The sequence below is a fragment of the Martes martes genome, assembly GCF_963455335.1.
Source record: "Martes martes genome assembly, chromosome: 4".
Classification (NCBI taxonomy): domain Eukaryota; kingdom Metazoa; phylum Chordata; class Mammalia; order Carnivora; family Mustelidae; genus Martes; species Martes martes.
Window position 1 is genome coordinate 174,838,977 of NC_137891.1, and position 141,761 is coordinate 174,980,737.

General features: G+C 54.5%; 1 protein-coding gene across 2 annotated transcripts; it reads right to left on the minus strand.

Moving 5' to 3' along the window:
- Nucleotides 1–1,737: 1,737 nt before the first annotated feature.
- Nucleotides 1,738–119,332, minus strand: EPHB2 (EPH receptor B2). 2 transcript variants are annotated; one of them, XM_080801440.1, is made up of 14 exons: nt 118,653–119,332; nt 45,846–46,001; nt 44,357–44,692; nt 27,622–27,746; nt 19,695–19,857; nt 17,542–17,650; nt 16,889–16,953; nt 10,063–10,185; nt 9,237–9,484; nt 8,039–8,254; nt 6,983–7,132; nt 5,635–5,828; nt 4,011–4,166; nt 1,738–3,552 (listed from the first exon to the last, which is right to left on the minus strand). In XM_080801440.1, exons 1-14 carry the CDS (start codon nt 119,305–119,307, stop codon nt 3,444–3,446), a joined length of 2,805 nt encoding a protein of 934 aa, XP_080657566.1. In that variant the 5' UTR covers nt 119,308–119,332; the 3' UTR covers nt 1,738–3,443. The 2 variants fall into 2 exon arrangements, with proteins under 2 accessions (XP_080657566.1, XP_080657565.1); XM_080801439.1 differs by having other exon boundaries at nt 16,889–16,956.
- Between the last annotated feature and the right edge of the window lie 22,429 nt (nt 119,333–141,761).

A 141,761-nucleotide genomic window follows, 5' to 3' on the forward strand; every position in this document is an offset into this window, starting at 1 on the left:
CCAGCCGGTGCCATCTGATCGGGAGGTGCCGCTGGTTAGCAAACAGCACCACGCCGGTCCCTGAAGTGTCCCCGACTGCCCTCGCCACCCAGCCCCCGCTCCGAGGCCTCTGGGTCTAGCACTAAGACCATTCTCTATTCTGAGTGATCTGCCCACATCTTACCAGGTGATAGACATTTTGAACATCATCCCCCAGGAAGAAGCCTGATGATCAACAATAACCCCACCTGGGGGGTGGGGGGTTCGGGGGCAGGAGGACTACCAGCCTAGCCCTCCATAAATCTGCCTGTCACACCCTCTGAGAGCAGCTGGTCCCCATTTCCATGGTGTCCTTGGCCCGTGTTTACAAGGCAGCTTTCTTTCCTCCAGTACCAACTGTGTGCAGAGCAGCCGGAAACCCCTCTGACACTGTTGGGCAGGTGGGGGGTGGCACTTGGGGAGGTTGAGCCAGGAAAGGATTAGTAACCAGGCAGCGGGAGGCTCAGAGCTGTGTGCCCAGGCCAGTGGGCAGCAGGGCCTGCCCCTCCTTGCGGAGCAGCGAGCAAGAGGTGGTGGCGGGGGCAGCAGGGAGAGGTGGGCATCTGTCCGCACCCGAGACGGTCCCAGTGATCTCTGTTCCCCTGCAGTCTGGGTGGCACCTGCACTCTGAAATGCAGGCACGTGGGGGCCCAGGCCCACGGAGGACTCTGCCCTTAAGGGTGGATGGGCAAACGAGCTGGCTAGCAGACAGCAGCCTAGCAGCTTAGGACAGGAAGCCATCTGACAGCAAGCACCGAGTGCCAGCCCCCTGTGGGGTCCCAGAGTGGTGGGGGGCGGGCTGGGGAGATGGAGTTAATCTAAAGAGCATCAGGGCAGCTCCTCCAGAAGGTGACCTTGTGTGCTAGGACAGCTGCCACCCGTGCTGGGCAGCTTTGGGGCACAAAGGGTGGCTGGCTGGGCCAAGGCTGGCCAGTCCGTGGGCAGCCAGCCAATGCCTTCCCTGTGGCTCACTCTGCTGTTGCCCCCCAGGGGCCCCTGCTCCCCTCTTAATCCCTTCCTTCCCCTTGCATCTTGGGTTCTGGAGAACAGGTGAGTGACAGACGACAGGCTGGTTCAGGCTGCCCCCCCGGGGCCACCTGCAGCCAGGATACTTCCCATGGGTCAGCCTCCCACGGACAAAGGGGGAAGGTCTGAGATGTGGAGCCTCTGCCTCTCCCTCCCCACCTGGACTTGACATCCACAGCACATACGCCTCCTGGCCTCCTCCTTCCACACAAAGGTTCCGGATGGCATGTGCGTAGGAGCACATTTGCAGAGATTAGCGTTGACCGGGATAAGGTGATCTTACCTGTGGCTTTGGCTGGAGGGGTCCATGGGTACTCCAGGACCCTCACACTACCACTATCACAGCTTACATAACACCCTGACCCCCCCCTTCCTCTGGCCCAGGAGGGCCGAGGGCACCCCTGTCGACTCCCTGCCCCTGATGCCTCCCGTAGAGGCTCACCCTAATTTGCAGGGCATCCAACGCTGAATTCTGAGCCATTTTCAACCTGTTTCTTTTGTTGCTTGTGCCTTTGCCAAGCCAGAGTCAGAGAGGCCACGTGGACCTTTGGTGTCCTTCATCCGTTTTCTCAGCCTTGGGCCTTCTAGAAGCCCGAGGAAGGCAGGGTCCCTTAGAAGAGCATCGTGGGTCACTTGACATGTCCCAGGGTGCCAGAGTCTCTCTTGGAACTTACAGAGAACAGGGGTCGTTTTATAACTAAAATGTTTATTTCCATTCAATTCACTAACCGATTGTTCCGCTCAGGTGCCTGCGTTTGCCCACAGGAGGGACTTTGTGGCCAGACCCCACCGCTGATGGTTCTCTCCCGCCAGCCCGGCTAAGACCTTCAGACCTGGGCAAAGGGGGTCAGAGAGAAACCATACACTTTCCCCTGAGGGGAGGAAAGGACACGCCTCTGAGGGTGACACTCTGGAGAGCTGGGATATCACAGTGAATGATCTGAGGCCCGGCTCAGGCTCCCAGAGGCAGAACCGGGTTCTGGCCATCTGAGGGCTCTCGGGAACCTCAAAGGGGCCTATTTGCCTGGGAAGCACTGGGCAGACTGGGGCAGGGGGGTGGGGAAGTGGACAAGGTGTGTGGTTCTGCAGCCCTAGGGCCTGCTTCCTTCTCAATCTGGTGCTTTCAAAAGCAGTCCTGGGTGGGGGGCTCCTCTACCCCAGCCCCTCATTCTCACTCGGTCTCTGCATGGCCCAGATGGCCCCGTGGCAGTTGGCTTTGGTGAGGCCTGGCAGCAGGGGAGGGAAACTCTGCAGGGGGAGGAGGGAAGAGTGTCAATGAAAACCATATAAAAAATCCAGAAATGTGCATATAAAATCTCGCCCTTGGTGTATTGCCTAAGTCAGTAAGCAGAAAGCACCTTCTTCTTGGAGAAGGATCAAGTCCTCAAAATGTAGGAAATGTCAAAGTGTCACTTCATTGTCATAAAAAAAAAAAAACCCAACAAACAAACCCCCCAAACCAAATCCACCCCTGACCAAAATACCCCCGAGTCCACGAATTGCTGTAAACAAACCCAAATGCAGGAGCAATCCTTTCTCAGTGGCAGTCGTAGCTGATGGCAGTCACCGCAGCAACAGGCCTCCAGGGGGGGGCCGTCGGGCACCGCGCGGCGTGATGCGACGGGGACGGGACGTGGCGCGACCGGGACGTGGCGCGGCAGTCTTGGGGGGGGCCGGTCATCCTCAGGAAGGCTGACCTTTCCGGTGTCCCCATGGTCTCCCCGACTGAGGAGGACAAAAGCCCCCTTTCAGCCCCAGGAGCCGACAGGAGAAGCAAGTCTTTTTCATCAGAGTTTCCGAAATAGTCTCCAAAGACAGAAAAATTCTGTTTGCCCAGCGGCAGCGGGAACGGTTCCGGTGGCGGCGGCCACCTCTGCCTGGCCTGCGGCTGTTGAGTGAAGCCTGGAAGAGCGGCCCAGGGTCGGGAGAGAAGGGTGGCCCCTGTCTCTCCCTTCACATTGGTTTTCCTGAAAGTGTTTCTTGGCTCTGGCCAGGTCGCCTTCCCAGAGGGAATTGGAGAGAAACTGCTTTTGGTCTCCATTTGGGACTAATCGCGTGGATCTCCCAAGCCCTTTTTTTTTTTTTTTTTTTTTATTTTTCCCTAAGAACAATGATCGCTTTCCTTATGAGAATCCTCTTTAAAAAATATTTCTTGTATTTCCCGCCCCCTCCCAGGATCTCTTTTTCTTTTGTCCCCGTTCCCTTTTTTCCGTCATCTGAGTTTCACATATTCCTGGTGAGGTCTCGTGGCTGGAGCGCTGCTCGGTTCTTCCTGCTGCCCGTGGCCTCCTGGCAGGCGGCTGAGCCCGCGGTGGACGTGGACGGAGAACCAGGGGGCCGGCGTGTGGGGCGGAGGGGGCGGGGGCCTGGAGGGAGAGGTGAGCCGAGGCGGGTGAGCGTCAAACCTCCACAGACTGGATTTGGTTCATCTGTGCCCGCATCACCTGGATACTGTTCAGGATTTTTTTCTGGTGGCCAGCCAAGGTGACCCCAACCCGGAGAATGTCCCTTTGGGAGAGAAGCATGTGTGTTAGGGAAATGGGGGTGTGGGGGAGACCTTGGGCCAGGTGGAGAGCTGCCTGGGCTTCTCCAGGGGTTTCCTGCTGAAGAGAGCAAGGGAAGGGGTGAGTGGGTAGATTCCCGGTGCTGGACTGGCCAGTGGGGATGGAAGGAGCCTGGGACTGGGAGTCAGGACACTCGGGTGCACGGGGTCTCCTCTGCTCCAGGGAAGGGGAAGGGAACTTGCATTTATGAAGTACACACTCACTGTATATCCCTTTGATCTTCCTAACGACCTCTGGTTTACAGAAAACAACTGGGGAGCAGGGGGATTCTGATTTGCCCTTGGCCACAGGCAGACCTGGGGGTTCATCTGAACGTGACTCCTTGCCCTCCAGAGACCCCGGCTTGGTGGGTTGGCTGGGGAGCAGTACTGGTAATGGTGGGCGAGACAGCCGGGCACTTACTCCATCATCATCTGTGACACGACATCGAAGGAGGTGAAGCCGGCGTTGGCGAAGCTCTCCTTGTATTGTCCCATCTTGATGGCCTCCAGCCACTCGTCCACCGTGTTAAAGCTGGTGTAGTCGGGGATGGTGCGGTCCAGCAGCGGCAGGTTGATTCTGGGGGCGGGGGTGGGCGACAGATGGTTAGGGCAGGTGCTGGGAGGGGGGCAAGGGTGAGCGTGGGGGGCCGCTGCGGGCTTTGTACCTGCACCTGTGTATCCATCTGTGGGGACCAAGGTGAGTGTCTATGTATGTATTTCTGTATGAGAGTGGGTGTGCATTTGCACCTATGTCAAGGAGACACGTTTGTGTGTGAGTATGCGAGCGTGTGTGTGCAGGACTCGACAGTGAGGCCCCCCGGGAAGTCCAGGGGTGCCTCTGAACGGGCTGCTGGGAGGCTGGCCCACAGTGGTGAGGAGCGAGATGCTTCTCCAAGCCTCTGATGGTCAGGAGGAGGGAGTTCAGCCGGACTAAGTGTGCTACAAGTCGCTGCATCCCCTGTCCTAACCCACCCTGGGTGTGCTTTGGGAAGCTGTGGGTTGCATCTCCAAAGTCTAGATGAGGCTGGCGGTGCTCATGGGAGCAGGCTGGGACTGAAATGACCCTCACGGGGCTCAAAGCTCAGAGGGATTTTATCCGGACAGTCAGGAGTGGCTGATGGGTTCCTGGTGGGTAGCGACAGGTAGAGACAAACGCTAACTATGGGCCATAAAAACTTGGCAGGTGAAGGACTTGGGCCCAAAAAGTCTTCGGACAAAGCCAGCCCCGGACCCTCAGCACCCCTGGCTGGACGCCCCGGAGAAACTCTGATAGGGTCCCAAAGAGAAAGAGTGTGCAGGGCCGGGCGGGGACAGGGGTCTGGGGCAGCCACCCAAGCAAGGCAGTGGTGGCCCCAGGTCTGAGGGAGCATATGCCTGGGGACCACTGGGAGGAGGCAGGCCTCTGATCGCCGGAGCTAACGCTCGTCCAGCTGAGTCAGGAACGGTGAGTGAGTGTGGGTCTGTGTGTGTCTGTGTGTGTCTGTACTTCTGAACATGTAGGGAGGGTAGGCTTGAGGGCCTGCAAATGGGTGTGTATCCGTGTGTAAGACCGTTTGTGGGGGAGCGTAAGCATGAGTTCTTGTGCCTGACAGGGCGTAGGACTGTGTAAGCATGCCTGTGTGTGTGTGTGCGCGCGTGTGCACGGTGGTGTTGGGGAGGACGCAGAGGTAGGTCAGAGGGTCCAGGTTTGAGCAGGAGGGGAGCTAGGAAAGAAGCCTGGTGACCAGTCAACCTGTTTACCAACCCAGATTCTGGTAGTTTTTTCTTAAATGCCGTCCTCTCTGACCATGGCCGTGCTTTAAAAAGTGCTTCCTTCACCGTCTCTACCGCTTCCTTCTCCTCTACTGTGTCCCTGGCTCCTCCGCGCCCCCAGGCAGGGCCAATGCCCAAGGAAGCTTGTGCTGGCCTTCCTTGACCCCCAGAGGCCTGAGGCAGGGGGAGCCTGGGTGGGGCTGGGGGGTGGGGATTTGGAGAAAGGAAGGGCCGGCTGAGGACGGGGGCGGAGAAACACTGGGAGGAGGGGCGGGGCCAGACCAGAGCCGTACCCAGAGGAGAGGGGTGCCATGGCTTTGAGGCTGTTGGGGTTTCGGATCATTTTGTCCAGCGTGTTGACGATCTGGCCGAACTTAGGCCGGTGGTTGCGGTCCTTCTGCCAGCAGTCCAGCATGAGCTGGTGCAGGGCGCTGGGGCAGTCCATGGGGGGCGGCAGCCGGTAGTCCTGCTCGATGGCATTAATTACCTGGGGACGACACAGGGCCAGAGTGGGGTGGGGTGGGTGGGATAAAGAGCGTCTGCCTCTCACCTGACCTATTTCCCACCCCACCCCCCAGCCCCCCCCCCCCCCCCCCCCCCCCCCCGCCTGCCCTCTGCAGCGGGGCAGACCTATTTGGTTGCCATCACAACTGCCTCCGCCTCCTGGATGCAGCCCCAGGGATGCCCCTCCCCTGGGTTCCCACTATCTGCGGCCTCAGTCTGACCTGGGGGCTACGTGCCTGCCCCCTCTCCCAATCTCGGGAAAGCCGGCACACCAAGATACCTTTTGCCTCAATGTCTACCAGGCTGACCCTCTTGTGGACCACTTTTCCCCTCCCTAGGACTCCTCTCTTTGGTCCTTCACCCCAGGGTGACAACAACTCTTGTTTTTGGTGCCATTTACCGCTCCAGGTGAGACATGTCGCCCAGGTCGGGCCCCATGGCGTGGCTCTATACGGCCCCGCCCGCTCCCCCAGGAAAAGGAGCTCAAACGCCTCTCTCCAATCTGTCCTGCCACAGGCCCAGACTCACCTTCCCCAGCTGGACTGTGGGTCACCCTCCCTGCTCAAGAAGCTTCTCTAAGTCCTTCCTGTTCTGTGTTGTTGCAAATCCAAATGTGTTGGGTTGGCTTTCAAACACTCCATTATGGAACCTTACCATCCTTTCTGACCATCTTTCCTCCCTACCGTTCCCCAGCCTGCTCCCTCAGCATCCCACCTCTGGGCCTTTGCACAGCTTATTCTTCCCCTTCGACATCCTCATGTCTCCAAGTCCTACTACAGTGTGTGCTCCCCCTGTCCTGGGAAGACTTCCTGACTGATCTTGCTCACGTGGCCCTTGCCTCAACCCCTGCAGGACTCGACACCTGCCTTCTCCAATTTAGCACCTGCTTGTAAAGTTCCTGATAACAGCAACTGGTTCCTGGAATAATCGCCTTGCCCCGCAGTTACATGGAAAATACCTCAGGGGCAGCTATGAATGGTCTCATTCGGGGCTGGCCACGAGGTGAACGCATCTTGAAGATTGGCTGAATTGTGGATGAGTAGGTCTTTCCTACTCGACCCCCAGAGAGTCCGGGATCCTGCGCAGACATTAGAATCACCCAACATTGGGCTGGGCCTGGCCCCCTTGGAAACTTACGTCCTGGTTGGTCATGTCCCAGTAGGGTCGCTCCCCGTAGGACATCACCTCCCACATGACGATACCATAGCTCCACACGTCACTGGCTGAGGTGAACTTCCGGTACTGGATGGCTTCTGGGGCCGTCCAGCGGATGGGGATCTTCCCCCCCTGGGGAACAGAATGAGGAGGGTTTACAGGTGGGAGGCTGACCCGTCTGGCCTCTGCTCTCAGTACTACTCCTCACCCTCAGCCCTGTGCTGTACCAATCCCATGAAGCACCGCATTCTTTCTCGAACTCTCCCTGCTGCTTCGGGCCTTGGGAATTTGCACATGCTGTCCCCCCCACGCCGCCACCGCCCACCACCCCGTGGAATGCCTCTTCTCACTCTGCCATCTGGAAACCTCTTCTCATCCTTTAAGTGTTTCTGAAAATCTTTCCCTACGTCCCCAAGAGTTGCCCACTCTTTTTAATCCTGTGGCCCACGTCTCTCCATCCAGGAGGCACTTCTCCTACAGAGCAGTACTCAAATCATTTGCCTGCGTGCTTGGCTCTTCTTGTCCTCCATCTGAGCTCTTTGGGCAGGGGCTGGGCCTTATTCCCTTCTGTTTAGAACTCTTCAGCAGGAGAGAGTCCTAAACTTGGCATCGAGGTTCTCCAGGGTCAGCCATGCCTGCCTCTCCTGCGTTACTGCCCACCACCTTCCCGCTTACAGTCTGTGTTCTAGTCTCATCTTGCCTTGAGAATGTGGCCTCTGACCCCCTTTCACTGGCCCTTCAGCTTCCAGCTCAGATATCACTGCCTCTCAGCAAGCCTTCCTCGGCCTCCCCAGACGGTGCCCGGACTCATAGCTCTTTTTATTCCACGTTTCTCTGCACATCTCTGTCCCTGCACAGCCTGTGAGTGCCAAGGGGGCAGAGACTGTGGTTTGTGTCTCTATGTTTCCAGGGCCCAGCATGGTGCTTGGCACGAGCAGGAGTCGGTGAAAACATATCGTAGGGAGAGAGGGACACCTAAGCCCTCTTGCCTGGCACCACGCCCCCCGCCACCCGGAAACGGCTCTGTTTCCATCTTACCAGCGCGCTGGTGTACGTGGGGTCTGAGGTGTCATCCTCCAGAAAGCGTGAGAGCCCGAAGTCGGACACCTTGCAGACCAGGTTGCTGTTGACCAGGATGTTACGAGCAGCCAGGTCGCGGTGGACGTAGTTCATGTCTGCCAGGTACTTCATGCCAGCCGCGATCCCCCGCAGCATGCCCACCAGCTGGATAACTGTGAACTGCCCGTCGTTTTGCTTTGGGAGAAGTGGAGGAAACACAGTGAGTGGAAGGGCATGACTCAGAGCTCTGAGTTTCTGGTTTCCACACAACGGGAAACCAGAGCAGGACACTGCCGCCCGGGCTTCATGCTCCCTGTGGAAAGGATTCAGATGCTTAGAGAGGCCCATGAGAGGTCAGTTTCAGGGTGAAGCAAAGAACACAGGCTTCAGTCGACCCAACTGATCTGACTCTGGGTCTGCCCTTTGCTGACCGTGCAACCTGGAACAAGTGACCTGACTTCTTGAGTCCGTTTTCCTATCTGGGTGTTAAATGGGGATAAGTTACATCCACCTCCCAGGGCTGAGTTAAATGAGAAGGTGCATGGAAGGTGCCTGGCACATACTAGATGCTCAGTAAATGTTTGCTAAATGGCAGCTAGTTTAGTAACATGCTTCTGTGCTCTTCGTCCAGCTGGTTGACTGTGATCTCCTGGCACAGGGGGTGGGGGGGGGGGTCTGGAAACTTTCCTCTCTTGACCTTGTGCTCCAGACTCCATCCCCAGCACATATAGCTTTGAGGAAATCTAAAATCTGGTGAAAACCCTGGACCAGGGTTCAAGAGACCTGGTTTCAGTCCTGGCTCTCACCTTGACCCTCTAGGTAAGCCCGGGCAGACTCTACCTGTCTTTGAGTCTCCCTTTTCTCTTGTGCATAATGAGAAGGCTGGTTAAGAGCATAGACAGCAACAGATTTCAGTTGTTTGCCAACTCTGACTGACTGGTTGTGGTTTCCTAGAATGAAAAGGATTCTGAGATGGCTTCCTGGTTTAGTGGGACAGAGTTCTGGGATTGATTAGCAATGCCTGTCACTGGTAAGGGAATGGAAAAGAGGCAGCATGCAAGTCATTCCTGACTTAGATCTTTCCCAAGACCCCATCAGGCTTTGACACCATGATGCTATGTCCACCGCTCCTTTTCCTCCCCATCCGTGGGTCCCTGGCACTCTTGGTTTCCATTACCCGGAGGAAGGAGTCCAGGGAGCCGTTCTCCATGAACTCGGTGATGATCATCACAGGTGTGCTCTTGGTGACAACACCCTCTAGGTGGATGACGTTGGGATGGTCGAACTGGCCCATGATGGAGGCCTCGCTCAGGAAGTCCCGGCGCTGCTTCTCAGTATAGCCTGACTTGAGCGTCTTGATGGCAACAAAGATCTCTCTCTTGCCCGGTAGTTTTAGGTGGCCACTGCATACCTCGCCAAACTCCCCTGGGACACACACACCAAGAGAGGTGGGATGTCACTTGCCAGGTGGAAGTGCCACCTCCCACTCCTTGTAACCTCCACTCCTGGGTCCTGAAGGAGCTTCTTCTCCCCAGTGGTCAACTTATCCTCTTAGACAAAGAACCCCTTTGTAGAATGTGGGGGCCCAGAAAGCTCCTAGCTACCACTGGGAGTAAGAGTAAGCTCTTCACAGCTGTCCCATGGTATTTGGCTGGGCATGGGGCAAGGCTGTAGGGGAACCTGGGAAGATGGAGAGAGGGACCTGGATGAATGGCAGGAAGGACAAAGGACTAGACTGAGTCCAGAGAATGGGGTTCTAGACCTAGGTCAATCTCTGACATGATATGTAAGCTCCTTCCCAGCCCCATGCCTCAGTTTCCTCATATGTCGGATGAGGTGATTTTATTAGATGACCTTTGAGGACTTTTCTACCTTTGGTATTGTGAACCTTCAGGTCTTGGAGGATCCTCTGAAGTTCCTGCCCCACATCCTACCCTCTGCCCCAAGAGTACTCCCCACTCATGGCTGAGGCCATGGTACCTGGGAGAGCCCCAGACACCTACCTGCTCCAATCACCTGCTCAATTTTGACACAGGAGATGTCAATTTCCTTGGCAAACTCCCGCACTGCCTCATTGGGGTCCTCATAGGTGAAAGGGTCGATGTAGATCTTCATGCCTGGAGTCACTGGGGGATAAGACCAGGCTTGGTCACATGCACAGACTCAAGATGTGGACAGACGGAAAGGCTAGCACTAGTATCTCTGTGGAGGGAAATACACACCCGTGCGGCCCCATAAGAACTGGGCAACCCTTTGCAGGTCACTCGGCCTCTCTGGGCTTCAGTGAGCAGATGGGCATTGAGCTGAGTAGAAGGGTGAGAACAGAGAGCTTAGCAGGAGAACAAATAGGTTCTAGCTCTTGTTCCAACTCTAAATGATTAGTAATGTCTTCCTGAAGGAGCTAAAGGACTGTCAGGATTGATTAGCAATGTCTGTTATGGGTGTGGGCATAAAAGGATAGATAGGTTTGTTACTCTAGTGTTAGAGAATTGGGGGTGCAAAGCAAAGAAAGAGGAAGTCAAGAAGGAAGAGAGAGATTTGGAACAAAGATACAGAAAGAGCAGGCAATAGCCCATGTTCTTGGGTGTCTGCTAGAGAGACCTCTCTGTCTTTTTAGGCTTAATTTAAGCATTCTTTCCCTTTAGGAAACTTCCTGGCTATCTCAGCTCTCCCAGGCAGGCCCCAGAGCCTGGAGGGGCTGCCCATTCACCAGGGTCTGAGGACCCATGGTTTCTGGGTCCACTTCCCAAGTCCCTCACTAGCTAGGTCTTAAATCCTTCTAGATTTCAAATTCCCTGGTGATCAACATGAGGCTGGACATATGGCATATTAATTTGACTCTTGATTTGATGTACTTTTTTATTTGGTGCTGAAATTAAGGGTGCCAAATACCTAAGGTCTGGATGCCAAACACCTAATTCTGACCCCAGCACTGAGCCAGCAAAACACTTGGAAGGAAGGGAATGATGATCCACCCCACCTTCTCCCTCCAAAGTAACTGGTCTTCTGCTGCCTAGGTCTCCCTCTGGCTTCCCCAGCTCCCTGCCCACATTCTCTTATTGCTCCAGGAGCCATGACTTTGGAAGCAGTAGCTCTAGGAGTAGGGAGGTGGAGTTCCTGGGCTTGACTGGAGTAAGGCTTAACTGGTTGGTGAGTGGGGCCACCAACCCTGCTCAACTGTGTGACCTTGAACATGTTAGTTGACCACTCTCAGTGTCTGTTTCAGACATTCCAAGAATCTAAGGTTGGAACCTTTAACACATGTGTTGGCAAACCGGCCCACTGACCATTTGCTAAATAAAGTTTTATTGGAACACAGCTGCCGGCATTCCTTTGCCTGTGGCTGCTTTCACACTCCAGCGATTGAATTGAATAGATACAATAGAGACCATATGGCTAGCAAAACAAAATATTTACTCTCTGGTCCTTTAACAGAAAAGTCTGCCAACTGCCGTTCTGATACATTAGCTTTATTTTGGATTATTTATGTGGGTGTTTGTCTAGCCCATCATTTAATTTATTTATTCAAAAGGTTTTATTTTTAAGTAATCTCCACCCCCAACGTGGGGCTCGAACAAATCTCTTCATGCAATATACACTCAGTGTCTACAGAGCTGAGCAGAATCCAGGCGATTGAGATAAAAGAATGATTGCAGCTACCACTGGCCGAGCCCTTGTGCCCAACACTGGGTCAGGCTCTCAGTATGCATTATCTCATCCGCACCCAACAACTCTTGGGGGAAGGGAATCATTATTCCCATTATTCCCATTATTCTCATGCATGGGGGAATGGCAGCTCAGAAAGTCTAAGTGATCTGCCCAAGGCCACATAGCTAGCAAATGGCCCAGCCAGGACTTGAACCCAGGTCTGTCAGACTTGAACCAAGGGCCATACTGTTAATCATCAGACGCATGGCCTCCTGTGTGCAGTCCAACTAGATCTGGCCCAGGCCTCCTCCTCCTGGACTGTTCAGTCATGACTCCTTCCCCAATCAGCACTCCCCAGAGCAGGGACATCAGTTCCTGGGAGAAGCTCCTTTTCTAGCTCAAACTCAGGGCTCTGTGGGTCTCGGTGACTGACTTTCAGCCTCCCTCCAATAGGACTGGGGGAAGCCCTTTCTGTCAGGCCAGTTGCAGAGGGAGGACAAGAATGGGTCAGCCCCAGGAGCCCCAGGAGCTGAGGAGAAGCGCAGCAGGAGCTCAAAGCTGACTCGGGCACTGCCAACTGCTCAGATGCCATCCCCGACCCTTGGCCAGGAGGGCTCTCCATTGCTTGCAACAGTAAGGCAAGTGCCTTTACCTGGCATTCCAAGCCCTCCGTGCTGGGCCCCAGCTATAGGTCCCTGCCCCTCCATATGCCACCAAAAAGAATTATTTGTCCAGAGATCCCAGACACACCTTATAATTTCTGGCCTTTGTGATTTGTTCATGGGGTTACCTCCACCTGCAATACCCTTCTCTTCCTCTTTGTGTCCAGATCAAATGTCACCTCCTCTGTGAAGCCTGCCTGGATCCTTACAGTGGAGATCCATGCTCTCTCTTTAGGCTCTGAAGCCCTGTCTCTGCAGCCACTTGTACGGCCCTGATGTCTGTATGGCTCTCCTACCTTGTACTAAGTCTCCCATACGCATGCCCACAGCCTCCTGGCTCCCCTTTGTGGACCACTCTGCTGCCTGTGTGGACTTGCTTTCCACTCTCTCTCTCAGGGGGACAGAGGCCACGTCTGTCTAGTTCATGCTAAATCCTAGAACCTGGCACATAGAGGGTGCTCATGAAATGCTTATTGAAAGAGTAATAGCATTGCCTACCGGACTGTCCTCTTTTTCTCTTTCCGCAGGTTTGGGGTCATGGATGCCTTTGAGAATTTGACGGAAGCTACAAATCTGCTCCTTGGAAAATTATTCACATGTGTGTCACACTCCTAGAGTCAGCATATAATTTTGGAATGTTCATGGGCCCTTGAAGCTCTTGGGGGTCTGTGATCCCCAAGTTATGAGCCCTTGCTCTAGAATGTTTTCTCTAAAGCATGTGTGTGAGGGTGGTATTTAGTAGATGCTTAATAAACACTGATTGGAGGATGTAGGGCTCTGAGCTGTCCCTGCTTCTGTGATTCTCTGGTTTCATCTCACCATTAATATCACGATCTGCTCACAATTCCTTGTGGGTTTGCTGGGCCCCAGGCCCTGGTCTGGGTACTTTATAGATACCTATCCAATTAACCCTCCCGACAACCCTACCTGGGAAATGCTATTATTAGGCTGAGCCTTATGAAATTGTTAGTATTTGACTGTTGCTGACCTACAAAGCAGGCAATTTCATTTGGCCCAACCTAATACCATCCCCATTGTTTGGATGAGCACACTGTGGGATAAGAAAGGTTAGACGACCTGCCCAAGACGACATGGACAGAGCTGGTAAGTGGCAGACGTGGGGTCTGAATTCAGGTCGTGTGGCTGTGAGTCTACACTTTCAACTGCCAGGCTACTGTTTTCTTCTGGATGCCTTCCCATCCTGTGTCCTGCAATGGAAGGGACACAGGACATGTCGTGGACATGGAATGGAAGGGAAACTCAAGGCCCAGCTCCCAGGATGGGATATTTGCTGCACTGAAGCTGGCTGAGGATCTCAGCAGTCCGAGTCTCCAGAAAATACTGGGCTGTTGTTTGGATGACTTATGACTGTCAGGGCCACTACCTGCTGTCCTGAACCCAGAGGGGAAATTCAGGATGAAGGAGGGAGGAGGAACCAGACATTCAGAGATCTGGTTTGAGTTCTGGATCTGCCAGTAATAATAATCACATATAAGCTGCTTTATGAGTTTGAACTGAGGATCGGTTTAATGATGTTATGAACTAGAACTGAGTTTATGAGTTTGAACTGAGGATCAACCGCAGTATTGATACAGCTGTGTGCCCTTGGGGAAATTACTTAACCTCTCTGTGCTTCAATTTTTTTTTCATATCTACAATGGAGCCAATAAACAGTACCTACCTCATAAGGGGACTGCAAGGATTAAATGAGAATCTTTTTCAAGGGCTTAGTATAGTAGTCAGGGGATAGGAAACACTGAATAATTGTTACCAGCTATAGAGAAGAGTTGGCTATTATGAAATATCTTTAGGAAGCACTTTCATATCCATTAATTCATTTAATCCTCACAATTCTGTGAAGGAAGCATCATTCTGGCTACTTTCCACGTAAAGACACCAAGGTTCAGAGATGCTCGATGACTTCCCCAAGGTCACAGAGCGGGCCAGTGGTGGAGCAGGGATGAGAAACCAGGTTGGTCCCTCTGGACCCCAACCAGTAATCACAGATCTTGGTCCTCATTCAGCACCTGCTGAACGACGGCACATGTGAGCCAGTGAGGGTGACTTAAGTCAGTCACATGCATCTCCGGGCCTCAGCTTCTTCCTGGGTCCTGGCCACACAGGGTTGCTGGTGGGTGTGGGGCCACAGGGCTGGCCGTGCTTTGGAAAAACCAAAACCCTTCTTTAGATGGAGGGCGTAGGAGCCTGAGCTTTAGAATGTGTTCATCCATGAACAAATCCTGGGCTCTATTTTAAAAATAAATCCCTGCTGTCCCCTGTTTCCTTGTTGGTGACTCACATGCTCAACAGTGATGTTTCCACATGGCTCCAGGTGACAGAGCATGTGAGCCCCCCTTATTCCGGGTTAGCCAGGTGTGGGCAACATGGGGTGGCAAGGAGTGTGGACCTCGGCTCCAGCCCTGAGCTGCTATGTGACCTCTATGGGCCTTGGTTCCCTCATACTCAATCATATTACAAGGATAATTTTAAGGATTAAATGAACAAATGCACGTAAAGCATTTAAACAGGTCTGGGCAACAGAGTACACTTGGTACAGTCAGCCTCTATCTATAACCATGATTTCACTACTTGGGGAACAGAAGGGGGTGATGTAATTTATGACTTTTACGTTTAGCGTACAGGTGATTTTTTTAATTTCGGTGTAGTTAAATTGTTCCGCCTTTTTCTTGTGAGCCTTCCACTGCTTTTAGGCTTAGAATATCAGTGACATAGTTACCTAAATTGTCTTCTGGAAATTTTAATGGTTTAGTGATTTTTTACATTTATGTCTAAAATGATTTTTTAAGCTCAGGAACTTTTACTTCAAATTGGCTGTTAACCCAGAGGCTTGATATTTAGAACTCCTTGACTCTGCTCCCTCCTGCACACCCCACATCCAATCCTGCAGCAAATCTAGTACTTTCAGAACATGCCGGAATCGAGAATCTTCCCTGGGTGATGCCAACAGCCACCTCACAGGTCTCCCAGCTTCTGTCCTACCCGGCACCCTGCAGCCCTGTCACTCCACTTGCCCCTCAGCAGCCAGAGAAGTTCTGTCAAAACTGTAACTCAGACCATGTCAGTCTTTGGTTCAGACCCTTCTAGAGGCCCTGCAATGGCTGACAAGGATCTTCATGCTGGGGTCCCTCCTGCCTTCTCACTCTGCTCCAGTCACACGAGCCTCCTGGCTGTTCCCAAAACCTGCCAGGCACACTTCAGCCTCAGGGCCTTTGCACTGGCTCTTCCTTCTGCCTGGGAGGCTCTTCCCTCAGGTCTGTCCATGCAGCTCGTTCATGTCTCTGCTCAACTGAAACCCTCTCAGTGAGGCCAACCCCAACAGTCCTATCTGAATAAGCAATTCTATTGACCTGAACTTGCAATTCTCAACCTGTCACCCTGTTCTACTTTGCCTTTTGCCATAGTGCTTTTATCTTCTAGCAGGCCATGTGCTTTCTCAGTGACTACGTGTATTTCTTTTGGTCCCCATCCCTCCCATCAGAATCTAAGTTCTGCAAGGCTGGGGATATATGGTTTGCTAACTTGTGTATCCCCAGCTACCTAAAACAGAGCCTGGCATATACAGTAGGTCACAAAGACTGTGTGACATGTGAAGGGTTACGCTGATGGCCTGTCTTACCCAGTGGCATCTCAGAAGCTGTACCTCACTGAGTACAGTTTGAGAAGCTATATTGGACCCAAGTGGAATTCCTGCCTGCTGTGTGAGTGGAAGTGAGCATGAAGCTTCCCCCGCCCCGCCCGCCCCCCCCCACCCCGCCCAGCCTGCCCTATGTTGGTTCTGCAAGGGTAGAATTGAGAGGAATCTATGTTCTGCTTCTGTCTCTGCTGGGCCCCTTGAGAGGGGCCATCTGCTCTGGGTGTGCGGCACCTGTGCCCCCAGCCCTGGCCCGGGATGGGATGGGACACTGGGGAGGCACTGGGTAGGGGGCAGTGGTTATCAGAGGGATCACTAGGAAAGAGCAACAGGGCCCGCCACCTCTTGGGCCAGAGCCTGGGGTCCTCAGCATCTCATGCAACTCGTGGCTTTATTGTATAAACAGGGACCTACTGTGTGCTAAGTGCCGGGCAGCGTGCTGGCGTTCAGGGGCACTGGTGAGTGTCAGTGTCTTGGGAGCTCCCACCAAAATGTTGGGGAGACAAGGACATGGCCATCATGATGCAGCCAGATAAGGGGGTGCTGTGCAAGCACAGACCGGGCCCTAAAGTCAGGGTGGGGTGGGGGGTCAGGGAAGGCTGCTCAGAGCAGTTTGTATATGCGGCGGCTGAGGCTGAGGGAGACGGAGAGTCATGCGGGTAAAGAGAAGGCGGGCGATGCTCTGGGCAGAGGGGACGGCAGGTGCAGAGGCCAAGAGGGGAGAGTGAGCTTGTCCCATTCCGGAAACAGCTTGACATTCAGTCTGGCTGCAGCAAGGTGGGAGCCAGTGGCAGGAGGCTGGAGAGGTTGCTGGGGAACCGACTAGCAAAGGGTCCAAGGGTGCCGGCCCCACTGGCGCATACGTACTGTGGCCACTGGTGTAGTGCTGCAGCTTGTCCGTGTACTCCGAGTCAGCACGCTCAAACCCCCGTCTTCTGGAACAAGAGCAAAGGGCTGGAGCCACCTGCAAGCCCCCGGGGAGCTGGGAGCCACAGTAGGTGATAGGGAGAGGGAGGGCAGGCCCTCAAAACCACACCCCTGCCAGAGGGCTCCCTGTCAGTCCCTGGCCTAGCAGCCTCACCCTTCCTGGACACTCCCCCCGCCCCATCCCTTCCCACCTCTCCCACCTCAAGTTTAGGCTCACTATTTCCTCATCCCTTCTCCGGCCAAGCCCCTTTCAAAGTCATCTCCCATGGCCCCGGAAATCCCAGGGGCTTCTGTCCATCTGACTTTATGGCCCTGTGTGTTCTACAGCGGGGATCTTAGGAAGAAGAGCATTCCTTCATGTTGAAGTGTTACTGTCTCTATGTGCCACCTCCATGAATAATGGACTTGTCGAGGCAACTCTAGCCCAAAGGGATGGATTGTAGCGAATGGTGGCCATTTAGGTAGGAGGCCTGCCTGGGCCTCTCCCTGGCCCTGGGAATGATGGGAATATCCCTTCGGCTCACAGACACTGTTCAGGAATGGTTGACTAGATGGACAGCTGGGCCTGGATAGGGCTGGGGACACCCACCCACCTGTTGCACACGATGGCAATGACGACCACAGCGATGAGGAAGACCAGGCCAGCCGCCGAAGAGCCGATGATGAGCGGCAGCTTCTCCTGGATGCTGGTCTGGTACTCGGCTGGGGGAGAAAGCATGTGGAGTGTTGTCAGCCTGGCTGTGGGAGTCCTAATGCCCCCGACCCCACTAGGTCTCCTGGGAACCCCAGACTCTGTCCCCGCTCCTGACATAGCACCTGTCCCATGCCCAGATGGAGAATAAGCCAGTACTCACTCACAGGTAACCTTGGACGAGTCTGTGGACTGAGCCAACCCTTAGTTTCTCATCTATAAAATGGGCATAATACCTCAATGTTGATATGAAAATCAACAATAATAAGAAGCTGACATACAGAGAGGCAGCTGGAAGCCCAGACTCCGAGGCCAGACTCCTTAGGTTTGAGTCCTGGCAGTGTCTTCCTGTCTGGGACCTCTGGTAAAGTGACTTACCTCTCTGTGGCTTAGTTTCCTCATCTGTAGAGTGGGGACAATAGTCCCCATCTTAGAGGGCGGCTGTGTAGAGCACTCAGAAGGACAGGTAGTGGGATAGTAACCACTCAGTAAATACGAATTATTACTGTTATTGAGTGTTTTATTTTTTGGCCACTGTGCTAAGTATGTTATGTGTCTCGTTTGATTCTCAGAATCCTCCTATGATTCAGTGCCTATGATCGCCCCATGCACAGATGAGGGCACTGAGGCTTAGCAATGCCATGACTGGCTTGGGGTCACACAGTTAGGAAGTGGCCGAAGCCAGCATGGGAACCCAGGTTTGTGTCCGGGCTTAAAAGAGATAATGCATAAAATGCCCCCAGCATTGGCCCAGCTTTTGGAAACCACTTAACACATCTTCAATGCCATCAAGACCATCACTGTTTTTAATGTAATTATTATTACTTCTCATTTGCTTCCATGACCAGACAAGAGCTTGTTGAAGTCAGGGACCGGGTAAATTCTGGGTCCTCAACACTGGTGTGCATTTGCTGAGTTAATAAAGGATCTGGCGACAGTCCCCCATGCCCCAGGTTGATGACGCTCATCCAACATGCAAGGGAGCCTAGAAAGGTGAAGATGCTGGTCACAAGGGGGTGGGGCTTTACAGAGGAGGTAGCTTTAGTGTCCTGGCTAAGACCGTTAGCCTTAGGGAGCATGTTTGTGGTAAGACAAGAACTCACGGGTCTCCAAACCTCTGAGATGTTCAGCTAGGCAAAAGCTAAGGCCCATGACCAGTGGTTAAAGCAGATGCTAAGAGGGGATGCCGGAGTCTGGTCATAAGTAAAGCTACTCTGGAGCTTGGCTGGTTGGTGAAAGGGCTACCAGATTCGCAGGAACGACAACTGTGACCTTAACTCTGTGTGAGACCTCGTGCCAACTCTGGGCCAGGTTCTAATGGTTCAGCCCCCATCTTTACATTAGTTTGATGATGATGATCATGATAATGAGATAGCTGTCACCATCCCTGTGTATAGATGAGAAAACCGAGACTCAGAGCTGCTCATGGCCACGCAGGGCTGAATGAGCACTGTAATTTCTATCTGTCCATCTGTCCATTCTCTTAATTCTGCTGTTCCTCAAAGATTATTAGAGCAGGAAGTGTACTGAGAGACTGTGGGGTCCCAGACTGGGAGACACATAGCACATGGGCTGCCGCCTCCCCTTCTCTTGCCCAGGGCAGACATCACTAATCCATCCCAGCACTTCTTCCTGCTGAACTTCAGGATTCATCTCAACCCAACTACAAGTCATTGGAACAGCACACGGATAAACGAGGCATGCTCTCAAAGACTGAATATGACGCTTTCATTTCGTAGATGAGAAAAATTTGGACCAGGGAAGGGAAGTGACTTGCTCAGAGTGTCTCTGCAAGTTAGGGCAGAGCTCCTGACAGTCCCACAAGAGGAAGCCGCCTGGCTGATGGGAGAGCAATGGGGGAGTCCACGTGTTTTCCAGCCAGAGACATGGGGCCTCTCTGGGTGGCTCGTTCCCGACCAGCAGGGAAGGGCTGACATCTAGAAGAGGGGACACCTTTTCTAATTTGTCCAAAGGCACTTGGAAAGAACAGGGGCCTTCTGGTTTATTCTGTTGGCGGAGACAGTGGCCTCCTCTTGCCCTCTGGATGTCGCTCACCTTCTGTCATGGTCTGGAAGTACATCTTGCCGCTGTAGCGCCCGTAGCCCGCCACGGTGCGTGCCCGCACCTGGAAGACATAGATGGCGCCGGCTTTGAGGCCCTGCACAGTGACCGTGTTGGTGGGGCTTTTTATGGCTGTGGCGTTGTACTCACTGAGCTCCTGCCGAGGAACAGAGAAGACCGTTAGCAAGCTTGCTGCCCACAGTGGGCCCAGAGCCCACTCCTGCCACTTGGGGCGACTTTGGCCACTGGATAAACATCTGTGGTTCCCGATTCTTCACTCCCTCCCTGTCACAGAATCCCACACCCATACGTTTCGCGTGTGACTTCCCAGGACCTCCCACAAAAGAAGGCAGAGTATATATTTCTCCACTTTGTGGATGCCGAATTTATCCATGCGTCTTGCTTTGGCTCTTGGAACGTTCTAGAGGACATGATGCAAGTGGAAGGTTTACTTGTGTTTGTTGAGTTGGCTTGGCCTCTTGTGCTCCTGCCTTCGGCCACGATGGGGCTGAGCATGGGTAACAGCTGGTTCCAGAATGAGAAACATGTAGGAAAGACCTTGATCTAACTCCTAGGCCACTTCAGCTGACCCACAGACTCCAACCAATGAGCAAGAAACAGGCATTTGGAAGCTGTTGTATTTGGGGGACTATTTATCTCGCAGCACCATCCTCGCTGATAGCTGACTAGTACACATACGCCCAGCGGCCACTGCGTGCAGACCCTGAGGTCTAGGCTGTGAGTTCCTGGAGACAACAGGAAGAGGGCCTACCTTACCTGCTTCTACGTCCCCCTCCCTGCTCCACGCCTTGATAGCTTACGTGGAAGGATCCCTGTTCGGCTACAGCACACTTGAGTGTGGCAAGAATTAAGGCCCAAATGGGGGAAATGAAGCTCAAGGTCATGTATGAGCCGGTGGCTGCTTTGGGACTCAAAACCAGGCTCCTACATGGAGCTACCTTTAACGTCCAAGGCTTGAATACCCAAGACCCGATGTTCCCTCCTTTGAGGGCTGCAGAATGCCAGTTCTGCCTTGCGGACCACCCAGGGTGACCCAAGGAGTACGGGACAAGACAAAGATGAGCCGCTGCCATGGGAATGGAGCTGTTTGAATTGGAGGCAGGTGCCTGCCAGTCTACAGGACGCTCGTGCAGACAGCTGTCCGCTACCCCCCAAACCTTCCCCAGACACCCTCTTTGCACGAGGCCCTGGGGACTCCCAGGGACCCAAGGCACGGGTGCTGGATTCAGAGAGCTCAGTTCAGAAAAACAAACAGCGTGGAGCCTTCAGCCCTTGGAGGATCACAAACGCCTCTGAGAAGCTGATGAAAGCTACGAGCCTCTGTGCAGAAAAATGCACACCTGATTGTGCGTGCCAGTCACGTGCATGTGCGCTGCACAGAGCCCTTGAGAACTCTCTCAAAACAATTAAATTCAGGGTGCGTCATGTCAGGACAAGCACCATAGCCTAGAGGTTAAGATCACAAGTTGGAGCCAGACTTCCTGGGTTCAAGACCTGATTCTCCTCCTTATTACCTTTGTGACCTTGGCAAGTTTCTTAACCTCTCTTTGCCTCCTTTTCATCATCTGTAAAATGGGGACAAGAATGGTCACAGCCACCTCAAGAGGGTTGTTTAGAGGACGAAATGCATTACTGTGAATAAAGCACTGATACCGGTAGGGTAAGCACAGTGTGCGGGGGGGCATGTGTCCTCGCCTGGGGGGGGGCATCAGGTGAAGTCAAGCAACGCTTTCTGCAGGGTGGGGTTGTGCAATGGAATTCTGAAGAACAAATAGAAGTCACCCAGGTTAAAAAGGGGGAGGGCATGCTTGGCAAGGAGTGCCAGGTGCAAAGGCAAGGAGGTGAGAAAACTTGGGACATGGGGACTAGAGAAGGGGCTCACCTGTGAGTGCTTCCTCCCCACCCCCTCACACCTCCCAGGGAGCAGCAGCACATAGGAAATCTCTCTTCTTGAGCCAGCTCATCTGCCTCCTCCTCCAGGAAGCCTACTTGACCTCTCAGCCAGATGTGCCTCTCCTCCTCTGAGCCCTGGAGCACTTGCGTGGATGCCCCAGGATGGGGTTTCTGTTATGTCCCTTCATCCTAGGCACAGGCTGATCACACAACCTTGACCATAAACTCCTGAAGGGAGTGGCTGTGTTTTATTCCCTTGTATTAAGTACAGAGGCTTACACACAGAGACCTGCCCCAAAGCCCACAGGGTAAAGGCTGTACTCCTTAGTTTGGCATTCCAGAACCTTCACGACTCACCCTTTGCCAGTCTTGCCTGCCACATCCCCAGAGTCCTCCAGGCTCTAGTCATACCCAAAGGCTTCCCCTCCCTTTCTTGGTGGGACTGCCAGATTTAGCAAATAAAAATGCAGGATGCTCAGTTAAATCTGAATTTCAGATAAACAATGAATAATTCTTTTGTATAAGTTTTTCCCATGCAATATTTAAACACAATTATACTAAGAAATTATTTTTTAAAAATTTAAATGTAACCGGTGTCCTATATTTTATTTGGCAACCTTACCTTCCCTGGACACTCTGAGCCTTGGCAAGTGCTGTTTCCCCTATCGGAAATACCCTTTCCCCATCTGCCTCTTCATCAAGACTTAGTACGAGGACCACCTTTGCTGGGGACATTTCTCAGATGTCCCAGAAAGAGTTGCAACTCCATTGTCTCCTTTCCCACCTGTTGTTCTGATATGCATGTGTTTTCTCCAAGGACTATGGGTTTCCCAAAGGCAGAGACCTTGTCTCATTTATCTCTGGGACTGCAGGCTCAGCACACAGTAAGTGCTCACTAACTACCATCGGTAACAAATGAATGAACATTGTAGACTATTAAAAAAAAAAAAAGTCTATGAATGCAGGTTGCAGTACCAGGATTGTCCACTAGGTGCCGCCAGCCAACATGGCATCCGCTCTGGTTTGAAAAGGGGAGGGATTCTGCAGACTGCGTGGGTGGGGGTCCACTTAGAGAGGGAGGAAGTTTTAAGTTCCTGATTATAGGATGGAGATGGGAGGTAATGCCCGTGGCATAGGCGCCTCAGGAGAATGAGGAAAGAACCTCATGGATTGCTTCTCTAAAGCAGGAAACAGCACAGAGCGGGGGATTGGAAGTCATTTCAAATGTCAATTCTTCCCCTTACTTGCATTGTGACCTTGGGAAAGACCCTTCACTCCCCTGGGCCTCTGTTTTCTACTCCAGAAAAGGAACAGTAAATGCCAAACTCTCAGGGTTGTTGTGATCTGGTAGTATCTGGCCCAAAGCAGCTGCCCAAGAGAGCTCAGTTCTCCCCCTGGGGCTGGAGCACCTTTTCTGAATAAGGACTAAGCATCAACAAGTTAGGGGAAGAAATTTAGCATTAAATCCACTAGTCCTGGGGCACCTGGATGGCTGGGTCGGTGAAATGTAGATCTCTTGATTTCGGCTCAGGTCACGATCTCAAGGTCATGAATGGAGCCCCACGTCGGGCTCCACGCTCAGCACAGGGTCTGTTGGGGAATTCCTCTCCCCCCCCACCACTTATTCACGCTGTCTAAATAAATAAATAGATAAATAAAATCTTAAAAAAAAAAAAAAAGAAATCCACTAGTCCTTAGTTTGAATCCTTATCCGGAGACTATGGGCCGGTGAGGCACTGGGTACATTTCTTAAGCCCTGTGAGCCTTGGTCTTCTTGTCTTGAAAGTGGGATAACACCACCATATGCCACACAGAGTGAGTTGTGGAGATTTAATAGGAAAAAAATGGGTAAAGCTTTTAGCATAGTCTCCAGCGCACATAAGGACTTAATAAATATTGGCTCTCGCCCTTGTTCTTATCAGCACAGGATAAGCCTTCACCAGTGTTCATGAAATGGATGAATGAATACAAAAGTGAGCGAGTGTGGGAACAAGCCTTTCCACGTCCACATTGGACAACCGGCCACACTGCTCCACGCACCCTGGACCACAAGGTAGCCTGGGCCTTCATAGCTCATCTCCACTGCCCTCGACCTTCCTTCCCTTCTGCTCTGCCAAGGAGAGATTTCTGTGGAATACACATGAATCGAGGAGGCCTACAGGGGCCCATGTGCCATAGGCGGCCCCGCAAAGGAATCTTCTCCTGGAGTGCTGAGGGAGCCAAAGCGAGCATGAACCTGTGTGCTCTGGCACAGCTGCCCAAGGAGGCCACCTCCCCCAGGACGCCGGAGCTGAGGGAAACAGCCAGCGCGGGGCTGGCCAACACCATTCGTCAGCCGCATCCAGAAGCCTTCCAGCAAAGTGGTTTTTAGCTCCGGGCTCCGGGCAGGCTGGGAAATCCCCAGTGGAGCTGGGGCAAGGCCAAACAGAGAGCCCGCTCCAAAAAGAGCCCTTTCTAAAGAAGGAAAGGAGGAGTGGGAAAGAGGGTGGGGGCAGGGCCCGCACGGGACTGCAGGGCTCGCTGCCTAACGTCCCTACCTGGGAAGATCTGCGGCCTTCATTAAAGAAATCAATTGCAGGCACCAAGAGGATTCCAAAGTGTTAGGGAAGAGCCGGCTGTGGACTTGTCAGAAATCCATCCCACATTCTAGCTCTCCCTCCCTGATGGAAGCCTGAGAGGCTGGGGTCGAGACTGTTCCTCTCCCCGCAAGGCCATCTCCTCTGACACCGGCCATCACTCCTTTTTCTTTCTCTCCTTAGACCTGCCATCCTCCTGATGTGGTCCGTCTATTTCTGCTTTGTCTCTGCACACCCTCCTCTCTGTTCTTGGCTCTACCTTTCCACCCCTGGTGAGCACTGCAGGTGCTTCTCCACATCATAAACCCACAGTGGCCTCAGGAAAAGACCCCACCATCCACTGGGAGCTGTCCTTCACACTTCCCTGGTCCCCTGAGTTTCAGAAAACTGTCCGAATCTGCCAGCTTCTCACTTCTCTGCTGCCAGCCCCTACTCCACGCCACCACTGTTTCTTACTTGGTGTCCCGTGAGAGCCCTCTAAAGGGTTTGTGTCCCCAGGAACCCCTTCCAGTCTGTTCTCCACACAGCAAGCTACAGGGATCTTTAACATAATCAGAGTCAGATCACATCATTCCAGAACCTTCCAATGGCTTCCTGGAGTACTTTAAATTGAATCCAGACTCCAAAGGCATGGAAGGCCCACCACAACCCAGCCCTGTCTCCCTCTCCAACTCCTTCCCTACTAATCTCACTCTTGTTCGTATTGCTCCTCCACACTTGCCTTCTCCTGCCCCAGGGCCTTTGCATATGCTGTTCCTGCTGTCTGGAATAACTGTTCTCATTACGTGTCTGTCTGGTGAACTCCTAGCATCTTTCAAGTCTCAGTTCAAATGTCACTGAAATGAAGATTTCCCCTCACTTATACCCCGATCATGGGCCCCGCCTTGGTGCCCCTAAGGACCTTTGCTGGCCCTTCTGTAGCTGTGTCACAACTGGTCACATGGCTATTTATGTCTGGATCTGTCTCTTCCCCTGGACTCTGAAGGCCCTGAGGCCTCTGAGATGTCTGGCTATTCACACTGTTCCCAGTATCTAGCCCAGGTTCCACCCAAAGCTGGTGACAGTGAATATTGAGTGAACCAGTGTCCATGTCCCACTGGCAAGGGCCAAGCTGCCCCTCACTGCACCCCAGGCTCTGGGAGGAGGGGATGACCAAGTAGGGCCATGTCTCACCACAGCCGTACTTCGGGCCTGTCCCTCTCTCACCATTTGTACCTAAGACTCTCCTTCAGATCCTGATCGTGTCCACCTTTCAATGGTCATTCCAGAAGCATTCCCGAGAGAAAACCAGAAGGCAGGAGAGCCAGGCGAAGAGCAAGGACATAGGCCCAAATCCGTGCTCCGCCACTTAGCAGCTAGGTTCTCTTGGACAAGTCGCACAAATTCTCTGTGCCTCAGTTTCCCCTCCCATCCAAGGGGACGAATGGCACTGCTGTGAGAGGAGCGAGAGGATGGAGGCGGAGTGTGCTCAGGATGTGCGAGCTGGTGATGGCCGTAGCTTCTGCAGGCAGGGCCTGCTGGTCCTGCCACCACATCAGAGGCCTGGGGATGCCGGGCCGCAGCAGAAAGTAGGGCAGAGTGGCCTCCTGGTTCACACCTGCAGCAGCCTCCCCAGCCCCTCCCATCTTGGTAGGAAATGGGTCAGAGGCAGGACCCGCGTCGGGATTCCTCATTTCCTCTCTAGTCTTTGGAGACAAACACTTTCAGTTTCGTTTAATCATAAAGCTTCTTAATTAGGTTTTTTTTTCTTTTTTTGAATTCTTAGTAGCTAAGTGTCCCTGCCAGAGGGGGTGAAAATGCTGCTTCCTGCAGGGCCTGGGGCTTCCTGGGCCTGGGACCAGCTGGTCTGGCTCAGGCTATAGGACACCTGGCTCCTTTAAGGCCCTCGAGGGCCCAGCGAGGGGTAGGGCAGCTTCCCTCGCATCAGCCTCGGCTCAGGCCATCCAAGAGCACTGCTTGAGCACCTACTGTGTGCCAGGCTGGGGAAATAGCAGAGGTTAAGGCAAACTCTCCACTCTGGAGGAACAGGCCCTGGGAAGGGATCCATTCACTTATTCCTTCAACCAATATCATCAAGCATATCTTTGGAGCCGGGCAGGGAGCTGGGGAGACAGTGAATGGGACAGATGTGGCCCCTGGCCTCTCTGAACATACTGCCTAGAGCAAGGGACAAGAAAGGACACAAGCAATCATAAATCAGCTGGGGGAGGCTGGCTAGGGGTTTGCAGCCCCGTGGGACTCACCAGAGTGGGGCTGAGCTGGCAGTGAACAGAGTGAGGGTGGGGCTGGGCTTCAGAAGGCAGAGGTCCCGCCAGGCGGCCAGAACTGCTTCTGTCTCTTCCTCTCAGCCTTGGGGGAGAGCCTTCCTACTCATTTCTAGCTCCCTACCCACAACCAAAGCACTTCCTGTAGTCATTCACACTTTAGTCCGAATGCGATCCCAATGACACCTTTCCCAGGGGCCCTTGCAGCCTCTGTGGTTGTTTGGTGCCTCAGGACACAGGTAGGAAAAGTCTCCAGTCACAGAGAGAGTTTCCTGGACCTCTGCTGCCCAGCAGCTCTGTCCACCCCCGGGCCCCTACCTCGAGCAGGCCCCGTGTTCAAAGGTACGGGCTTCACCCAGCTCACAGGTGTAGCTCTTGCCCGCCGTGCAGCAGGCAGGGCAGACAGGAGGAAGGGAAACTGCCCTCTGCTAGGGCTGGGAGCCATGCTGGGCACCGAAACTGCCTTTTCTCCTTAGCCTGTGAAGCCCCCAGTTAAGAAAGGCTATCTCCTTTCAACTTGGCACAGGAGGAAACTGAGGCTCAGAGAGGTAAGACATCTGCCCGAGGTCACATGGCTGGTTCTGGATGGAGCTGGGATCCAAACCTACAGCTTCTCACTCTCCGTCCAATGCTCCTCTACAACACCAGTGCCTTCCAACCCCAGGTCCCCAGGTCCTAGAGAGCCTTGAGGGGGTAACGGGGGTCTGATTTAAAAGCTCAAAGAGAAATCGCTCTCTCCCCATACAAATGGCATCCAGACAAATGAAAACAAGTGTTTTAGCTGGAATCGGAGCTCTCCTCCCATCCTGGACAGAAGCTCTCTTGAGTGGTTTTAAATCTTGGCTTCAGAATGGGTGAAGCTTTTTGGGAAACCAATTCTTCAGAACCTCAGGCCCACTGAAGGCAAGAGGAAGAGGTGAAGAAAGGGCTGTGACCACTGGCTTCCACTGGGATTGCTGGCCCCGTGCCCAAGACCAGAAAAGCACGACTCAGAGAGGTCAAGGAACCTGCCTGAGGTCCCACAGCTGGGGACGGCCAGAGTCAGTATTGAGCCAGGCAGCCCGACTCGGAGGCCAGTGCTCTCTCTGCATCCAGTCTCGAGGGATGGTAGAACCCCAGGGCCCAGGGAGGTGGGGGTGGGGAGCGCGCCCTGGAGCACATGGGTACCTTCTCATAGTACTGTAGCTCGTAGTCCAGGATGACACCGTTGGGCTGGTCGGGCTGGGACCACGACAGGGTGATGCTGTCCACGGTGCGGCTCACCTGATGCATGATGGACACGGCTGATGGAGCTGGAACAGAGGTCAGAGGTCAGGGGTCAGGGGCCGCTGGAGAGGGTGCAGCCTCCGGTCCCACTTTCGAGGTGCCCAGGCAGAGAGAGTGGAGGATCAGAGAGGGGACGGCATCTGGCTGAGGCCGCACAGCCTGCCTAGGGGGCTGAAGGAGGCCAGAGGGACTTGGGGATGACCGTGGCTGCTGCTTTCATGAAACACCTGCAGATTTCAGACCCAGACCATGCTGGCCGTCCCAGGGGAGCTCAAGCCACACCAGGTGAGAGACAGATGCCCTGGGCCCTTCTCTGGCCTGGCCCAAAGCAGCTGCATGAAAGGTGTTCATCTTCTCTTGGAGCTTACAGCCTACTGGACTAGGGAACTCACAGACCCAACACATGATGATGGGGCTCCGGGAGAGGGGAGCAGAGAGGGTGGGAGATTCCCTCCTTCCTTCTGCAAATGTGCACCAAGTACCTACTAGGTGCCAGGGATCTAGCACTGAATAAAAATGACTGCCAAAAATAAATTTATAAAAATAAACCCATAGCTCCTATGGAAAACAGTTTGGCAGCTCCTTCAAGAGTTAAACATAGAATTACCACATGACCCAGCATTGGCACTCCTAATTTTATATCCCCAAGAACTGAAAACAGGTACTCAAACAAATAGTCATACATGAATGTTGATAGCAGCACTGTTCACAATAGCCAAACGGTGGGAACAGCGAGGCGTTCATCCACGGATGAATGGGTACACAAATTATGGTATACACATACCATAGACTCTTATTTAGCCATAAAAGTAAACCAAGTACTGACATACGCTCCACTGTAGATGAATTTCAAAAACACGCAGAGCGGAAGACAGACACAGAGCTCATACGTTTGATGAGTCCATTCGTATGAGATACTCAGAATAGGTTGAATCCACAGACAGCAAGCAGTTGGCAGTTGCCAGGGCTGAGGATAGGGAGGAACGGAGAATGTTCTGGGCCTAGATAGAGGGGATGGTCGCCCCGCACTGCGAATGTACTAAATGCCACTGAATCGTACACATTAAAACGGTTAATCATATGTGAATTCTACCTCAGCAAAACCCCTCCCTCCCTCCCTCCCTCCCTCCCTCCCCCTCGTGCTGCAGCACCATCATGGAGGTTAAAGGAAGGGGACAGGAAGTCAGGGGTGGCCTGTTTCGGCTAGGAGGACTCTTAGAAATAATTTAGTCCCCTGGGTGGCTCAGTGGGTTAAGCCTCTGCCTTTGGCTCAGGTCATGATCTCAGGGTCCTGGGATAGAGCCCCGTATTGGGCTCTCTGCTCAGCAGGGAGTCTGCTTCCTCCCTCTCTCTCTGCCTGCCTCGCTGCCTACTTGTGATCTGTCTGTCGAATAAATAAATAAAATTAAAAAAAAAAAGAAATACTTTAGTCCCGTCCCTTCATTTTACTGATATGGAGGCTGAGGTCCGGAGAGGGTATGTGAACTGCCCAAGTTTGCACGATTAGTTCATGACGCATGGCCTTTTTCTGGATTCTTCAGTTTGTATTTCACCCGATCCTGTGTTTCTGGCCTCCTTTTCAAGGGGAAGGAACCCGTGCAAAGCACCTACTATGTGTCACCGGCAGCCCGGAGCCCTTCGCACCTGTTTCCTGAGCTGACCGTTGGGGAGGGGGGGCAGTATCGGCCCCACCGACGGATAAAGACCCCAAAGCTCAGAGGAGCAAGGGGCTTCCTAAGAGCCCGCAGCCCCCACATCCTCAGTGGGGGAGCTGGGATTTGAACCCAGGTCTGAGGGGGCAGGGCTCGTCTCTTGAGTTGGATGGGGTAGCGGTAGACCCCTGATGCGGTCCCTCCCCATGTTGTGACTGCAGTGAGCCCCCTTGCCTCTCTGGCCCGAGGTGTTCATGGTCTCAGGAGCCGCTGAGGACTCAGCAGGGAGAAGGGAGCACCTCCTGCAGTCTCTCGTGGCTCCCAGGCAAGTCTGTGACAAGCAGGTGCCCTGTCTCGGCCCACACGGGGGTATCTGCAGGTTGAGACAGCCTCTTTTCCTCCTCATCCAAATCTAGCTTCCCAGGTGTGGATGTGAGCATGGAGCAGGCGCCGGCAGGAGCCCAGTCGGACTTGAAGCCTGGCAAGGACTCACCTCTTCCCTGCTCTGTTTCTGTCCCCTCGGCTCAGGGTGGAGGGAACGTTATGTTGCTTAGAAGACCCAGGCTCTGCTTCCTGGTCTGGTGCTCACTGACTGTGTGACTTTGGACAAGTTGCCCCCCACCTCTGGACCTGGTTTCATCCTCTGCACCATAGGCAGGCTGCAAGATCCCTGAGGTATTGTGGCTCCAATGCTCCCTTCTTGTCCCTCCTGGGCAGCCTTTGTCCTGGAGCTGGGTCAGCCCAGAGGCCAGCATGAGCCTGAGCAGGTCCGGCTTTCCTCTATCACCCCAAGTACCCATGGGATACTGGCCCGACACGCGAGATAGGGTGGCAGCACCAGCAAGAAGGACTTGGACCTTGGTCCCGGTGTCCCTGACAAGCGTGTTTCTTCTGCACCCGAAGGAGCGCTGTCTGGTTCTCGGCTTGGCTCCCGGCCCTGCCTCTTGGGAAGATCAGGCCCCGCTCCCTGCAGTTTCCTCCTCCAACAGGGGGACTCTGTCTTCCTTATTGCCTCTGAGAGAATCAAGAGACCCCAATGTGAGCAAAGGGGCCCCACTAACCATTGTTTATTGAGCACCTACTACATGCTGGGCACCGAGCTATTTCCTGGACATGCATTAATTAACCCACTTAATTCCCACTACATCCTTGAAAGCAGACCTCCTTCAGCCCATTTCACAGATGGGGAAGCCGAGTATCAAGGAAAGTGTCTTCTCTGAGGTTATGGAGAGAGTAAGTGGCAGCACAAACAATACATTCTCACCAGAAGCCTGGGGACGGGAGGTGACATTTTTCAGGCTCCATGAAGTCACCGGAAGGACTTTCAGGGCTGTGCATACATGTTTAGCAGTAACAGTGAGAAAGCCACGAACCTAACACTGACTGAGCCTTTCCTCTGTGCCCAGCGCTGTCTGGGCTCTTTACACCTATTAACATGGGTGTCACACAGAATTCTCACAATGGCTCTGTTAGCTGGGGGCTCCTAACATCATCGGTTTATAGATGGGGAAACTGAGGCTTGGAGCCATTCATTAACCTGCTCAAGGGTTGTGCAGCAAGGTGGTGCGGGGCCGGACTTGAACCCGGCCGCTCAGGCTCTTCATGAGCATCGTGCTCGCCTCCGGGGAAATGCCCCCCAGGATCAGTGAGTGAGGTTAACTACTAGAGCCCAGAGGAGGGGCTGTCCGAGAGCTCCGTGACTCAGTTTCCTCATCTGTGAAATGAGCCTGAGGGTAACGTTTCCTGAGGGCTGTTGCGGGGAGCAGATGTGGGAACTCGTGTCCATTGCTCAGTTGGGCCTCTGCTGGGTGGTCAGTGTCGGAAGTGTTCGCCTGTGTCACTGGGTCCTCGCCACTGAGCACTGAGCAGCTGGCCTGTGGCACCTCCTTTGGTCCTCTCAACAGCAAGGCGGGATGGGGGTTAATAGCCACGATTTTCAGAGGAGGAGACTGAGGCTCAGAGAAGCATGGTGACTTCCCCAAGATCACACAGCTCGTGAGGTGCTGAGCTGGGCCTAGAGCCAGGTTATCTGGCCCCAGCCAGGCTCCCAGCCGGCCCTAAGGACAGTCTCTGCCGCCGTCCCCTCATGCTGTGACCCCGTCTCCAGCCCAGACCCGTCTCTCCCTCCAGAGCTGAGCACTCAGTTCTTCCAGATTGCCGGAGGCCCCGGGTCCTCTGTGAGCCCAGGCTATTCACCCCCCACCCCCAACCGTGTCCAAAGCGGACCCTTCCCTGGCAAGGCTGTCATGAGCATGAAAGGAGAAATACATATAAAAATTTGACCATGGTACCTGGCACCATCAGGAGGGAGATCTTACTAAAAACATTTCAGGGGGTGCCTGGTTGTCTTAATCGGTGGAGGACACGACTCTAGATCTCGGGCTCATGCGTTTGAGTCCCACACTGGGCATAGAATTTACTTAGGAAAAAAAAAAAAGAAAGAAAATGTCGAGATGGGAGGGGTGCCTGCGTGGCTCACTTGGTTGAGCGCCTGACTCTTGGTTTCAGCTCAGGTCATGATCTCAGGGTCATGGGATCGAGCCCACATCCAGCGCCCCGCTCAGCGGGGCATCTGCTTGAGATTCTCTCTCTCCCTCTCAAATAAATAAATAAATCTTTTTAAAAAAGAACATTTCAGGAGTGTAGAACGGTGCCGGGGCTGTGGGCTGGGGAAAAGGGGAAGATGCCCGTCTAAGGGTACAAACTTCCAGTTGTAAGAAGAGTTCGGGGAGCTAAAGGACAGCACGCGACTGTAGGAAATAATACTGCATTGTGTAATTGTAAGTTGTTAAGAGACTAGATCTTAAATGTTAGAACCACACACCATAAAGTGGTAATTACGTGAAAGGAGGGAGGTGTGAACTAACCTTACTGCGGTAATCATTTTACAAAATACAAATTTATTCAGCATCACATCGTATACCTTAAACTTTCATGTTATTTGTCAATAATATCTCAATAAGGCTGGAAAAAGTATTTCAGTTCACAGAGTGGCTATGAGGCCAGCATGACCATGACGTTCTGGGGCTCAAGAGAGGAATCTCTCAGGTCCCTGCTGTCCAAGGACTCAGGCTCTAACGGAAGAAAGCATATTTGTTTCACACAATGATTGCCTCTTCAGGCTAGAGCTCCCGGCTCTAAGCCCCCAGGTCAGGACTCAGCCAAAGTGATCCAGGCCTAAGAAGGGGCCATGCCATTCCCTTCACTTCTCTCCCTGTGATTTCATCTCCCAACCGTGAAGAAAAGTGGCAGAACGTGTCCCTAAAGATTGGTGCACTTTGCAAACTTGAGAGGGCCTAGGGAGAAAACCAGGAGTCTTTGTTAAAACTCACTTTGCTGGGCATGCCAGCCCCTCACCCCGAGATTCTGATTCAATAGGGCTGGGCCTGAGGATCTGTAGTTTTAATAAACTCCTGGGGGATGCTGACGTTGCTGGTGTGTGAACCACACTTTGCGTAGTAGTAGGACCAGAGAAGGAAGGTGACTTGTCCAAGGTCCCACAGCAGCTAGGGGCTGAGTCTTAGAGCCTACGCCAGCTGAATCTTGGTCAAGTATATTTTCCACCCCCCACACTGCTTCTCACAGCCTGGCTCCTGCAGAGACTGGCCCTCTCATCTGCCCAGGTGGAAATTCTGGAGCGTGCGGTGGGGGTACAAGTAGTTGTGAGGGAGGTGCAGGCCTGAGGCTGCCCAGGAACCTGCCCTGTCCTGAAGGCCCTGGAAAGCCACAGAAGGACTGCAGTAGGCAACCTCTGCCCTCAGATTAAAAACTTGTCATCTTGGAGCGCCTGGGTGGCTCAGTGGGTTAAGCCTCTGCCTTCGGCTCGGGTCATGATCTTGGGGTCCTGGGATGGAGCCCCGCATCGGGCTCTCTGCTCAGCAGGGAGCCTGCTTCCCCCTCTCTCTCTGCCTGCCTCTCTGCCTACTTGTGATCTCTCTGTCTGTCAAATAAATAAATAAAATCTTTAAAAAAAAAAAAAAACTTGTCATCTTGACAGCCTCTGTGTGCCCCATGATGCCCAGGGGAAAAACAAAACAAAGGCCAACCCCTAACACCTACTTGTTCACTCTGTGCCAGGTGCTTTTCTAGACCCTTTACATACTGAACTCCTTTGACACTCATATGGACCCCATGAGGCTGGTATTATATTATACCCATTTTATAGATGAGGAAATGGAGGCACTGAAGTGAAGTAACTTGCCAGAGCCACACAGTTAGCAGGCTGCGGAGCTGGGATTTGGAACCCCGGCCCACTCAAGTTCAACGCATCCTTCCCTTCGTTGGCTGCAGCTGATACAGGCTGAGCAGGGAGGTCTGGAAACCAGTGGACATCAGAGGGCCTCTGAGGACACTCTGGTCCAGCTCCCATCCTGTTGCTGCAAACGCACTCCGCCCGGCTCCCACTGACTCACCTCGCCTACCGCCACCCAGTCCGCCTCGGCTCCAGGAGCTCAGCTGTTGGTGGGGGCAGGTCTCACACAGCCATGGGGGTCTGGGCTCGGTGGGCTTAGCTGCCAGGCTTGGGTTACAGGCAGCTCACCCGGGCTCTGATCCCATAAGCCCCGTAACCCTGGGCGTGGCAAGGAGGCGGCATTTGCTGGGAAGATGATCAAGGCGGGCCCGTGGGGGCCAAGCAGGGCTGGCCTTTCTCCTGGAACCCGGGGGGATTAATGCAGGAGAAAAGGGAACAGCTGGATGTTCTCCCATCCCTCTTGCTGTCCACCGCCCACCCTGGGGTATCAGGTTTCCCTGTAAGTTGGTCTGCAGGGAATTCTGGTATTTTCAATTACCAGCCGGGCACGCCGGCAGGGGGCTGGGGTCAGCGGTGCCCCGTGACCCCTGCAAGAAGATGGAACCCCAGGGAGCAAGTACAAAAGAGGCTTGTGGCTGAGAGGAGAAGGGGAGGCCGGCTTGGCTGGAGCAGGTGGTCAGGGGCCCTGCTGCCCCCAGCGAGCCCAGGGGGAGTGTCCAGTCCCTTCATTAGCCGAGACTTGGGGAAGTAGCCTTTCGGATGTGCCTCCGTTTCCCCCTCTGGGCATGAAGGAGTTGAATGAGGAGGGACTAGGATGAGGGACGAGGAGACTTTGACGGGCAGGAAGACAGGAGGCCCGTGACCCTGGCCACCTCTAGAGGGTGTGGGTTTGGGCTCTGCTCAGCTTCGTCTGCACAGCCCTGAGCTCCAAGGCAGGAAGGAGACTCCCGAGAGTACTCAGCCTTTACCCTTTCATGAGTCAGAAGACCCCAGGAGCTTGGAGGAGGAGGGAAATGTCGCTGGGTGTTGGCAGTGTGAATCCCCCACCTCAAGGCCCAGCCTCAGATCCTGCTGCCTCTGTGACAACGTCACTGCTGTCGACAGCTCACCGTGACTTCCCACTGCCCCCTGAATAACACCCAGACGCTCCACATGGCCTCTGGGCCCACCTGCCTGCCACCCAACACCTCTGCACGTGCCCTTCCTCTCCTAAGCACTGTCCCCACTGGCCATGTTTCTGTTTCCAATCACACCAAGGTCATCATTCTCTGCTCAAGGCCTTGGCCCCACAGTCCTTCTGCCCAGACCCCCCCTTAACCACCAGATCTCCATGGCCCCCTCGGAGAGCCCTCCCTGACCACCCACCCCCTCCCGTCACCTGCCGTCCCACAGCGACTTTCTTGGCTTTGCAGTGTCAACCTGAACTCTCCTGTTCAATCCCTTATCCCTGGTGCCTGGCACAGTGTGGCAGTGTGTGGCTCAGAGTAAGCACTTATCCATATTACTGGAGGAAGGAAAGAGAGAAAGAAGGGCAGGTTCTCTCCTTTTCTAGCACCTTCGGGAACCTGGCTGAGTCACTGACCTTGGGGGCTGGAACATGGAGCTTCAGGCAGGAGCCAGGGGAAGGCAGGGCAGCTTGTGTGATGGGCACTAACCATTCACTCTCCCTCAACCCTGAGCCCACCTGTGATGTGACCTGCTGCGGAGGCCTGGAGCCTCTCACTGACCAGCGGGCCCAAGGTACCACAACCCTGCATCTGAACCGCACTTGAATGCTCCAGGATCTACAACACGAGCACTTCGCCCGCGACAAGACTCCTGACATTTCCGGTTGATAACAGGGTCGCTGTTTTGACTGTTAGCAATACAGTAAACTCCTGACGATCCAGCTGCAATTCTGATCCAGCTGCAACCTGATCCTAACTGTCACAACAGAATTGCCACAAATAAAATGCTTCCAGAAAATGGGCTTTGTTTCTTTCTGATTGGACCAAACATTTGTGCTGCTTGAGTAGAAAAAAAGCAAAAGCTGAGAACTGGTTTCAAGGTGGCACTTTGCTACGAAGAAAAGGAGTTCTGTGGCCAAGAAAGGTAAAGAAACACAGAGTGTTCTAGACCCCTGCTTGTGAGACCCACCCTGTGCACTCCTTTGTTCAAGGCTCTGAGAAGTCCTGCAGAGGAAAGACCCAGTTAACCTGGCAGCTGAGGTCTCATTTGGCTTCAGAAACCCTTTTGCACATAATAGTTATTAATGTCTTTTGGAAGTAGCAAGTTGTGGAACATTTTTTTTGTGGGGAAAAACCTTAAAGCAACAGAAGTCAGGTCTCGCAGATACTGTCTTTTTCCTTGAACCCAAGAAAAGTTCCTGTCTTGAGTGGCTGTTCATCTGCTCATTCATTCATCCCTTGATTCGCCTTAGATTGAACAGCACCTTCCGGAGGCTGTGCAATCAGATGGAGTGAGGTTAATCATGTCCGTTTCACAGATGAGGAAAGCGAGAGTCAGGTCAAGTCTCCTGCCTGAGGTACCACAGCTCACGGGCGGGATTGGGACCCAGGTCTGCCTGACTCTACAGCCTGGGTTGGTTCGTTCTCCCCGGTTACTTGGACTGAACCATGCGCATGATCAGAGCAGGTTAAGGTCAGGTCCCGGGCTTGGTACGACAGATATATCCAATGGCTCACCTGCCCGTGGGATGCTGGACGGCCTTGGCTGCTGGATGGGACCCAGTCCTACCCCAGCACCTAGACTAGCAAGGTGGTAAGAACCTGAGCTTCAGATCAGGTAGCCCAGGCAACATATCTCACCCTTCAGTGCCTCAGTTTCTCCTGTATAGAATAGGAACAGGGCATGGATGTTGGAAGGTTAAATGAAAACCTTCAGGTCAAATGCTTAGCACAGGCTTCAGTCCAGAGTCAGGGCTGGGGGACGTCTGCCATATGGAGCTGTCTGCACTGCTCAGAATCTTTTGAATCTTTTTTTTTTTTTCTCAGTTTACTTATTTATCTTAAGTGATCTCTACATCCAATGTGGGGCTCGAACTCACGACCCTGGAGATCAAGAGTCGCACTCTGACTGAGCCAGCCGGGCATCCCTGGGCACCTCAGACCCATAAGCAGTACTGTGAGTAGCTGAGTGGTGGTGGTGATGGTGGTGGAAGAAGACACAGGATGCAGGGTTCAGATCCCAGCTCTCTCATGCCCCGGCGACCGTGTGACCGCAGGCAAGTCACTTTCCTCTCTCAGCCTTGTTTTCTCACCTGTAACATGGGATGTGGCAGACACGACTTACTGCCTGCCCACATACCCATTCTTTCTTTCTCACATTAACAAAATCTTGGTTCTTAGCTGGGCACATTAGGCCCAAACAGAAGACTACACTTTCCCCAACCTCTCTGGTAGCTACAAGTGGCCATGTGACAAGAGGACTGCCAATGAGATATAAAGTTAACGTAATATGTGGGACTTCTAGGAAGTCTCTCTTAAAGGGAAGGAACTTCTCACGCTCCTTCGTCTATCCTGCTGCCCGGGACATGGATGTGATAGCTGGAGCTCTCCCAGCCATTTTGGTCCATAAGGACAAGAAGCTGTGTACAGGGGAGCCTGGATCCCTGATGATTCCACGGAGGTGCCCCAATTCCCAACTTCTGACACCCTTCACATAGAAGAAAAATAAGCTTCCATTTTGTCCAAGCCACTATGGTAGACTGATTGAATTATTATCACTCCCTTGTACCTTCACTCTTTGCCCTATAACTTGTGTCATCCTGCCCCCCATCTCTGGGCTGAGCCATGTGACTGGCCTTGACCAATGAGATACTGGCAAACATGATCTGAGCGGAGGCTGGACAAGCCCTTGTGTACGTCTCCTGGCTGTCTGGTTCCCTGTGGTTGCCACAAGAACATGCCTAGGCTGACCTAGAGATATGCAGAACAAAGTTGTTGCCCTAGTGGTCCCAGCCAGGCCCATTCTGACCATCCGACAGCAGCCAACCCCCAAACATGCAACAAAGCCCTGAAAATACCCAATGATCTGCCGAGTGACCCAGAGTCGATGGGAGTGCAAACCCATGAATGCATCCCCCACCAGGACCCGCCCGGCTGACCCAGAGACCATGCGATAGAAAAATTCTTCTTGCTTTTCTGCTGTTGATGTTGTGGTTGATTGTCCAACAGCGTTACTGGGGCAGCTGCTATCTGTTATCTTTCTTCCAGTTCTATGCAGCCAAACTCAATCTTAACTGAGACTCTAGGCCGGCAATGACTTCCCCGGAGAAAGCTGGGAAGGATCAAAGAGGCTGATGTGCGTGGAGAGCTTGGCCTGGGGAGGAAAGTGCCCTCTTCCTCTCTCTTCATTTCTCCCAGCCTGGGTCTCACCGGGGGCTCTCTTGGCCTATCCCCTTCTGATCCTCTTGGCCTCCAGGGAGAGAAGTAGGTGAGTACACGCTCCTGCGAGTTCTACAGACTGAGCCACTGTATATCTGCCCCCCAGGAGGGCGGGAGGATCAGAGGAGAACGCGCTGGCGGAAGGGGCTTTGGAAAGTTCAAAGTCTTTCCATGGGAAAGCCATGCGGAGTGGAGTCCTGGACGGGGGCCGCGATGCGTGCCCAGGGCGTTGGAGACTGGCTCTGCCACGACCTGTGTCATTTCTGACAGCCACTTACGAACCTCTCTGGGCCTCAGTTTACCTCTTTATAAAAAAAAAAGGTTTGTACTCCAGGGCCCCTGACCATGCTAATTAATGCTAATTAATTTGGCTTATGTTACCTTCTACAACAGGCAGAATAATGCCCCCCTCAAGATGTCCACATTCTGATCCCAGAATCTGTGAATATGGGACCTTACACAGCAAAAGGGCTTCGCAGATGTGATTAAGGTTATGGTTCTCGAGATGGGGAGATCATCCTGGATTATCAAAGTAGACCCAATATAATCTGCTGAGTCCTTAAAGGAGGAGAAGCTTTCCCAGCCCAGAGTCAGAGACCCAAAGGACTGGAGCGTGAGGAAGGCCTGAACCCCATTGTAGCTTCTGAGATTTAGGAGCCAGGGGCGAGGACTGGAAAGAGGGCCCCGTGGGCCAAGGGCAGTGACCAGTTGTCAAGGACAGGGGCACCTCACTCCTACCATACCCCGGCCCCGAGCTCTGCTGACACCTGAACAAGCAAGGAAATGGATCCTCCCTTAGAGCCATCAGAAAGGAATGCCACCTGCCAACAGCATGATTTGGGCCGGTGAGATCCAGACGAGGCTCCTGCCCTATAGAGCTGGCAGGCAGGAACCGTGGCTCTTGTTAAGTTGCGAAGTCTGCAGCATTTGGTTACAGCAGCAAGAGGAAACGAAGACACCTGGTTTCTCTTGAGGCCTGGATGCCGCGTCTCACCCACAAGCTACATGCTGGGTGCTCTGTCTCCGTTGTCGCTGATCCCGCCTCCCTCCGGCACAGCGGGAAGGACAGATAGGTGCCCATTCCGGAGGCGAGGACCCCGAGGCTGGGAGAAGTAGAGCCTCCCGTGCTGGATGAGGTCTGAGCCCAGCACTGGCGACGCCTTTTTGCCCACACGCCCCACGAGGACGGGACGACAGGGGACCTTCCTAACCAGTCGATCTCTTATTCAGCTCGGGTGACGCCAAAGACTGCCTTTGCCAGCGGGGGCTGCGGTGCACGCGGGCCCCGCTCACAGCCTCCCTCACCTCTGCAGAAGGCCCGAGTCTGGCCAGCACGGGGCCCCAAGAATGTGGTGCTGGAACTATTCAGGCTCCACCAGGGCCTGCCTGGTGCCCGGGGACAAGTCACTTAACTCTCGATGCCTCATTTTCCTTCCCCGTGAGACAGGATAAAAGGACCCACCCCATAGCATTGTCGTGAAGGCTCATCGTCAAGGACCGGGGATGTTGTCTGGCACGTAGGAAACACCGGCTACTTGGGGGCCATCATTATGATTCGGGGGAATACAGAATGATCACTTTCTGACTGCCTGCATGTACCAGGCAGCCCGGGAGGCACCTTGAGACCTGAGCTCAAAGCCTCCCAGCAGTCCCGCGAGGAGGGGTGGGGACTCTCGAGAGGAGAGGCATTCAGACGTGGGCTAAGTGACTTGTTGAAGGCTGTATGCCAGTGAGCAGCCAGGCTTGAGTCAAAGCCAGGTTTGTTTGCCAGATTCCCAAACCCAGACCCTCCCCGGCCCTGCTGGAACTGGGCAGAGGTGCGGCTGCCCGGAGGTTGCTCTGGGTGAGACCGTGTCTGGTGCAGCCCTGGAGGGCAGCCAAGAGGACTGGGTGCGGCCCCGAGGACGAGCTCCACGTTACTGAAATGCCACACGTGCCCCCTGCCCCGGTCTGCATGGCTGTCTCTGCTTTGTGATTTCGATCTCGGCTTAAATGCCACTTCCTCGGAGAGAAGGGCATTTCTTCTGATGCCCGTCCTGAGGCTTGTCCTCCTCTCTCCCAACCCCTGTGTTGTTCTGTTGGTTTGTGTCAAGGACCAGAGACTCGGGACAGCAGACTGAATCCTGGGTCTGCCCCTGAGTGAGCCCGGGCACGTGCTTGGCCCCTCCCCATGCCTGTTTCCTCCTCTGTCAAGTGGGGATGTGCGGCCCAGCCTGGCCTCCTTTCTCCAGGGGCCCCTGTGAGGACGCAGGAATACGGGGTGGAAAGGCGTCCTGGAATGGCGGAGTGTGGTTCGGAGGTGGCCTGATGGCTTTATGATGTCAGAAGACAGCTCTGGCCCCGGTGAGTGCCAAGGGAGTGTGAGCAAGGCCCAGTCACTTGCCCAAAAGGAATACTTTTTCCTTTTAAGGCAATGAGCTAGATATTTATATATTGAATTTTAGGGTCTGATTAAAACCGACCACTGAATGCATTTGTCTGGAAATCAAGTCCCCAGCTTTGCTTTCCAGCCTGTGGTACCTCTCTACACCCCACCTCACTCCACGCTTCTCTGAGCCCTGCTGCAAATGTTCACTGAGCATTTGCTGTGGTGCGCCCCTGGCCAGGTGCCGGGAAAACCGTGGTAAGTAAGGAAAAGCAGACCCATTGTGTACCACCACATGCCGATGGCGGGGGAGACAGACGGGAAGGACAGGATCAAAGACATAAGGCTAAAAAAATAAAATAAAATAAAATAAAATAAAAGACACAAGGCTAAAATCCCAACCAGGGAGGCTTGAGGGCCATGGTATGTTGGGGGGGTGTGACCGAGTGAAGAAGGTCGGTAACGATGAGCTAAGGTCTGAAAAAATGGTGAGGAGAAAAGCAATCCAGGCAGAGGGACCATGTGTGAAGGCACCTTGTGCTCAGGAAGAACAGAAAGAACCCTCCCTCCAGCCTGCCTCCTGCACTTCCCTCCCCTGGGACACCTTTCTCCCTACATGATTCCATCTCTGTTTCTTACAAGCGTCTCCATTCTCCAGAGTCAAGCTCAAATACTTCTTCTTCCAGGAAGCCTTCCAAGATTTGCCCTTCTCCCATTCCCCAGGAAGCAATGATCTCTTCTGCTTGTGATCTCTCTCCCCTCCCTTCTACCTCCTTGGGCCCTCATTCATGCCACAGCATTGTAGATGCTGTGTCTGTGTCTCATCTTCCCAACCAAGGCATAAAGTGTCAGGGGGCAAGAACTGCCTCTTCTCCAGTGTAGACTTACAGTCCCATAGTGCTGGGTTTAAATCCCAGTTGAGGACACTCAGTGGTGGCTCTGCCTCTCTGGGCCTTTGTTTCCTCATCTGGTAAAGGGGAATAAGGTGGTGAGGGCGTGGTGTGGTTGCATGGTCCCCAGCTGGACTCTGACCATCTGAGAAAGAGTTAGCTTGTCTAGGGGCTTGAAACAAAGAGGAGGGAGAAAGGGTATTTATGATCCAGAAAGCCTCCAGGCTTTGAGGGCACACAGGGGCTTAGATCCGAGTTTCCAAAAGCTGTCCAATAGTAAGAAACACTTGGGCCCCTAATTAAACATGCAGGTGCCTAGGGCCCACTCCTGGAATTCAGATTCCACAGGTCTGGGGCGGGGTCCAGGAACCTATGTTCTGGAGAAACTCTCATAGGGTTCTGATGCACAGTGTGGTGGAAAAATTGAGGCCCTGAGGGAGGCAGTGATTTCCATGAGTGTGATGCGTTGGATCGGTTTTCTCGGTTTCGCCTCTTGGAACAGGATTATGTACCGACACCCCTTGCCAAGTCACTCTGCAGGGTTCATTTGCTGTGTGTGACTGCGCCACAGGCATTGGAGAGAAGTGTTTGTGTGTCATGGCTTGGCGCGGCTGCTGGCGCTCCCAATATTCACCATGACAGAAACAAGCCTGGGTGGCGGCGGGTCCAAGGGGAATGGGAGACATGTGGAACAGACTGAAGCCAACCCACATTCTGGAGTCCTGCCCAGCTCAGTGAGCCCTGCTGCAGATTAGCTAAACCTTAGCTGCCCCACAGACGAGTGAGTGAGAAAATAAATATTTATTTTTGTAAACTACTAAGGCTTGGGGTGGTTTTGTTATGCAGCATTATCGTAGCGATAGCTGACTGATACACTGAGGTCCCACAGCAAATGAATGGCAAAGTTGGGATTCAAACTCGGGTCTGAATCCAGTGCTTGTTTCTTGTTGCTTCTGTCTTTCAATCCTGAGGCTCCCCCCACACCCTGCACTTTTCTTTCTGGAAGCCCCTCACTTCCACTCTGCCCCATCTTTATTCTCTGGGAACATCTAGCTCTAGAAAGGAAGGGTCCAGCTTGTCAAGCAGCCCAGACTCTGACCTGTGCTGCTAATAAGCTGAGGCTTCTTGAGTAGACAGTTCTACCCCCAGGACTCCTGCATGGGTGCAGAAGAGGCCCCCCCACCCCCTAAAGCCTGGGAGAGGAGTAGGGAGCCTAGGCTTCCCTACTTCAGGGCTTTGGCAAGCTGGAGAGCCTCCCAGCTGAGGCTTCGTAATCTGTTAGGTGTCTTTGCCAACAGCTGTTGGCTTCGGAGGGTTCTCTCACATTGCCTGCCTTGAGTCAACTCCCTCCAGACCTCACTCTGAGCGGGGGCTTAAATGCACCCACGACCCTGCACAAACAGCAGGCACACGCTCACAACTATGTCCTCTCCGCCACAGCAATACCGCAAACACTCACAAACAAAACCACACTCCTTCTCGTACACAAACACACGGATAGGCAGGGCCACGTCCAGACACACGAATTCATGCTCAAACACATCCCGTTCCAAGCCCCTCTGCTTCAGACACACCCATGCTCTTGAATGCATTTATAAATAAGAAGCCACATGGCCACAGAACATGCGATCCCAATCATAAACACATGATCACCCAAACACATACAGTGACACACCCACACATTCTTACGAATGAGCTCACTTACACGCAGCATTAGACCCACAGTCTCACCTCAAGGTTCCTTGAACATATGCTGGATGGTGCCCAAGCACTGGAATCTGGTAGACCTGGTTAATTCCTGTCCCTTACCCTTCCTGCTTTGTGATCCAACTTTTCTGAGCATCATCTGTAAAATGGGGACATGGATGCCTCCTACTCAAGAAGGCCAGGGGTATGCGATGAGGTCATGTATAGAGGGCACCCCTTAACCAGGTGAAGCCGGTTGGCCCCTCTCCTTCCATGTCCTTGTTCACGTGCTTTCTCACTCTCAAAAGACATTTCTTTCTATCACTCCTATAAACATTTCATTGGTCCTTTAAACTTCAGGCCAAATCCTGCTTCCTCCAGGAAGCCTTCCTAGACTTCCATCTCTGGATCCCCTGAGCACTTATGGTGTGGGCCCCACTTAGCATCTGAAAGATGAGGTGGGTAGCCCACTCACCCTCTCTCCTGGAGTCTGGCCTCCCTGGGCTCTTCCTTGGACAGGGTCCAGACCATGCTCACAGCAGGGGCTTGCCAAGGGTTGTTGAGTGAATAACTGAGAGGAACACGCCACAGGTACCATGAGGTCCTCGAAAATCTCATGTGGCCCTTGGTTGGGGATGAGGCTGGGAAGTGTCACAGGGGACCCAGGGGATGGTGGTCTCACTAGAGAGAAGGATTCAGAAGCCTAAAAGTGGAGTGGACTGAAGAAGGATGACGGTAGTAGTGAGACCGCAATGTTTGGCAACTTTATTTGCCATGAAGGAAGCAGGGCAGAAGATGGAGGGCAATGTGGGGTCCCAGAAAGGACGAGGAAAGATGAGCTGAGGGAGAAAAGCTTGTCGGAGCGGGACTGGGGTGGGCTGAAGGCTCCCAGAAGGCGCCTGTGGAAACTGCTGGATATCTACTGACCATCTCCCCAACGCCCACCTGGAGAGGACCACATGGCCCAAGGCTCCCTTGTGGCCTGGCGAGGTCACATGACCAGGCTCTTTCCAGGGGACCGTGCACAGAAGGGATGGGTTCCACTCCTGCTTCCCTGGGTCCTCTCTCTCCCACCCTTCCTGCAGACAGACACACCTGGGCCTCAGGGTGGCTGACGCCAATGGAAGAACCTGGGTCCCCGAGTCTCCACGTGGATCCGACCTGCCCACAGGACTGGACTGCTCACCCTTGTCAGAGGGAGCCTTCAACAGCACAGTTCACCAAACGGCAGCAGTTGCCATGACCACATGGCAAGGCAGGGGTAACGCGTCCTCTCCCAGGCGAGTGCGGCCTCGGAGCAGCAGGAGCCACTCCACAGAGGGGACGGAGGCCCTGACCGGGGCCGGCAGGGTACCCGTTTGGGTTCACGGTACTGGTCCCCCTTAGCGGGCGTCTGAAGTGCTTACCTGCCTGGTTGGTGGTGATGTTCACGGAGGCGAACTGAGGTGAGAAGGGGCTCTGGTCGGTGACGCCGTTCACGGCCTGGATCTCGAAGGTGTACTGCGTGTGGGCCAGCAGGTCGCTGATGTAGATGCGCGGCTCGGTCAGGCCCAGCTGGCGCGGCGCGTACTGCACGTTGTCCCCACAGCGCGTGCAGGCACCCCGGCCTGAGCCACAGCTCTTGCAGATGATGTTGTAGACCAGGTCCTCGCGGCCCCCTGAATCGCGGGGCGGGGTCCACTCCAGCATGAGGGAGGTCTCATTGACGCTGGAGATCACCGCCTGGGGCGCGGAGGGGATGGCTGCGGGTGGGGAGAGGTGTCAGTCAGTGGGGGCTATGGGGGTCTGTTCCCGGGAGACGGCTCTCGGCCCGCAGCCCTGGCTCCAGCCCAAGCCCCCCAAGGCTTCCTTCAAATCCCTTCTCTCCTCCATCCCCCTGTGGGATGCTTCTAGAATATAACTCTCATCTTGCTGCACATCTGCTTAACACTCTCCCCCTGGACTCCAGCCTCCTCGGTGTCTGTTATGAGGGCTGGTCTTCATGTGTTGGGGGTCATACCCACCCGAGATCTCTTTCCCCTTCTAACTTCTAAAAGAACCCAGTTTTATTCAGGGTGGCAAGATGTCCAGCTAGAAGGCTAATTTCCTAGCCTCCTGTGAGGAAGGGCTGGCCACTGACACACTGTAGAAGTTGTTGGTCAGGACTTTTTCTTAAAAGGAGACCGCTGTAAAACGTCCCTTTGTCCCTTTCCTTCTTCCCCTGTCTAGAAGGTGTGTGATGGCCGGAGCTTCAGCAGCAATGCTGGACTATGCAGCAACCCAAAGGGTAGGAACCTCACACGGAGGATGGCAGCCCAGAAGGAGCGAGCCAGGTCCCAGAGAACTCCATGGATTTGCCACAATCTCCAGGACTGCCTCTCTTCGGGGTTCTGCTATGTGAGAGAATAAAGTCCTATGGTTTAAGCCACGGGGGTCGGCTCTCTGGAGCTTGTAGCTAAATTCTGTTCCTGTCTATACAGGGGTTGTAAGATCACCCTCCTCATCACTCCTTTCTTAGAGAACCTTGGCCTGAGATTCAGGCGGCCGCTGCCAGGTTAGAACACTGGGCAGCCTTTTCTGTCACAGACACCACCTGTGTTGGTTCTCCTTCTGCCAAGCCTCCCACTCACCGTCCCTTTGTGAATCGAGACCTTGACTTCATCCTCCACGCGACTGGCAGGAGGAGGTACGGAGCCAGATGCCAGCTCCACGGTCGCTGTGCGTTGGCAGCACAAGGACCCCAGGATGGTCCTTTTCCAACCAGTTTTTCATTTCCCCTCCCGCCAGGTGCCTGCCCGCTCCCCGCGAAGGAGAGGCTGGCTGGAGCCAGGCCGCCGCCCACCCTTGCTCCGAGCTTTCCGCAGCGGGGCTCGGGACGCAGGGGGCCCGCGCACACTCCCGGGGCCCCGAGCGTACTTGTACACGGCATGTCGAGTGGGTCCAGGTCGGCTCGGTAGTAGCCGTTCCGGCACACACAGTTGGTCGCCCCCTCCGAGGTGGTCCGGCTATTGATGGGACAGTGCGTGCAGGCCTCGTCCCCCTGGTTGGCCTTGAAGGTTCCAGATGGGCAACCTGGGAGAAAAGACAAGGAGAGTCTGGGGAATCCAGATGAGGAGTCGGGGGCCACAAGGCATGGGGAGACCGTGTGGTGTCTCCGAGGGGCTGCACGGCATCACGGAGAGGCCATGCAGGGCAACTGTTGGGAATTCCCATCTCCTAAGGCTCTTGGGGGTCTCCAGACTCCAACAGGGCAGTCCTATCTGTGCCCAGAAGGTTCCAGGCTGCCTGGTTTCTTGTCTCTGAAGCTGTCTATGGCTTCATCAGGGGCCGCGAACAATCCCTCTTCCCCTTTCCCAGGCTGGCTGTGACACCGCTTCTAAGGTCATTCCTGACTTATTCTGAAGACCCTGAAGAGGTCTGGGGCAGGACCCAGGGCCCAGTCTTGCTCACTGACGGCTGACTGAGTCCTGATTCTCGTAACTAGATCCCCAGCTTCCAGAGGATCGTGATGATTACATGACAGCGGAAAAGTCCTAGCACAGCGCAGGCCGCATAGAAACGTGATGGAATACAGCAGAAAAGAACACTGTCTTTGGAGGTAGACGTGGGTTGGAGCCCAGCCTGGCCTTGGGCTAGCCGTGGGGCCGTAGACAAGCCGGCTAAACCACGCTGGGACTCAGTTTCCTTATTTGTAAAATTACGATCCTAAGACCTATTTCTGAAGGCCACTGGGGGAATTTGGTCCCGCGTGTAAGGCACATGGCAGGAGGTCTGGCACAGTATAGGGTGCCCCGTGAACGGTGGCTGTTTTTACAGTAGGGGTTGGAGCAATTTATTCCACCAAAGGGGGCCTGCAGTACCAGGGACAGCCTGCGGAGGGAAGTGTTTGCACTTGATGGGGCATTGGGCAATCTGGGCTGTTCCAAGGGCTTTGGCCTTCTTTCCTGCTCTGGCGGGATGCTCAGGATGTGGGTTCAGGCCCTGCAGCTCAGGGCTTAGGTTCTACACCTGCGTGCAAATCCACACTACCCTAGCCCTGGGCTGGGCATCAGGAGACCTGGGGTCCAGGCCCTGCCCTCCGTTTCTTCTGCTTCCTGGGGTTCATCATCCCAGCACTGCTGTGGAGCCTGGGGAGGGGAGATCACGTAAGGGGTAAGTGAGAAGGCAGACAGGGAAGAGCTTTGCAACGGGCAAGTTCCTCGTTGGGGTCAAAGGCGGCTCAAGCGAGTACAGGCCAGGGGTGCTCACCTGGATCACATTCCAGGCCTGTGTCACCTCTGGCAAGCGACTCCACCCCTCGGAGCATCCGTCTCCTCCCATGTAAATGGCGAACATCAATTTCCCTAAATCATTTTTCCAGCCCCAGTCTTTAAGCTTATCCTCCACATTCAAATCTTAGCAAACGGTCCTCCCCTCGGCCCCTCCACCAGCTTCAGCCTCAGAGACCCCCGCCCTCCTTGGTGCTTACATGACTCGAGTTCAGAAAACTTTACTCCCCTGCCACAATTATTCATCAGGGGGGTCCCCTGGCCATGCTCGTGGCCCCCTCAGGACGGGAGGCGTGTCTGATTCACAGTTCCTTCCCCTGTGCCCAGCGCAGAGCCTGGCCGTACTCAGCACACATCCTGAAGCTGCCTGCTAACGTGAGAAGGGCTTGGGCTTCGGGCACCACGAGAGCAGAAAGGCAGTGAAGACTGCTGGTTAGTGCGCCGGCGGCTTGGCAAGTCCCAGCTCTGCCTGTGCCAGCGTGTGACCTCGGGCCAGTCGCTAGAGCTATTTCCTCATCTGCAAAATGGGGACAACAGTATTTACCTCCAGTTGTTGCGAGGATTATGTTGGTTAAATTTAGGCAAAAGTGCCTAGAACAGTTCCTGGCATTACTGAACTGTATCCGGTTCAAATACCAGGCTGCTGGGTGACCTCAGACAAGTAGTTCAACCTCTCTGGGCTGAAGTTTTCTCACTGGGATGACAGCATCTAACCCATAAAGTGGCCACGAGGACGCCACGTGAGGGACGGTGTCTGGCATGGGGCGGGGAGAGGCTACAGTTATAATCTCAGGGCTTGCTGGATAAAACAAATACTCAGTACATACGCCCTGGACATTTCGCCCCGGGACACTAGAAAACACCCTGGCGCCTTAGTTTACCCGTGTTTTGGAGGCGGCTTCCAGAAGGTGGCAGCCAACTTGACGAAGACACTAGCTGATGCCCCTTTACCAGGCCCCGCGGGGGTCTCGGGTCCAGCTCCAGTCCTCTCCTTAAGGAACTAGCGGCAAAAGCAGGGTCAGGACTAACCACCCAGACTCTCAGGACGCCAAGGAGGATGGCGACGAGCGCTCTGGGGGCTTATTAAGCCTTCCACTGCACAGATGGGGAAACCGGGGCTTCAGAGTGTAAATATGAAACCGCCAACATTTATTGAGTTCGTATGAAATCCTGGCACCTTTCTAAGGACTTGACCCCTAGTAACGCACCCGGTCCTTACCCAGCCCTGTGATGGAGGGAAGGTTATCGCTCCCATTTTCAGACGGGGGCGTGAAGGCACAGAGATGGAAGTCGTTTGCTAGGATATGAGCTTACATATATGAGGGTGGTCTGACCCTCGAGGCTTCCCTAACCACCACACTACATGGCCCTGTGCAACCTGCGTTCTTGTCAATGGTCCACGAGTGCTGAGTGGGGATTGGCAGCTCTAGTTCTGGGGGCCCACCCAGGGCTCTTGCCACTTTGCTGCACTGGTTTGGGGGTCCTGAGTGCTCCTGCCCTCCGTCTTCTCACGTTCCTCTCAGGCATCAAACCCTCCCTGCTCGCCGGCTGAAGAGGCAGCCCACCATCTTTGCACAATCCAGGCTGCAGCTCTGGCTCGAGTTAAGCAGATGATCTCTGAGCCTCAGTTTGCTCTCCTGTAGAATGGGGTTACAGGGCTCCTGTGGGGATCTAGGATCATCCTAATAGATGCCAAAAGGTTTTGGTCCCAAGATCAGGACCCTCTTGGCTCCCTCTCAGGGGAGAGCCTGGCCAGCTTAGCTCATCTCTTCCACCTGCTGGCAATTTCCTGGGCCCAGCTAGTGGGTGGCTGTCCACTCTGCCCTCCGTGCCGTGCCAGCCCCTCCATCTGGGCCTCCTTCCTGGCTGTCCTCTCTTGTCACCATGTCTTGGCCCCATCTCAGACTCCTCAGGCTGCCTCCTCCAGGAGCCTTCCCTCATTAGATGTGTTGCCGGCCACCCTCCACCCTCTCCCTGGGTATCTATGTTTTCTCGATCTATCAGCACAGCGCTCCACCAAAACCACTCTTTCGTCTGGGAAGGTGAAATCATTCTCCACCCAGTCACCAGGAACCCCGGATGCCTCCTCCCTACCCTCACCCCCTGCTGCCAGTTACCAGGTCTTCCCCCTTTCCCCTAGCTGTGCCCCATTCTGGCTCTTCTCCGCTGCGGTTCTACCTCTGCGGGCATCCAGAAAGCTCTTACTACGGACTCTTTAGCCTTGCGTGACCATCTCGCCTCCTCCTACCCATCCCGCTGCCCCAACCAGCTTTCTAAAGCACACACCTTTCTGTGTCACTTAAAAACCCACAATGGCACACAATGGAATATTATTCAGCCATAAAAAGGAATAAAGTAGGGCTACGCGCCACAACATGGATGAACCTCGACAACATTGTGCTTATGAAAGAAGCCAGACACAAAAGGCTACACAGTGTGTGCTTCCATTTATAGAACAGTGTCCAGCAGAGCCGTCTATACAGACAGGAGTAGGTTAGTGATTGCCAAGGACCGGGGAGAGCAGAGAATGAGGGGGGTGACGGCTAATGGGTAACAGGATTTCTTTTTGAGGTGATGAACATGTTCTAAAATTGTGGTCATGGCTGCAACTCTGGGCATACACTAAAAATCACTGAATTGTACAACTTAAATAGCTGAATTCTATAGGACGTGAACGATGTCACAATACAACAGCTGATAAAAAAAAATCCTCAATAGTGCTCCAAATGCCTCAGGGCCTCCAGAACCCCAGCGCAGGCGCCTGACCCTCTCCCAGTGCCCACCACCCCCAGTCTCATGCCTGCTGCTCCACACCGTCGACTACGTATGGTCCCTGCCCAGGTCCAGCTCCTCTGCCCGTCCTGCCCTCACTCCCGTTGTCATCAAACTCCTACGACACTTTAAGACTTGGCGCAGGTACCACCTCTTCCAGGAAGCCTTCCCTAAGCCACCATCCAGGTGCCTACTTTAATTACTTGCTTGTGAATCTGTAAGTGTCTGGCTGGACGTTCAGTTCCCAGCAGGATGCTGGGTACCCGGTGGGTGAGGAGCTGGAAGAGTGTCCAGCTCAACCACCTCGTGTGACATTTGAGGAAACGGAGGCGCAGAGAGGACCAGACACACACGGCTCTTTGGCAGCAGAGGCCGATTCTGATCCCAGGTATCCCGTGTGACTGTGGGGTGTGAGGGGCCTCCGCTTTGGCCAGCCACCTCTTCGCCCCCAGAGAGGTCTGGAGCGGCTGCCTGCTCTCAGCACCCAGTGTCCCAGGGGCCACGCTGCTCTGATTTCTCAGCTGGGAGGGCATCCAGTCCTGCCAACGGCTGGGTTTCAGGCACAGAACTGGGAAGTAAACAGATCTGGAAGCTGTCCCTCCGCAGGTGCCTTCCCTGAGCCTCGGACCCCACCTCTAGGAAAGGGGCTGATGACACCTGCAAGGTGTGGGTGCGGCCAGGATCTCTGTGTGGGTCTCCCTGCCCCACTTGTCCTCCCCTCCAACCCTCCACGGTTGCTGGGGAGCTGTGATCAGAATGAATCAGACTCACCACACTCCGCTTATTTTACACTCACCCGGGGCTCCTCGCTGCCCTGAGAACTACCCCACACCCAGTCCTGGCCCACAAGGCCTGCCAGACTGGCTCTGTGGTCTTCTTGTCGCCGCTGGACATTCCCTTCACTCAACTGCGCTCCAGCCCCTGGTGGGCAAGAGCGTTGTCCCTGCTTCCGTGGCTGGTCTTCTTCCATTAAGCCCCCGGTTAAATGTCGCCTCCTAGAGAGGCCCTCCCTGACCGCCCTGGTCAGAGGGATTCTCTCACGACACTGTCTCAGTCTCTGTTTCCTTTGTTGCCCCTTGTCACAAGCTGTAATTATCTTAGAAAGCAGCTTATCAACGTGCGTGCTATCTTTCCCCTGCCTCGGAAGTGCCTTCAGAGGGGAAGAGGAACCAGGCTGGTGTGGCTCTCATTGGTTCCCTCACTCCTGGCAGACTGATGGGACCATAGTAGGTGCTCAATACACACGCTTGTTGGATGAACGAATAGGCCCCTTATGGGTGTCCTAAGAAAATGTGCGGCCAGTGAATGCCACGTTCAGTGCCACCACGACCATGTCAGTTTCATCAGGCTGCAGAGCTGCTCAGATCCCGTTCTCCCTCTCGTCCTCGCTCCCCACGGGTCATCCCAGGAGACTGCCCACTATGGTGACGACACATCTTGCTTTTCAGACTGGAAGTCCCGTGTCCCAGAAATGGCCTCAGTGTCTGGTAAGCCTCTGGTACATGTCTCTGGCCCTATCTGTCACCTTTCACCAGTTCGCGGTTCCCTGGATGCCCTGGCCACACGCGCGTGCACGCACACACACACACTGGTCCCTTTGCCTGAATGCCCTTCTCTGCGTCAAGCCGCCCCCTGGGATGGGGTCTGACATGGATGCCTCCGGGAGACCCGCCTCCACCGGCTGCAGCAGACGCCTCCGACCTCCACTCAGTACCCTAGACACACACTCTGGGCAGCCGTGTGCTGGCCCATGGCTGTCTGTGGCGGGGAGCGGGGGGAAGCCCTGATTTGTTCTGTTTGCCAACTTCTGTGGCATCGTGGCTCCCAGGGCAAATTTCAAGCTGCTCATCTGACCTAACTGACCCCTGAGTTGGGAAGAGATGAGCCTAGTTGGCTCTTGTCAGCCAAGCTGGAGCCAACTGGCTTCATCCTACCACGGACCTAACCCTTCTGTGACTCATCTCCATGCTGACCACTGGTGGGGGAACCCTGCTGGAGGAGGGGCTGGGCCTTTCATCCCCACCTCCCTAGCCCCTAGTGCAAGGTGTGGCACATAGTAGGTGCTCAGTCAGCTCGGTTTGCTAAATGAAGGCAGGTCTGTCTCTCCAAGTGGATAGTGAGGGACTCAAGGGCCGGGGCTGTGGGTCTGATGGGCTGATCTGCACACAGAACATGCAGTAGGCACTATGTAAATGCCAGCTGTTATTATTCATCAAGCTGGCAAGGACAATCTGAATTCCCATGGGTCACGTGCTCTCCAGGGGCCGAGCCCAGTGCAGGTGAATTGCACGGATTCTCTCATGAAATCTACGTGATTACCCACCGAAGTGGTACCATTATCACCCTCCCTCATCTTACAGATGAGGAAACTGAGGCCCTGAGGGGGCAGAATGACTGTGCCAAGGTCACAGAGCTACTGAATGGCAGAGCTGAGGTTTGACTCCAAGTCTTTGTGATTCCGAAGGCCTCGTTCCCAGGCACTCTTGGACGTAGAAATCATCGAGTGGCTTGAGGCTCAGTACTGGAGACCATGTCGTCAGGCCTACGAGGGGACGGGGCTTGCTGTGTCACTCAGCAAGACAGACGCAAAGCCTGACCCCCCAAACACAGGCCTTGGGACTGAAGCAGGCAGCCAGCACGCGCCTTCGGCAGACGCCCAGAGCCCTTGGCCAGGCAACCCAAGGCAGGGATGGCAGCCGGCCGGGAGAGGGAGGGAGGATTGGGGGGAAACAGATTTTCTCCCCACCTGCCCCCTGGGCTCCGGGGATAGGTGATAATTGACCGAGTGAGCCCCGAGTCAGGCCGAGGCAGGGCTCCATCTGGACCTGGCACGGCGGGGCCGCTAATTGGCACCGGGTGATCCTTGCAGCCTCCTTGGCAGGCCTGCCACCGGGCTCCTCACTCTCTTCCCAGAGACGCGGCTTTAATCCCCAAACCACTGAGGGCACAGCGGAGTCCAGTGCTTTCAGGCCCTGTGTGCCAGCCTTGGTAGGGGAGGAAGGAGCTTCTCTGCCTTCCTGGGAGCTAAAGGCTCTGTCTGGGTAGAGGTGGGCTCACCGTCTAGCTCCTGGGAACCTGAGCAGGATGTCCAATGGAAGTGGACCCGGGTGTAGACCGTGGAGTTGGCTGCCAGGGTTGAATCTCGAGCCTGCTAACAGTGTGACCAGGGGCAAGGTCCCTCGCTCTCAGTTCCCTTGTCTGTGTAACGGGGAGAAGGATCACACTGACCCTCTATTTGGTGGGAGGATTGCCTGAGTTAATCTAGAGAAAGTATGTGCGTCCTCACCTGCCTGGGTGACAGTGAACATGGCCCAGGTGTCTGCTGTACTATCTCCGTTCACTCTGGGCCCGCCACTTGCTGTGTGCTAAGCCCTGGGGATGCAGAGACAAGGAAGCTGTGGTCCTTGCCCTCAGGCGTGTGGGTCCAGTTGGAGAGCTGGTGAGTTACGAATTTATCCAATAGGCATGTTATTAAGCCCCAATTATGTGTCAGGCACTGTGACATAGAGACAAAGGCCCAGGCCTTGGCCGAAAGAGGCCATGACTGAGCAGGGGGCCGCACACCTTCCTTTAGCCGGGCCTGACTGCTGGCCACTGTGAGTGGAGGGAGTGGGTTTCTGGCTAGCTGTGTCCTGTTCGACGGGCAGCTGGCTCACTTTCCTGCCTCAGGATCTCCAGGATGTTCTGGGTTTGGGCTGGGGAGGGAAGTTTGAGTGGATGGAGGAGAGTCCTGGGCCCAGAGAGGGGAGGCTGGGCTCGGCTGCCCCTATGGCTCCCTGCTCTCTTTGCTCTGTAAGCCCAGACCCCTTCCTACCCACTCTGGGTAGGGCTGGACCATCTCTAAGGCCTCTGCCACCTGTGAGACTCTGGCCATGGAACCAAGCATCCAACCCTGAGTCCTATGTTCTGGTTGAGCTGTGGGTAAACTGATTTGTTTATTTTTAGGGCTTTGCACTGTGAGTACATCTGGGCTGAGCAAAAGGGGTTGGGGGGGCCTTCCTCATGCAAAGTGACTTTTGCAGTTCTCATGCTTCCTGCTGCTGAAGTTAAACCCGTGGAGTCAGTTGCCCTGGTCAGAGCTGGCCAGGGTGCCTGAGGCTCTGTGCCCTGGGCACAGACATGCTGGAAGCAGGTGGCAAGCTTCTGGGCTGGGAGGAGCTTCTGATCACTGGGTACCTGCTATGAGCCTGGCCAGTGCTGGGCCAGCAGCTTCCCTTGCGCATAACCTCACTCAGTCCTCACCATCTCCCTGTGTAGCAGGAGGCATCGTCCCCATTTTAGAGATGAGGAAACTGAGGCACATAGAGAGGGATGCCTTGGCCAAAGTCACGCAGAGCCTGTGCTCCCACAGTCTATGTTCTTTCTACCTCCTGCCTCCGAAGCCCTCGGTGTTCTAACTTGATGAAGAGGGCCCCCCCCCAACCCTTCCACGGTTCTCCCTCGCTCCTCCCCTGAGAAGGGGGGGGCCCTGCTTGGCCAGGTTAAGTCCAGGGAGTGCCTCAGGCTCATTCCCCTGCTGTGGTAGCTCCTGCTGGGACCACCCAGGGGATGTCAATCATCTCACCACCCCCCCACTTCCCTCACATGCCCAGGCTACCCCTGCCTGCCCCTGACAGGTCCCAGGCTCTGTGGATCCTTGCCAGCAGCTGGCAGAACTACAGAAGTCAGAAGGCAGCGGCAGGAACTGTGTTAACACGTCTCCCCTTTGCCTGAGGGGGGATCCCAGGGCCTCCCAAAGCCAATCACCCCACTGGCCATCTGTGGCGTTCCCTCCTCGGCTCAAAGACCCTTCCATGGCTCCCTTGTGCCTGTGGCAAGCCCAGCCTTCTTTGGCCTCTTCTCTACGGACCACCTCACCAGCCTGTGCCCCCAGAACCTCCAAGCTGCAGCCTGGGCCCGGCCGCAGGAGGTAGCTTCCGGCTCCCCCACCAGCTGGGTTCCATCTCCCATCTCTGGGCCTTTGCTCAGGCAGTTTCCTCTGTCCCAGTGCCAGCCTGGCTCGCTCCTTTTTTATCCTTCCAATCTCGGCTCCGCCCAAATCACCTCTTGACCTTCTCCTGGGATGCCATCCCCGACCTGGTTTGGGGCCTCTTGCCTGTGCTCCCAAAGCGCCTGTGCTCTTTCCTCTCCCGCGGCGTGATTACACGGTTCTGAGTGTCTGCCTCCTGCACTTGGCTGTAAGCCTGGGGACAGCAGGTACCGGGGATGTCTAGAACCTCCCAGCCCCAGCAGCTGAGACGTGATGGACAGGAGGCCTCAGAATGTGTGTTGATTGACTGATCGACGCTCAGAAATATGGAATCTTAGGTTTGAAGGTCACTCAGCCAGTGTGTGGACTGGAGACTTGGTTCTAGGCCTTTGGAGCCCCCAGACCACGTCAGAGCCCCCAGAACTCCTCCCTCCGCTCCCAGAAATGGGGGCTCAAGCCATCCCACCTTCACCCTTCTTGGCACTTGGCTGATACCTGTCTCTACCTCCCACCTTGCCCTTTCCATCTGCCCAACTGTGAGCATTGTAGGGCAGCCACCATGCCTGCCTGGTTCACTGCCAGACAGGCCCTCTGGGACACCTCCCTGAATGACAGGCTACAAGGCCTGTAGGTGCCTCAGCCCCAAGGCTAGAGACACCAGAACTTTCATGACCATTGGGTCTTTTGATGCCTACACCCCAGCTGTATGTGTGTGTGTGTGTGTGTGTGTGTGTGTGTGTGTGTGGAGCAGGGTGGTGCTCATCGTCTCCTGGGGAGCCAGCCCTGAACCCCACAACCAGTGCAGGCAGGATTCACACCTGGTGTGTCCAGCCCCTGGGTCCTAGTGTAGGCCCGGGTCCCGGCTCTGGCCTGCCTCCCTTCGTGCCGTCCCCACGCAGGGGCTGAGAGCTCCCGCACGCCCTGCAGGCAGCCCCATTCCTCCAATTTCCTCCCAATTAATCAAGCTCTGAACTTTTTAATTATCTGCCTGCAGGGTGACTCCCCACTCTGGTGAAGCAATTAAGGACATATTCAAGTGCCGAGTGGCTGCCGGGAGGCAGCTTTGACCAGGCCCTGACAGAGGAGGTGAGTGGAGGGAGCGGCTGGCGACAGGACGAGTGGACGGGAATGCCCTTGGGCTGTGGGGCTGCTGGGAGGCTGTCCTGGGGTCCTGGCCTGGGCCATTGCAGGAATCTGGGGCCACACTGTCCAGGGCCACCCACCATGTTTGGTAGCTAGAATCTGGCTTCATAGACTCCACCCAGCGACTGTGTGCCAAGCACTGGGTTAGACGCTTAACGGTCGAACTGCTGCCTCACCTTGACCCTGGGTGTCGGAAATAGAATTACGTCTCGTTTACAGAGGAGGAAACAGAGGTTCAATAACATTTCAGAGATGCAGCTGGGATTTGAAGGTAGCTCTGAGTCCACAACCACTTTATCTGTTGTCTCTTGGAGATGGGTATGGGCTGTCAGAGTGCCCAGGGTCACTGAGGAAGGCGGGCGGGTCAGGGGAAGACTCTGGAGATGCCACGTGAGCTTGGGATCTGCTGAAGAACACGGGCTCTCCACGTGTGTTGGGGGGTGCGGGGGGTGGCAAAGGGTGTCGCAGGCGGAGGGGGCAGCCTGCGCACGCGCACAGAGGTGTGAGCCGGCATGGTGTGTGTACGGGAGCTAGAGATAGTTCAGGGTCACTGGAGCATGAAGTTCGAGGCTGGGGAGGCACGTGGGGTCTGGGTCACCAGAAGTCAGGAGGACCTGGTCCAAGCTCCTCATTTTATGACTAGAGAATGCACAACCCAGAGGGCAACAGTGACTTGCCTCAAGTCACATGGCCCAGTTAGCGGCTGATGGAGCCTGGGCTGCAGCCCAGGAATCCTGACGCCCAGGCTGGAAGGGAAGCTAGGGGGTAGAGGAGTGGAGGCTGTCAGAGTGCTGGTTTCCTACCTCCCACCCTTGCCGGCTTACCTCTCCACTTGCCTCTGGCTGCAATCTCTTCTCAACATAGCAGCCAGAGGGATCCTGCTGAACGGGAATCAGCTGTGTGGTGCTCCTCTGCTCAAAGGTCTTTAACAGCTCCCACCTCAGAGTGAAAAAACAACAGCCTACAAAGCCCCCTTTGCCTCTCCGGTTGAATTTATCCATGGTATTTTATTCTTCGCGATGTAACTGCATCCCCCTCCCCTCTCTGAACTCACCTCCTACTGCTTTTCCTCTTGTGTCTACTCCACTCTGGCCCTCTGGTTATTCTGGAGCCCATCTCACCCCGGGGCCTTTGCACGTGCTGTTTCTGCTGCCTGATTCAAATCCTAGCTCAGCTACTACTTCACTATGTCCCTCTCTGAGCCTCACATCCCTCATCTATAATTGGGGTTAATGCTGCCCACCCCACCTTCCTCCCCAGACTAACATGGGATCCTGACGACAGAGCAGGGAACAGAGAGAGCTCCATAAAGGCCCTCCCTCCAGCTCTAGGCTATCACTGCAAGAGGGCTTGTAAAGGTCCTCACTGGGTCCTTGAGAAAATAGGCCCTTTGATGAGCAGTGGGCTCCAGGCCCCCAGACCTTAAGCTGGATCGACACGCTGAAGCCTCCCAGCCTGCAATCCTCGGGACTCACAGATGCTGGGAAAGCAAGTGTTAAATAATAATCACGATGTGCCGGAGGGGAAGCCGGATGTGTTGGAAAGCTTGACACATCTGGCAGGGCCAGCCCTAGTCCCCCGGCACATCTGGCTGCTGTATTGACAGGTGGTGCTGTGGGTCACTGAGGAAGGGCCTGGTGGGCCCAGTCCCGGTGCCATTAGGGTGGGGGGTGATGGCCGGATGAAGCCGGGGAGCATCTCCCACTCTGCCCACAGGCCATCGCCCTCTTGCCGGTCCCCTTTGGGCCACCTGCTGTACTTCCGTGGCTGTGCTCAAAGAGGCCAACTTAGGACCCAGAACCTTGTCTGCCAGATTCTAAAAGCCCTGCAACGTGTTGTCGGAGCCAGCCACCCCTGCCCAGGCTCGGGAAGTCGGGAAAGGTCCCTCCCCTCTTTAGCTGGTGGGGGTGGATTTTCGGGGTCACCTCACGTAGCACTTCCCTTTCTATGGAATCCAGAAATGTGGTCATCATCTCCACCTGAGGGAGCCCCCTGGGCTGAGACGGGCCTCCTCCCTCCTCCCACCTGCCCCAAGAAAGCCATGGTCATTAATAAAGGACACAATTAGCTGTCAGCGGAGAACATGTCTGGAATTTTTTACCTGCTCTGTGTGCTCGGTTAAAGCAACAAAGCCCCGGACCCCCCGGGGAAGCAGCTACCACACACCTTTCGGGGGGCCCCTTCGCCTGGGCCCAGGGCAGGAGAGGCCTGTGACTTTTTCAGTATGGGCTCCACAGGCCTGGGCCTGGGCAGGACGGTTTTTTCCAGGCTCATGGAGAAAGTGACACAGTGAGAGAGATTCCCTGGCAGAAGCTATTTTTTTTTTTTTAACCCAATAAGCAATACAATTCAATACAGCCTTCACCCCCTTTCTGTGCCGACTTTCGAGTCTTCAGGGCTAGAAGGACTTTAGAGAAAAGCTACCTCAGTCTCTCATTTCACACCTCATTTTACAGCTGGGGAAACAGAGACCCAGGGAAGGGAAGTGACCTTTTTTGCGGAAATAAATATGCTTCTTTAACGCAATTCGGATTTGTGGCCAAAGTCCAAAGGAACGTTTCCAAAGACCCTCCCAGTCATTCGCCACACACCGCCAAGTCACAGCGGTGCTGAAGTTGGGATGGAACAGTGGGAGACGAGGAAGATGGGGGGGTGGCCTCTGCCCTCGTGGAGCTGAGGGTCTAGGATAGTGACGGAGGGAGAGAGGCACCAGACAAACACAAACGCTGTCCACAGACTGTGATGGCCACGATGGGGACCACCACGGGCTGAGGCAGGTGTATGGGGGGGGTCACCTTAGGGAGTGTGGCCTTTCTGAGTGGTGGCATGTAAAAAGACAGAAGCAGGAGTAATATTTGCAAAGGTAGGATAAACGTAGTGCCTCAGTTTCTCATTCAGTGTCACGGGGAAGAGCTGGACATAGTTATTGGGCATTTGATGCCCACTTGACCTGAGCACCTCTGTCTTAACAAGGCCATGAGGTCGGGATTTGTCACCCCTATTCTGCAGATGAGAAATGGAGGCTCAGAGCAATGGAGTGCCTTTCCCAGGGCATATGGACAGCAAGTTCAGGAGCCCAGGCCTCTAATACCTGCCTCTCTCTCCCTGACCTTCTGGGTGCTTTCCAGGACGACCGCTATCCCCAGGAGCCCAAAGTTGGTCTGCTTGAGCCCTGGTGGCCTCTGACTTTAATGCTAATGAAAATCCCACTCAAGAGGTCCTGGCATTTGATGCCTCGAGGAAAAGGGCTTAGAAACAGGGAGAGGGGGAGCTTACCCACATTCACCCTGAGGTTCTTACGTTGGGGGCCTGCAATCGCTCCCCCTCCTAGGGGTATAGAAACCATCGCCTCCTCCTGTTGGCTTCTGGGGAGCAGGAGTGGGCCTTAGCTAACCCAAGCCATAAATCAAATGCACAAGATGTGGCTTGGCAGCCATCCCAGCGAAAAAGATCTGGGGGTTTGAGTTGACCACAAGCCAAAAGCTGCTGAAAAAGCCAATGTGGTCTTAGACTGTAAGAGTAGAAGTAGAGTGACAGCCCAGCATCCTCCCTGTTGCTCAGGCAGAGTCAGTCTTGAGTTCCGCATTTTATGGAGGCCCAGTGAGTGACAGCAGACAGGCTTCCTTTTTGTTTTCATCTGCAGCCATCTCTGGGTTGTTCTGAGGGTGCTTGGGGTGGGGTCCCTCATATGAACTCTCCCAGGCAGCATTTTCTGGGCCTCCAGCAGAATTCCAGAGCCCCACTTGGCCCTGGAACATTCTCTGGTCTGGATCCCTGGGAAGGATGAGTCCTCTCCCAAATCTGGCCCAGCCTCTGCCTCCGTGTTCTAGCTCTCCTGGACGCTGGAGATTTGCGATCATGTGTGATGATTCACTAGGGCCCACCCTTGATTTGAGGGTGGATTTACTCAGTAAAAAAAAAAGCCCAACAAGTTTTTCCTAAGTAATGACTTTGTGTGCAGCTCGGCACAGAGTGGAATATGACATGAGTCTGGAAGTCCACTTCAAAAAGGGGAAGAATGGATATGATCAGTTTGGGGTATTGAAGAAGGTTTTCTGGGGCGGGGGTGGATTTGAACTGGGTATTGAAGGATGAGCAGGAGTCCAGTGGGGCCGGAAGAAACGAAGGACATTTCAGGCAGGTGAATAGTGTGTGCAAACGTACGGAGGGGTGCAGGGCAGGGTAGGATAGCTGAGCATAGGATGGTGAGGGGGAAAGGTGGGATACAAGGAAAAAGGTGATCTGGGGTTATACCACAATGGGTTATGTGTGCTCAGTGAGGGAGTCTGCGGTTTCATTTTTTAAGAGCAGGAAAGCCAATGGTGGTCTTGGGGTAGTGCCCAGATGGCCACCCCAGGGCCCTCAGCGCTTTCCCCCAAGCAGCCTCCCAGGCATTTGCCAACTCCTGCCCCAGCCCAACTCTGGCCTCTGCCCATCTACCCTCCAGTCTGACTCTTTCCCTGTATCTCCTCGTTTTCCCCTTTTCTGTCCTCCTCCAGCTCTCAACTCCTTCTTCCTGTGTTGTGAACAGTCCCACCTCTTCCGTCTAAAAATGGACTATAAAATGAATGGAGCTATTAATAATTACTGACAATGGCAGCTACCATCTGTCTCGAGGATCTACCGTGTGCCAGGTGGAGGGCTCCATGCAAGTTATTAGGGTGCCATGCGTCACAGTGGTCAGGGGCACAGGCTCTGGAGTCCGGGTCCATCTGGCCTTGAACCCTGGCTCTCTTTACTGACCTCAGACAAGTTATACAATGTCTCTTTGTGCCTCAGTTTCCCCATCTGGAAAATGGGTCTACCAACAGGACTTACCTTGTGAAGATGCCGAGTTAACACCATAGAGCGTGTTAGTGTTCTCCAACAATTCTTTTTTTTTTTTTTTTTTAAATTTCACTTTTTAAAGTAATCTCTGTGCTCACCGTGGGGCTCAAACTCATGTCCCCAAGGTCAAGAGTTGCATACTCCACTGACTAAGCCTGCCAAGCACCCCTACCAACAATCCTTAGAGTCATTCTATAAAGTAGATACTACTGATAGTCCCATTTATAGGAATAAGTAAAGCTCAGGGAGGATGCGTAATACCCCCTCAGGCAGCATCAGGGCTGGGAGGAGAGCAGTGGAGGGCTATATCTGAGGCCAAAGGCACGGTCTTAACTACTCTATCCTACGGCCTCACGTCTTGCAGGCTCTTGCCTGGACTGGGCCTGGGGACCCAAAGCTCAACAGGCTCCCAGCCTCGGGGAGAAAATGCCTAAGTAAACAGGCAGTTTCCACACAGTGTGATTAGTGCCAAGGGATGCTTGACGGGAGGAGGGTCTGGGCTGGGGTGCCCAGAGGAGGGGACTTTCCCACTGTTGTTTCCCAGAGGTGACAACACGACAACTGTCTTGCAAGACAGAGAAGGACACAACGGAAGAATGCAAGGAGGGCCATGCTGGGCAGAGGAGCAGTCTGTCCAAAAGTGTAGCATTGAGACACTGTGCAGCAAGACTGAGGCCCTGCAGGGGGAACCCGGAGTCTGGGCTTGCAGGGGTGCAGGGGACGAGGCTGGACAGGCGAGCAGGGGTGGGGAGCAACAAGCTGCCTGCCCAGCACTGGACGGTGTACCCACGCCTCCATGACCACCGGCAGCTCGAGTAGCTCTGTGTGTGGCATGATGGCTTGTGAACCCGCAGAGAACCGGGGAGAAGCGGGTCCAGTCCTTGGACTGGAACATTCTTGGATCATAAAGTCACCCACGGCGGGGCAGGGACCCAGGGATCCCAGCCGCCTCTGCAGAGCGCCTTTAAGCCTAATCCCAAACTTTCCCGGGGACAGATGGCTTCTTAAAAGGTTATTTAAAAAACACCCCATCTCCAAAGCTTATAAAAATCCCACACCTCAGTTTTAAAGGGTCAAAAGTTGAAAATTATGAGCCAACAGCAAGATTTACAGAAAAAATGATCTCTGGCAACAGCCAGAATACTTCATGACAAATTGCCCAGACACAGTCATTCTAGAATGATCACCTTTAAATGATGCTTCCACTTTCCCCTAAATGTCTCCTTTTTGAACAGTGTGTTTATAGGGCCCGGGGCTGCTCTTCCCAGCTTACACTTTGGATTTTTAAAAGAGGAGTAAATTGGGAGAGAGAGAGAGTGAGGAGGGAGAGGGAGGGAGGGAGAGAGAGAACACAAGACATCAAAGCAGACGTTGATGACAAACCTCTAATCTTATTAACTCTTATCTTGGTCTTTATAAAAATGGGGAGGCCTGGTTGTCTTTGAAAGCTCATAAACTTGACAAACATTTAGCTCTAGCACCCATAGGGAAGGACTCTAATCCTTGGAAAAAGCTGGAGATGTAGAGCGGGGAGGCAACTTCTGGTGAAGGTGCAGAGATAGCCCACGCTGTCACCAAGTGAGGGCTCGAGAGCACAGCTTCCCAGCTTACTTTCTCTGACTTCATGGTAACACTGCTGGAGAGAGTCTCCTTGGTTACAAGAGAGGCCAGAACTAATATTTGAACATTTGTAATCTTCTGATAAATAACAGCTTGCACTTAGAGCTTACTCTGGGCCAGGCACTGTTTTAAGTGCCTTATGTGGATTAATTCATATAATCTTATATTAGGCTATAATTATCCTCGTTTGCAGGGAATGTAGATACGGAGTGGCAAGTCACTTTCCCAACATCACCGATTCGGTGAGCGGCGGCGCAGAGGTTTAAGCTGAGATGGGTGGCATGTGCTTTTCCTTACCTGTTCCTTGCTCACTCCTTGAGGGGTTGGGCTCCAGGCTGGGCGGGGGCTTTGCTCAGCTCTGCCATCCCCTCTCCTCTCCTTGCAACATCCCAATGAACTTCTGTCCCTGTTTTATCGCCCAGCAACCCACGGCTCTAGGCTGCAGGCTTTGTTTACTTGACTGGGCTTGGAGTCCTTTTCCCAACCTGAGGGATCTGGAGCCCTGCCCAGCATGGGCTGGCTCCTCAGAGAGGCAGTACAGTGCAGGGGTTAGTACCTCGCTTTAACTCTGCTCTGACACGTCCAGACTGGGTGACCTTGGGTGAGTCACATAACCTCTCTGTGCCTCAGCTTTCTCATCTGCAAAATGAGGACAATAAAGCTATCTCCTCTTGGGGCATCTGGGTGGCTCAGTGGGTTGAGCCTCCGCCTTTGGCTCCGGTCATGATCTCAGGGTCCTAGGATCAAGCCCCACATTGGGCTCTCTGCTCAGCAGGGAGCCCGCTTCCCCTTCTCTCTCTGCCTGCCTCTCTGCCTACTTGTGATCTCTCTCTCTCTCTCTGTCAAATAAATAAATAAAATCTTAAAAAAAAAAAAAGCTATCTCCCTCTTGAGGTTGTCGAGGAGATGGTGAGCCCACATGAAGTATTTAGAACATGGCCACACGTGCAGTAAGTGTTCAGTAAATGTTCGATAGCGTTTTTCCGTCCTCCTCTCCCTGACGGTGGGCTCTGCGCCCTGGACCCAGCTGTCAAACCAGTTAGCCGCTGCCCAGGCCCCTGATGTTACAGACAGCTGCCTGGCCAGGTCCTGCCACCCCTGTCCCCGTAGAGAAGGCAGCCTCTGGGTTCAAATCCCAACCCCACCTCTTCCTGGCTGAGGTCTTTAGGCACTCTGAGTCTCCATCATCTATAAAACAAGGGTAATGGCATTTGTTTTAATAACACAGCCGTAGGAGCCGAGACTTAGACTCAGACAGATCTGGGTCTCTGCTTCTTATGACCTGCATGACCTTGGGACAGTTGCTTGAACCCCTTGGGCCTCAGTTTCCTCAGCTGTAAAATGGGCACCTGGCCTTGCTGGGTTTTATACTGTGAAGACCAAATGCACTTATAGCTGGAGGATGCCATGGGCCTGGCAGGGCTGGCCGAGTGGCTGTTCATGTTAACTGCGCCTCCTGTATGGGTCATTCATTCAACAGACCTGAAGCCCTACTAGGTGCCAGGCCCTGTTCTGGCTGCTGGGGACACGGCAGCAAGTAAGACAAGCTAGTTCCTTACTCGTAGAGCTTCTAATCAAATGAGGAAGACGGATGATAAACGGATAGCACACAAATACAGAGTGACGTGCTAGAGGGTGCTGAAGGGGGGTCTTTTGGCTGGGGTAGTAAGGGAGGGCTTCTCTGAGGAGGCAACATATGAGCCGAGACCCTGAGGCTGAGATCTGGGGGGTGGGGAGCGCACTGGGAAGAGGATTCCTGGCAGAGGGGACGGCACGGGCAAAGGCTCTTCCTCAGGAGGGACTAAGAAGGCCTTTGTGGGAAAAGCCTCCAGGATGCCCGTGTGGCTGGAAGAGGGGAACAAGGGGCAGAGTGGGAGGAGGACGCCAAGCCCCAGGACATGGAGCTTGACTCTAAATCCACGGGAAGCCCCTGGAGAGTTCTGGGCAGGGCTGCGAAGTGACCTGAGTTTGGAACAGATCCCTGTCTGCTGGGTGGAGGGAGCAGGGGGGCTGAGCCGTGGTCTAGGCAGAGGTGACAGCGGATGGACAGAGTGATGACAAGGGGTTGGGGTTTCACGAGGGCCGATGACCACCTCTTCTGCCCATGGTAACACCCCGGGTGAACAAGAGGGGAGCGAGGTGAGATGCTGCTTCTGGGAAGGAACACGACGTGTTTCCCCCGGAGCACTTTACTCGTCAAGCAGTGCCTCCTCCCCAAGGACTCTCCATCAGCGAGCTGAATGCACATGCTTCTGGGACAGGTGCCCGGGGGGCTGGCAGAGCCTCTCCTCTCCAGGCCGCGTGGAGCCTGTGGCCACGTTGCTCCTTGGCAGAAAGTCAGAAGGAAGAAAGCTGCTGCCGGCAGTTCCTGGCCCCATTTTAAGGGTCCTCTTGCTGCCTCTCACCGAACCCCAAGCTTGCGGCTCCCCAGGTTGCCCCGAGGTCTCACAGAACCCCTGCTCAAGGTCTCAGATCTCGCCCACAACTGACCTCTGTCCCCGGCTGTGTCTCATTCCCTCTCAACTCAGCTCATGCTAAGAGAGGCCAAGGTCGCCTCTTGGCCAGGGAATCAAAATGTTACACTGGCCGTTCCCTGTGAGCGTTCTAACAAGATCCCTCCTGGAGACACCAGGCCTCCATACCAGGAGTTAAATGGTGGACATTTAAGGCACTGGGACAGGTAGGGGAGGGGTCCGACAGGGGCCAGGGCTGCCATTCATATCTCCTATGCTTCCCTACTGCGCCCACCTTCAAGACTGACCCACCCACTCATGAAACCAGCCTGTACATCACGACTTTCCAGAACAACCCCACCTCCCACTTCCGTGTTTCCAGAACATGGCCACCAGAGCGCCCCACAAGGATCCGTGAGAGGGTCATTATTCTTACGCCCCTGGTACTGAGGAGGAAAGCAAGACTCAGAGAGAGAAGTGACTGCCCAAGGTCACACGGATGGCGGAGGCAGAAGTGGGTCACGACCTCCACCTCCGGCTTTGAATCGAGTCTGGTCTCCTTGGCACGGCGCCCTCTGCCAGCCAGGTTCCTTCCTGCTCTGCAAAGATGGACATGACAGCAGGAGGCCCTGGTTAGGATTGGAGGAGTAACTGACAAGGCCACTTATGGGTGGTGACAGACAGGAATGGGCAGCAGAGCATGGGTCCTAAGTGAGCTTTAAAATTGCTCATGACATTCGCTTCGATATGACACAGCCGTCCTGGAGGAGTCAGGCACTGACCACTGCCCTCTGTCCATGAATTCACAGCATTATGGGAGCCTGCCACAGTGCTCTGAGTGCAGGGCGTGCGAAGATTCATTCATTCATTCAGCATTCATTCATTCCACAGTGACTGAGAACCTGCCAAGTGGCATGTACCTCACAGGACAGAAAGATGTCGGACACAACCCCTGCCCTTGGGTGCTGCTACGTAGTACTATAGCTCTGTTTCTTGCTTTCCTTTCTTTTTTTTTTTTTTTTTTAAGATTTTTATTTATTTATTTATTTGAGAGAGAGAGCGAGAGTGAGAATGAGCAGGGGGAGGGGCAGAGGAAAGAGCAGACTCCCCTGCTGAGTAGGGAGCCCGACACAGTGCTTGATCCCAGGACCCCGGGACCATGATCTAAGCCAAAGGCAGACGCCTAACCAACTGAGCCACCCTGGTGCCCCCACAGCTCTGTTCCTTCCCCTGAACTGGGAGCTTCCCCAGGGGTTAAGAAAGTGGTTTTAGGAGTCGGAACATGTCCTGGCTATGTGACCTTGGGCAACTTGCTTCCCCTCTCTGTGTCTCAGTTCACCCCCTATGAGAGATGGAGATGGTCACGATGCCTACCACATAAGGTCATCGTGGGGGCTAAACAAGTTAAAGTGTCTAAGCAAAGTGCTTAGAACAATGTGTCTGCACCAAGTGCTTAGCTCTGCCCTTCCATGTTCTCAAGGGCTTGTAGGGTTTCCCAACCAAGGTCTTGCTGTCCCAGTGGGAACCACTGAATTTTATTTCTAACGATGGTCCTGAATAACAATTTCAGGCGCCCTCCTTTTTTTTTTTTTTTTTTTTTAAAGGATCCTGGCAGAGAGCATGCAAAATTCATTTGTCAGGATCTATCTGTTGAGAGAATCTTTGCACTTGAGTTTAAACAGTCGTCATTATCCTTTCAATAAATATTTTTTTTGAATACCAAGCAATATTCTAAGGGCTTTAGCAGCATTATCTTATTGAGTCCTAACAATATCCCTGTGAGGTTGGCATGATTTCCCTCATTTTGCACAGGAGAAAACAGGCTTACAGAGGCTCCATGAACACCCACCCATTCATCCAACCACTCACCCATCTATCCATCATCCATCCATCCATCACCCATCAATCCATCCATCCACTCATCCACCTATCTCTCCATCCATCCATCCATCCATCCATCATCCATCCACCCCATCCATCCCATCCATCCCACCCATCCATCCATCCATCCACCCATCCATCCATCCATCTACCCATTCATCCAAGATTTACTGAGTACCCATTATGAGCCAGTGCTAGGTTCAAGCCCCAGCCAGTAAGAAATGAGACACAGTCTTTGACCTATCTGGTCTCACCAGGGAAAACCTACCTTTGTCAGATAATGAGCAGTATGATGAGAGCCACAAGCATAGGACAAAGCACAAAGCACAAAGCTGCGTATATATTGTTGGGTTTCAGTCCAACTAGGAAAGCAACCTAGAAACTCCCTCTTCTACCTCCTAAGCCACTCCTCCTAAGCCCCATCTTTGCCCCATCAACATCGCAACATTTGTCAACATTGCAAACTCCTGTTCATCGGGGTCAGTGTCTCTCTCTGTAACACATTCTTGTCAATTCCTGGGCCACAGAGATCACTGATCCCCCAAGGAAGTCCAACGTATCTGGACGCTATCCTGGGCTTCATGTTTGTCATGTGTTTGCTGGCTGAGTGCTGACTGCAATGTCCCCATTTTGGGAAGTCTTCCTCAACCACCGCCCAGTACCCCAACCCTGTCCCTGGGCATCGGGTTGCTCTCTTCCCTGCATTCCCAGAGAAACCTGTGTGTATCTCCAACTAGCCCCCCATCATTATTTGCCCTCCGGCTTTCTTCTGCACCAGGCTATGAGGCTGTAAGCAGGCCTTACTCCTCTTGGAGTCTACCAGCAAGTGGGGTATGTGGTGGGTACTGGTTTCCAGCTGGTTTCAGGAATGAGCGGAACGGCAGAATGGGTGAGAAAATCCAGGTCTGAGTCCCAACATGGCCGATTCTAGTCAAAGTCCTCAGACAAGGGCAAGATGAGAACTCAGGGTTGGTATGCAAATGGTCTCATCTTGTGCTCCTACTTCAACCCCTTGATCAGTAGCTGTCTGGCGCTTGTTGAGAAGGATCCTGGAGTAGCACTGGATTTAGTGAGAAGAGTATAATGACTGATTCTCAATGTCTGGATTGGAGTCAGGGAGGACTGGCCAAATGGGTGCTTCTCATTTCTGATAACCCCGGAAAGCCGTTGTCCTCTTTAAGGCTTTATTTTTTCCCATCTGCAAAACGAGGAGACTAGACTCAATTATATCTGATATTCTAGGATCTAAGCCCCGAATCTCTTCTAGTGTTATCTTTCGTCAGGGACAGGAGCCACGTGCCAGCCTAGCCCCGGGCCTGGTACACAGCAGGTGCTCAGTGAATGCTGGTGGGATGAAGAGTCCTCCTTGGTCATTGTGAGACTGGAGGGAGAACAGCCTTTCCACCCAGGCTACTATGAGGAAGGTAGCGCTGACAGAAATGAAGTGAAGGGTCATGCCCAGAGCCAGCTAGAGCCTCCTCTAGTCCTTGGGTCTTCTGACTCCCAGGCCCTTGGCTCCTGCCCCTGGTTGGTTGCACACACCTATCCAAGCAGGTATTTCCCCCGATGCCAATCAAATAATGGTCCCAGCCACAATCAGTGTTACATTTTGATTCCACAAGGCATTTTTAGCATCCTTATTGCACTCAAGCCTCACAAGGACTCTGGCCAGAGAGAGCGCTGACCTTCACCCTCCGTCGACAGACTGGGACACTGATGCTCAGAGAGGGCATGTGATTTGCTAGGGTCACACAGACCCGGTCTCAAACCCAGGTCTTCCATTCTAAAACCTCATGCTCTATCCACCTGCCCCTTACCAGCCGGTTCCTCTGTCCCACTGCTCTCTGCTCTCTCTCCTCACGGCCACCTCTGCATTTTCAGTAAAAGAGCGGACACATAAATGAAGTGTAACAGGAGCTAAGCTCTCCTCTCCTGTGAGGCCAAGCCCCACCTTGGGCCTCATCTTTGAGGGAGAGGCCTTGGAGGGGAGAGAAGGGGTCGTAAGACCTGAGCAGCAGGGTGCCGGCTAGAGGACTGGCCTCCCAGGTCCTTCCCTGCGACCCCGGCCTGGGCTCACACCAGCTGGGTAAACAGAAGCCAGCCCATCCAGGGGTGGGGGGGCATTCCTGCCCCTCTCAGACTGCCTGTCTGTTGCTAAGGATTCTGGGAAGGAGGCAGGAAAGGCAAAGGTGAGCAGGCACACAGAAGGACTGGTCTGGAACTGTCCTCAGGAAGATAGAGATGACCTGGAAACAGATGGGAAAATGGCTGGACCTCGTCTGGCATCCATGCTCTGCCCTCTCTCCTGCTCCATACCAGTCTGCTTTCATCTTACTCTAAATACTCTTCAACTCTGGGTATGTAACTTGGCCGCCTATGACTCAACTTTCCCATCTGTAAAAAGGGCCTAGGGAGAAATCCTTCAGGACCAGAGACACTCTCTTTTCTCCCATCCCTACCTTCTTTTTAGAGACCCAGACCCTCCAGGTGGAGAAACTCCTATAAACTTATGACCCTATAATCACCCCCTTGTCCCCACTCCACACAGCAGCCGGCCGGACCAGGGAAAGCAGGTGTCTCCGTGTGTCTCTTCCTACCTCCCTCACCCCTGTAGGACTTTGTCGGAATCTCTGAGAACATGAAAAAGCTTTCTGCCTTTCTTATCACTGCCCTGGACTGCCCACCTCCTGAGCCTGGTGGCTTTTAAAGGCAGGGCTCTGTCTTAACCTTCTCAGTATCCCTAATGCCCAGCACAGGGCCTACAGCATAACAGGTACCCATTACGGAGTTGTTCGCCGGACGGAAGAAATAGAAAAGAGTGCTGGTCACACCCCTTCCCCGGCCCCGGGTGGAAGCTCCAAAATCCCCTCCTTTTCTTGAAACACACAGAAATGGACAGACACCATGTGGGCCGCGGCAGAGAAGGCTCAGGTTTTGAACCGTCTGGTGGGATCCAAGGCCACAGAGCCCAGGAGGGCCCCAGAAGGTCAAGTTCAATTAATGGCTGGCTGATCCTTGACCCAGTGGCCGCCATGACGTACTTCCTCCCGCCTGCAGGATAAAAACCACCAATGCAGAGGGCGGACTGGCGCACCATTGAGGCACCCCTCCCAGCCCCACAATGGTGATCTCCCCCCACAGCGTTCCCAAATGCTGGGGAGACGGGGACAAGCAAGACAGCCCTGACGCCTTGTCTGGTTCATCTTGGCGCCTCGAGGGCCTGGTGCCGAGCAGGACTCGGCCAAGGCCCGGAATGAGTGGCTGACCCCAGCACTGGAGCGTGAGCCGAGCGCTCAGCAGGCCTCCCCTCGGACAACACACGCTCTGTGAGTGTAGACGATCAGAAGGCTTGGGGAAATCAAAAGCAGCTCCTCAGGAAAGGCCAGGGCCCCCGCTGGAGAGGCTGCTCTGCGGGGCTGCTGGGCCCCCGGGGCCGGTGATTCATGTCTCGCTTGCTTGGGGTGGGAGCACAGGCCGAGTCTGAGCTGAATTCATAAGACCTTCTCTGTTTTATCTCACAGATGTTTCTGGGATGGATGTGTCAAGGAAAAAAAAAGGCTGAAGTTGAAAAATCCCAACTCAGCACATGTCCTCCAGCCCCTGGAGACGTGACAAGGGATTAAAACGCCTTTCTCCTCATTTGCCCAACATCTCAGGAGAAAGCTAAATTGCATGCCCGTCAGGGCTGTTCTGGGCACCTGCTGGCTATGAGGACGACCTCCTCATTAGCACAGCTTCCCTCTGCAAGCAAGCGCACAGAAAACCATGTTATGGGTACGCGAGTGAACGTGTGTGAGCGGGTGGGGTGTCACCCACCCCTCACTCGGTAAATGCGAGCTTCTGAGCTCCTACTGTGCCGGGCACGGCAGCCAGCACCCTGCCATTTTACCCTCACTGCCCAGTGAGGTTATGCTCTTCTTTTCCCATTTTCTAGAAGATTCGCCTCCATATAAAAACACAGGCTTACACACGTACACGTTTACTTGTGTGCACAAAACGTGCTCATATGTACACCTCAGGCTTTCTCCATACATGCATATGCAGACAGAGCTACACACAGGCACATGCCTTCATACATACGTGTCTTTGTGTGTGTGTACACTCTCACGTGACGTCCTTACTCATGATGAGATGGGCTGTCCATTGAGCTCATTTCCTACAAGTCACTTTGCTTCTAGTCCTATTCTTTACGTCATCCATAATCCTGGGAAGGCAAAAGGTGTTCTGTACGTTGGGGGTTGGCAAACTATGGCCCGCTGGCCAAATTCGGCCTGCCACCTGTTTTTGCAAATAAAATTTCCTGGAACCCAGCCATGCCCTTTGGTTATGTATTGTCTATGCTTGCTTTTCTGTTACAATGGCGGTGTTCTGTTATATATGAACTCTCCGGAGCGTAACAGTCTGCTGATGATGAATCTGCATGTTTCATAGAAAGAAACTAAGATTTAGCTAGGGTATTTCACTGTTCAAGGTCATGGACCAGGTAAGTGTTTAGTTAGCTGAACACCTACCTGGCCAAACACCAGACCTCTTCCCTCCTCCTTTTGGGTGTCTTGGTCGGTGTGACCTGCAATCGTGCCTCCATACTTGTCACCCTCGGCCCCTGTGTGCTTCTGCACCTGGGGAAAGGCTGGTGGGTCTGCCTGAGTGCATCAAGAATATGCAGTGTTTGTAGGTTGGGTTCAAAGTTCTTATATACAGGTCATTTGAGTCTAATCATTTGTGTCTACTTAGTCACTTTCTGGGAAAGCTATGCTACAATATCTTACTAAGAACGGGAACTTGAAAATTTCTTCTTGTAAGTATATCATTTTGATTGTTTTCTTAAAAATTGTTTTGAGGGGTGCCTGGGTGGCTCAGTTGTTTAAGCGCCTGCCTTCAGCTCAGGTCATGATCTCGGTGTCCTGGGATCGATCCTGCGTTGGGCTTCCTGCTCAGTGTAGAGCCTGCTTCTCCCACTCCCTCTGCCAGTCCGCCCCAGCTCATGCTGTCTCTCTCTCTCTCTCAAATAAATAAATAAAATCTTAAAAAAAAAAAAGCTTAAAAAAAATAAAAACTGTTTTGAAACTATGCAACTTTAGGATTATTATATCTTCCTGGTGACCCTTCCTGTCCCCAATAATGCTTCTTGTCTTAAAGTCTTTTTATTCCCCAACACTTATCTTGCTCCCAGTTTTATTACAGAGAATATTTTCTGATACATCATTTTATATCCCTTTACTTATACCCTTTGCACATCATTATCTTTTAGTTGTGTCTCTTATAAACAGAGGTGGGATTTTTCTCCACCTAAACTAAGAATCTCTGTTTTTAAACAATTGAGTTTAAACCATTTTTATTTATTGTGGTTACTAATAGACAGTTGATGCTTGAACAATACAGGTTTGAACTAAGTGGGTCCATTTATACATGAATTTATTTTAGATAAACAAAGGACAGTACTGTACATGTGTTTTCTCTTCCTTATGATTTTTAAATAATATTTTCTCTGGTTTACTGTACAAATATAGTATAGAATACAGATAACATACAAAATATGCGTTAATCGACTTTATATTATTGGTGAGACTTCTGGTCAACAGCAGGCTATTATTAGTAGTTAAGTTTTGGGAGAGTCAACAGTGATGCACAGATTGGCGACTGTGTGTGTTGGGGGCAGGGTCGGTGCTCCTAACTCTGGCACTGTTCAAGGGTCAACTGTATTTGACCTTATTTGTACTATCTTATGTGTTTTATTTGCCATCAGTTTAAAACTTTTTTCTCCTTTCTTGCCTTCTGTGGCATTGGCTGAATTTTCTTTACGTTCTTTAATTTCCTCTGCTTGTTCAGAAGTTATATATTGAAGTCTTTTATGTTTGTCTTTACGTTTTTAACATGTATATTTATCTCAACCAAGCCAAAAGTTTCTTGATGTCTCCATCTACTTCCCAAACAATCCTAGCACGTTTTAATTCATCTTATTCCTCTTATCTTTCATTTTATGGCTGTATTTTTGTATTTTTGTTCCACTTATTACTTTAAAAAATCCCCTAAATTAAAAAAAAAAAAAGTCACCCAAGGATTTCCCTCTCTTTCAAGCTTTTGTCGAGATCATCTCCAGTGTTGTATGTTTATATGTGTGTGGGGGGCACACACACATATATATGTGTGATGGGGGCACCCACGTCAGCTCAATCTGCCACATTCCAGAAAGTTCACCCTTTATCTATGCACGTGTGTACTCACCTGCCCACATGTGTGTAACTGTGTATATGCAGGACTGAATACTTACACATGACTCTATGCAGACCTGTGTGCCCCTCTGTGTGGGAGCAGCTGCAGTCTTTAACAAAATAATTATTGTGGCCCTTCCCCTTCTATAAAAAGCATGGATTGGGCCCTCAGAGTCTTAGGTGGGGGTACCTAACAATTGTACAACGTCTGATAAATGCTTTAACAGAAGAAGTCTGGAAGGCTGTAAGAGAGGAAGAGTACTTAACTAGGCTTTATGGTCAAGGAAGACTTCCTGCAGGAAGAGGCACCTGACCTTACTCCTGACAGGAACAGACTGAAGAAGAGAGGCCTGGTGGGCATGGCCCACTCTATGACCATCAACGGGTTGCAGCCTAGCCCAAAGGTTAGAAACTATGACATTTTGGGGCGCCTGGGTGTTTTAGTCAGTTGAGCATTGGACTCTTGATTTCAGCTCAGGTCATGATCTCAGGGTCCTGGCATCAAGTCCCAGTTGGGATTCCTACTCAGCAGGAGTCTGCTTGTCTCCCTCTCCCTCTGCCCCTTGCCCCCACTTGCATGCTCTCTCTTTCCCTCTCTCAAATTAAAAAAGAAAAGAAAAGAATCCTTGCACGCCTTGAAGAAATATTGCGACGCCAATGAGAAAATGGATGTGAATGTCCCAGACAAGCTGAGAAGGGCTATACTGGGGTCACGGTGTTAAAATCACTGCAGCGGTAACAGCCACCATTTCCTGAGTACCTACTACGTGTCAGGCACAGTGTTGCTTCTGCCCAGCATGAAGAGCTGACACTGGGTTGCCCTTCCTACTAAGGAACTACCTAAAGATCAGAGACTTGATGTGACCTACCCAAAGCCACACAGGATACAGGGCCGGTATGGTGACTCTGTGCTCTAATGGCTCTCTTCCTGATTCTGCACCCTAGCCTGGATTCTCTTACCCCTAATTTCTGGCTCTCCCACCCTCTCCCCACTCTCTGCTCAAAGAGCCAGGGGCCTTGAAGGTCCTCCAGGATTGCAAGAGAAGAAACTGATGCCATTGGCTGCTTCATTCAGGGCCTGGGGAAGCCGGATTCTTCCCCTCCCCAGTCTCCCTCCCTCCCGGGGCTCCCTCTGCAGGTTTATGTGGGGCAGAGAATCAGGTTAATGGAATCCTGGCTGCCTCTGGCTAGTGGAGGGGTTCGAATAGCCCCCCTCTGGAACCCATCATGGTCAGCCGTCGGTCTCCAGCCCAGACTATCACAGCTCCCCCAACCCCCTCCCGGAGCCCTTGAAGAGCCCAGGGGATGGTGTCAACATTCCACACCTTCCTGAGGAAGCCCAGATTAGCCTCTCCCACCAGTAGCTACCATGGGGATTTGATTTCAGTGTTCATTTTGGACATTCCCTTGAAACGACTCAGTCAGCAATTCTCGCTATCTATGTCACCACGGTATGACGTAGGGCTAAGGCTCTTGATTCGGAAAGCCCTGGATTCCTGCCTTGCTCTGTGTGACCTCAGGTAAAAACCCTCCCTGAACCTCAGTTTCTTCATCTGTAAAGTGGAAATAATAGTGGACTTGTTCATAAGGGTTGTTGGGTTTAAATGAGATCATTCACGCAAAGGCCTAGCAGGTTGCCTGGCACGTAGTAGAAACTCAATGACTATTGTTCGACAGATATGTGTTATTATTCTAAAGAGCTTGCAAAGTGCCTACAGCTGAGTTTTTGCGCAAAATGCTGCCCTTTAGCAGGGCATAGTCCTCCCATCTGAGTTTTGGGTTTGTAACTAGTGCTCACTAACCCAACCATAATCCCTCCCAGGGCCTGAACACCTAACTGTGAGCAAGACACTCTGCGAGGTGCTTTTGTTAAAAAAACCGTGAGACAGAGTGGAGAAGCCACCAGTCTGGACCTGGAAAGGCCTGGGCAGCCCCTGCTGGTCTCATCTGGGGAGCTCTGGGGTTTCTTGCTTGTCTTGTCATCCCAGCTTTGGATCTGGGGCTTCACACACTACCCCTCTTCATTCACCTAGCTCACCCACTCTGGGCAGCCAAATGACGGGCCATTCTGCCTCTGAGATTTTCTGGTCTCTGTCTGCCAACCTGTCAAATGGGGTGGCTGGCCTAAACGTTTATTGCCAATTCTAGGACTACGTAAAGGGAACACATAGGAATTGCAAGCCTATAGGGGCCAGGCATCCTGGCCCTCCTGGCAGCCCTGTGGGGGAGAGTCGGTCATCAGCCCTGCGTTACAGTCAGGGAAACTGAGTCTTGAGAAGGTCATGTAGCTTGCTCAACTGACTCAGCAACATGAGGCCAGTCTGGGATTTGAGTGCAGAGCTGTCTGGCCCTTTTCCTGGTGTGCATGGCCTCCTGCTCTGAGAAAACAACCACAGAGACTGCCAAGAACTGGAAGGAATCGTGCGGTCCCCGAGCGGGACCTGCGCAAAGCCTGAGCACCTCCCCCTGGCCCTCAGAGCATGGTGTCTGCTGCCGGCCTCCGTGGACAAAAGCTACAGAGCCAGCACCCCTTAGCCCAGCCCTGGAATTCCCGCGAAAGCCCTTTCTCTGTTTTTGGAACCCAGCCCAGGGTCGGCCCACCAGTCCTGGGAAGGAATTCGTAGTTTCTCATTTCTAAAGAAAGGAAAAGCAAACCATAAGCTCTAGCCCTCCTTCCTGACAGTCAGACCGGAGCACCGTCATGAACCTGCGTAGCCATTTAACATTCACAAATCCCAACCTCCTTAGCCTGGCACTCCAAGCCTCCACCCAGTGCTCAACCTACTTCTCCTGCCCCATTTCCATCATTTGGCACCTTTCGCACTGCCTGAGCAAAAGCTCCCTGATGATTCTCGAACACAACCCACACACAGCTGTCTCTGGGCCTTTGCTCCTTCTGTTTCCCCTCCTTGGAGTGCCCTCATCACCATCCCTATATACTCAGATTCTGCCTACTTCTAAGACCCAGCTCCTCCTCCAGGAAGGCCTCCATGATGCTCTGGCCTTTTCTCCCACCTCTGACCCCAGCACTTTCTCTGTTTTCCCAAAGAGCCCCCATCATGCTGTTTCTTAGGGCAAGGGGATATTTTGATTCATATTCATCTCCCCAGTGGCCAGAACAGGGATTGGCCCTCAGAAGGTTATCTGAAAACAGAGAATGAATGAATGAATGAATGAATGAATGAATGATGGGGGAAGGGTGTTGGGTGAAGATCAAGGTGGTCATCTGCGCACCAGACAGGAAGGTGAGGGTCAGGGCACGTGGGGGAAAGTCTTTGGGAATCACGCACCCACAGCCCCTCACACCCTGGCTAGGAATCTGGGTGGCGGCCTGCAGAGCCGACCCCATGAGGCCTCAGGCTTCCTGCCCACACACTAGAAGCTGACTGAGCAGGCCCCTAAGACTCAGGTTAACAAAAGGAGAAACACTGTTCCATGCTTCCCTGCTCTGGGTATATGTTGGGGGCTGTGAGGGCCCAAGCACAGGCCCGGGCAACTGCTCCCACCTTCCCAGCCAAGACTCTAGCTCCTGACCCCCAGGCCCCACCCTGAGGTCTCAGAGCAGGGGTTTCGTGGCTGCTGTCGGAGGGTAAGGAGTTAGTGGGTGTCATGCGCTTTGCACAATACAAGTAAGATGTTCCCCCAGCTCTCACATTCCCTAATGCTTGAGTATGACATTATAGAACCTGAAGATTGAAAGACTCTGTACTCTTCATGAGGACATTCTACTCCTGTAGCATTCTGGAATTCCCAAGACTACAAGTGAACGTTCTGTGCGTATGTGCATGTTTACTCTAACAGGCCACAGTTCCATGACTGTAACATTTTAAAATTCCTGCTTGTAAAGCTAAATTTTTAATATTCTACAGTTGTAAAATTCTATAATTCTATGATTATGACCTTTTGATGCCTGCAACGTTCTAAAACTCTTGCTTCTTAGGCTTTTATGTGCTTAATTAGTCTTCTTAGAGCTTCTATGATTATATGATTGTAACATTCTATAATGCCATGATTATAACCTTTCCAGGCCTGTAACATTCTAAAATTCTTGCTTGCCTGTGATTTTAACACCGCACGATTCTGTGGCCATAATGGGCAGTGACTGGAACGTCCTGGGAGCTGGCGATCCCGGGACATTCCCCGACCTCCAGCCCCTGGCTGTTTGCACTTCCAGCAGGACTCACGGTCCCTCTGAAAGGTCTCGGGCTTTCTTCCAGAGTCTGGGCCCTCGGGCCTCTTCCTGCCAGAATGAGGATCAGGCGAACTCGATGTTCATCAGCGCAGATGTGAAAGAGCCTCAGGGGCTCCTGGGCTGGGGTGGGCAGGGCTCGGGGGCTTCTGGAGGAGGCCTGGATGCCTTGGCTGGTTTCCTGCCTCAATTGCTGGGAGGGTCTTCGAGCAGCCCAGACCCTGCTGGTACATCCCACTAGCATCCACGAACACGCGTATGTACCCCCAGAAGCCCCAAGTCAGAAGAAGCCAAATTACCATGAAGTCCCCCCAGTGCCTGTAGAGCCGAGACCCTGGTGGCATTTCCGCTCCAGGTACCAACATGAGACGGAAACAGCCCCGACCCCTGGGGGCTGACTCAGCCTAGACAGAACCAAGCAGCTGTGGCCGACCCCCACCCAGGGATTCAGGGGACAGTGGGGTTCTCGGCCCTGCAGCTCCTGCTTTGAAATGTTTGCCTCTGCACGGCAGCCATCAAAAGCCGCCTCCTTCTCCTAAGTGTGTGTACGTGTGTGTGTGTGTGTGTGTGCATACACACACGATGGTGGGTGCCATGTCTGTAGCTCTGGTCCATCTCTGGGGGTGTCTCTGTGCACGTCCCTGGTTTGTGGATCTCTGCTAAAGCCCCATGGGACATGGCCAAAGCCAAGGGTCTGGTCACCTTTCGGCTGGTAATCATCCCTCCAGCAGTCGCATGAACCCTGGCCCAGCCGTCTCCCGGTGAGTGAGAGAGGGAAGCACAGGTCTCACGCAGGACCAGCCCCTACACTGAGAACTAGGCTTTGAACCCCACACTGGGTCTGTGTGAAGCACTCTGCCCTCAGATGTGGGGATCCCGGGGCGCTGGCTTGGGGGCTCTCATGCTTCCTCCCTGCCGTCACTGGCTGGTTTCCTGGAGGAATTACTACATGCCAAGCACTCTCCGTGGATTCCCTCAGTTAAGTCCTCGCAGAGACCCTGGGAGGTAAGTGCTCTCGTCACCCCTTTTCCAGATGAGAAAACAGAGACCTCCAGAGATGCGGCCCAAGGTTGCCAGTGAACTTGGGGGGAGAAGTGCTGGGGAAGCCCAGGCCTGAAGCCATCCTTGACCGTCATGCTGTCAGCCAGGCTGACCAGGCCACCGGCCTCTTTCCTAAGAATCCGGCTCCCAGAGCATGTCTGTCCCCCCCCCCCCCAGCTTGGGGTGAGGGACACGTCTCTTCCCCCTGCTCTATAGTCTCCCTGCTGGGAGCCAGGCATGGGTTGTAGGGGGCAGTCGGGAGGGAGGAGGGGACCCAGACATGGAAGCAATTCAGTTCCTGGACCTGAAGACGGAAGACACAAGGCAAGACGGGGGTCCGGGGAGCAGCACATGTTCCTGGGTCTCTGGGTCTGACTGACCCATCTGTCTGGGGAAGGCAGGGAGGGGGCTCTCTGGAGGTGCACTAGGCGTGGTGTGAACTAGACCTGGGGAAATGCGCAGGGTTGCCACGGGGCAGGGCACAGGAGGAGAGAAGGGCAGGTTTTCTTCTCTGTAGGAATCTTGTGCACCGGTGTGTCTGTGGGGGGTGGTGTGGGAGCTCTGAATTCCACACTAATTTACTGAGCATTTCAGGAAAAACTGGTTTGGCTCCACTGGACTGAAAACAAAGATCAGCTGGAGGTCAAAGGCAGGGGGGAGGGGGCCTGTGGGGCATCCAGAGAGAGAATTCACCTCAATTCACAAACCTTCCCTGGGTTCAGGCCGGTGTCAGGCCGTGGGGACGCCAAGACAGGCCAGAAATAGATTCGGTGTTGGAAGAGCTCGCTGTCCTGAGGGAAGGCGGGTCTGACGGCATTTCTCAGAGCTGGGCAAGGCTCAGGCCCTTTGGAAAGGGAACTGTTCCTCTGTGGACTCTGGAGGCTATCTCTCCAGACCTCCGATGCCTGGCTGGGAAACAGGGATGTGTGAGGCCACCGTGGGATCCGTGCTGTTTTACAAGCGGTCGGAACAAAACAAACAATTGGGGATCAGCATGAAAATCTAAACACAAATACTAAATTCTCTTACAATTCCTAGACCCCTGAGAATTCATCTTCCTCCCCCTGCTCTGCAGCCCCCATTCTGGACTTTGCAGACGCAGTCTGAGAAAGCGTGAGCTACAACCTCGGAACCGGTGCCCTGCGTAAACTACTCACAGAGAACATATTCGTCAAGCCCGAGGCCATGGGACGAGGGATGTGCACCCCGCCTTTTCTAAAGAGCATGCACTTTACATCTATTAGCTTGAGGCTTCTGGAAGTCTGGCTGAGCCGGCTCGGCCTCTGTAAGGCTTCACTGCCTTGAGTAAGACAGCAGCCCCCTTGCAGCCTCCTCTCTCCGATCCTCATTTCACTTCACTCGCCCCCCTGCGCCGGCGGCCAATCTCCTGATCCTGCCACACTCCCGCTCAAAACCCTGCCATGGCTCCTCAGTACCCTCAACGTTGCAGCTAAACTCCTTAGCTGGCATACCTGCCTCAGAGAGGGCCTCCTCACTCCTCAAGCCTGGGACCCCACTCCCTGCCCTGCACTCACAGCTCCCAGCTAAGAAAAGGTGGATGAGGGGGTCCTGATTCAGCTTCTCACTCCTCCCCACATCTGCCACTGCCAGGCTCCCCCGAGATGTTCCTCATTTGTCTAACTACCTTGGCAGAAGCTTCTCTGGCTCCCATCATGGGGCAGGCATGTTTGTTTGCCACCTGCAGCAGGACCTTGTAACCAAGGCAGCCACATCCACCCTGTAGTGCCGACTTTGCAAGGCAAAGTTCACAGACCTCCCCTGACCCCTAGCTCCCAGTTCCCACCTAGACCTCCTGCTGCAGAGTTGGGTTCTCGGAGCCGGCTGCACAGGAATTCTCCAGCCCTGGTCAGAGCACGACGGGGCTCAGTGCATCTTATTCTTCCCTCCCCTGCCTCTTCCAACTTACGGATGGGAGTGGGGCAGAAGCCCAGAGAGGCTGTGAGATCTAGAGTTGTAGGAGAGCTGGGATTGGGACCGGGGCATTCCAGACTCCTGCTCCAGTGCTCCCCTCACCTGATGTGGGTTCACTCTAAATCCCTTCCATTCCTGCTGAAGGGTGGCTCTGCCTGGACAGTGACGGAGTTGGGCGTGCAGATCACCCTTGCAGAATGCATCCTTGGTAGGAACGGAGTGCAACACCTAGATAATCAGCTCAATTTCACAGGGGCTCAGAGAAGTCAGGTGCTTTTCTTAAGGCCACACAGCTCAAAAGGACCAGAACTAAGATATGAATACCGGTCTTTCAGAACACAGAGCCCATGTCCAGAAAGTGTGGTTGGTTTATGGAGCCTGCCTGGGACTGAGGCATGGTCACAGTCTGTGCTCCCGCCTGACGAGTATTCTGGGAGCCACTGGTGACATGAGAACACTCCCTTGAGATGAGAAGGAAAGTGTCCAGTCCCCAAGTTCTCTGCCCCCCGGGCCAAGGAGGAGCCACGCTCTGTGGCCAGCTCAGCCCAACCCTGGGCTGCCGGACAATGCCACCCCGGGAACCTGGCTTTGGCCAGCCCACCCTGCCCTGGCCAGGGGAGCCCTGGGACAGAATGCTCACCGGGCTGCCATCCTGGGCAGGAGCTGAAAATTAAATTAAAGCCACGACAGGGACAGTTAATTAAAGCAGATTAGCGCGAGACTAATTAGGGACACTGACACTGGAACTATCGCACTCCAAGATGTTAATTAGCTGTTCGTTAATGTCAGCTCCCCGTTCAAGAGAGAAGTATGAACAGCCCTTCTCCGGGGCTTCATTCTGGAGCTGAGTAAACGGGCGGCTGCCCATTGGCAGCCTGAGCCCCAACCCAGGCTCCCTCCCTCCCTCTGGCCCTTGTGTCTGCTCACTCTCTTTGTCCCCTCCTACACCAGCTTCAGTATCGATGCTGCCAGAACCCTGGACTCATGGGAAGGAAGAGCTCAGCTGGGGCACAACACACGGAGGCTTCAGAAGCAACGTGGCTTATCTGTTTTGCAAACCAGCCTTGAGCACAGGGAACCCCCATCCCTCCCTTACCACTCTCGGGTCTAGGTTAGGAGGAGGCCATTCTCCCCCCTCCCACCTTTCCTCCCTTCCTTCCTTCTATACATCCATCCACCCTTTAGTCCTTCCACCCAAACGTTCTTTACTCCCCCCCCCCACACGTTCTGTGTACAATTTCCATTGCCCTGTTCATTTTGTCCAGTCTTTGGTCTGTCCATCCAACTACCCATCCATTCATCTAGTCAAACATCCCATAATCCCCCATAGGCACGCATCCAAATTTGGTTACAATTTCCAGTCATCCCTCTGTCCATCTGTCTACCACCCATCCACCCTTCCTTTCATCCATCCAGCCATCAGTTCTACCCATCCAGAACACATACCCATCTGCAAGTCTTGCATTCATCTTTTTCACTCATTCACAGAGCCTTTCTTCAAAAACCCACCTACTTATTAATGCACCCCCAAATATCTATCCTCCTTTCTGCTAATCCACTCATCTAGACATTCACCCATGCACTCCTCCGTGAACCCATCCACCAGCCAACCTCCCATCCATGAACTCACCTGCTGAATGTTCACATACCAGGTGGACCCCTCCCCCACCTAAGCACGGGCACCTCTGTCTGCCTACCAAGTCACCCACTCATCCACTTCTCTCATACACGTCCATTGAACACTAACTGTGTGCCAGGCCCTATGTATGCAGTAGGGCAGGGGAAGGAATACAGAAATGAGGAAGAGCTGAGACGCTGGGATCCCTACTCTCATCTCCACTTTACAGATGAGGAAACCAAGAAAGAGGCCACCCACCAAATTATTCATGCAACTAGTAATTACTGCCCATTACACACCACTCAAGGGTACAATGACAGACGTGGTTCCTAACGCCAAGAGCACACAGCCTAGAGCAGTGATTCTCCAGAAAACCAACCGGTGAAAGCTGCCCCCTGCCAAGTGCCCATAAGCACACCCAGAAAACATTCTGCGGACAAGTCTAGCGAGTCTACGGACCTCCTGAAAGCTCCCCCACGCAGCTCAGATCAAGACCCACGGTGCTGGCTGGGGAGCTCTGCACATGATGTGGCTGGCCCCTGAACATGGGGATTAGAGCCTATGACCCCTGCACCATTGAAAATCTGTGTATAACTTTCGACTCCCCCAAAAGTACTAACACCCTACAGTTGACCAGAAGCCTTACTAATAATAGTTGAATAACACACACCTTCTTTGTTCTCTGGATCAAGACTGTATTCTTACTATGAAAGTACGCTAGATAAAAGAAAGTGTTTTTAAGAAAACCATAAGGAAGGGGGCGCCTGGAGTGGTTCAGTTGGTTAAGCATCCAACTCTTGATTTCAGCTCAGGTCATGACCTCAGGGGGTGAGATGGAGCCCCGTGCTGGGCTCCGTGCTGGGCGTGGAGTCTAGTTGAGATTTCTGTTTCCCTCTGTCCACCCACCCCCCACCCCAATCGTGTACACTCAATCTCTCAATAAATACATAAAACCTTTTAAAAAAAGAAAATCCTAAAGAAGACAGAGTACATGTACAGTATTGTACTGTATTTATCGAAAACAGTCTGCATATATGTGGACCTGTGTATTCAAACCCATGTTGTTCAAGGGTCAACTGTAATACAGAGTGAGGAGGGGTCACCGAAGGCTTCCTGGAGGAGGTGATAACCACATTAAGTTGGGAAAGATGGGCAGGGTTAGCTGAGTGGAGGCCAGCCCAACTCTGTTCGCATGCTTTATGCACACGCCAGTCAAGGAGGAGTGAGGCTGTGGAGGGCGCTGTCTGGGACCTGTGGGGGTGCTGGTTGGGGTGCGACCGGCCCTGCCATGTGCAGGGATATGGCAGAGTTAAGACTTGAACCCAGGTCCCCTGCCCAGTTCCTCCCAGGAAACAATGAGGACGTGTCTCTGGTCCCTATGGGACTCAGGGGCTTCCAGCTTAGGGATGGGCCCTGACTGCTGCCAGACTGCCTCCCAGAGACCCCTGGGACCTGTTGTCCTTGGCCAGGCAGAGGGAGCTCTGTTCCAGGCTACGAACCTCAGCCATGAGGCTCTGGGGCCACAGCCGCCCTCATCCCGGCCTCTGTCTGAGGGTAGGGATTGGGAAGCAGGGGTGGGAGTCTCCATGGGCACTGGGCCTGGAACAGTGCAGGAACCAGGGGAGAGCCGGCCAGAGCAGGGCACAGCAGGCACTCTGGGAGTCAGTCCCAGCTCTGGCCCGGAGGCCAGGGCATGTCCTATCCAGGGCTGGTCATTCATCTTGCCCTTCACTCTTGCCTGCCCCAGCCTCGCTCTGTGATGGCAGGCACCTGGCTCCAGATCCGCAGCCCATCAGCTCAAGGTCAAGGCTTTACTGGAGGCAATGAGCTCTTCCCAAAGAGGCAGGAATTTAGGAGACAGAAAGACCCAGTTTCAAATCATACCTCTGCCATTTAGGGCAGACATGACTTCAGGGGAGTCCCCTTACTGTTCTGAGCCTCAGCTGAGGGACGAGCAGGATATTGCCACTCTAGCATTTTTTACTCGTCTGGATTTTTAATTTGCTTTTGCCTCTTTTCATCCTTTCACTTTTGATCTTCCACCGTTTTGCTTTAGATGTGACTTTCAAAAAGAAGAATAAGCTGGACTTATTCTATTTTAGGTCTATATGAGAGTCCTTGTCCATTATTGGGAGATATAACCTATTCATGTTTAGTGTAGCACTGTATTGGTGCCTAGAAAATGCATGACAAAGACTATTCTTTCCTCCCAGCATCACCCAAGGACCCAAGGACCTGATCCATTACCCCTTGGTACCCAGTGCCCCTTGGTACTTGGTACCAGTGCCCCTCCCCCAAGTACTGCTTCCGGAGCCTCATTTGCTAGCACTAGGGTTATATCCGCTAAGCAAGAACTACCACTAGCTTCTGAGTATCACATAAGCTATCGGAGCAGGAAAGGTCTTCAGGATCCTCAGACCAGAATACCAAGGGCCAAGGTCAGCCATATTTATTTAGTAGAGATGTTGGGAACAGAATAAAGTTCTCTGTTACTGGGGATTAAAAGAAGCCCCAAAGTGCCACTGACCAAAGGCCCTGGAGGGGGAGAGGGGAAAGGAGGGAAATGAGAGAAATAATCCAAGAACCAGAAGAAAGGTTCCAGGATGTTGGAGAGATGAAGGGTGTTGTGCCAAGAGCTTGGGTTTTACTACTGAGATACCTTTCTGAATTTGGCTCTGCACCAATTTTTTGCTTCATCCTGGGCAAGTCATAGCCCCTCTTTGGGCTTAGACGCCTCCTCTGGGCTATCAGGAAGTTGGGTTTAGTGACTCTCCAGACTGTACTTAAAATTCTGTTTATACATCTAGAGGGGCAGTTAGAGTGATGCTAATGGATGTCACTAATAACTGTCCCAAATCTCATCTCTTCTCCTTCCTCAGTAACAGCCCCTGATTTTTAGCTGCGTACATGGTCTCCTGGAATCAAGCTTACATTTCCTACCGTGTTGCACGTCATATGATTTAGTGCTGGCCGTTGAGATGTTACAAAAATGGCAGGTGCAATTTCTGGGAAGTGTCCCTAAAGGAAACATGCATGTCTGTCATTACTTTCTCTTCTTTCTTGCAGGATGGGATATGGATGTGATGGCTGGAGCTCTAGCAGTCAACTCAGATCATGAAGCCAAGACAGAGGGAGCATGGGATCTTCACAATGGTGGAGCTGCCATTCTAGCCTTGAACGACTTACCCGGGACTTCATTTAGTTGAGAGAGGAATAAACATCTATCTTGTTTAAGTCACTGATATTTGGTTTTCTGTCATTCACAGTCCACACTGAAACAGTTGGTGAAAAGCATATGTTGTAGATTCAAAAAGACCCAGTTTGAATTCTAGTTCTAACCCCAACAACCTGAATGGTCTGATGCAAGTCACTTAACCTCTGAGTCTCAGTTTCCCTATCTGAAATGGTTATAATGAAGCATATTTCTCAGTAGGACATGAACTACAGGCGGAAAACTATTGGCATAGTCTCTGCTTCACAGTTAAGGGCTCAGTAGGTCATAGCTGCTGTTGTTGTCCATATTATTCTCATCATCTCACCTCTTCCCTGGGAGCTCAGTGAAAGTTGTGACTCCAGGAAGGGCTGATGGTGGGGTCACCCCCCAGAGGAAGTGGGACCTGAGACTGCACCTTCAGGAAGTGCTGAATGGACGAGACACGGGCAGCATGGGTATGACCAGCCCTACTCTCGGCTTTTCTGGAGAGTAAAGTCATGCCATCACTCATCTTTTGGCCTAACTAGCCCTGAGGGGGTGCTTAGGATGCCCGGAGAAAAACCAAAGTTCCATTAAAAAAAAAAAAAACAATCAATTTGCAGCAATCTAAATAAAAGCCATTAGATGTGGCTTCCCCACTGGAGACACCCAGGGGCCTCTTCCCCACTAGGATCCCAGGAAATTGATTGGCAATTACTGACACTAATGGGGGCCGGAGAGGCCTGGTGACTTCCCCATCGCTCTCTGGGGACAGTGATGACACGTGAAGATCTGTCAGGCTGAGTCCGTCCTGGGGCGGTCGGGACCCCAGATCTGGCCAGAGACAGGGCAGCCAGCTGGGCTCGGGCCCCCTTGGGACCCTCACCCCTTTATTTATTTATGGCTTCGTTTGACTCATAGTGAGTTAATGGCCCTACTGGGGCTGTGCAGATGGCAGGTCCCGTGACGGGAGGCTGGTAGGGGGACTCGGAGGCTTCCACGCCTGCCCTTCGACCTGGATCTGGGGTTGCATGAAGGAGGCCTCAGTCCTCACAGGAAGTCTGGGGCAGAAAGGGACAGAAAGGGTCACCAGACAGGCTATGAGAGGCGGTGGCTGGAGTTGGAATGAAAAGGCACAGAGGGCCGTGGAGAAAGGAGCATCACAGGAGACCAAGGACGTGGAATTGTGGAGTGGGCAGGGCCCAGAGCAGTCTCCTAGTTCAGCCTCATGTTTTTAACAGATCCTCGGCAGCGAAGGCACAGAGAGGGGAAGGCAATGGCCCCAGGTCTCACAGCACAGGCCTGGAGGAGCTGGGACTAGAACCTGACTGGCTGTGCAGTGAGCAGGAAAGTGAGGTTCAAGTTGGGACAGGGCGCTGGGGCTGGAGGGGCCGTCTCAGAGCCTAGGGGAGGTGCGATCTCCTGTCTAGTGGGCAGGGAGATGTGTAAATAGACAATGACAATGCGAAGGGACAGCGGCCGTGACGGGGGTGTGGGAGCTCAGCATGGCCCAGCACTGGGGAGTGGCGGCTAAGGAAGGTTCCCGGAGGAGGTGATGTCCAAACTGACACCTGAGGGATAAGAGGGTATTAGACAGGAAGGGGGTGGGGGAGGAGAGAAGGGAATTCTAGGCCAAGAGAAAAGTGGGTGTGTGCAAAGGCTCGGGGGTAGGCCCAAGCACATCCAGCTGCCCAGCGTGGCGGGAGGCAGAGGGGCGCTAAGGGAAGAGGGGGGTGAGGGGGCTGGGGCTGTCACCAGATGGTGACAGGCCTTCCCTACAGCAGGGGAAGGAGTGTGAGCTTGCCTGTGTGTGCAGTCAGGATGCGTTAGGTAGACACGACCAGCTTTCCATTTTAGAAAGATGGTTCTGGAACTGCCAGAGGGGAGGTGGGAGGAGGCAGGAAGCAGTTAGAAGGGCTGCTGCACAAATTCAGGGGAAAGACGACCGGGCCTGGACCAGAGCAGGGATGCAGAGGGACCTGATGGGAAGGCGGTCACGCCAGGATTCGGGGCCGGGGGGAAAGGGATAGGATTTGGCACCTGACTGGATGGCAGTCATGGAGGCGAGGACCGCTGGCAGAGGACTCGGGTGGGGCTGAGGGAGGAGGCAACGTGAGGCTGTCCTGGGGCCCTGGGCTTGAGGGATAGAAGGGACGGGTACAATGACTCTGAATGAGGTGGAACCACGTGGCCTGGGGAAAGGTGAAAGGGAGGTGACAGACTGAGGCTCAGAGAGGTTAAGTGTCTTATCCAAGGTCACACAGCAAGGATGGGCCTTGCTGCCAAGGATGGGCCCAGCCGGCCCCAAAGCCTACAACATTTCCCACCACTTAGAGAGAAGACTGAAGGGCCAGGCCCTTCCCATCCAGCAATGCCACATCTTGTGCCCTGCCCATCTGTCCCTGTTTTTAGCCCCAGGAAGCTTAGGGCTTCAATTTCTCCTGCCTCACCTGTGAGGTGTAGGGCTGGCAAAGCCTCAGGCTGGCCCATTCTTGGCTACAGGCATGCCATCCTGTGGCAGATGGGCAGTGAGGCTGAGCTCACTGCAGTTTAAGGGTTTAGGCCCCCGAGAATTCGTCCATGTCAAGTGACCTTGGGGGCCAGGCCTACCTTTAATCCTGCCTGCCGTGGGCTCTGGCAGAATAAGGCTAAGGATGGGCACTGCTTCTCTCAACCTGTCCAGGAGAGCATGGCCAAAGCACATTCCAAGTCTTGAAAATGCAGCCCCGGAGCCTAAGCCCCAGGGTCCAGAGTACGGAGAAGGCTGGAGATGGGGCCCCAAGTGGGTATTTAGAGTGAGAAGGGTTCTGCCGGGTGTGTGGGGGGCCACAGAGCTCTCTGCATGATGAAAAAGGCCAAATACCCTCCCAGCAGCATGGGCTTTGTTTTGAGTCAAGCAGAGGTAGCAGGTTCTGGTCCTGCCTGGGACACTTCCTAAGCTGTGGGACCCAGGGTATGGCACTAAACCTTCCGTGTCACCTTATATACCTATGCAATCGGGATGAGAGCAGAACCTGCCTCGGAGGGGGGTTGTGCAGATCCAGTGAGTTAACACTGCTAAAAACAAGCAAACTTAACGTGCTGGGTGGTCCAGCAATGCTGCTTGGGTCCGGTGAGGATGGTGATGGCCACAGGTGGTCACATCAAATCCACGTCTTTCTGGTCTGGCCTGGGCTGACCCTGCGGAGGGAGCAGGCCTGGCTGTGTTTATTCTTGGCCCATTGTGCCCCTTGGGGGCTGGATGTGGCACGGAGCGAGGCTGCCCGTCCTCCGCGGCATCGATCTTCTGTCTCCCAGGAAGGTGAGATGCACTTAGCGCATCCGTCAGCACTGGCGGGTCGTCCCGGCTGGGAGCCCGCCCGTCCGCTTGCACTTCCACAAGTGGGTCAGGAAGTGGGAGGAAATGAAACTTCGCAGAGGAGCCCCGAGGATAGTCCAGGGTTCCAGGGTGTGGAAGCCCACATCGAAGTCCTTATAGGAACCTTGGACTGTGGATCTGGTTTGGGACCCAACTCCCCAGGATGACCTCAGCCAAATCACTCAGGCACCACCCGCCTTGTCGCTTCTGAGTTTATAAACCTCATTCCTATCCATCACCTCATCTGACCCTCACAACAACCCTGGGAGGTGAACAGCGCACGGCTTACCATTCCCTCTTTATAGAGGGGGAAACTGAGGCTCAGGAGGGCTCCGCCACTAGCTTGTCCAAGGTCATGCTACAGGTAAGAGGTCTAGTCAGGCCTTGGGTCTGTCTGGCTCCACACCCAGGCCTACCCCACGTGGGTGCTGTGGGGAGCCACCAGGCAGATATCAGGTACAGGTGGGTAGAGATAGGGTTCTTGGGCCAATGAGAACATCCCCTAGGGATGGCAGCGAGGTGTGGAGAGCCCAAAAGGCAGGGATGGGTCGTGACCCGAGAGAGCCTTCCACGGACACACAGGCAGGTATGAGCATTCTGGTTCACCAGGGCCGTCGGCCCAGCTCACGCCTCCTCCCCCATGACAGGACCCAGAAGGGCTGGGCCTCAGGGTCAGGAAGGCCTGGTTAAGGCGGGCTGGCCATCCCACGACTACAGGTCAGGCTTCCAGCCTGGACAGGGACCGCCGAAGCCACATCAGAGGCAAGTGTTGACCAGCCCTGGAGGGGACTGTTCTCTGACTCATCCCACATCAGCCAGAGAGGAGATGGGAGTGGAGAGTTGGGCCTGCAGAACAAGTGGGAGAGGTGGGGGGGCCCAGAGAGGTGAAGCAATTGGCCTCAGGTCACACAGCCTGTGAGTGGCAAAGCTGGATTCTAAAGTCTGTCCCGCTGTTGCCAACACCCACGCTCCTTCTGCTCCTCAGAACAGCAGACGCTCCAGCGGACTCGGGGGCTTCGCAGGCCGGGTCTTGGGAGAGAAAGCTGGGGGCTCATGCTGCCAAGAGCTCCGCCTCCAGTACCACGCAGGCCTCACAGCATGCCTCCAGCCCTGGACCCCCGCCCTGCCTCAGGGACCTTCGCCCAGGACCTCAAACCACTCTGGAAACCGTGAACAACAGCCTTTGCAAACACAACAGATTCTGGAAACTTTAAATAGTTCTTGGAGCCTCCAAACAGCTTCCAGGACTGACAAATTGCTTCCAATATGTTCAAATGCCTTTGGAATCTTTGAACAGCCCCTGAGACTTGGACCCAAATTGCGAGCCAAGAAGGGCCCGGGGCCAAGGCAGGACTCAGGCCGTCTTCCCAGCCCGCAAGCCCTCCTCCAAAACGTGGGCCGGCTGCACTCTGGCCGTGGCCTCTGCTGCTGGGCCCAGCCACACCTCAGGTCTGACCGAGCAGCTGTACGGTGGCCCAGAACGAGCACTGGGCTCGGAGGAGAGGGCCACCAGGCTTCCTCCAGCCTCTAACTTGCTGGATGACCTCGATCATATCACTTCTCTCTGGGCCTTGGTTTCCCCCACTTATACAACAGGGTAGCCCTGTGAGAGTTTTAGGGTGTATGGTTGTGCAGCCCATCTTTCGGATTCAAACCCGGTCCCCACCCGCCCACCACCAGTCCCTGCCTGGCTTCAGCCTGTCCAGAGACCAAGGGCAGTGGGCTGGGGAAAAAGCACCGTCTCACTGGGTAGAGCAGGCATGGGGGTGCCTGAGAGAGGCGCCCCCAGCCCTATGGGCTCTATGGTTGATGGCGTAGGCTCGACCTTTTCGCTTTCCGTGGGAGCCGGATTCAAACCCCCACCCCTGGGCCTCAACGAGTGTGTCTCAGGAAAGGCCTCTGTGGGTGCCCCACCCAGCGTGGCGCCGACCCCAGCACCTGGCAGCGTTTCCGCGTGGCCACAGAGGGCAGCCGATTTCAGCCACCCAGAGCCGTCTCCATGGTGACGGGCATGGAGCCGAGCTGGGCTTTTGAAGAACACTCATAAAGACGCAAACTTACCCCAGATGAGCCCGTCGTGCATTTGTGAAGCAAAACATCTCAAGCCAGCCCTGTGCCTTGTAAACCACGGCTGGCCGGTGGCCTCAGCTGGCCTGGCGAGGACATAGCTTCTGACCTGCCGGGCCTGGAGCTCCTGCTTCCTCCCAGTACCTTTGGGCCCCACCTCAGGCCCACCCACCCCACCCTGGCAACTTGGGAGTTGGTTGCAACTCAACTCGGGTCAGCTTCTTGGCTGTGTGACTCTGAGCGAGGGCATTCACCTCTCTGAGCCTCAGCGTCCTTATCTGGAAAATGGGCAAGAGGCTATAATGACGCCTTGTGAGAAGGCAAGAACTGGCAGGGCATGGTGCAGAGCAGGCGCCGGTTTGCCTCCACGTCTCCCTTTATTTCAGGGTCACCCCTGCATCGCCACAAGGAGAGCCACCTCCTCGTGGCAGTGTCAGAGGCCCCCGCCCCCTGCTGTGGCAGCACCCCCCCCCCCCATGTGTCTCCCTGCATCGGATCCCTCAGCATCCTGAACTGTCCTCGTCTGTTTACTCATCTCCCAGCCAAGCCTGAGTCACTGGCACGGGGCCCTACTGTTTTCACCGAGTGTGGCTCGAGGGTGGCCCTCAACAGATCTTCAGTAAATGTGTAAGAACAAACATGGTGACTATTGTTTCTGAAGCTCAGATCGAGGGGTGATCACCGGGGATGGGGGGCATATTTCAGAGTGGGGGGTGGAGGAGTTGGCAGCTGGAATGGGATACAGGTAACTCATGGGGATACAGCCCCGGGGCCCTGAGCACTTCTGGGTGATGGGCTGGCCCCCAGCCTCAGCTTCTGACCTGTGATACCCAACCTCACCCCCCTTTTTCTTGACCGTGCCCCCAGTGGCTTCCTTTCCCTCCTTTACTCCTTCATGTCAGACTCCAAGCTGCCTGGAATGTCCCATCCAGAAGGAATCCACTCTAGCTGACAGTGCACCGTGAAGGCAAAAGACCCAGACTCTGACTTCTGGCCCTGCCACTTAAGAGCTGTGTGATCTTTGACAAGTGGCTGAACCTCTCTGAGCCTGGATTTCTCTCCTGGAAAACAGGAGAAGAGGACCTGCCTGATGGGTTGTTGTGAGGGTAAGGCAAATTGATGAGTGTGGACGTGTTTTATAAACAGAAAAGTACTAGGGAGGCAGTGGACTTTAGAGATCTGCAATGGATTATGATACCAAAATGAAAACACAAATATATAATACGCCTCATTCTAATTAATTACAAATAATCACTGAAAAGGGTTGTGGTTTCAGCGGCGGGCTAGGAGGTTGAGGGGAAAAGAAGAGAAACATACAATGCAGATTTAAGCTCCTGGGCCCAGTAAGTATGGTCAGCAGTCATTCATCCATCTCTCTGTCCGTCAGTCTGTCCACCCACCAGTCCACCACGCAACAATCTGGCCACTCTACCCACACTCATCAAAGCCCTGCTGGGGCAGGGTGCTGGCACCTGCTCTGCTCAGATGGGGTTAGCAGCAGCACCCCTCCCCCCAACAATGAAGGCCAATACCAGCTGCTGATCACGGAGCCCCAGTGACACCAAACTTGTTCCCAGTCCTCCTTTAATCCTCACGCCCATTTTACAGATGAGGACACTGAGGCTCAGAGAGGCTAAGGCCAGGATCCAGTGACGGGGAAGGCCCTCCTCACCTCTGTGCCACATCCCTCGTCCTCATTGGCCGGCCCTGCTGTCTTCGTTGGCAACGTCATTTCATCGTGACTTCTGAGCACCTCACTCTCCACAGCACCCACTCCTAACTTCCCTCATTCTGAAAGACCCCCCCCCACCCCCGGCCTCCGTTGCCATCAGTGTAGGTGGGTGAGCTTGGCACCCCTTCCCCCGGGGTTCCAAGGGCTCACAATTTCCATTTCCTTCCGTCCCTTATTAATTTTCCTTCAAAATGTGTTCCGTGATTTCACTGACATCACTGCTGGCCGCTCTCAGTGGGAGACTTGGAGAAAGTTCCTGAGGAGGCCCTGGAGCTCCTCCCCTACCCCCGCTCCTCTGGAGACACCTCCCTCAGCAGGGCTGCCCCTTCCCTGCTTCCTGGGAGGCTGTCTGCTGTCCTCGGCCGGGCAGGGCATCTGGGGCAAGGCGGCCTTGGCTGGTGGGGCCTAACTTCGCCGTTAGTTCTTGTTCCTCCCAATATCCAGAGGGGTAGGTGCCTGCATTTTACAACAAATGCCCAGGGATGTGGAGATGGGAGCTGACCGGCCGGGGCCACACAGCTTAGCAGGGCTGGGGCAGAGGCTAAGCCCGGGCCCGGGTCTGCAGGCTCATCCCCTTGGCCTAGCGTAAGTGGTTTTTGCCCTCCACTCCCAGTGCCCATGGGGGTTATTTTTAGTTCCTTATCTTGGCCAGGCCACTCATGAACACAGACTGGCTCGGGGACCAGCCACATGGAGAGGGGAAAGTGAGGGAAAAGGTGACATTCTGGCCGGGACATCCTGAGTGTGGTGGAGCCATCGGTGACCTGCTCTGTGATCCTGGTCGTCTGGGTGTGAGCGGTCAAAGCTGGGTTAAATGCAGAAGCAGAGTTTCCCAGAGCTGGACTTGGCCCTCAGGGATGCCCTAGGGCGGCACTGCTCGAAGCACAGGATGGCCGGGCCCCTCCTCAGACCAAGAGCATCAGAGATAGGCTTGGGGCCTGGGACATTCTCATTCATCTAGCCGAACCCGTATCATTGTACAGACGAGAAAATGGAGGCTCAGAGAGGACAAGGTGCCCACTCAGGGTCACATAGCAAGTGGGCTATCAAGCTGAGACCAGACCCTGTTTCTTCTGACTCCCCAGTGTAGACCCTTATCATTCCACCCCAAAGACAGGGAATAGGGCATTTTTTAATAAGAGGTCCCTCAGGGGCTGCCTGTGGGCTGGGTGGGGTGGGGACAAGGACTTGAGGCCACCAGGCTCCTGCCCAAATATATACCCTCTTTGGTGTGTCAGGATATCTGAAAGCCCCTCATTTGAGCTTCTCCAGTCTTTGGGTGGGATGACAGGGCTAAGTGACACCTCAGGGGAGATTAGGGGACAAGGAATAAGATGGGGCCCAGATGGGGTGGGTCAGGGAGGCAGAGAAGTTAGAGGACAATCTTCCTGCCTTGTCAGCTCTGTCGGGGGCAGTTGTCATAGGAAGTCCTTAAACTCCCCGTCCCATCCCCACTACTGAGGAACTCCCCAAAAGCCCAGCTTTGCATTCATTTTCTCATAGAACTCTGGGATGCAGGGGTGTACGGCCCTTTGGAGACCTCTGGTTTACTTCCTTCTTTGACTTCTGGGGAGACTATGAGCCAGAGAAGTGACTTGTCCCAGGTCACAGAGTTAGTTAGTGATGGCCTGATTTGGGGAGTGAGGGAAGACAGATGGAGCTGTAGCTCCTGGAAGACAGCAAGGAGGAGGTGTCTCAATGGCCAAGCAACCAGCTTGTTCCTCCCCTGGCCACCAGGGAAACAGAAGAAAGGCCAGTGGCCTGGGGAACCAGCTGTGTGGTCCTGTGCTGGGAGGTGGGCCCCTCCTGCTATAGGATGTGTCAGCAGCTACTGGGAACAGCTCCGTGTCCCTTCTCTAGCGCCCAGTCCAACCTGCTTAGCCTTCAAGGCCCTTAACCATCTGCCCCACTGTCCTCTCTGCTCTCTCTCCTCCTTCTGCATCCCAGTGATCTCACCAGACACCAGACTGAACTGGGGGCCATTTCCCCAGCACACGGAGCCCTGGAGGTTCATGCTGAGCTCTGCACCTGGGACGTCCTTTGGCCCATCTTTACCTGGCAGGTTCCTCTTCAGCCTTCACGGTCAAAACCAAGGTCTGTTTCCTCAGTGAGACCCTGCCCACCTTTAGATCTATTCGAACTGACCATACCTTCCTGGCTCATGTATTGGACAACGTATCCCTCCAACAAGGCCCCTCCCAGGACAGGGAAGGGGTCTCACACTCGTATTCTTCTCTGTGGCTGGTGCAGAGGAGGTGCCCAGCACACACTGGGTCTTTTCTTGCTGGGGTACCATCCTAGGGGCCTAACACAGTGCTACACATACTCAGGGACTGGGAAGGAGACCCACTATGGTAAGAAGCAGAGCCTTCGAGTCAGATGGACCTGGGGCCAGATTCCAGCTCCCCATGTGACCTGGGAGAAGTCTCCTAACCTTGCTGGGCCTCAGTTTTCTTATCTGGAAAATGGTAATACTGTGTCCACCTTGCAGAAAGAAGGAGAGGATTCAACAAAGGAACCTAGGTAAGGAGCCCAGCACATAGAAAATGCTCTGTGAATGAATGTATGTGTGTACCCACATACACAGACACACACAGACATACACACACGATATACACACACATGTAAAATGTATGTTATATGTATTACTATATCATATACTTGTAAGAATGAATAAAGACCCCGGTTCCCTGGAAACTTGTTCTCAGGCACTGATCCCTTGGAAAAACATCTTAGAAGGGTTTCCGTCTGATCCGTAGACATCTCTGCACCCCAGCCTAAGCTCCACTTAATTGTCTTGCTCTGAGGGTGCCGAGTAAATACTCCAGGCCAGCTGGTGCCTGGAAACCGCCAATTGCCGGGGAGCAGCTCGTTAATTTTCCCGTCTCTGCATACAGACCCCGCAGCTTCTGCAACTCATCTTGGGAAATTGAGTGAAGCGGGTCAGGCTGGGGCCAGGGGTCGCAGGAAGTGGGGCTGGGGGTGCCAGGGGACTTGAAAGGGCCTGCAGAGGCACCACTGGGAAGCGGTCCAGGCTGGAGGAAGTGGGCCTGGAGCTGCCGAAAGGCAGATGGATCCCAGGCCCAGCCTGGCCCTGCCGGCCCTGACTCAGCTTTCGGGTCTCCACTCGGAGGGGAGGAAGCAGGGGGCTCACGGTGAGGCAGGACACACACCAGCTCTCGGGGTGGCAGCTTCGGGGGCGCGGAGGTCCCATGCCGATAGACGAGATGCCGGGTGGTGTAGGGGTCCCTGGGTTTGAATCCCAGCCCTGCCCTTCGGTCAGTTATTCAACTCCTTTATGCCTCAGTTTCCCCCTCTGTAAAATGCGGAGGACAAGGGGGAAGATGACTCAGGTCACAGGGTGTTGTGGGACTCAAATACACGCGAAGAGCTTAGAACTATGCTGTGCATGTGCAAATCACTCCGTAAATGTGAGCCTATTAGTACTATTATTACCATCCCTTCCTCCCCACTTGGAAGCGGCCTCCTTGGAAATTCTCTCCGACAGACTGTGAGCCTGGACTTGACTCTGCAGTCACACACTTGTCGCCCCTCGAGCCAGCTCCACGGCGCCTGCCTGCAGCCCTTCTGGACGGGGCAGAGGGGTTCGGCGATGGACTTGGGATGTCAGGCCCTGGGCCTGGAATGGAGCATGGGAGCCCAGGGGCCTATCACACACCTTCCCTGGGACGTTTCTTTCCTCTGCAGGTATTGACTGAGCTCCTGCCCAGTGCTAGCCCTGGGCTAGGCCCCGAGATACAATGGTGAGCAAAAACCGAGGTGGTTTCCCACTGGCATCAAAAGTCCGGTGGGAGGGGCACCTGGGTCTCTCAGTGGGTTAAAGCCTCTGCCTTCGGCTCAGGTCATGATCCCAGGGTCCTGGGATCGAGCCCCGCATCGGGCTCTCCGCTCAGCGGGGAGCCTGCTTCCTCCTCTCTCTCTGCCTGCCTCTCTGCCTACTTGTGATCTCTGTCTGTCAAATAAATAAATAAAAAATCTTAAAAAAAAAAAAAGTCCAGTGGGGAGGACTCTTACTAGCTGGTCTCGAAAGTCCTTGTCAATTTAGAACAATGGAAAGTGGCAAGAAGGGGAAGGCGTTGCACTAATGCCTGGCGGCAGGGCACAGGCCCCCCTTCCAGCGCTACTGTTCTATGTGACCTTAGACCAGTCACTCAGCCAGCCCGGGCCTCTGTCCCCTCATCCACAATGGGCACAGTGACACTTGTCCTGCCTGGATGGCTCACCTTGCTTGAAATTTGCTTTCCTTTTTTATGCCCCTGCCCTTTGCCTCGAATGCTTTTGCCCACTGTCCTCTTTTTTCAAGAATAACTATTCATCCCTGAGCATTAGCTCAAATATTCCCACCTCTCCCTGCAAACAGCCACTCCCCGCTCTGGGGTGCCAGAGAATTCCACAGAGCTCTCTGCTACCTCAGGGCCTTGCCACGTACACGGGTCTGTCTGGGGCATCTTCCCTTCAATGGCAGCTCCTGGAGGGTATGGCTATGTCTGTGCCCACTTCCACAGCCAGAACAACCAGAGTGCCTGGCACATGGCACAGACTCAGTCTTTGGGGGCTGAGGCAGGTGGGGAGCAGGACCAGACGACCTTTGACCCGCAGGAGGTTGGGCCTCTAGTATGCTTAGATCCAACTAGTACACTCTGGTCAGAAGGCCCCGGCCTTGCATGCTGGTTCTGCTCCTTCCTTGTCACACTTGGCTAAGTTACTGAGCCATTCTGAGCCTCAGCATCTCCGCCTATAACATGGGGCTACCTCAGAATTATGCTGTGCAGACTCAGAGTCCTAGCATACAGCATGTGCTCAACAGAAGCCATCTTTCCCTTTTCCTTCCTTCTTAAGGTGGCACAGGGGCCAGCATCGGTGCCAAGCCCAGATCAGACAGGTTCTATAAGAAAACACACGGATAGCCGGTATTCTAAAAAGGCGGGCCCAGAAGACCAAGGAGGCAGAGGGGGAGAAAGGAAGGTGGTGTTCCTTGAAGGTATGCAGCTGGAGTGGTACCCACAGGATGTTCCTCAAAGAGGAGGACCCATGGCCCACGTGGGACGGGCCGCCCCAGGTGTCCTCAGCCATTCCCACTGCCCAGCCTCTCCAGAAAGTGCTCCCACCCTTCCCTTGCGTGAGGCGCCCGCCTCTTGGTGCAGGAGCCTCCATGCTGATAATAAAGGCACCTCTGTGTGTCTCTGGGGAAGCGGGGCTGGGGCGGTGGTGAGGGGGGGCCCACAAAGCTCCCGCAGCTGTGTGTTTGCAAACAGGGGAGCTGAGCTGTGCAGAGGGGCTGAAAGCACTGATTGTCTTTAATTAAAGGAGGTTGGAGGCAGCGCGGGCTTTGACAAAAGAGGTTTCCAGCCTGTTAGCAGCTTCAGCCTACGCGGAGGCTGGGCCGCCCAGGCGCGCCCCTGGCTTTGTCCCCATGGGGCCTGGCCCTGTGGAGGGCACAGCCAACACCTGCCTGGTGGGGGTGGGGATGGGAGCCAAGCACACGCAGTAGGGCCTGAACGAGCGAGCTGGGCTCCGGGGCCTGGGAAGATGTCGTTGTGGCCAAGCCCCCCACCCCCTTGCTTGGTCACTCCACAAGCATGGTCGCACACTTGCCATGTGCTGGGCCGCGGCTCAGACCTGGGGGCGCAGAGAGGGGTTGGTCCCCACGCTTCGGGGACTCCACATTCTAAGAGGCCGCACGGTACGGCGACTGCCAGGTACAAGCCTGGCCTCGAACCCTGGCTCTGCCACCTGCGAGCTGTACGTTCTCGAGCAAGTTGCTTTGCTGTCCTGTGCCTCAGTTTCCCCATCTGTCAAAGGAGGAGGATGAACACCGCCCATGCTTCACGGGCTGTGTGAGGTTTCCCGAGGTAGCCTAAAATGTTTGCCCACCAGGCCACGTGACAAACACCAACCATCATTGGTCCTTCATTCATCCAACTCTGTCCCTGGGTTGGGGGGGGGGGTCCCTGGGGGCGGTCAGTCACTGAAAAGAACCCTGGTCTAGGAGGCTGGCCGGGCTCCAGGCCCAGCTCTGCCAGTTACTTGCCATGTGGCTTCCCAGCCTCAGTTTCCCCACCTGTACAGTTGCGGCCGTGGTATGCAAGGGAGGTATGCGAGGGAGGCTCTGGCAGACGCAGACGTCTCCGAGAACCCTCCAGTGCCCTGGGAATCAAGACTCCTCTGAAAAGCCCGCCTCGCTGGGCTCCTGCTCCTGCTGCATACAAATGGGCTCAGCTTCCCACCCCAGCGGCTTCTTCAGCTCCCTCCATTCTTTTGTCTTCTCTCTCCCAGGCTTGCCTTCCCGGGTCCTCAGCCACATCTGCAAGCCCCCAGCAGGCACACGTGCGCTGGTGATCTCTTGCTTTCTCTCTCTCACATGCACAGACGCACCTGCTTGATTCTTGCCCTCAGCCCCAATCCCACCTGACAGAATCACAGTCGCTGTCCCCCTCCCCCACTCCAAGGCTTGAGGACTCCCTGGGTCCAGGGTGGGTGGGAGCGGGGTGGGGGGAGGTGGCTCACAGCCTCTGATGGCCTCCCGGCCCAGCTGGCTGGGCTGGGTGGTCGCAGGGAGGTGGAAGGAGGGGGCGGAGGGCGCCAGCGTCCTGGGGCCAGACTCCTCAGGCAGTGGGAGGGGAGGTCAGTTCCTGAAAGAGAGGGCCCAAGTTGGGCCACCAGGGAAGGGCAGGTCTGGAATCTGCACACAGAGGGGCACTGCTAGAGGCTGGGGGTTTACCTAATGCCCACTCTGGGCCCACAGCCCCTTGTTGGATCGACTCAAAGGCCCTGACGAGGAAACCGGGGCTCAGAGAGGCTGATGTGGCACAAATCGAACCAGGACACCGCTCCGGCCCTTCAGAGCCCATTTTCTACAGTCGCTTCAGAATGAGCAGGCCAGGCCCGCTGATAGAGATGACAGGTGGATGATGTGGACTCTAGGGACAGGGTGACTCATCCCATCCCCGCAGGGGACACCGATGCAAACCTGTGGGAATTTAGCCGTGGTGGGGAGGAGAGGAGCCGAAGGACAGACGTACTCTGTATGGGCCCGGTCTTAGTCGGGACCCTCAGCGATGGCTCCCACTGAGGCCCCCACCTCAGCATCACCCAGGCAGGACTGAGGCTGACCTCTTCCCTAGGACCCCTGACCCCCACCGTGTCCCTCAACCTGCTCTCCCATGTTGACCTCAGGGGCAAAGGCCTCTCTAGAGCCCGAGGGGGCGAATTCTCCCAGATATCTGCCTTCCACTGCACCCTGAGTCCCCTGAGGGCAGAGCCCAGACTTCCCTCTTGTCTTCCACGGCCACCCTGGAGCCCCTACTGTGTTAGGCAGAAACAATGAGCTAGAGCCGGCTCTAGCTCACCTGAGCTTCGCACAGCCCTTCCAGGCCAACTTTCCTGTCCCCATTTTACAGACAAGAAAACTGAGGCTCCAAGGTGGAGGCTCCTGCTCATGACATGGAGGAAATCCAAACCAGGGCTATATGAATCCTGCAGAGTCTGGGTTGGGTTTCTCCTAGGCCTCTCCTGGGCTGGGCCTCGGGCTGGGGTTGCTCAGTAAGTGTGTACAGCAAACAAGCTGCTGAGTAAGGAGTGTGTCCAGCCCGGCCAGATGATTCCACCAGCTGGCAGGTGAGGAAACTGAGGCCGCCAGACGCCCCTCCCTCCACCTGTATGGGTGCACCATGCCCCTCCCTAAGGGGGAAGGTGGGGGGGTTGCTGGACCCCTGAGGGTTTGGGTAGAGGACACGCTGCAGCCTACAACTCACTAGGCATCCAGGCAGGGGCAGGGAAGAAGCGAGGAGAGGCGAGGGGAAAGGGTAAGGTAGGGAGAGGGGAGGCAAGATGGAGAGACTGGGGACAGTCGGATGGTACAGCAGGGAGGGCAGAAGAAGACTAGACCAGAAGGCGGATCAAGGCAGACACCAAGAGAGGAGAGAAGAAAGCAGAACACAGAAGAGGAGGGGAAGGAGGGACGAAAGGACTGAGGAGGGAAGAAGAAGGGGGGAGGGGAGGAGTCAAGTTCACAGGGAGTGGAGGAGTGGGTTTGCTGCTGCAGTGGGCAGGGCTGGCAGGCCAGGGCTGAGCCCAGAGAGGCCCACTCCGAGCCGGGGGTGGGGGGGTGGGATGAGGTTCCGTGAGGGGCTGTCACTGGAGCTCCTGTCCTAGCCTGAGGCACCAGCTGGGGGGAAGGGCCCGAGTGGGTCTGTGTGGCCGTGCGTGTGTGCTTCGGGGTGTGCGTGTGTATCTCAGGCCCAGGCCGGTGTGGGAAGCACACTGGGGTGTCTTTTCTTGCTCTCTCGAGTCCACATGCCCTTCTCATTTTGTATTCACAAGAACCGAGCTGAAAGATTAATTCATATTTAATATAGCCGTCGCTGCGGGATGGGGGTTGGCATAGTTTATGTCTTAAAAAAAAAAAAAAGGCACCAGGTAAGGAAGAATCAATCAACGGATTGATATGTTCCATCCATCCACTCACCCACCCACCCACCCACCACTCACTGAGCACCCACCACGAGCCAGCCACCACGGAGGTGGGGGGGGGCAGTGAAAGCACCCAGACCACAAAGCCAGTCCATGCAGATCTGCACCATCTGCCATAGCCTGGAGGGGTGGAAGAGGTCCATGGGGTCCTGAGCTTAAGTGTTGGGTCCATAAACCGATATGCTCTGTGAGTCGGGGCAAGTCCCTTGGCCTCTCTGAACCCATTTTCTCACTAGTTATACCAGGTGGCGATTCCCGCCCCCTGGGGTTGGTGTGGGATGAGGAGATACTGCAGGGAACGGGCCTGGCTGACAAGTGTGGGTCCTCTAGCACTGTGCTCTCAGGCACTGGGGCCTCCTCACCACTACCACTGGCCAGGGGCCACCTGGGGACCTCCAGTCCCACCCTGTGGTGATCTTTACTGACGATGCTGAGCCTTAGAAGCTGCCAAGTCTGTCAGGCTGGGGAGGCGGCCACAGCTGTGCAGCCCTGCTGGGGCACTGGGGTGGGAGGTGGGTCAGCCCTGCCCAGCCCAGGCAGCTGTGGAATGAGGATGGGGACAGGGGTGGGTAGGTGCCCCTCCCTGGGAAGCCCCACACCTGCCCTGCCTCTCAGGCCTGTAATACCCAGGGTTTCCTCAAGCTATTTCTGCACGTCCTTCAGGTCTTTGCTCAGGTGTCCCCTCCTTCAGGAAGACCTCTGGGACTCCCAGGCTGAGAGCGGTCTCCTCCCTACCCTCCAGGGCCCCCTGTGAGTTCTCATAGTCCTCAGCTCCACCCTTCACACCCTCCATCCTCTGGACTTCAGGGTCTCATCTCTCTTGGTCTCTCTCCATTAAAGACTCCTGGAAGCAGAGACCATGTCAGAGCCCCTCCTGTGTTCAGGCCCAGCACGAGGCCCAGCACGCTGTAGGCTCTCCATTTCCAGAGGCGCTGGGGCATTTGCTGATCATGGGCAGAGGGCCAGACCGTATTCTGTCTGGTGCTCCTGGGGACAGGGATGAGGCTGCTGCCGTCCCTGAGGGACAAAAGTCCACTTTCTCAGATAAAATATCCCTCCTTGGGAACATAGGGACTCTCCTCGGGATCACGAGGTTGGGGGTGGGGTCATGGTGACATCGGGATTAGGAACAGGGAATAAGGAACTCCAGCTCTGCTCTGACAGGCCTCATTTTCCTTAGCTGTACAGCCGGAGGGTAGCTTCGAGGTGGCGGGTGGAGAAAGGTAGGGTCTTGGTCTTAGCCTGGAGGCCATGCCGAGGAGTGGCTTGTGGGGCCCTCTCTTTAGATATCCTCTCGCATTGGCTGGCCCCTCCCCATCACTTGGGTTTCCCACCCCTCCATCATATGTAAAGCATTTAGCAAAAGAAATTCTAGACAATAGCCCATCCTTGCAATCACATCGACCCCAATAGCCCCTCCTAGGTGGATATTCTCATATTGTCCCCCACAGCAGGCAGACCCAAGCTTGGTGGCCAGCTCTTCTTCAGTCTAGCTTTGGGCTTTAAACTTCCAGGCCCCAAATGGGGAACCAAAGGACCCTACTGGACCCTCACATCCCCAAGCACTCCGACAGGTCAGGGTGGCCACTCCTTACCCAGGCAGCCTGCCTCCCACTTCCCTTCCCCCCACTTCCCCTAGCTGGGTTCCGCACTGAGCAGTGGGGCCTCCCTCCACTCTCCACTGGGACGTGACATTCACCAGCGTCACTTCTGGTCCCATCTGCAGAGCGCCCCCCACCCCCACCCTGGGCAGCTAATCCCCACAAAGCCCAGCGCAGGGCCCGGCATGACAAGCAGGCCCTGCGTGCCTGCAGCTCCAGCGGGCGTGCTCGGAGCGGCCGAGGCGGGATTCGGCGCGGCTGTCACTCTCTCTGTCCGCTCCCCTAATTGGATTCCCAACACGCAGAGGTCAGCAGAAACGCTGGAGAGAAGAGAATCAAAGGGAAGGGGCATTGGGGAGATAAAGAGAGGCATTCTTCCTGGGCCACAAAGACTGCAGCTCGAGGGGTGGGAGGGGACCCCATCTGGAGGGGGAAGGGGCAGGGAAAGCCCGAGCAGGCGGCCGGGGCAGAGAACCCACGGGCTTGCTTTCCATCAGCCTGCTGCTTCCTTACTTCGCTCACACCATGCCTTGGGCTTGTGTGCCATCCTGGCCCCTGGGGGGGTTCTGGGCATCCTTCAAGGCCTGGCCTCTTACTCTCGCCTGCTCTAGGAAGTATTCTTGGAATGCGGCAGGAAGGCTCAGGAGTTGGATGGGCCTGGGTCCCCATTCCGGCTTGCCACCTGCTACTCCCTGTGGGGTTCAGGCAAGTCCTCGGGATTTTCTGGCCTCAGTTTCCTCCTCTGTGGGATGAGGATAACACCAGCTGCCACAGAGGGCAGTGGCCGGTGACATTAGTGACACAGAAGGGACATTAGCCCAGTCCTTGGCGCCCAGGGCCCGTGCACAGTAGGGGTGCACAGTTCACATGTGTGCTTCCTTGTCTCATAGAAGAACCACGGCTCCTCCACTGGCCTGTCCAGGACCCGCCTGGCTTTGGGGAGAAAGTGCTGCGTAAACATAACACCCGAGACACATGTGAGAGTAATGACAATCCCCAGCCTGGGCGGGGTGGGGGGTGGGGACGGGGGCGGGCTTCTTTATCACGCCCTTTCCGCAACTCCAGGCTCCGGGAAGTAAGGGAAGTGCCCGAGGCCAGCCGATAGGAAAACGGGAGCTGGGATGAGGACCCTGACCCCAGCCCCACACTCTCACCGAGTACCCCAGGGTCCCCCATGCTTTCCTATGAATGCTAAGCAGATTCTGCATATACACGTCCTCTGCACAACCGGGGCGGGGCCCGGGAAGCAGGTCGGCCAGCCTTGCTACAAATCGGGCCCTATTTGCTTTAAGAACGTTGCAACTGCTGACTCTGGTTCATGAAAGAGACATGAAGAGGACCTCAAAGGGAATTTCTAAGTGACAGAAAATCAATAGCCCTGACATCCTGGGCCCTAGAAAGTGTGTGTGTGTGTGTGTGTGTGTGCGCGCGCGCGCACAGTCTGCTAATTGACCCAGTGCGTGCGCGTGCGCACACGCTCACACATACTTACAAGTGCATATACCCCGGCTTGCTACAACATAGACATGTACGCATGAATACATACACTCTGGCTGGGTCTCCATCTGTCCCAGGACACACACACCCAAGGACGCAGGCAGGGACCCTCCCGTGCAAAGATGGGTGCACACACCTGTTTGATGTAGCACACGCCTCCCTTCACACACACCAGTCCCGCTGATCCAGCACACGCGTGAGTGTGCGCCCCCCTGCACACACACATGCTGGGGCAGGTCAGGGAGACAGAGGCACACACGAATGCAGGGGCGATAATGACTTGCCGTGGGCTCCAGGGTGACCTACTTGGACAAGAGCATGTATCGGTCCCACCCTCGAAATGTATGCACCTGCTCATACGCCCAGAAATGTTCCAGCCGCACACGTGGATGTTGGGTCAGTGGGTGTACTTGTACACATACAAACACACAAACACACTCCCAGCAGGCCCAGTTAATACTCCCACACACCAGATGGGGCCAGTGCACACGCACGCACGTGTGTGCACACACACACACACACACACGCATGTGTGTGCACACATACCAGGATGCCCTGTGCTGACCCAGCACATGTGTGCACGCACACCCTCCCAGGCCTCCAGGGAGCTCCCACAGACAGACAGTTCTGACAGCAGGGGGTGGGGGCAGGGCAGCCCAGGCCTGGGGTTGCCAGGGATACGGATGCGGGGCTCCCAAAGCCGCATGGCCGCCCAGGCAGCGCAAAAAGGCCAGCGACCACTCTTAGGTCTTTAAAGTGTTGCTAAACAGACGGCAACACCTTTAAGGGAAGAAACTTGAGTCTGGTTTCCTAGAAGACGCCAGGGGAACGTGAGTACATAGAGACAGAGGTGGGCAGAGCTCTAAGGGCCCCCAAGGCCCATCCAGCCCACTACCCACGCTCCACTGCATAATAGGGTTATAAGCCTTACTTGCTGTGTGGCCTGGAGCAAGTCACTTGCCCTCTGTGAACCTTACTTCCCTCCTCCGTAAAAGGGGCTGGTAACAGCACTGAGCACTTAGATAGCAAGTTCCAGGCACTGACCACACGCCACCTGCTGGGTGCTGTGCCCAGTGCCCTCCTTTCATTATCATCGCCTCCTCATGGCTTCGCTGGTAGTGGGTCCATACCCACTTTACAGATGAGGAGATCAGGCTTTGGGAAGTGAGTCACCTGTCCAGGGTCACAGGGGCAGTCAACACTGGAGCCAGCATTTGTACCTAGGCAGATGGCTCTTGCCTCTGTCTCTACACCCTCCCGGCAGGCAATGTGGGGTCATTATCCTCATGTCACAGACGGTCATGGCTGCCCTGCTGGCCTCACCGGGGGCACCGTAAGGACCCAGCATCACAGAAGCAGAGGCTGTTAGCGCAGCAGAGTCCTTCTTAGGTGGTGACACTGAGGCAGGAGGGCAGGGGTTTCCTCTGCCAGGAAGCCAGGGCAAGCGGGACAAATTTGGACCCAGGCACCCTGACTCTGTGAGCTGCTTCTGTGCTGCTCAGTAGAAGTACCCAGTCTGGTTAAAATGATGTCATTCCACAAGTACATATTAGACGCCTGCTGTTTGTCCAGACTTGCTTGTAACTGAGAGGAGATTACCAGCCAGCCCCTGTCCCCTGAGACATGAGCACGCAGCCTGTGCTCCAGGAGCTCTGCGAGGGTACTGACGGGTGCCCGCCTGAGAAACATTCCTTCCTGGAGCAGGAGCACCCCCTCCCCTCCTTGCCCCTCCCCTGAGCGCCCTTCACTCTTCTGAGCCTCTCCCGAACTCTGTGAAGCTGGGAACGCAGGTCCCATCGAACAAAGAGGAAACTATGGCTCTGACCCACTGAGTCAGGGAGCAAGATCTGGGCCTGAACCCACGACCTGGAGAGACTTGGGGTGCTGGATGCCTCCTCCCCGTCTCCTCCAGCTCTCTGTCTGCACAGACCCGGGCACACGGTGGGCGCCCCCAAGCTCCCAGAGAGAGACGGAATTACATTTTGTGATGTAAGAACACAGTAAGATGGGAAGATGCTCTCTGAGGCCCCCAGCTCCAAGAACGATTTGGGATTTTACAGGAAATGCAGAGTATCAAGAATAAGGACCCTCGATCCACGCCTAGAAATATCGATCTCAACAACAGACAGACCTGCTGGCCATCTGGTCCCTGCAGAGCCCACTGAAGGTGGTAGGAAGAAGCCGAGCCTCACCAAGGGCCTTTGCTAGTAACATCTTGAACATCGGGATTGGCAGGATCCAGCCTCTGAGACGGGGTGAGCAGGCTCTGCAATGAATCTTTCCTGAGTAGCTCCGAGGAGCTAGCACTACTCTAGAAAGTGGACACCGTGGCGCCTAAGACAGAAATGCCTGCCCTCAGGGAGCGCGCATCCAGCTGGGAGAGACAAGCGGTAGAGGAACAAGCAAGTGAACGCACAGTGTGTCTGACGGTGACAAGGACCACGGAGAGAAATAAAGCAGGGACGGGGGCAGGAGGTGCATAACCGTGTGTGTGTGTGTGTGTGTGTGTGTGTGTGTGTGTGTGTGTGTACACAGGAGCACTGTTTTCAGAGCTAGGGCGATGGGGGGCCTTGGTGAGAAGGTGACATTGGGGCAGAGACCTGAAGAAAGGGAGAGGGCTGGCTGAATGCAGAACCTTCCAGGCAGAAGAGACCACCAAAGAGACCCATATGTCTTGGGGGAGGGGGGCAAGGAGGGAGATCTCAGAGACACAGGGAAGGACAGATTTGAAGGGCCTTGTGGGCCATTTTTAGGACCTTGGCTTTTGCTCGGTGTACAATGAGAGGCCTCAGGGGTTCCGAGCAGAGGTATGGTGCCCCTAATTTTTAGATGGAGCTCCGGCTTCAGGGTGCAGAGGACACTGTAGGGGGCAGGAGGGAAGTAGGATGATGTCCTGGAGGTAGCTGGGTACGTGAGTCTGGCTTCAGAGATGGCGTCTAGGCTGGTGATAAGCCCAGAGAGGGCATCTGAAGCCAGGGGCCTGGACAGAATCACCCACAGATGGGAGAGAGAAGAGGAGCTCAAGGACTCAGCACTGGGTCCTTTGAGGTGACGATGAGTTGGAACTGGCTGGAAGCACCAAGAGAGGCAGCAGGGACCCAGAAGACACAGCGGTCACTTTGTCAAAGGCCGCGGGCAGGTCTGGGAAGCTGAGGCCTGGGACTTGACCCCTGATTTATGACGCGGATGTCATAGGTGATCCTGATTTTGAGCAGTTTTTTTTTTTTTTTTAAAGATTTTTATTTATCCATTTGACAGAGAGAGATCACAAGTAGACAGAGAGGCAGGCAGAGAGAGGGAGGGAAGCAGGCTCCCCGCTGAGCAGAGAGCCCGACGCGGGACTCGATCCCAGGACCCTGAGATCATGACCCGAGCCAAAGGCAGCGGCTTAACCCACTGAGCCACCCAGGCGCCCCTTGAGCAGTTTTTTTTTTTTTTTAAAAGATTTTATTTATTTATTTATTTTAAAAAGAGAGACAGTACAAGCGGGGGCAGTGGCAGAGCGAGAGCCAGAGAATCACAAGCAGACTTCGTGCTGAGCCCGATGTGGGGCTTGATCCCACGACCCACGAGATCATGACCTGAGTGGGGACCAAGTGTTGGATGTTTAACCGACTGAGCCACCCAGGCGCCCCAATTTTGAGCTGTTTTGATGCAAAGGTATGACATGAATGGGTTCAAGAGAGGCCCTGGAACAGGACTGAGCTGCAAGGATGGGGGCTGGGAGGGTCAGTGCCTGGGCACCAGGGTCCAACAGGCCCGGCAACCGGCCGTGGTCCCGGCTCTAACCCTTCCCAGCCGTGACCCTGGGGCAGCTCACTCCACCTCACTGAGCCTTAATTTCTTCATCTAAAGGGTGGGGGTAAGACCCCCATACTTCCCAGGTTCTTGAGCATCAAATGAAGTTAAGAATTGTGAGAAAATTTTACTAACAATGAAACAATGTACGTATATCCTGGGGGGAAGGGGACCGGTCCTGGAATTCATTTCTGGCTCATCATTCATTAGCTGTGCTCCTGGACTGTTTTTTTTTAACCTCTCTGAGTCTCCACTTCCTCCTCTCTAGAAACGAGAGTACTGACCGTAGCCAGCTTCTGGGGCCTGCAAGGATTCTGCGAAATATCCCACAGCAAGCCTAGGGCAGAAGGCCTGACAACTAGCAGGCATGCCGCCACTGCGTGTCCCTTCCTCCCTGGGCTTTTGTCTCTGGTATTCACAACTGCGGTCTGGCAGGAGGTACGGGGAGCTGGGGTAGGACCCTGACCGGAGGGTCCCTGGACAAGTCATTTCTTCTGACACCTTTGGGCCTCAGTTTTCATAACCATGAGGCTGGTGATCAGCTGCCACGGGCCCTTCCTGTGAGGGAGCAGAGAGGATGGGAGACAGAGCACGTGTGCTGCTCGGATGTCGAGCGATAACAGCGCGTGTTGGTGGGCCTGTCCGTTGGCTGGACAGACAAGCTACCAGGACGGGCTCTGTGGGAAAAGACTGGAAGGGCCTGGGGGAGACACAACCGGCCAGATGTACCAGACAGGGTAGGAGTCCCAAGGCCGGCCCACCTTCAAAGCGACCCCGGCTGGTCTCTTGGCCATGAGCTAGTTCATCTGGCAACGTTGTCAGGAACACTTTGGCCCATCTCACCAAACCCACCCCCACACCCCTCTGCGCACAAACCTTATGTTCTCTGAGCTGTGAGGGGACCCTTCCCCGGAGCGAACCACCTGTTCCCGGCTGGGATGGAGACTGAGGTCCCCTGTGGTGTTTCATGGGAGATCTGGGGTCTCATCCCTGCAGAGATGGAGGGAAAGGATGGGGGCCGTGTCTCTGAACATCTCGCAGACAACGAGGGGCTCCAGAGAGAGTCCCAGAGCACTGGGTTCTCGCCCTGGTTCCGCCCTAGAGTGCAGTGTGACCCTGGGAAAGTTGGGTCCTCTCCCGCCTTCGGTTTCGCTTGTCTCTACAATGGCGACGGGAACCTTCGCCTGGCTTCTCTCCTGCGTACAACATGCAGATCAAAGTATCTCATATAGGGTGAGGCCAAATGCTATATGAGAGCGGCCTCTAATCTCTTCTGGAACAGGGCAGGGTGTGAGTACATAAATACTGTACATATGTAAGACATTATAATTACAAACGGCATCCCCCTCCACCCCCCGCCCCGAGCTATGGAAAAAAACCCACTGGTTTGGTAGAGTGCGAAGAATTCTCCTGAGGACTTTGGGAGGCCTGGGTTCTGATCCCGGCTCTGTCCCTGACAAGGTGAATGAATGTGGGCAAGTCACCCCATCCCCCACCGCCTGTCCAAAGCCTTGTCAGGGATGGAATACATGTTGCTCCTGGAGGGGCTCTGTCAGTTCTGCTGATGAGGAATTAACAATAAAATGTCCCCCATCTCTGCCCAGAAAGCCGTCTGGGGTAGGGGAAGGCACGCAGGCAGGCAGGCCACTTCAAGCCTCTTACCTGCCTTGTGGCCCTGGCCAACTCCCGGAATTCCCCTCTCTGGGCCTGTTCCTCCTTCGAGGTCAAAGTTCATCCCTAAAAGTTCCGAGTTGGGGGGGGAACAGGGAGAAGCAGTGGGACGGGGCGGGGGGGGGGGGTGTGTGTGTTGAGGACAAAGGGCCCCGGGGAGGGGGGTGCCCCAGCAGGGCGGGGTTGAGGCCCGAGTGGGGCCTGTGGGGCCTGAGCCAGCTGCCGCAGAGCAATGAAAATCTCTTAACCACACAGAATTGTTAACGGCTCCCAAATCCTGTTGTACCACAGGCTTAGAAAGGCTTAAACTGTTAAATGCATAAACTTCCTCAATAAACGGGCCTCTCTCTCGCCAGATGTAAAGGCGGCGGCTGGAGGGAGGGGTGCTTCCCCAGCTGTTTATGGTCTTGCTGGAGTGCTGTGGAGAGAGCCTGGGACCAAACCGTCAACCGGGTGCCTTCAGGGTCCCCCCCGCCAGGCTGGGGGTGGAGAGAGGACAGTAAGGGAGGCTCCGGGGGTGGATGGCCTGGGTTCAAGTCCAGTCCCTTCCTAACTGGGTCCCCTCAGACAAGCTGCTCACTCTCCCTGGGCCTCAGTTTTCTCTTCTGTAAAATAGGAATGATGATCCCTGACCCCAAGGGGGTCTGAGAGTCAGTGAGACCCTGGGAGAGAACTGTCTGGTTCACGAAAGCTCCTAACAAACGTGAGTGCTGGGTGCCGGTCACAGAGCCCTCCTACCACTTGCAAGAGCGGGAGAAATCAGAAGTGGGGGGCACGAGAGTGCACACCTGCCTTTCACCTCCAAGGAGTGTGACCATTGGTCCCAGTCTGCTTCCCACTCTGATGGGGCATTCGATAAGGTTAGCGTGTAGTTAGAGAGAGAAGGTGAGCGCTTGGTAAAGGCTGTGTGAGGGTGGACAGGCTCTTCTGTCTGGCCAGAGGTTAGCCATGGGTGGGTGCATCTCCCTCCTGGAGGTCCTCTCCCCCGAGCAGGAGAAGACACCCTCAGGGGCTTCTTCTCTACCCCTGAGCTTTCGCCCTGGGACCACATTCCACTGTGCCCAGCATCTCCATAGAAAAGCAACTCGTTCTTCAAGGCCCAGGCACAAGCCTCCCTCTTCCGTCCTGAAGCCCTCCAGTTTGCCCCAGTAGGGTGGCCCTGCAGTCCTGAGCAAGAGTCCCTCCCACAGTTATTTGTCAAACCTTTCATATCCCCCATCTCCCCGCCCCCCCCCCAGTAATCTGGAAGGTGAGTAGGACAGAGCACATTCAGGACTCTCCCCATTCTGGTTAATCAGTTGTTTCAACAATTGGAGAAAACCAGGTTCCCACTCTGCCTCTGCTGCTTGCTGGCTGTGTGATCCTGGGCAGCAGGCTGAACGTCCCCAGACCTCAGTCTTATCATCTGTAAAATGGAGCTAATCGTATCAACAGAAGATTCCAAAAAAGACAATGGAGCGTGGCATGGGACACAGTGCTGGGCCCAGAGGAGGGACTGTTCAGTCCTGGCCGTTAGGACTCCTTGTAGCCTCTGCCTCACTCAGCCCTTTGACAGCATGGAACTATAAAGCCTGGTAGCCCCTCTACCCTCGTCCTTTAGCCAACGTTTCTCCTCTCCCCATCTCCCACCCCCACCCCCAGTTGGCTGCATCTTGTCTGAGGCTCAGCAAGAGACCACAGTTAAAAGTCAGTATCATTTCTGTTGATCTTTTTCTGGACTAATCCCTGCCCTTGTTTCCTTCCATTTTCCAGAATCCTGGGGAAATGGCTTCTCCTCCAGGCAGCCTCCCCCGTCTTACTGTGACTCCCTCCTAAGTGCTCCAAGGCTACAGTTACACATTGAGAGCCATCTCCCCGGCCCCAGACTTGAAGCTCTCGGAGGGCAATAAGGGTCTTTATTACCTCTACAGTCCCCACATCTGGCCCAGAGTCTGGTGCACAGAAGGTTCTTGGGGGGAGGAAGGGTGTTATGAGTATCAGGGGCCAAAATTGCTCAATATTTCCTGTCCAGACCCCTGAGGGAATATGAAGACCACGTCCTCCCATGCCCTGATATCCAGATCCTTCCACTTGGTTGACTTAAAGAGGAAACTGGGCTGAAGTAACCCTCCCTCCCTTTTTAAGAACACACACTCTGCCTGCCTCTGGGTCTTTGCACCTGCTCCCCCCTCACCTGGCTAACTTCTGCTCCTCACTCGGCTTCCACTTATAGGCTCCCCTTCCCGGAAGCCTTCCCCTGAGCTGGTGCTCCCCTGAGTGGGTTGGGGCCTTTGTTTCCACCTCTACTATCTGCAGATCTATCTGTTGACATCTCTAGACTGGGTGGTCTTCGAGGGCAGGGTCTATGACTGATCTTTCCAAAAACCTCAATGCCTGGCACAGCGCCTGGCATATTTCTGTGTTAGCCTCCTGGTCCTCCATGAAGACATCACTGACCCCTCTAGGAAGCACAAAAAAAAAAAAAAAAAATCAGAAGCTGGTGTTTAGTGAATCTCTGATGGCTGGCTGGCTGGCTGGACAGGCAGACCAGTGTAGGGACAGATGGATGGATAGCTGTCCACAAAGATGCTCAGAGAGCATACGCGAAGGGAAAGTGGGGGAAGGGGCACTTCCATTTTTAAGAGCCAAGAACTGAATGATCTGAGAGGGTTGGCCAGGTTCCCCACCCAATCCCTTCTCCAAAGGCTGGCCTGTGTGGTCTCAGGCCTGGCCTGAGCCTGGGGTCTGGAGGGGAGTCTGTTAGCACCCCCTCCCCCAGCTTGGCTTCTGCACCCTGCCCTTCAAGAGACGCAGCAGAACTTCTGTGTGGGGGTCTGGGCCTCTCTTCCCACCCACCCAGCATTCCAACCCTCACGCCCTTTCCCCAGCCAGCACAGGCCCTGCCAGCTGGCGGCCTCCCTCCTCCTCACCCCAACACTGACCGCACCCTACCCCACGGACTCACCAGATACAACCGAGCCTCTGGGTCCAGCCTCTATGGGAAAGGCTGGAGATGAGAGCATGGTAGGAAGGAGGCCACCCGAGCAGTCCCCAGGATCCAACCCTGAAGGCCCAGAGATATCTCTCTGGGCCTCTCCCTACCCTGGCTGAGGAAGCACAGGATTCTGGGAGAAAAGCAGAAAATAAAGCGACAGGCAGAATATCTCCTGCTGGGGAGTGTGGGGAAACGGGCACTCTGAACGTCTGCTGCTAGGAGAGTACAAGGACCATGCCTTTCTGGGGAGTAACTTGGCATTGTGCGTCAAAAGCTCTAAAAAACATACATACCTTTGACCCCATGATTACACATCTGGAAACATATCTACTGAAATACCAATAACAGTGGACAAAAATACAAGGACAATGACGTGCATCCCGGCATTTGTTAAGATAGTGGAAAATGGCCAGTAATCTACGTGTCGATCAACAGAGGTTTGGTAAATAAGTTATGACACATCTTTCCTATGGAATTCCAAGAGCCTTCCAAAATGATGCTGGAGATGTAACATGACATGCAAAAGTGCCCACAAAATTTTAATCAGTCAAAACCCCTTGTGTATTTTTAGCAGGAAGTTCACTTTTTCTTTAAACATAATCAATGTGTATGAACGCACCCAGAAGGATCTCCACCGGCCTGTTCACAGTGGTTTCTCCGGATGATTTTACTTTCCTCCTTTTGCTTCTCAATAATTTCTAAAGATTCTACAACGAACCTACACTGCTTTTGTGATAAGAAAAAGTTTGTTTTTCCTCAAAGTAAAAAGCTCATCAGAGACCAAAAAAAAAAAAACCAAAACCAAAACCAAAAAACAAAAAAAAACCAACAACAACAGAAAAAAACCCAAAAATTCACAGCAGAAGACAGTGTTGGTAGAAGTCCCTGTTCGTATTTTTGAAACACTTTTCTAGGTATTTTCTCATTTACTCTGTACAGCAGCCCTTTGTGTTTATCCTGTTTTGCAGATGGGAAAACAAAGGCTGGGAGAGGGTCAGTTGCTTGCCCAAGGTCACACAGCTAGGCCGAGCTGGGGTTTGAAACCAGGTCTCCACGGCCAAGGTCAAGGAGAGGCCACAGCTGAGGGGGGAGAGCAGGGCTGGGGGCTGCCAGGCAGGGCAGGGTGGAGGAGAGGGAGAGGCTGTGAGAAGCCCAGCAGCTGGGAACTGGGAGTCTAAGCTAGAGCCAGAGGATCAACATGTGCGTGCAACCGCCCCCCCCCCGCCCCGTACCCCTCCCCACTGGCTCGCAGCCCCTCTCCCTGTCCAAGCTAAATATTAAAAATCCCATTACACCCCGACAGCACGCAGCAATCACAATCACCATGGAGCTCCCTCCAGATCTGTTTTAGATGCGGGTCTGCTGTTGGGAGAGAGGAGGGCAGGGCCCCCAACAGGGGTTAGGATGGGAATCTGATGGACAGGGGCAGAGTAGGGGGCTGAGCTAGGGAGGGAGAGACCAAGAGAAATAGGGCAACTGAGACACATTTGGAGACACTGAGGCAGAGGCACCTTCCCCATCGAGCCCATGAACATCTGGAAAGAGTCAGGCAAACAGACTTGGGAGCTTGGGGGGAGCCGCTGCTGCAGAGAAGGAATTCCAGAGCCCAGATCCCTCTGCGTGCCCCCCGCCCCCAGCAGATCTGCTGGCTACAAACCTCTGTGGGGACCGTGATGGGGCTGGGGACTTTGGAGGAGAGGAGGCCAGAGTTCTTCTGAAGAAAGTCCCCAGAGTCCCTCACCTGGCAGCTGTATGGCCACTGCAGGTCCTGACCAGGTGCCCCATAAAAACTGAACAGACTCATGAGTAGGGAGGGGTCATACCCTGACACCCGCCCTGGGGGAGGCACTGGATTTCCACCAAACACACCCTGTACTATCATACTGTCGGGGCGTTATTCATGCAGTTGGTTCCTTGATCTACAATGACCTCCCTCCCTTCACCATCCAAATCCTACTCACTCTTCATGACCTAATTCAAATGCCACCTCCTCCTTGAAGCCTTCCTAGACCTCCAGTCAGAAAAGATGCCTTCCTTCTCACATTCTCAAAATGCTTTGACTGGCTGTAATTCATTTTTGGAAGAACCGTACTCGGCCATCCTCTGAGTGTACTGCTCACCCGGGAGCCAGTGAGCTGAACCCTGCATCTCAGGTGCCCTCCTCCAGCCTTCCCAGGGCAGACACGGTCAGCTCCAAAGACACCTCTTCCAAGCAGCCTTCCCTGGCCCCTCTGGCTAACACGAGTCTTCCTTTGATCTCTACTGCTACATCTCCCCACCCCCCACCTTTCATTCATCACAGCTTATAACTATTTTATTCATCTGCTCACTAACTTTTCCCCTCCATGTTCTTCTGTCCAGCGACTCAAGACTAAAAATTCTGGAAGGGCAGGGAAAGTATGCCTCTCATTCCAACCTGTGTTCCCCACCACTGGTATGTGTGTGGCTCATAAACAGTACTCAAGATATACAGATCTGCCTCGACGTACCATGGGGTTCTGTCCTGAAAAACCCACTGTAAGCTGAAAATATTTTGAATGGAAAACTCACTTAACCCCCCTAACCCCCCGAACATCAGGGCTTAGCCTGGTGTACCTAAAGCTTGCTAAGCTGAGCGATATCGTCTAACACAAAGCCTGTTATATCTCATGCCATTGACCGGACACAGTACTGAACTAGAAAAAAGACCGGTCACGTGGACACAGAAGGAACGCACGTGGATCGCCTGTTTATCTCCCCAACTCGTGTGGCGGGCTGCCCAGCGTAAGGAGAGAGTATCAGACCAGCCGTCACCAGCCCAGGAAAAGATCAGGACTCAAACTCCGAAGAAGGGTTTCTGCTGAATATGCATTGCCACGGCACCGTCGGAATGTGGAAAAACGAGAAGTCGGACGGCTGTAAGTCGAACCACTGTCAATCCGGAGGGACCCTATTGGCCGGAGGGCCAATGGCACACAGAGGGTCCTTCATACACGCTTGCTGAGTGGCTGACTGGCTTCTCCAGGCCCCTCGGTTCCCCACTCTGCCCTGCACACAGTTGGCCCTGGAGGAAGCCGGTCACATTGCCTCGGGGGAGCTTACAGTTTTGGGAAATGCTCAGGGCGCTGGGAGCTCCCCGCCCTTCCTCAGCCACCCTGCCCAGCCCTGGGATGGCCGTGCCACTCCCATGAGGACTCACCTGATTGCCATCTGTCAAACAGACTTTAACCAGCCTTATCATCTCCAATTTGTATTAACGAAGCAATGGATTTTTGCTTACCAAATTCTGTTTTGATATCAAATGGATCTTCCCAAACCCCACTCTCCCAGAGATTCTGCTGATGACCCCTCCCCCGCCCAGGGTGGATGCTTGGGGCGGTCAGGCCAGATGTCTGGGGAGGAGGGGGCCGGGGTCCACTTGCAAGGGGAAGCTCAGCCTTGGAGGACCTGCCTGTGCCAGGCGACCGCTCTGCTGGCCCCAGTGACCCTCCATCCTGGCACTCTCAGCCCGTGTAAGTGAATCGGGGCTGAACTGGGGGACTAGCTTTTGACAAAGAGAATATGGCAGAAGTGATGAGATGCCACTTTTGAGACGAGGTCATAAAAGGATGATGGTTTCTGTCGTGGGTGCTCTCTCGAACTCTCTCGGGTCAGTGACTCTGGGGGAAGCCACTGCCCACGTGACTCCCCGCGAGGGACTGAAGCCCGCACACAATCGTATGGGCGAATGTGGAAGCAGACCCTGCCCCAGCGTGGCCGCCGGAGGACACCGAAGCCCCAGGAGGGACTCTGCACCAGGGGCACCCGCCTGAGCCACACCTGGATCCCCGACCCTCAGACACCGTGAGATTACAAACGCTTGTTGTTTTCAGCTGTGACACTTTGGGGTGACTTGTTGGGCAACAATGGGTAACTAATGTACCTCTTCCTCTAGGCACCTTCCAGAATACCTCTTCCTTCCTTGCTCCCCGAGCCCTTAGCCAAGGCCGTGCCAGACACGGTACCAGTCCCCCCAGTGGGACTCGCTGCTTCACATCCCCAGATCCTTGCAGATCCCTCCTCTGGAAGGCCCAGACCACCTAGGCAACATATCCCTTCCCCAGAATTCAGCCCCAGTGCCACCTTCTCTGTGTCACCTCCCCACCTCCCTCCACCAATCACCCCAGCCCAGGTGGTTCCAGTCAGAGCCAGTCAAAGGCACTCCCTCCCTTGTTCACGTCTAGCCTGTCTCCCCAGCTAGACTGTGGCTCCTAGAAGGCAGAGGCACAGTTGCGTTCTTCTCTCTTCCCTGACCATCCACACAAGGTCTGACACAGAGCAGGCGTGGGTGAGGTTTGATGAGTGAATAAATAATGAGCAGCGAGGGACTGATTCTGCCCCCCTCCATGGCCCGCCACCTCCCAAGGCTGTGCCATTTTCACGCTCAAGTACAGAAAACCAGCTCTGCTATCTTCCCCCAGAAACCAGCCTTTCCACCCAACATCCCCGATTCTTTTCCAGGACCTCCCTACAAGCTGGAATTGCCTCCTTCCTCCTTTCCAGCCCACGTGCTCATGCCATCCTTCTCATTTATCCTCCTCACATCCCTGGATCCTAGAACCATGGATGCCCCATCTGGACACCCACCATCTCTCAAGAGCACGGGCCGCTGCTCCTCTCTCGGGCACCCCCGTTTTTCCTCCCAGGACCTCTAAAATGCTGCTTCAGGTCACAGAGGGAGGAGCCATGGTGATGGTGGACGCAGCAGCATTTTATGAAAGGGAGGGTCACTGCAGCCACCTCAGGCCACACAGTGACTGGCACTTTAGGAACCTCAGAATTGGGTCCAAACCTTAGCCTGGCATTTGGAGGACCCCCAGGATCTGATCCCAACAGGAAAGGCAAGAGGAGGTGGTACAAGTAGGCTTTAAATCACCACCCAGCTCATACCACGGAGACCCCGCCCCAGGCCAAGTTTCATAGACATTACATCTCATTTAGTTAACATGTATTAAGCTCCTACTGCATACCACAAGCCATTATAAGTGCTTTAAGGTCTTGAACTGTTGAGTCTTCACAAGTGCCCTAAGAAAGAGGGTTTCATGCATAGCCCACGACAGATAGCTAATCACAGGCAGGGCCGGGATTTGAACCCAGGTCTTTCTACCTTCACAGCCTTCTTACAACCATGCAGTCCCTCCTACAAACTTCTCAGGCTTGCCAACCACCTTCACGATTGTTTGCCCTAATCAGACAGCACCTGCACTGTTGCTTACTTGGGACCTCTCCTTAAATCACCCCAAGTGGCACGATGGCTGAGGGGTGGGCTTGGAACTGCACTACCTGGATAAGACCCCTGGCTCCCCCACTTAACTCTCTGAGCCTCGATTTCTTCCTGTAAAATGGCCCCCCCCCTCCCAGGCTTCTTGCGAGGAGTAGTAAGTTAGACACACAAGTTCTCAGTGCACAGTATGACTGGCGGTCAGGAGGCCTGGCTCACGGCAGATCTGCGTGTCCGCCCCCACCCCTTCCCTGCACCAGAAGGAAGTGTGTGACTCGCCTCGGCCCCTGAAGCGTACGGGGGAGCAGTGTGCATGCCACCACCAGCAGAGCTCAGGACCCAGCATGCCATCCACTTGACCTCCTTCTCTCTGTCCTCACAGTCACCACATTCCAAAGGCGGCTGCTTCATCCACTTGGCTCCCTGAGTGGGGACTCCCCAGCTGACCCCCGATGGACAGGCAGCCGTGAGTGAGAAATGAACTTTGCTTGGTCACTTCTGTCGAGCCTGGCCTGTACTGATGGACACAGCCGAAGCCCAATAAATGTTAACTTTCCCCTGTTCTTTACTAGGCCTTATTTCTTTCACAATGAAATGACATCACTTTTGTAAATGAAGACATATAGCACGGCTTGCTGTTGTTAATATTCACGTAATAGTTAAAATGAGAAATGTTTAGGGGCGCCTGGGTGGCTCAGTCAGTTAAGCGTCTGCCTTCAGCTCAGGTCATGATCTCGGGGTCCTGGGATCAAGTCCTGCACTGGGCTCCCTGCTCACCGGGGCGGGGTGGGGGGCAGAGTCTGCCTCTCCCTCTGCTGCTTCCCCTGCCTGTGCTCTCTCTCCCTCTCTCTCTGTGCCAAATAAATAAATAAGATCTTTAAAAACACAAAACAATAAAAAAATAAAATGAGAAACATTTATCCCCGCGCCTATGAAAATCACCTTGCACGCTCCCCATGGGACAGACACCTGCCACCATTCTAGAAGCACCCTTCAAATGCTTCCCTCTAAGACATGGAACATCGGCTGCGGATTGGGGAAGCCCGGCCAGAGAGGGCCTCCCAGTCAGCTCCAGGCCACTGCCCTGGCCAGCCTGAGCATCCCCCCGGCCCGTGTCTGCAGCCAGCTACAGCTCCACACCCCTGCAGGGGCACCCGCCCCGCTGCGGCCCTCACCTCTGCAGACCGTGCCGTTCTCTGCCGCCTCGAAGCCCGCTTTGCACATGCAGCGTCCGATGGGCACCAGCCACTCGCCGTCCCCGTTACAGTAGAGCTTGATAGGCACGTCCACCTCCTCGGCATTGGCGATGCAACTGCCCCGAGCGGCCACCAGCGAGGTGCTCTCGGCCCCCGACAGGGTCTCTTGGAAGACAGCCCCATTCTGGATGACGCGGGGACACTTGCGGTAGAAGACACGCACTGCGATGAGGGACATGCAGCCGCCGTAGTCCTGGAAGGCCAGGTAGAAGCCGCTGCGGGACACGGGCCCGAAGCTCCGCACCTCGGTGTTGATCTTCATGACCCGGCCACCCAGGTCCACCTGCGAGAAGCTCTCGTCGGCCGCGATGGTGTCCACCTTCACCCACGGATTCTCCATCCAGTTGGGGAAGGTCTTGGTGGCCGAGTCGAAGTCGGCCTCATAGTAATAGAGGTTGAAGGTCTCCTTGCAGGAGCCGGGCACGCTGGGGATGCTGCTGCAGTCACGCACTGAGAACTTCATCTCCACGTGGATGCGGTGGGCGCCGCGGCGCCGGATGAACTTGGTCCGTAGCCAGTTGTTCTGGCTTGATTCAAACACATTGCACACCTGGTACGTGCGGATCGTGTTCATGTTCTCATCGTAGCCGCTCACTTCTTCCCACTGTGGGTGAAATGCTAGTCAGGTGGTGGGGGAGGGGGCTCAGCCCTGCGGGGTGTCTGTCTACAGGGGAGACACAGACCCTGTCTTAGGGAATCCTTTCAGTCTGACAGGGGGAAATAGGACTCTCACCACTGGGGGCCTCCTAGTCTAATGGGGGAGGCACAGACTCTGTCTTAGGTATGTTCTAGTCTGATGAGGGAGACATGATTCATATCAGAGAGGTCCCGAGGGGAGGGAGAGACATGGCCTTGGCCCTGAGGAGTTCCCCAGTCTGTGAGGGAGACATGCCTATCTGATGGGAAGGGCACACACCTTGCTCTTGGTTTTCCCCTGATTAATATGGGAGATGTGACCCTCCCTCCCTCCCCCAGTGATAAAGGGGACATGGCCCCGGCTCGTGGGAAGCACCCACCTGGAAGGGAAAAAAGGGAGAGGCCCACCCTGAGGGAACTCCCTCTCCTGAGAGCAGACATAGCTTTGTGCTTGGGGAGTGCTGGTCTGATGGGGGAGTCAGAACATCTGCCTACTGGAAGCTCCTATTCTGACCAGGGAGACAGTCCTTGCCTCAGGGGATTCCCAGTCTGACAGAAGAAGAGCACTTACCCCCACGATGGGGAAGACAGGAAGTCTGTTGTGGGGCCTTATGTGGTTACGATACCACTAAAGTGGTTAGGGGACCTGGAGAGAGACTTTCCACCCTTCTTGCCTATGACAGGTGCCTTGGCACTCTCCCTGGGCCCCAGCCTGTCTCTCACAGATGCAGCTGAGAGTTTCCGAGCCCCACTGCTGCGGAGGGGGGCTGGGTAGGGCCATGGAAAGCTGGGAATGAAGGGCCCCGGCCCCATGGTGTCTCCTCACAGACCCACACAAGCCAAGCTCACTCACATGCTGAGCTTTTGTTCACAATTCTGTACCCTCCTCAAGTACCCTCTCGTCTTCTCTGTCCATCCTACTGGAGCCTCTTGGAGCAGCCTCTCTCTGGCTGCAGAGTTCGCATTTGCCGATTCTCCCGTGGGCCTTTGGGGACCACCCGCCTGGGCGAGGGCCGGGTACCCTTGGGCCTCTCAGCCTGGTCTCCCCAGTGGGGCTGAGAGCTTGCTGAGAGTAGCTCTCCACCCCCTCCTTCTCCTGTGTCCCCTTTGGCACTGGGCTGGCTTTCCCTAGGGCAGACCCAAAAGAGCTGAAACAGCAGATCACCTCCTCCCACCCATGCCGGCCTGGGGTGGGTGCCAGAGGGGGGCCTCAGTTCTTTGTCATGATTATCACCCATGGTGTATCATCATCTCCATTCTATAGGTGAGCGAGTAGAGACCAGGGAAGTGAGGCCGCTTGACCCAGGTGACATAGACCTAGACCCATTCCCATGCTTGTGCATGCTGCCTTGAAACACAACGACCCACAGGTAACCCAGGAGTCCTGGGTTTTGTCCCAGCTCTCCTAACTCAGTGCATGGCCTTGGGCAAGTCACTTCCCTTCGCTGAGCCTCTATTTGCCCGACTGCCAAATGGGACCGTGGGTGGTGGTGGTGAGGCCGGTAGTGGCAGAGCTGTGACCCTTGAGCGGGTGCTGTTTGTTCTGCTGCCTTCCTCAGATATCTGGACCAAGTCCGTGTGAGGTGTGCAGTGGCTGCGGGCCTGGGGAGGGCTGATGTTGTGAGGGGCCAGCGCCCGTGGGGAAGGCTGCGCTGGAGCCTGCTGGCCTAGCCTCCACATCCATGGCGCCTCTGAAGCTCCCTACATTGCCTTTTTTTTTTTTTTTTTGGTGGCACCATGTGACAAAGTCAGCCCCTTGTTACAACCACTGCGCTTCTTCAGAACTTAATTAGAGCACTTAATTAGAGCACTCTGCCTTTCTCCCCTCTCTCTAATTAACATGCGGAGGCCCTGCAGCCTAAACACCCCAAATAATTGCGTCCGGGGGCCCTGCAGCCCAGCCTGGCCTCATTCCTGCTGGGGTGGGGCTGCGGGCCCGGCCGCCTTCGCAGATGGAAAACTGGTGACAAGAAAGAGCCCCAGAAAGAGACCTGACCCTAGGGCCCTGCCTATTGAGAGCACAGGCCTGGGCTGGGGAGGTGGGGGGGGGTGCAGCTCCTTGGGGCAGTGGCTGAGTGGGAGGAGCTGGGATGGGGGGAAGGGAAGGGATGGGCGGGGGGGGGGGAGCCCAGGGAGATGAGGAGGGAATGCTATAAAAACTGATGACCGTGACGATGATGATATGATGGTGGTACGACTACAGCTACTCATTGTGGGCGGGGGCACCCTCTGCCAGGCACTGTGCTAGACACCATGCGGGCAAACCTCACAGCGGTCCGATGCAGAGGACATGACCACCATCATTTTATAGATGAGGAAACTGAAGCTCAGACGGGTTAAGGACCTGGCTCCAAATCACGTGGCTGCTGAGTGGCAGAATTGGGACAGAATTTCAGCCACGTCTGGCCCCATAGCCTACATGTAAGTTGGTGCTGGAAGAAAGAGGAATCTCAGATTGTGCCTCCTCTTCTCCTGAGGGACTCACAGCCTACCCGGGCTCAGATCTCTGGCCCCAGGGAAGTATGGGCTCACGGAAGTGTGATGATAAGAGCTCAGGGAAGGGGACCCTCGTGTTATGGGGACCCAGAAAGGGGGCCCAGAAAGGGGGTCAGAGCCTTGGATACAAACCGGACCCCCATCACTAACTAGGTGTAACACCCCTGGCAGGCAGCTACGAGTCTCTGGGCCTCAGTTTCCTTACCTGTAAAATGGAGGTGTTTCTTCCCCATATGATTGGAGAGGATGTGTATAAAGGTGCTTCTTTGATACAGTATGTGATACAGTGGGTGCTCAGAAAATGACAGTTCACTTTCCTCATCTGTAAAATGGGGGCAGCGCGGGTTCCTACTTCTCAGCCTCACCCTGAGGATGCCACGGGATAAAGGCTGCAAGCTGCCAGCATGTTGTCATGGTAACCGGCCCTCCACCAATAGTAGGGGACCAGGAGGCAATGAGAGGCCAGCCCTGGGCCCTGAAGGAGGGAAAGGGGCTGGAATTTAGGGGGCATCCAGGCCCTGCAGCAGAAGCCGAGGTCCTCTGAGGGACCGGGCAAGGAGTGGGGACCACCGACTCACCCCTGATGGTGGATGCACGATCCAGCCCAGCTCCGCCGTCGCTGTGGTGGAGTCCATCAACGTTTCTGTGAGGAAAAGCAAAGAGTCACTGCCGCCCACCGACCGAGTGCTGTCAATCACCCCAAGACCCCCATCCCTCAAGGGCCTCCTTTACAGAGCGCCACCTACTTCCATCGCACCAATCAAGCATCTCGCTGTACTGCGGCAGACTACCCTCCCTCTAGGTCTCCCACTCCATGATTCCACCCACTCCCACGTTCCAGCCAATCGTCTGATTCTACCCCTCCAGGCTCCACCCCTTAAAGCCCAGCTCCAGCCCTTCTGCGCGTGGTGGTGTCTCCTCACCGCCCATCATGTCCCACCAACCTGTCTACTGCCGCTTCCCTCCCTTGCTGGTGGAGAAGGGTCTTAACCTGGACTCTCCTGGGTAGGCTTCAGAGAGTCCACCAGGCAGCCCTGGAAAGTTTACATCGGACTTGGGGTGTCTGTCTGCTTTTCCGCCTGCATCTAATTCTCAAAAACTAGAATGTGGCCCTTGGAAAGGCCTCTCTTTGGTCCCAGACGAGCCCCATCAGCCCAAACTTCCTATCAGGGACACCTTCCCCCCTTCTCCAGGCACCTGGAGTCCTCCATAGTGTCCCCACACTGGGGCTCCCTCCCAGAGGGCTAAGTCAACTGCTCCTAGGATAGGGTCCTAGGAGGGGGGGGGGTGTTGAGGGTGAGCACTGTGGCAAGTTGCTCCAGTCTGTCACCTGCCCCCTGAGGGGTGGGCGTTGAGGAAATTCAAATGAGCTTCTGAACCAGCCAGGGCCCCCCCCTTGCCCCTCCCCCAACTCCAGCAGCTGGAAGGAAGGAGCCACATAGCCTATGGTGAAGAAGACCCCCAGGGCTGGAGAGAGCCCCATTCATCCCCAGACGTGGCCCAGGGCCCCTTCCCACTTCCCCTTTGCTGCCATAGGGAATTCAAAACACTTCTAGAGCTGAACTGCATTGAGCAGATTTAATTGGCCCCTTTCAAGCATTCATTCAACAAATAGACCCTGATACACTGGGGACCCTGAGAGAGAAAACAGTGAAGAGTGAGACCCTCCTACAGAGTTGTTCACAATCTAGTAGTGGTGATAAGGCGCAACTACAAATAGCCACGAGAGAGGAGGCAGAGAGACATAGAAGGTTGCAGCTGGACCTTCCACACCATCTAGCCCGGCGGGCGCAGGTGAAGTTTGCTTGCTGCTGTGCCCCCACTTCTGCGCCCCGGGCAGACCTCACCAATCAATCCCTGCACTCTGTGGCCACAGATGCTCCTGGTTGCTGAGCCAGGAAACTAACCCCCACCATGGGAGATGCTGTTCCTGGCCCAGCCCCACTGCTTCATTTTGGAGATTAGGCAGCTGAGGCACAGAGAGGGGAAGAGACTTCCTAAAGATCCCATAGGAGTTGGTGGCAGACTGGGAGGGGCAGATCTCCTGCCTCTGACCCTATAAACTTCTAGATACTTAGTTGGATGGCCTGGGCTGGATGAATTTGGGTGAGGACAGTAGGGGCAGGGTGCACTGTGCCCAGGCCACTGTGAAGGTCGAAATAGGAGCAACAAGGTCTTGAACTAGGGCAGGAGCAGCGTGGATGGGAGAACGCGTTCAGCCAGAAGTGACCCCAGTCAGACCCATGAGTTGACAACAGAGGAAACAGCAGTGTCCCCATGACCGCCTGCGGCTTATGTCTGTGGTCACTGTGTCCCTTTGCTGGGGGGGGGGCGCCGGTAGGGGGGAGGAGGGGTGCCAGGGACGGTGGAGTCCAGTGCCAAGGGCGTCTTTTTGATGGCAAATTGGAGGGAAGTTCTATTGTGCTGCTTTGGAGCTGAAAAAAGGGTTCCTTTTCACACTCCGAATGCTACAGATTTTTCTTCCTGGAGAGAACAAGGGCTGAACTTTTAACCTGTTTTCTCTCATCGGCCTCAGCCAGAGACGCGCCAAGCCGGGCTCTCTGCCTGGGCCTGAGGAACAGCTGCTGGGAGCCGTGTGGAACAAGGGAGAGGAGACTCTGCTTGGGACTAGAAAGGGCTCGGGTGGGGGAGGCAAGCCTGCCAAGCAGGTGGCCCCACCCCTTGGCTGGATTCTTGGGCTGACCCAGAGGCCAAGCACTAGAGGATTCCACGGCCCAGAGGAGGGGCTGTGAGCTGACAACTTCATTGTAGGGATGGAAGCTCAGGCCCAGAGAGGGCAAATGACTGGCCGAAAGTCATGGGCTAAAGGCTGGTGCGCAAGCTCCAGGCTCCCAGGGACCTCAGTCTCAGGGGCGCTCCAAGGCCCCTCTCCGTCTCCCACCCGACGTGTAACGAGCAAAGGGAGGATCTCAGGAGGCCGGAAGTCAAGAGCTAGTTGGGTTCAGACAGGAAGGGGTGAAGAGGGAATGTGAAATTTGCACATGCCCTGGGAGGGATGCAAGAGGTTCCCTTCTCCCCGTGCCAGTCCTGGCTTTGCCTGGAAGCCTGCCTCTGGGAAAGCCGTTAGCCCTCAGGGCTGGGGCAGGAGGACACCCATGGGTGCTCTCCCCCCAGCTTCCCCTCGGCCTTTTGCTTTTCAATGTTGACCCCTCCCTCCACCCACTGCATGCAAGGCAGGTAGGCAGAGCAGATAAATCAGGGGGCAGGAGGTCAGACGGACTTCGATTCTGACACCTGCTCTGACACCTACTTGCCTCGTAACCTTGGACCTGTAACCTTCCTAAGCCTCAGTTTCTTCACCTGGAAAATGGCCACAATGCCCTCTGAGTGGGGCCAGGAGGACAGAAGGACACGGAGGCGTGTTCACGTGGAGCCCAGCACAAAGCAGAGCCTCGGTGAGTGGCAGATGCTCTTTTTTTAGATGGAGCGCGGTGCTTTTTGGCTGACCCAGGGTCTGCACACACGCCATTTCCTCTGGGCTCATGAGGTGGCCCCTGAAAGTGAAGGCAGGTCCGATAGGCTCCCCCCCCCCACTCCAGACGGTGCCTGCCAACATCTGACAAACATCAGCGTCTTGCTCCCGCGCCGCAGCCTCTGAGGAGCCTTTCCTGGTCCGTCTGACGCTGCTTTCCTGGGATGTCCTGAGTTTCCTCTTTGTTCCTCTCAAAACAAGCACAAAAGTCACATTCGGTTTCCTGGGGAGTCTGGGGCTAGTAGTTCTTGCCCCAGGAACCTGGGCAGGTTCAGGAAGCCAGGACTCCCTCCGCCACCAGCACTTCCTTCCTTCTCCCCATATCACCCCAGACAGCTCCCTCCATTCCCAAAAATCTGCAAAAGGGAGAGAGAACTCATGGTCCCTGAGACGGAGACCTTTCTACTAGGAGCTGGAGACCCTCACCAATGTCCTTCCAACAATGCCAAGACACAGTTGATACCATCCCATTTTACGGATGGGAAAACTGAGGCTTACAAAGGTTCAAGAACTTGCCCAAGGTCACACATCTTGCATTCACAAGCTGTGCTCTAGCTGCACGGCCTATGTGGGGCTCTCTCACCCTTGTACCCCATACATACTGTTGCTTCTGATCGTCTCCCCCGCCACACCTCCTCTGGCTGCCCTCAAGACCCAGCACGGGGGCTTGGCACATAGTGGGTCTATAGTCAGAGGCCAAAATCCCCACCACCCCCAGGCTAATGTTCGGCTCCATCAGCACAATATTCCTGAGTTCAGCCATTGCCACCTACAACCTGCACTATATTTAGTTACTATTTTTCTTCCAGCCGACTCTTCTTTTAAGTGCATTTTAAAGAGGAAAGAGCTATCATTATTATAAATGGGAAACCAATATCACTTGCCATAAAAAGAAGGAAAATAAACACACAACTATTACAATTAAAAATGTTCCTCTGAAAACTACCTGTCATTTCACTTCCCACACTTTGGGGACCGCGGGACGGTGCTGAGCTGCTTCTGAAGCACTCGAAATGTCCCCATCCCATGCCCACTGTGACAATGACAATCCCTCATGCAGGGGAAGCTGTTTTTGCTGTACCCATAATTAATCACCACACAATGTGACAAAGACTGCGACAGGGACGCACATGGGGTACTGTGGGTGTGGGAACTGGGTGTGGAAGGAGAGGAAGAAAACCTCAAGCTTAGGGATGGCTTTCCTGGAGGAAGTGACACTTGAATGGAGGCTTGAAGAATGAGTTAAGAGGGAGTTGGAGAGGCTGAACGGGAAGGGCATGTGAGGCAGAGGGAACAGTAGAGGCAAAGACGAGGAGGTGAGCAACGGCGCGGTGGGAATGGGTGAGAGCTGGCAACGGTTGGCAGCTCTCTGAGGCCCCCTGGCTGGACCACGTCCACCTGCCCACATCCCTGCCCACTTCTCTGGTGCACCCCACCCCAGCCCTGCCCCACGCTGCCCCTTTCCTCGCCCCTGGACCCTCCCACCCCAGCGAGCCCTGTGGAAGGGTCTTCTTTGCAAGCCCTGAGTGCGCTCCGTGACCATCTTTTAAAATTGCAATGGCTAGATGAGGAGACTGAGGCTGCGCGCGGACAGAGTCTCGGCACCCTAGAGAAAGACCCTGGAACGAGGGTCTCCAGCCGCCGACTTGGGCAGCCTGTCTCGGGGGGGAAACCGGGTTTGCGCCACTAGCCCCATTGCGCCCGCACCCCCTCTCCTTCCTGGAGACTGCACAGAAGAAAGCAATCAGGAGGCCCTGATTGCACAGGCTGGGGAGGCCCGTAGACCCCTCTGGCTATGTGTGAACGAGCAGTGTGCATTTCAGAAATATTTGAGCTAAAAGGGGAGACACACTGAAGTCGTTAGTGTGGAGCCGACAGGAGGGTGGCTGTACGAGGAGGCGCTGGCCGGGGCTCCCACCGCCCCCTGATTCAGGCTGGAGCAGGAGGCCACCCTCTGCTCCCCAATCCAGCCCCGGTCAGCTCAGCCCGACCCCCGTGGGGGCCGTGGACACTGTTTGTCTGGGTGAATGGCAGTGTGTGAGTTCCAAAGAGGGGGGAGGAACTTTCAGTGAGCACCTACTGTGTGCAGGGCACCGAGAGGGGCACTCTTAATCTGGCTTCTGGCTCATGATGACCTGTGAGGTATATGCTATTAATCCCATTTTATAGATGCAGAAACTGAGGTCAGGGAGGTATAGCAATCTTCACAAGGGCCCACAGGCGAGGCTGGCATCTGAAATCACATCTGTCTCATTTTACATCTGCAGGACTGGTTTTTTTGTTTTTGAGAGCGAGCAAGCGAGTGGGGGGGTGGGGCAGAAGGAGAGGAGAGTCTTAAGCAGGCTCCACACAGAGTGCAGAGCCTGACATGGGGCTCGATCTCACAATCCTGAGATCATGACCTGAGCCGAAATCAAGAGTCAGACACTTAACTGAATGAACCACCTAGGCGCCCCCATCTGCATACTTTTTAAGATGTTGCAGGTATAGCCTTAAAAAAACAGACAAGGCGCGCGCGCACACACACACACACACACACACACAAACTCACAATCACTGGGGCTCTCTGTACGTGTTTACTCTCTCCTTCTGTGTAGGCCTGAGTGAGGACGGGAGGGGAAAGAGGGAAGGGCAGTAGGGGAGGGGGGCTCAGACTGTCCAGGCTAGAACTTTGGCTCTGGCATTCTCCAGGGTGTAACCACAGGCAAGCCTGTGCTCCTCTCTGGCTCTCAGTTTCCCATCTGTAAAATGGGTCATATGAGCATTAGATGGGGGAGTCCTGCTGATCTGCCGTCTCCCAGGGCCCTCATTCTGGGAGAGCTCTGTGTCTGCCTCCTTCACTGCTGTGTCCCAGCACCAAGTTTTGGTTCGGGCCCACAGTAGTTGTATTTGACCTCCATGTGGCAGCTGGGTGATGTTTCTGAAGTCCATGTCTGATCACGTCTTAACTGATCGTAATGCCCTTCAGAGCTCCCACTGGTGGCCAAGAGATAGTTTTAGCCCCTAGCTCCCTGCCTTCAAGGTTGCTGCTTGACCAGGCCAGTTAATTGTCTTCCAGCCATGCTCTCCTATGTCCCTAGTGTCCAGCCACCCTGAAGTTCCTTCTGCAAGCATGGCCCTGGTCACTTGACCATTCCAGGTTTTTCTGCCTAGAATGCCTGGCCCTTCCAGCTTTGTTAGCCTGGCTAACTTCTCTTCCATAACTTAACTCAAAGCCTCTTTCTTCCTGGCAGCTGTCCCTGAATTCTCCTGGGTTAAGTAACAAGATCATGGTCATTCCGTGAAGATCTAATCTACCTACTGTGTGCCAGGCCCTGTGCTGGGCACTGGGGATGTCAAAATAGATGAACGAACCCTTCCCTCAAGATGCTTCCAGATTAGTGCCTGACACATGAGCTTTCTACACAAAGAGGCAGGGTGAGAATGCTGGTCCCAGTGAGGGACCAGGAAACCCAGGGACAGAAGGTATTATTGAGCAGGAAATTAGCAAAGTGGAGATGGTGTTTGAGATGGACAAGAGAACATCAGGGAATATCAGGGGAACGGCGGCATCCAATTTTCATGGAAGCTTGAAAATTGCAGGGCACTGTGGACAATAGTAAGACCTGAGGACTGGTTCTCAGTCGTGAGCCCAGGACTAAGGGTTTAGCGTTCATTACCTCATTTCGTCATACTGAATTGTAAAGTAGGTACTTGGTTATCTCCCTTTACAGATGGGAAAACTGAAGATAGGAGAGATGGTTCAAGGTCTGCATGGCCAGGAAGTGGTGCCTCTGTGTCTGCGGTCCATCAGAGCGCATGTATTTAATCTTGCACCATGCTAGAGTTTCTGTCCCCTGTGGTAGGAGCAAAATGCTTCACAAAAGGCTTAGGGTGGGGACAGAACTTTTAGGGCCTTCTTGAATGTGGGGCTAAGGACTTTGGATCTTGTCCCAAAGGCAATGGAGAGTTCGGAGGATTCCTGAGAAGGGGAGTGACATGGTCTCTCCTGAAAATGGACAGACACCTGGGGTCTTTGCTCCAGACCGGCCAGCATCCCACAGCCCAGGTGGCAAATCGCCTGGTGCTACACTGGACCCTTTCTGGCAGCTCCGGCTGCTCCCTGTCTGGGTCTAATAGGACTGTGGTGACTCGAACACCGGCAGCCGATGGCTGGGAGTTGGCACACTCTTTCCACGGTCCACATCCATATTAGAAATTCCAAGAGGAGGCAACAGGCAGGAACCAGGAGATAAAGTTCAAGGCCATTGACAAACTGGGTGACTTGGAAAAGTCACTTCACCTCTCTGAACCTCAGTTTCCTCCTCTGTAAAGAGGGGATCATGAAGTCCTTGCTCTGTGTACTTTGCAGAGTTGCTCTGAAGATCCAAGGAGGCATTGGGTAAAAACCTTTTTTTTTTTTAATTTTAAGATTTATTTAGTTATTTGAGGACTATCTGGGTGACTCAGTCATTAAGCGTCTGTCTGCCTTCAGCTTAGGTCATGATCCCAGAGTCCTGGGATTGAGCCTTGCATCGGGCTCCCTGCTTTTCCCTCTCCCACTCCCCCACTTGTGTTCCCTCTCTCTGTGTCAAATAAATAAAGTCTTACAAAAAAAAAAAAAGAGTTATTTGAGACAGAGAGTGCATGAGCAGGGGTGGGGCACAGGGAGGAGGAAAATCTCCAGCAGACTCCCCACTAAGCACGGAGCCGGACACAGGGTTCTATCTAAGACCCTGAGATCATGACCTGAGCCAAAATCAGGAGTCAGATGCTTAATCCACTGAGGCAGCCAGGTGCCCTGCGAAGGGAAGGCAACAGTGAAACCTATGAACACTCATGAAGGCTGACCCTGGGAAGGTACTTCATCAACGTTGTCTGTCTCACTGTAGCCAGAGCAAGCTTCCGGGTAAACCAAGGCTTGTAGGGATCAAGAACTCTGCCAGGACCACAGAGTAAGGGGTGGGGCAGGATCTGACCCCTCTGGTCTGACCAGGCTATGCTGCCTCACAAAGGGGAGGGAAAAATCACAGTTTCATGTCCCATGCCCTCGGTGCCAGATCCTGAGCCATCACTCCACACCCCTGCAAAGCTGGCCTTACTGAGCCCATCGTGCGAATCAGGAAACCGAGTTCAGAAAGACTAAGATACTCGCCCAAAGTCACACAGCCAGAAAGCAGCAGAGTTGAACCCAGATCAGCCCCATCGGCCTCCCCTAGGTTTCTCCCCTGAAAACCAGGGCAGATTGGTGGCAAAGAGAGTCTCGGCCCCAAGCAAGGAGAGCGGGGGTGGGGTAGGGGGCTTGAAGGGAGGGTGGCAATACCAGAGGAGCCCCGAGGAGCTGCCTCCCGGAAGACCATGGGCTTTCTAAGGTGAAACAGCCAACAGGCAGCGCGTTGTTTTTCCAGCTCACCGCCCACCCACCCCCCTCGGTTCCGCCCGCAGGCTCACGGAAAGGGGACCCAGCTAATGTAAAATCCTTCTGCCCCTGCCCCTCCTGGTCCTCCTGCCGCTCGGAGGCCCTCCTCTGCCTCGGTTGCCTGCCTGGAGCCGGCTCTTGTTTTCATTCTCAGGCTCAGGCGGAGGAGTCCCCGCGACGCCGGGTCCTCCGCGGCGTCCCCCGCCTGCCCGCTGCCGGCCTGGGCATCCGCCAGCGCCGGCCGCCCGCCTGAAACCCAATCCTCCGGGGCAGCCGGGTTGCTCGCTAACAGCGGGCCGCATTGTGCGGCAGGGGCTTCGGGAGAGTTTGGATTCGCTGCTTGGGGACCCACTTAACCTCCGCAAAGGACAGGATGATGGATGGAGGTCTGGGAAGGGGTTGCTGGGGGTGGGGCGGGCGGTAAATGAACACCAGGGCTTGCCTGGGAAAGGGGGAGAAGGGAAGCAGGGACGGAACGGCTCTGCACGGAGAAGAGCTTCAGGAGTCCTCACGACAACCCCGAGGGATGCTGGTTCCGGGCCCCATTTGACGCACAAGGAAACTGAAGATCCGAGAGGTTAGGTGACTTGGCCAAGGCCACACAGCACATCAGAAGGTGAACCGAAGCGTATTGCCCTTGAGCCTTCCTGACGCCCCAAGCTGCCTCCCGCAAGCAGCATACGCTCTGTGATTTTTAACCTTTAAAGCCCCTTTCAAGTGAATCCACAGACCCTTCCTTAAGTAGGTAATAAAAATAGTGATGGCCGTGGGCATTACTGAGCGCCAACTGCGTGCCCCGTGTGTGCTGAGAGCTCTTTTGACTTCATTTCATGAGATCCTTACAAATGACGGATTTGTCGAGAGCAATTGTCAAGGCCATTTAAAAGGAGAGGAGAGAAGGTCAACTCTACTTCAACGATAAAAATTAAGAAAATAAGTAAGCAGAGAGGAAACTTGTCACCCTGCCCTGTGACCTTGACTCGTCAGCCCGACTGGACTGTGAGCGCCTTGCGGGCCCGGCTGAGTCTGGCTCTCTGCTCAGACCATCTAATCCCCCACCTCATCCCCACCGCCGGCTGACCCAGACATCACATGCTCTCTTTTCTTACACCATCCGTCTGGGTGACTGGATTTTTCCTCCGGGAAATATAGTCTCTGGTATCAAGATGACTCCATATACTACTATATCATTCTAAGTGCTTACTCAGTGCCAACCACTGTGCTGTCACCTGAGATAGAATTATTATTGTTCCCATTCGCTCAACCACCCATCATCCGTCTACCCATTCATCCACTCACCCTCACTCACCCTCTCCATCTGTCTGCCATTCCCTGGGCCCTATAACCCACCGCTGGTTCGCCCACCCACCCTGCACAGCTAGCATCCTGCTTCGGGAAGCCATTCATCATTCATACATTATTCCATTAAGCCAGCTTCCCTTCCTTCCGTCATCTCTTCCTCCCCAGCTTCCCACACGTGGGAGAACGAGCTTCAGAGAGGTAAAGTACCTTGCCCAGTGTCACAAAGCTGGCCAGCAGCACATCCGGGAGCCGAATGCAGGTATGCTTTTAACCACGCTGCTCTGTAGCCTCCCACTTTCTCCCTTTATTTTTAACCGTCCCATTGCACACAGGTTTACTACTCTGTCACCTCACGTCCTTTTGGATATGTGTGTGGAGTGTAAATTACAAATCAGTAAGACACGGGCCCCTGTAAGTCCAAGCCAGGGTCTGTCAGGTTGGACTCAATTAGCAAGCCTGCTACAGGACCTGCTGGGACTGGATCTATTTGCCTAATTGGCACTGGTTTCTCCCCAGTGAAGGACAATTAACTCAAATCCCAGAATCCAGACCACCCCTCTGCTTCTGGGCAAGATGTCAGGCATTTAGCTACATGAAATTTTACTGTTCATTCATCTACCCACTGACCTGCACCCCCACTCATCCATCTTTCCAACCATCCAATCCTTGCAATCATCCAGAAAATTTCTCACTATCTATTCACCCATCCACCTGCCTACTTACCCACCTGCACACCCTTATCCTTCCATCCATCTGTCTACCCACTCACTTACCCAACAATCCACCCACCCCTCCATCTACCTACCCATTCTCATACCTATCCATCCACTGAACCACCAAATCCAAGCAAATACTCATGAAATCATTCTGCCTTCTTGCCATTTGCCCATCCATCCATCCATCCAACCATCCCCCTCTCACCCCATCCGTCAGTCTGTTCTCCTATTCCCCAATAATCCACCATCCACTTGCCACCCCATACATCTAGCATCCCACTCAGGTATCTGCCCAGCCGTCCGCCATCCATCTTTCCATTGAACCAACCTCCCTCCCTGCCTTTCTTTTCATTTGTCTATCCACCTGACCATTCATGTACCTGTCCTTCTACTCACACCATTTACATACCCAAAAATCTGCTACCTGTCTATCCACTTCTGCCATCCAGCTAGGCTGCATAGATGTGCTAGGTTCATGCTAAATACCAGGGAATCAAAAACAGACACTGTCACTTCCCTCAAGAAGTGTTCTGATTTGGGACAAACTCAGAGGAGACTTCCTAAATGGGTGACACCTGGCCTGAACCCCAAATACTGGCTCGGAGAGACAGCCAGCCTGGAAGGAGAGAAAAAGAGAAAGAGAAGGGAACAAACTGTGTAAACGCTGGGAGGAGAGAATGTGCACGACCCCTACAAGGAGTCCTAAGATGGAAAAGGAAGGCCTAGAAGAACTCCAGACACCACAAAGAGCCTTGAATGCCTGGCCAACGGGCCAAGATCATCCTGAGGGCAGCAGGGAGCCTTTGGAAGGTTGTGTTTGGGGGGGGGGGGCGCTGATTCAGCTGTCACTGAATTCTCTTGAGTAACTGATCCATTTTTTTAAAAGATTTTTAAAATTTATTTATTTGACAGACAGAGATCACAAGTAGGCAGAGAAGCAGGCGGAGAGAGGGAGAAGCAGGGTCCCCACCGAGCAGAGAGCCCGATATGGGGCTCAATCCCAGGACCCTGGGATCATGACCTGAGCCGAAGGCAGAGGCTTTAACCCACTGAGCCACCCAGGCACCCCATAACTGATCCATTTTATGGATGAGGAAATTGCAGCCCAGGGGTCAGAGAGATACAGATACAGTCCCAGGCTACACAGCTAGTCACAAACAGAACAAAAATTCCACCCCAGTTTTGATGGCTCCAAAGCCCTCGCTCATTCTGAAAGCAGCTGCTGTCTCAGAGGAGCAGTTTCCAGAATGCCTGCCTCCTATGTTAACACTCCCCTCCAGCTCCACGGTTGTGGCCCTCGGCAGCATGGGTGCAGTGACAGAACGCCCAGAGCGCCGTCTCTGCTCGGCATGACTCCACCTGCTTCCTCTCGGTCCCCGGGCTCGCTTGCCAACTGCGCCCAGCATCTCGGGCAGTTTAGGAAACATGGCTCTGCTGGGGCTTTCTCTCATGGGTCTGTGTTTCACAGGAGAGCCACCCAGCAAGCTCCTGTCATCGTCTTCGTGCTCACAGCCTACATGTCTTTGTCATCAGCTACTGTTCATTCCCCACGGCCCCTGACACCCTGAGATGATGCCAGACAAAGAGCCAGGCCTGAGAGCTCCTGGCATGGGCTGCTGGGGCTTGTGACACGGCTGTGCAGAGGCGTAGATGACAGAGGAAGGACTGGGAAGGCACAGGGCTTGAAAGGTGGAGAGGACACTGGGAGAGGGGCACCCTGAGCCAGACAGGAAGGGGACAGGCCAGACAGGGAGGGAATATAACCCTCCCCACCAGCATCCCCATCACCACGGAGAGATGTTGATGGAGCACCTACTCTATGCCAGGCCCCGTGCCGTGCCGTGTACATCCAGGATCGCACCTGTTCATCCAAGCTTCTCCCAAACCTTCAAGGGATGTATCACCCATCCCCATTTTGCAGATAAGCAAACTGAGGCTCAGTGAGGCCGAGTTAGTGGGCCAAGATCCCCTGCAAGTCAGCGATGACGGTGGACTGATGTCTGAGCTGAGTGACCCAAACGCCTTTCATGACTCCAAGACAACTCTGGGGAGTCCACAGGCTTGGGGGTGAGGGCCAAAGCAGGGGGTGAGGTCAGGAAGTGGGAGCTTCCAGGCCTGAGGGTGGCAGCATGGAATCAGGGAGGTTCGGTCTGATCTGGAGGCGGGAGGCTGTGGTCAGGGAAGGTGAGTGCGGACGCTGAGTCTGGTGCTCTTCCCACCACCACTGCTGAGTGCCTTTGTAGCCTGATAGTGTGAGGAGGGGGGTGCTGCCTGCTCTAGAAGGGACCCGGGGTGGGCGGTGACAGTCACATCACCTGCAATGGGCTTTTCTGGGCTTCTGGTATGGCTGGTGGCAGAGCAGACTTCTTGCCCACGTGAGAGATCATTTCATTTCATGAAGTCATGGAAGGCTTGCAAGGGGAGTCAGCCACAGTGCTGGGGGGGCAGGGTGCCTCTTCCTCACCTCCGATTTTATAGCGCTACCCTGGGAAGCTGACCAGGTACCGCCTGGCCAGGCAGAGATGCCGCCATCAGTTGCCCTGAGGGGACCCGCTCCAGAACCATCTGAAGTCAAGGCCTTCTAGGGGCGGGCCCTGGCCTCTGACCCCGACAGCACCTCCCCCCACTCCACAGGGCCAGGCTGCTCCCTGTCGGAGGCCACGCCTTCAGCTGTCCCGTGGCTGAGGCATTTCTCTTCCTCATACCCCTATCTGGAACACCCTCTCTGAAAAGATGGGAGCATGGCAGGCAGGCAGTAGGAGCAAAGCCCAGGGCAGGAAGAGGAGCTCCCCAAATGTGCTAGACGCTTCTGCCCCATCACCGGCCTAAGTCGCCTCCCTCTTCACCCCACCTTCTTCTTTTTTTTTTTTTAAGATTTTATTTATTGTTATATCTTTGACACAGAGAGAGAGATCACAAGTAGGCAGACGCAGGCAGAGATAGAGGGGGAAGCAGGCTCCCCGCCGAGCAGAGAGCCCGATGCAGGGCTTGATCCCAGGACCCTGAGATCATGACCCAAACGGAAGGCAGAGGCCCAACCCACTGAGCCACCCAGGCCCCCCTTCACTCTACCTTCTCAACCTGGAAAATTCCTCTTTACGCTTTAAGACTTAAACTCAGGCGTCTCTTCTTCCAGGAAGCCTTCCCTGACCACCTTCACCCCTTTCCCCGGCTTGGGTCAGATAGCCTTTCTCTCAACAACTCACCTGAGTTTGTCTGATGCCCTTTCCTAGCTGGTACTTGGTCGGGGCAGGGGTCCTGCAAGGCTGGCTGTTGAGTGGAACATGGTGGCCCTTGGTGTCCAGGGTGACCAGGAGCTGGCTTCCACTGGGCACCAGTGAGAAAGGGAGCAGATAGCCTCAAGCTCACAAACACGGCAGGCTCAGCCTGCCTCAGAGCTGAGCCGAACAGGAGCCTTCGCAAGCTGCTGGCTGTGCCTCTCGGCTTGTCCGTCAGGGAGCGGGAGACCACAGGACCGCTGGCTGCAGTCAGGCCAGCTTCCTGCCCTGATCAGCTCTCAACCCCCCAGCCCCACGTGGGCCTCTTCCTCACCAGGAATTCTGGGGTGGCGGCGGCTCTGGCAGACGTGATGCTGGGAGCAGGCTGAGGGATTCCTGTTCTAATTACGGAAGTGGATCTGGAACCTCTGCCTTGTGGCCCTCAGCCCGCTGCTATGTACCCTGCTAGGATGGGATGCTTCTCTGACAGGGTTAAGGTGTGTGGCGGGTGGTCCTGCACCCTCGTGCCAACCGAAGCTCCGGATCCCTTCCCTCCCCGCACCTGCCCCAGGCCTGCCCCCTTCCGTGACCTCATCTGGGACATGGGGCCACTAAGCAAGACTTACCCATGCGTATGGATGCAAAGCTCTGATCTTAGCACAGGGCCTGGTAGGGTCACCCTGGCTCGGGAGAGGTTAGTACCAGTTTTTATCACCCCTGCTTGCGAGGAGGCCAGTGGGACTGAGGACAGCTCCCGAAGAAAGCGCTGGGTAGGGTGGGACGGGCAGCTGCATTTGAACAGGGATAATTGTCATAATCCGGTCATCTGGCTATTGAGTACCTACTAGGTGTCAGGCACTATGCTAGCTTCTCTCCATAAGTGATGCCATTTGGTCCCCATTCGACAGATGAGAAAACTAAGGCTCAGAGAAGGGCAGTGACTTGCCTGTGGTCTCTAGGGAGCTGGTGGCAGCATGGGGATTCTCAGCGAGACCTGGGACCTCCCGCTGCCTCCCATCAACACTCAGAAAGTCCCCCGTGCTGGGCCTGGCAGGGAGCATTAACTTGGCCTTATTTAAAGTTGCAATTATCTGTCCCATTTCCCGCTGGTTATAGCTGAGCTCTCCGGGGAGGTGGGAAGACCCTGATGGAGGATGCCATGAACAGGGAGTTCCTCAGGAATCCCTCTCTGAGCCTGTGACTAAGTGAGCACAGAGGACGTGTGTTCTCTTCCTGTTCCTGGGCCTCTCTCCCTCTGCCCCTGCCCCAGGGAGCTGGCCAGGCCAGCATGGGGGCTGGGAGGGTGGATGGTGCCTTGTCAGTCCTGCCGAGGCTGCAAAGCATTCATACCAAGGGTCAAGGCATGAGATAGCACCCAATGTAGAGATGGGGAGACTGGGGCCACAGTGTACGTGGGACACAGACCCAGAGAAGGGCCTCAGAAAGCCCACTGAGAGGTGGAAAGAGGGAGTGGGGGAAGGGCCCTGAGGACTGAGTAGAGAGTAACAGGGCTCACAGAATGGATTCGGGCTTTTCAATGGGCCGCTGCCTCCTGAAGGCCTTACGGGGGACAGAGTGTCACTGGAGTTCCATTCCACGGACGAAAAGCCTCAGAAAGGAAGGGCTGGGCCAGGGCTGCGTGTCGGCCGCTAGAGGGTATGGCCGGCATCAAGCTCAGTGAAGACAAGTCAGTGGGCCAAGATCCTGTGCAGGTTGGTGAGGAAGGCAGACTTCGACTTCTGGGCTGCGTAACCCAAACTCCTTTCCTGACCCCAAGCCCAGATAGTCTGGATGCCCATCCCCCTCTTCCCACTCCAACACAGAATGATTCAGGCACACACCCACTCCCCTTTCCTGCATGCCGTCTCAATGCCCCCCACCCCCACCCCCTGGCCAATTTTCTCTCCTCTGATCTCAACAGACTCCCTCTCTGGGCGCATGCTGTGTGGCCACAGCCCCTGCCTGGAGGCTCCCAGGCTGCTAGAGGGATACCCAGCAAGCAGTTCTGTGCTTACCATCAGGGCCAGGCACATACACTGGGCTGGGGGACGAGGGGAGCAGGAGAGCAGGAACCCGGGTGTTGGGTCCAAACACAGGGAAGCAGCATATCCTGCAGGGTGGTGTGGGCTCAGCGGCCAGAGCTACAATTTGAACCCTCTTCCTACCCCGTGACCTCAGGCAAGCCACTTCCTCCTGTCTCTGAGCTGTGGGATGGGAATAACATTAGCACCTTGCAGGTGGCCATGACAATGAATGAGCTCATGCACGAGGATGCTAAGCCAGGCACTGATGCTAAGCCCAGTGCCTGGCTGTAGTAAGTGTTTAGTAAAAAAGTGGCTGTCGTTACTAGAAGTCCAGTTTCTACACAACTTGGCACTCAGTAAAGGAAGTTTTGGTATTGTGATTACCCCCCGACATTAGCCAGACCCCTCTGGTCAAGGCTAAAGCTGACTCTAGGTCTGCGGTAGATAGAACTATGCCCCCCCCCCCCAACAAAGAGGTCCATGTCCTCATCCCCAGAACCTGTGATGGTTTTACAGACCAGAAGGGACTTTACAGACAAGATCAAGTTGAGGACGGTGAGATAGGGAGAGTTCCCTGCATTGTCCAGGTGGGTCCAATGCAATCACAAGGATCGAGGTGAGAGGCAGGAGGGCCACAGTCTGAGAGACGGGGGACATGAGCAGAGGGCACCGTGGGACACTGCAGACAGAGGGGCTTAAAACCAGGGAAAGAAGCTGGAAGAGGCAATGAAATGGATTCGTGCCCAGAGCTCCTGGGGAGATGCCGCCCCACTGACACCTTGATTTCAGACCAGTGAGGCCCAGTTCAGACTTCTGACCTCCAGTGCCGTAAGACAGGATTTGTGCTGTTTTAATCACTTGTTACGGCACCCGTAGGAAACCACGATACCATCCTTAATAGAGAAAGTGCTCATTTCCTGCGCACTGGTAACCGCTCCCTTCTTAAGAACCCAAGGAAAGGCCCAGCCTCTCTGCTGAGAGAGGGCAGTGGTGGAGGCTGGGGGTCCGTGGCTGCGGTGATGACAGCTGCCCCCCGCCCCACCTCCAGCATTCCCATTCTGCCTGCCAGTGGTATAAGTGTCTGGGAGAGGCCTGTGGCTGTGGCAGGCCAGGGGCCGGTCCCATGTAACTGGGCACCACGGAGGCCCAGCAAGTCTCTGTTCTGGACTCATGAGACAGCCGGTAGGGATGGGCTATTCTAGGGGCTACCGTCTCTCTAGTACTTACCACATGCCAGACCCTACCCAGAACCCAGTCTTCACAGAGCCTGAGAGCTATGAACCAGCCCCATTTAATGGATGAAGAAACTGAGGCCCAGAGAATGAAGCAACGTGCCCAAGGTTGTCTGGCTTCCGCACGTACAAGCACAGGTGTGGGCGGCCCCGGCCCTCTCTGGATTCTCTGTTTGTACCCAGGCCACGCAGCTCTGCCAGTCCCAGCCAGGGGCCCTCCATTGCAGGCCGGGCTGTGGCACCTGGGACTATTCCCTGGGGCCTCAGGGGTACGTCTGCCTCGCAGAGGTCAGCACAGTAGCCAAGGTCACGGGGTGGGAGGCCCTTCAGAGTGCTGGGCCCTGCTGGGGAGGAAGAGGCGCTCTGAGAAATGGCGGAACCAGGACCCCTGGATGGACGCCAGCCCTTCCTCATGGGGAGCGGCTGCCGCTCTGTGCAAAGCCCTCTCCCATATGACCTCACTCGGGCTTCCTCCAGCTTGCCAGCCCGTTCCCATTGCGCAGAAAACAACGAGAGGGAGAATGATTATAGTAAGGGCCAGTTGTGGAGCCCCTGGCCGTATCAGGCGCCAAGCTAAGCCAGCCGCTGTCCTCTCATTCTGTCTTATGACACCTCCCCTAGGAGGACACTCTGAAATCACACTCGTTTTCAGCTAGCACACTGGGGTTCAAAAGCCCAGCCCTGCACCCCTCCCCGGCCTCTGTTAATGTCCTTGCTGTGCAGAGGAGCAAATGGGCCCAGGGAAGCTCCTGGCCTGCTCCATGCCCAGAGAGTGAGCACAGGAGTGGGCCGCAAACCCAGGTCTCTGGGCCCTAGATGAGTTCGCCTTCCTTTTGGTCACAGGACATCCCTTGTGTGACACCCTTGGGAGGCAGGGGTTCCAGCTGAATGCCCTAGAGGTCTGGGGGTGGCGGATGGCTTCTGAGTCTGCCCAGTGGGGTGGCATATGGCTCTAAGTGCACCCACAACCCGGGGCACAAACAGCTAGGAGCTGGGAAGCTGGAACTGGGGGGTCCCCAATGAGCCCCGGTACTCATGGGGACACTGGCTGTACTCCGGCCCCTCCCAGGAGCTGTTCGCCTCAGATGACTTCCCGGTGGTGTCGGTGCCCGGCTGGGAGGAGGGAGGAGGCAGGCGGCGCGTCTCTGCCACAGCAGGCCTCAGAGCCCCGCTCGGAATCCCAATTGAGCTATTTTTAATGTGCTTCAATTTTCATTTTCTTTTATTGGAAAACACAGATGGTGACTTGCTGCCCCTCACACACTGAGCGAGGCGCCAGCAGGAGAGATGCGCAGCAAACACACGAACACCCCTCCTCCCTGGGCTGGGGGAACTGGAGCCGCGACCAGGTCCTGCAGCTGCTCTGTGCCTCAGTTTCCCCAGCCGCAAAGCGGGGCCGGCTGAGGTGGCCCCCAAAGCCCCTGCTGGCCGCACAGTCTCTAAGGGTCTGGGCTGGGGCAGGAGAGGAGGCTCTCCTGGATGCTGACGGCAAAGGGTGTCCAATGTGAGGGGCAGCGTCGCCAGGGAAAGACAGGCGTGACGTGCACGGGCAGGAAGGACAGTCGCTGGCTGTGGGGGATGATGCTGTTTAACCCTTCCAGCCACACTCTGGGGATTTCCTGTTCCCATTTTACAGATGAGGAAACAGAGGCCCTGCCCGAGAGCCCAGTAGCTGGGGAGGGGGTCTGTGTGGGCACATCTCCGGTTCTCATTCTTGGCCCTCTCCAAACTGCTCCTGTCCGCTGTTATTTAGTTTCCTCATTATATAAGCAGTATATGCTCATTACAGACTATTTGGAAAATGTAGAAAAGGCAGAAGGAAATGTGAAATACAAAATCGTCATCTCCTCAGCCATTGTCCCTCCACCCCTACGTGACCTACTGCTAACATTCTGGTATGTTCTTTCTGCTCTTTGTTTTTTAATTCACACAATTTGTGATGCTTTTAACAGCATCTGCTGGTGGCACAGGGGAGCAGCTGGCTGTGCATCACAATGGACACAGGTGCCTTTTAAAAACACTGATCCCGGCTGTCCCTTACCCCTTAAGACAGAACGAATTAGAATCTTGGGAATGGCTGGCACTTGGTGGCTGGGAATCTATATTTCCAACCAGCTTCCCAGATAATGCGGGAGCAGCCAGCCTGGTTCAGCTCACCTGCACTTAGTAAGGCCGTGGGCTGGACCAAGATCCACCTGCCTGGACCATGGTCTGAGCTGTGTGGCCTTGGATGAGTGAATCCACCTCTCTGAGCTGCAGTTTCCTCATCTGGGAAAATGGGAACCTCCTCTGCAGGGTGATGGGGAGGAGGAGAGGAAAAGGCCAAACAGGCTCTTACATCTGCTAACACATGGCCACCTTCCCAAGGCTGTCATCAAAACTGTCCCCAAACCACCAACGTAAGGGTCCTAAGGCCACATTCCTGGGGTACAGCTGGTAGGGTGGAGAGGGCCCCAGGGGAGAGAGAAATGGGTACAACAGAGGAAGCAACACCACAAGATCTGGGATATGAT

Excerpts from the sequence above, each read along its gene's own strand:
- EPHB2 (XM_080801439.1), bottom strand. The coding sequence starts at position 119,307 with ATGAACACGATCCGCACGTACCAGGTGTGCAATGTGTTTGAATCAAGC. Across the intron at positions 16,957-17,541 it reads ATTGCCATCGTGTGCAACAG|AAGACGGGGGTTTGAGCGTG; the intron begins GTGGGTGGGTGT and ends CTCTTGTTCCAG. Across the intron at positions 8,255-9,236 it reads CCCTGGACTCCTTCCTCCGG|CAAAACGACGGGCAGTTCAC; the intron begins GTAATGGAAACC and ends CTTCTCCCAAAG.